The following is a 144,179-nucleotide window of genomic DNA, read 5'->3' on the forward strand; positions in this document are numbered from 1 at the left end:
TCCCATTTCCTCTCTTTGCGGTTCCCTAAAAGCAGGTTGTTGGTTTTTTTTTCTAATGCTGAGGCATGCTGGGGAAAGAAATCTGGGGCTGGAGGTCTCTCTGCTGAAAATGCCACTGTGTTGCACTCAAATGGCAACGCTAATTACCATGGACAGCAGGCTGCCACCAGTGGAGAAGGAACAGGACCACGTGTACTTCCATTCCTTGCTTGTAACGCACACATGCGGTAAGAATCAGTTTTGAAGAAAAATGCTAAACCTTTTGCCCCAGCCCCAGATGTAAAATGCTCCTTTGATCTCATACATTCACCTCCAGAAGCACAAGATTCAGGCTGTGTGTTTTCATAACGTTCTCTACAAATTATTGCCCCATTTCATTCCATATAAAGAAAATTCCCACTTGCAGCTGCATTCAGAGGGGCAAAATTCTAATAAAATGTTGCATTAATTAATCCTGTAACGAAGATAGATGCATGGTTGGAAGGTGCATGGCTGTGGGGTACAAAATACAGTCGTACCTTGGAAGTCGAACGGAATCCATTCCGGAAGTCCATTTGACTTCCAAAACGTTTGGAAACCAAGGAGCTCCTGTAGCCAATCGGAAGCCACGGAAGCCCAGTCAGATGTTTGGCTTACAAAAAGAGTTCGCAACTCTTCCAAAAAGAGTTTGCAAACCGGAACACTCAATTCCAGGTTTGCGGCATTCGGGACAATTGCCTCTGGGCTCTCTGCTCTCCTACTTTCACTGCTCGCCGGGTTCTGGGAGAAGGGGGGGGCGTCTGGAATACTCTCTAGTGATAATGTGTCAGCCACATGTTCCTGCTCTGCTTCTCCCATTATTTCCCAGCTTTGCCCCTCTTCTATCTCTGAGCTGTGTCCCTCTGCAAACCACCGTTCATCATCATCATCATCATCATCATCATCATCATCATTTTATTTGTATGCCCCCTTTCCATAGTTAAAACAATTCTCAAGGCGGCTTACAACATGACAAGATTTACATAATTACCAAAAGGAGAAGGGGGAGGCAGTCTCCACCATTCACCCTCCGATGTCCTTTTCCTGACAGGTGGTCATCACAGTTTTCTGTAGGAAAGAACCTCCATAGTTTGCACAAAGAAGCCCTTTCTTTTATCTGTCCTGAATCTTTTTGCTTTGATGGGTGTCCTCGAATTCTAGTGTTATGAAAGAGGGAGAAACACTTTTCTCTCTATCCACTTTCTGCATGTCATCCATAATTTTAAAATTTTCTATCATGTCGACTTGTCCTCACCTTGTCTCTAAAAAGTTCAAAATACTGCAACCTTTCCTCCACTCCATCCCCCTTCATCATTTAAAACCTTTTCTGAATAATTTCCATCTCTACCAGATCCTTTTTGAGGCGAGGTGACCAGGACTGTACACAATATTCCAAATGCAGTCACACCATAGATTTATGCAACAGCATTATAATATCAGCAGTTTTATTTTCATTCCCCCCCCCTAAGAATCCCTAGCATGGAACAGAGGTGCTGTCTTGCGCCCAAGATTGGGGGAGGGGTGCATTGCACATGCATGACGTCATGTGAACGGTGTAGCATGGTTTATAACGTTAAGGAAGGGTTAAGGAATGCTTTTCATAGCTTGGATGGACACATTAAAGGTAAAGGTAAAGGGGCCCCTGACCATCAGGTCCAGTCGTGTCCGACTCTGGGGTTGCGGTGCTCATCTCGATCTATAGGCCGAGGGAGCCGGCGTTTGTCTGCAGACAGCTTCCGGGTCATGTGGCCAGCATGACAAAGCTGCATCTGGCGAACCAGAGCAGCGCACAGAAACGCTGTTTACCTTCCTGCCGGAGCGGTCCCTATTTATCTACTTGCACTTTGATGTGCTTTCAAATTGCTAGGTGGGCAGGAGCTGGGACCAAGCAATGGAGCTCACCCTGTTGCAGGGATTCAAACCGCCAACCTTCTGATCAGCAAGCCCTAGACTCTGTGGTTTAACCCACAGCGCCACCTGGGTCCCACTGATGGACACATTACGTTTTGCTTTTAACGTTCACAAAGCGTTATTAAAATGTGACACCAGAGGGCGCTGCAGAGCAACCAGGAACCCGCAGTAGGGAAACTGCCTTTTGACGGACAAAATAAGGTAAGGAATGTTTTCAATTTACCAGTATGCGACATTTTAGAACAATATATCTAATACCGTTTTAATAATGTTACAAAGGTCAGTGTAGATCCAGCCAGAGCATCTGTGAAGCAGACAACAAGGTAAGAATGATAAATCTATTTTGAAAGCATACTAGAAAGAGGCTATACTGTATATAACACTTTTCATAGCAAATAAAAGCAAGCAAGGAAATAAACAACAACAACCTCAGAGTGTGTACACCTATCCATTTGTTCATGAGCAAAATGAGTAGGCAATTGGAAATCTCCTACAACTATACAGCCCATAACACATGGATAAACAGCAAAGCAATCAGGGAACCGTCAGCTAGCCAAGCATAAAGAGAAAGGCTGGGCTGGTATTAACTCAGTCAAACTCCATATCACTCCTTAAACCTGCATGAGTTGATAGAGGTGTGATGCAGCAGCTAAAAAAGCCAATGCAATTCTGGGCTGCATCAATAGGAGTATAGCATCTAGATCAAGGGAAGTAATAGTACCACTGTATTCTGCTCTGGTCAGACCTCACCTGGAGTATTGTGTCCAGTTCTGGGCACCACAGTTCAAGAAGGATACTGATAAGCTGGAACGTGTCCAGAAGAGGGCAACCAAAATGGTCAAAGGCCTGGAAACGATGCCTTATGAGGAACGGCTTAGGGAGCTGGGTATGTTTAGCCTGGAGAAGAGAAGGTTAAGGGGTGATATGATAACCATGTTCAAATATATAAAAGGATGTCATATAAAGGAGGGAGAAAGGTTGTTTTCTGCTGCTCCAGAGAAGCGGACACGGAGCAACGGATTCAAACTACAAGAAAGAAAATTCCACCTAAACATTAGGAAGAACTTCCTGACAGTAAGAGCTGTTTGGCAGTGAAATTTGCTACCAAGGAGTGTGGTGGAGTCTCCTTCTTTGGAGGTCTTTAAGCAGAGGCTTGACAGCCTTCTGTCAGGAATGCTTTGATGGTGTTTCCTGCTTGGCAGGGGGTTGGACTGGATGGCCCTTGTGGTCTCTTCCAACTCTATGATTCTATGATTCTATTCTAGGAGGCCAGTCATGCTGTTTGACTGAAACATGAGTATTCTCGTCTGGAATCCAATACCATATGAGAAACCTTGCTGCAAATGTTTGAGCATTTGCAAACATGCTGTATCACACTTTTATTTTATTTTATTACTATATTGTATTTTTTTTCTTGAAACTCAACTTAAAAACCTCAAGTAAACTGGCTTTGTATTGCCATAGATGCAAACCTTTTTAGAAAGCTGAACAAAAATGTTTACAAGATTCTCCCCACTAGAGGTCTCCAGAGAAATGCAAAAGAAGATGCAGTACTTTTTATCCAAAGGAGTGCTGATCTGATTGTCCCCCCCCCCCCCAGATAAGCTTTTAAAGGAGACTGGGGGCAGTGAAAAGGGGGGTTTGAAAATTACTGGCCAATTGTGGGAGGGGGTTACAATTTTTTGAGAGAAGGTAGCAATTTTTCCTTTGAAATAACAAAAACTTTTAAATAGGTTATTAAAAACCTTGGTTTCTTAGCAGGCGTTGCAAACAGCAGTGAAGACACTCCTATAGTCAAGTCATTTTTTATCGTATACTGTATATTCAAAGGCCTTTACAATAGATGGCAGAAAATAAAAGGAAAAGTTCAAAATTCCTACAGTCACTTGACTGCCGTTGACTGGCGTTGATTTTCCTCACTGTTGTGGTGCTTGGCAAACAACTAGGGTCTTTTTATTTAATTATTTGAAAATAAGGTAAAAAGAAAAGAAAAGGCCACTACCATTGTTCCCTGTAAACCCCTTCCACAAAAATAGATGCCCAACCTCTTCTGTGAAGAAATCGCCAGAAATGATTACCCATATTCACCACCTGAAAAACATGGTAGTAAATTTGGAGTAGCTCATTGAGCCCAGCTCTGAGCTTGACATTTGTTGGAAGACGGGGTGGGGGCTTACCTTCCAATTCCCGGACTGCAGAATCCGGGACCGGCAGCCGTGTGACACCGGAAGCTGCGTCGACATAACTTCCCGTGTCGCTTTGCCCTTCTATGGGCACCAAAAATGGCCGCCGCCAGCTTCAAAAGTAGCTTCCACGCATGACCAGAAGTGCGTCGACACAACTTCTGGTGTCGCCCCGCCCATCTATGGGCACCAAAAATGGCCGTCGCCGACACCGGAAGTCGCGTCTACGCACTTCCAGTCATGCGTAGATGCTACTTTTGAAGCCGGCGGTGGCCATTTTTTGTGCCCATAGAAGGGCAAATTAGAAAGGAAAAAAAATGACCACCGGCAGGAGAAAATAACGGAGAAAAACGGGAGACGAAGTGATACGGAGGGCCACCGGGAAAAGGTAAGTAAAAACGGGGGTTTCCCGGAGAAAACGGGGTACTTGGCAGCTATGGGTGGGGGTGGGGCAAAATTTTCCTCCTCTCATAGGATGAGAATGTGGAATCCCCAGCTAGGGATGTTAAGAAGGCAGAGATTTCCATTCTGACCTGCATTCATCGCAATCAGTGCTCTTTCCACTTTGCTGCAGTTCAGTTTCTGCCAGATACTACATTATTCCTCTCATTGCCCACTATGTAACTATTTAGCTAACTTAAATTCATTCCATTGGCTGTAAATGTCAAAACAATGTGAAAAACCCAAAAGAAAATTATGTATCATTTGCAGAGATGTGAACAACAACTATCAATCATATTGGCTCGACTGACTTCTGTTCCTCACCAGATGCAAACACAGGAACTGGAGCAATTCCCACTTTTTTCAAAATTCTCCAACATTCTTTTCCCCAGCTATGCTCCAGATGGAAGTTTCTTTGAAATTTTTGAAAATAACATGAATGTATGATAGTTCTATCCCCACCTTAGGAAAACAACCTGCTTTAGAATTAGGTTTGCAATATATATAGAAAGGGCACTGATGTTTTCTAAGCAAGATCTTAAATTCCATAATAATTAATAACTTTCAAAAATAGGACAAGTTTAAAGGTTCCTATCCTAAGGCAAAGGTTAAAAATAAATAAGCTTGCAATGTTACTGTTCCATGTACTGTATATGTACGTATATCTGAAATTATCATTGCAAAATAGGTTAGCGGAGGCTTAAAAATCAGCAGTTATGTACTTGGTCCCACAATGTTCTGCCGAAGCTAAGGTTGATTCATTCAGGGGCATTTCGAGAGGAAACGCTCTTGTACTGTATATTCCTGTGTATAAGACTACTTTTTAACCCAGGAAAATCTTCTCAAAAGTCCGGGGTCGTCTTATACGCCGGGTCGTGTTTCTTATACGGCGAGTATATCCCAAACTCTAGATTTTAACTGGAAAAGTTGGGGGTCGTCTTATATGCCCAGTCGTCTTATACTCCAGAATATATGGCACTTTGAAAAGCATGTATGGCAGGTCATAGGATCCCCATATGGCAATGTGCTCATCGGCTGCTCTCATGACCAAACATATGCTTAGCGGCTGTTGGGGCTATCTTCCAATCAGTGGACGTGTGGTGGTTGTGTGAAGGACAACTTAATACTCATGCCAACTGCAGGACTTAGCACATGTGTCGTTGCACGGGAGGAGAGGAACCTACCAAATACAACCCCTCACACATGTGCACCCCTCCGCTATGCCGAAGGACTGACAAAATTCAAAATTCTGCAGTGAAGGGCTTTGCAATCTTAAGCTTGGATAGTTCCGTTGGTTAGATTAGAACATGGTGCTGATAATGCCAAGGTTGCAAGTTCCATCTCCGTATGGGACAGCTGCATATTGGGTTGGACTAGATGATAGGCCCTTACAACTCTACAATTATATGATTCGCAGATAATTCATTTAGCTCATCAATATTTGCAGTTCATAGTAAGGTACAGTGAGGTTGTTGAAATCCTGCAGTGAGCCCATAAAGGCCCCATCCAGGTAATGGTAGCTTGGACTAAAACAGTTGGACTCTAGCACTGTGTACAAATATAGCCGTACATTGGTTTTCGAACAGCTTAGTTCTCGAACGTTTTGGCTCCCGAACGTCACAAACCCAGAAGTGACTCCTTCTGGTTTGCAAACTATTTTTAGATGCTGAACATCCAACGGGGCTTCCGCGGCTTCTGATTGGCTGCAGGAGTTTCCTGCAGCCAATAAGAAGCCGTGCTTTGGTTTCTGAAAGTTTTGGAAGCCAAACGGACTTCTGGAACGGATTCTGGTCGACTTCCAAGGTACAACTGTAGAGGCTCTTCAATAAACTCTATCTTTATTGCCTATTAATGACCTCTAGCCTACAGATAGCGGCATATCTTGACGAACCTGGCTTTTTAGGTTATGTGAATACCACTAAAATATATAGAGAGATTGGGGTTCTGCAGGTTTCTGATAGCTGTGGCACCATTCCCCCCCCTGAATTACAATGGAAGGTGGACCATTTTCTTACACCCAGATGTTACTCTTACAAAAACAAACGCAATAACCACAAAACAAGTCTGGAGCAGGGTCTTTTGAACAAAGAAGACAGGCAACATTTCCTGAGGGCAGATAGTTCTGCTGTTTTAAAAAAATGACTCAGTGTTTCCAGATGTAGAAAATGAGGCAGAATCACATGCCCAGGGCAGAGGCTGCGCGGGAAGAAAGAAGGCCAGAACAGAGCTTCCTTCAGACATGTAACAGGTTCCATCCATTGTGGGCAAGTGCTGAAGCTTGCAGCATCTTGGAACTGATTTTTTTTTTTGGCAGGTGTATTGCCGCGCCCATCACACAAACTGAGAATCAGTTGTGTGGATCGATCAGTACGACTGCTGGAAGAATCACAACAAGGCTTTATAGCAAAAGGAGAGCAACACGCTGGGTTGGTCGTGGTGAGGAGTCATTTTTTATTTATCATGCAGAAATTTATTGCCAAGGCTTCGGGAAAGCTATTCCTCCCCCGCTGCAGCAAGAGCAGGGAAAACAGGGCAGAGTCCTATTTAATGAGTTTTAGTTAATCCTAATAGTGAGAGACAAAAGAACGCAACGAGCCTTAACAATGGGCGTTGCTCCAAACTGGGCTCCTCCTCCATCCTTCCTAGCAACAGCATCTCCCTTTACGGTGGCTGCTTGTGGCCAAATGTCTCTGATTCCGTTGTTCCTGCGCCCTTAATGAACACCGCGTTCTGGGAGAAGGGGGATCAGAAATACTCTCCAGTGACAATGTGTCAGCTTGCTACCCTGTTGCAATTCCCCCTCCCTTCTTCTAAACCTTCCCAAGTTCATCTATCTCTGAGCTGTGACCTTCCTCAAACCCCTGCTGTAAATCAATGCTGCATTCCCCTTCTCCTGCAGCATCAGGAGAAGGGGCAGGTGATCTCCATCATTCCTCATCCGTCTCGCCCTCTTGAGTCCAGTTCCTAACTTTTATATGCCGTAACGGTTGAAGCCATTCACAATAACTGAGTCAGATTTATTGCTGGGTGATATTGCCCTCACAGTGACAGATCCTGTGAAGTGTCTTCTGGTATTCAGAAGCTACATTCCTAATAGTGGTATCCTGCTGGACCTGAGGACATTCCCAAGATGAGAGGAATGAGCCACCTCTTTGAGCTCTGTGTCTTCACAAGACTATGTGCTTTTCATGGTATCAAACAAACCTGGGCTCCAGAATCTGCTTCCCTTCAAATACAGTTGTAGTGAAAGAGCTACTGCAGGGCAGATGTTCTTCAGCATCCTCATCATAGCTGCCAAGTTATCCCTTTTTTTAAGGGATTTTCCCTTATGCTGAATAGGCTTCCTCGCGAGAAAAGGGAAAACTTGGCAGCTATGATCCTCATCCAGGTCCATCAAGTCGCTGTTGCCATTATTCCTGCCATTGCAGTTCCAGGTGGTACCAATGGCTCCCAGGCCTTAAAACTTCCAGGTTGTTGCAGGCATGGGGAGACAGCGATCAAGTTCTCTCCTGTGCCCTTGTTGCTGGCGTACCCACTGAAATGCTTGGCAACAAATGACACACAACACCCACTTTCCACGCGTATTTTGGCTTTTATCTGTGCATTAAACATTTTTCTCAAGATAGAAATACTTTGAGGTACGAATAATTTTAGACATGCCAAACATTGTCACAGATGCAGACTGTTCAGGAACTTCTCAGGACAGTTTGTAAAGTGTGAAAGTACGAAAACAACATGTGTGAATGTTCACCAGATTAAATATACCTCCAGTTTCCTGGAGAGAATTTGCTCTACATTTGAAGATCAGGAAGGCTAACCACGTGCGAAAGAAAAATGCCCTCTAATAGTAGTCGCTTTTAATGCCGTGGATGAGCGAGAGGCATAAGAAAATGCTGTTGGATCATGCCAATGGCCTATCCAGTCCAGCATCCTGTTCTGACAGTGGCCAACCAGCAAGCAGGATCCGAGCATGAGTGCACTCTCTGCTCCTGTGGCTTCCAGCCACTGGCTTTCAGAAGCATTGCTCCCTCTGCCTGTAGAGGCAGGTAAAGGTAAAGGGACCCCTGACCATTAGGTCCAGTCGTGACCAACTCTGGGGTTGCGCGCTCATCTCGCATTATTGGCCGAGGGAGCCGGCGTATAGCTTCCAGGTCATGTGGCCAGCATGACAAAGCCACTTCTGGCACACCAGAGCAGCACATGGAAACGCCGTTTACCTTCCCGCTGTAGCGGTTCCTATTTATCTACTTGCATTTTGACGTGCTTTCAAACTGCTAGGTTGGCAGGAGGTAGAGCTTGCCATTAATGGCCAGTAGCCATTGATAACCTTATCCTCCAAGACTATAAACTGTTTAAAAAAATTAGATTAAACGAAATAATTCAAACAATTATTTTCCTGCTGAGAAGTAGCTAGCCCTGTTTATGTGCTCATCTGAAAGTGTGCAGGGTTAAAGTGACAGGTAGGTAGCTGTGTTGGTCTGCCGTAGCTGTTTTTTTTTTTTTTTAAAAAAAAAACACCCTTCCAATAGCACCTTAGAGACCAACTAAGTTTGTCATCGGGATGAGCTTTCGTGTGCATGTGTATCTGAAGAAGTGTGCATGCACACGAAAGCTCATACCAATGACAAACTTAGTTGGTCTCTAAGGTGCTACTGGAAGGCTTAAAGTGGTGAGAGGGGCATGCAAGCAAGCGCTGCCCCTGTGTCCCTGCATATTCCAGCTTCATTCCTGACCTTTGCTTGTTGAGCGCAAATGGAAATGGGGTCTCAGTCAGGGGCGTCTTTACCCATAGAGGCAAGTGGCGCAGGGTGCCAGGGCGCCAAGTTCCGGAGGGTGCCAGGGAAGAGGCGGAGGCTGGATGCGGTGCCTCCTGGCATCAGCTCACCGCCCTCGCCCACCTCCGCTGTGCTGCTGTGCCAAAGCAGCGCCGCGCCAGGAGCCTCTGTCTGCCATGGCTGTCGCGGCACAAACTGGCCAGCTGAGCTGGGAGGTGCCGCGCCCAGCCTCCGCCTCTTACCCGCTGGAGGAGCCGCCCTCCAGCTGCTGCCTGCCTCCTCCAGCCCCGCCGGCAGCACCGTCCTCCCTTAAAAACTCTGGGAAATGGGAGGGGGCGCCGGAGGGAGCTTTGCACCACGGCGCTGGATATGCTTAAGAGGGGTGGGGTAAGACTATCTCGTTGGCATGCTATACCAAATATACGATACATTCCAACCCTACACTTATTCACTTTAACGCACAAATAGCGCTACTAGCAACTGACTTTGGCTAGTAGGCCCTCGGAAAGAGGCTGAAGCAAGTTCTGCTTTCTTTTGCTGCGGCCGTTTCTCACCTGCCTCATCTTAAGAGCCAGTGTGGTGTAGTGGTTAAGAGCAGTAGACTCGTAATCTAGTGAACCAGGTTCACGTCTCTGCTCCTCCACGTGCAACTCCTGGGTGACCTTGGGCTAGTCACACTTCTTCAAAATCTCTCAGCCCCACTCACGTCACAGAGTGTTTGTTGTGGGGGAGGAAGGGAAAGGAGAATGTTAGCTGCTTTGAGACTCCTGTGATAAAGCAGGATATCAAATCCAAACTACTATTCTTCTTCTTCTTCTTCTTCTTCTTCTTCTTCTTCTTCTTCTTCTTCTTCTTCTTCTTCTTCTTCTTCTTCTTCTTCTTCTTTCCATGTAGCCTGGAACATAGCTGCCAAGTTTTCCCTTTTCTCACGAGGAAGCCTATTCAGCATAAGGGAAAATCCCTTAAAAAAGGGATAACTTGGCAGCTATGGCCTGGAAACCTCTCTGCTCTGTGAGGAACAGCACATAATATTCAAAGGGCCGGGGCCTTTTCAACACTGGCTCCAGCCTGGTGGAATGCTCTGTCTCGTGAGACCAGCGCCCTGCGGGATCTGATTTCTTTCCGCAGGGCCTGTAAGACAGAGTTGTTCTGCCTGGAATCAGCTTGATCCCCTCCCCCTCTTTCATTGTCCTTCTGTCCTTCTATTTGGGGACTTCGCTGGCTTTTTTTCTGGCCCACATAGGACCAGTCTGGATAGTTGGCCTTGGTGAAGATGTGACGTTTTCTCCCCCAAAACAGATTTGATTCTGGGCTTCCACTGAAATGAGGCTGCATTTTAAGTTGTATTTTAATCCCATTTTTAAGTTGTATTGTAATCAATTGTTTTTATACCTGATGTTAGCCACCCTGAGCCCGGTCTTGGCCGGGAAGGGCGGGGTATAAATAAAATTTGTTATTGTTATTGTTATTGTTATTGTTATGTATTGGTTTGATATCTGTACATGAGCTAGTTCTGTAACTACCTTTCCCGCTCCAGGGTGATTCAAACGGGTGCAGTGACAGTTGCTATTGGTTAACTTGTTAGCACTATTTGGATCCTTACTCTGATTGGGTCCCGCCAAAATCTGAATGTATCCTTTCCCCAACTCCTGTTCCTGAGAGTATAAAAGGAGCTTGCCCTTTCCCTCCAGTCAGTCAAGTTCCTACTACAATAAAGGAAATTGTTCTTGTTAGACTGGACTCCTAGCATATCCTTGCTAGCATGCAGAATTGTATAGGCACTGCACCCACAACATAACTATTATTATTATTATTATTATTATTATTATTATTATTATTATTATTGCTTTATGGACAGGTTGCTCATGAGTAGGACATACAGTATTAATATATAGACAAGAGCAGGGCCAGGCCGTTAGCCACCTGTCCGGTCTTTTTTTACAACTGTGTGTTGAGTGCAGTTGTCTGGATCATCCCTATTTGTGCAAAGCTGCTACACTCGAGGAGATGGGGTTTTTTGCAGTAGAACTTGTTAGGAATAAATCCTACTCGCGAGTTACAGTCAAATAAGGTATGTATTCTGGTAAGACCTACAGTCTTGAACAGAACAAATGAATACAAACAGGAAATAGCTTCAAGTTCACTAGAGTATATATAGTTTAAAGTGTTACAACTTAGAAAATAATAGTAAAGCCCTAAACGGCCTCGGTCCTGTATACCTGAAGGAGCGTCTCCACCCCCATCGTTCAGCCCGGACACTGAGGTCCAGCACCGAGGGCCTTCTGGCGGTTCCCTCACTACGAGAAGCAAAGTTACAGGGAACCAGGCAGAGGGCCTTCTCGGTAGTGGCGCCCGCCCTGTGGAATGCCCTCCCATCAGAGGTCAGAGATATAAACAACTACCTGACATTTAGAAAATACATAAAGGCAGCACTGTTTAGGGAAATTTTTAAATCTGTGATATTTTGATGTATTTTAATGTGTGTTGGAATCCGCCCAGAGTGGCGGCGGCGGGGGGGGGACCCGGCCAGATGGGCAGGGTATAAGTCATAAATTATTATTATTATATCATTAGTAGTACATTACAGTGTAAAGACCCAAAAGCTATCAACTAATAATACACTCGAGGAGGCATTAGTGTGTTGGCTTTCCTATACAGAAGACACACTATTGACACCCGGTTGTAAACAGGTCAAGGAGAAGGCTAGTTTGAATCTTCTCCATGCTGATTTCCCACGAGCCGAAATATATGATTCCCTTCCATAGCTGCCAAGTTTTCCCTTTTCTTGCGAGGAATCCTATTCAGCATAATGGAAAATCCCTTAAAAAAAGGGATAACTTGGCAGCTATGTTCCCTTCCTGTGGTCTGAAGCATTACACACCCGCATAAACTGTATTGCTTCTGTCAAGTGTTTAAGAGCAATTTCTCTGAGTATGCAGGCAGCACATAACATAAACCTTACAAACCAGGGTTGTGTTTATGCCTTGCTGGGAACAAGGATGAAGGCACATTTCTTCTCCTAAACAGCTGAGAAGGGGCCAGACATTTTCCCGAAGCTACTGCCATGTATGTTCTAGTTGAGATTCCTGCATTCCAGGGGGTTGGACTAGATGACCCTTGGTGCACCTTCCAGCTCTACAGTTCTATGACGCTATGATTCTATTTCTTCAGACTGCAGGTGGGTGGAGGTCTGCAAAAACAATTGTGCTCATACGAAACAAGTCCAGAAGAAGAAGCTTGGCAAGGAAGGGGGAACAAAACCTTTCCCTGATATCAAGTTTTCAGAGTGCAGACAATTTGTGTGTGTGTGTGTGTACGTTCCCTCATGTGAAATCCCCAAGCAGGGGGAGTTTTACCTTTTATCTACTGTTGAGGAGAACTTGGCCCAGGGCCTTTTTGAGTGAAAAACTGGACTAACTCGACATATTCCAATTAAATCCTAAGGGTGTTGTCATAAATAATAATCTTACATCTACAACACATGGATAATTTAATACAGTTGATCTGACTGCTTTAAATATTCACCGAAGAGGGCTGGGGAACAAGTCTGTGATAAACTATGCATTATATACCTATACTCTTACAGTACAGACGGCCGAGGGAATTGGCGGGGGGGGGGGACGACAAGCGCTGATATTGAATGTTTTTTAGTTTCCACTTTCATACTGGGCTCGTCAGATGTCCCTGTTTCTTAGAGGGTGGATCCAAGTCTCAGGTTGATCCATTTCCCCTCCCACTGTGCTGTAGCATGTATATAAACGTTGAGCTCTCTGGAGCCTATTGCCAGTTCTCTTCTCAGACTAGTCAGGAGCAACACAGAGACAAAAGGATGGAGTTCCTCTGGGTTGCCAGAGTCACCGTTTGCTTTCTGTCCGTTTTCCATACGGCAGAATCTTCCACTGCTCATTACGACAAGATTTTAACCCACAGTCGAATCAGGGCACGTGATCAAGGGTAAGTCTGCATTTCGTCCTCCTAAAATCCATCACTGGGGTCGCAAATTTATTGCTCGGCCAAAAGTGGAGGGATCCAAAAAGGGGTGCGCCTTAAGGATAAAATTTGGCGGAGTAATATTTGTAAGAAGCATAGATATATACACTGGAAGGTTGAAGGTTGCTAACCGAATAAATTAGCTGGCTGTTGAGCAGAAACTGAAAACAATCATCAAGTTTATGTACAATATAAAACATGTACATAAAACAGGACATTTCAGGAGGGTTAAACTGTGCCAGAGCTCATCAGAGCTCAGTTTAGATATCTGTTTTCCAAGGGCTCAACTCTGGAATAGATTACGCCTCTGCCCCCCAAGCAGATTCAGAGCACATTTCGCTAAGTAATCAAGAACCCACATTCATCAGGGATTGCAGAAAAAGACTGTCGGGTCAGAGGGCACAAAAATGTGAGCCCTGGAACCTCTTTTTGAGAAATGAAGAACTCCATTTCAGATTTACTCAACCAGTCACCCTTTTTGGTGTAGCCCAGACTAGATAACTGTTGCCAATTAATTGCAATAGTATGATACAGTATCGCTGTGTGTGTGTGTGTGTGTGTGTGTGTGTGTGTGTGTGTGTGTGTGAAACAAGCAATTTCTTGATTCACTTTTAACCTCTGAATGTGATAAACATGACTGAATGTTTATGAGCTATTCTGCCTAATTAAAATGGTATGTTAAAATAATCTAGTTCCTTGTGGACAAACAGCAATTGCTTATATAGATGGAAATGTTAAGGATGGAAAGGCTCGTAATACTTTTTTAAAAAATCAAATGAAACCTAATCTAAAACAAAGCTCTGCCATCCCATAGTTAGCTTCCACATGAAGTTTGAAGGTGGAAGTTTCGCACACAGCAGAATGCACAAGCAAACCCCATCGGAATGAATGGTGCCGAATCTTGCACAGCTATGCTTCATTTCGCTGGAGCTTCTGAAGACATTTCCTTTTTTCAAATCAAAAGGGTTCATTATTAATATTCAAAAGGGTGGGTTGCTTCGCTCCCTTTTTCCTCATTTGGTGAAGGGATTGTTTATTTAGCTGCTCTTGTGCTATTCCAAACAGTGGCAACCAAAATAAACGATTGTATGATGGAAGATGAGAGTTTCCCTTGGGTCAGCAAAGGAAACAAAATGTTTGCCTTACTCCATTATCGCCCCCTGCCCCACAACTGCAAATTAAGCTTTGCAGCTGTGAGATGACACCAAACAGGAGGGAAGTGTGATGAACTTGCCAGTGAAAGAGAACAACAATTCTATCATATTACCTTCCTCTCTCTGAAGGAAAAGAAAAAAATCTCTTGGGAACTGATAAGATTTGGCTATAAAAACAACAACAGCATTAAATTTCCTGAATTGAAATTCAGAGGTGGCTGTTTGAAATATCATTTGGTCTATGGCACAGCATGTTCTATATCAACTGGTGGGTCGGGATCTACTAGCGGCCTGATCCAAGTTGGGTCGTAAGAAGAGCACTATGTTGAAAGATTCAGAAATTGCATGTTTTGGTTAAAATTGGGTCCTTGGTCTGAGAAGGTGGGAGATACCTGGTCTAGATGGACCCTCACCATAAAATTCCTACTGTGCCTACTTGCGGATGGGGAAATCCTATTGTCCATCTCTAGCCTTGGCTATTCAAGTGTGAAGGTGGGGGGGGGATAGAAATGAAGTAGGGAAACCATTGGAAAGCAGGAGGAATTCCAAACAAGGTAGAGACTAAAATGTGAACAAACTCTTGGGGAGGGGGGAGGACACCAAGCCAGTGGACATTTCAAGTGAAGCTGTCAAATGTGGTTCGATTCGAACTCTGAGTCTCCTGATCATTTTTCAGTATGAAATGTTGTAAGCCTTGTCTGTGCAAGTAAACTTTTACACACTTTGGGGGGGGGGATTTATCAAATGAGTCCCCTGAGATTGACTTGGGGGGGGGGGCATGTGGGAGAATCTCCAGAGAACAGTGTGCCATGGAAATAGAGGAGGAGAGACCGTTCCATCTGGCAAGCTGCAATGTTTGTGCTGGCCGGACGTTCACCACAGCCCAGCGTTGAATTCCACCCAATATTTCACTTGCCTGAACTCTCATGAACTTTAATCAAGCTACCATATCGGAAAGAGACTCCAGCCAATTTTTGCTTTTTAAGATGAACGCATTAGGCACCATAAGAACTTCTTACCTGAGATAATTTCATTAAAGATTTTTGTGTGTGTTACAAAACAAACAGATAAACAGGGAAAGGTACATCTATTGTCCCCACTTTCCATTCGTCGTCTTTTTCACTGTTCGTTTACATATAGTGAAGGACAATTTTCATCATAGACATTTTGCAATTGGGAGAAAAGGGACAGGGGAGTAAGGCAGGAGAGACATGGGGGTATTGCTCATTTGTTCTATTGCCTATTATTAGTGCAGGGATTTGTGTCAGCATCATGTGGATAGGTCCATTGTATTTATTTATTTGTTTTTATTGATAATGTGAGAGATTCATGGGTCCCAAGCTTGATTGGTTGTGTTCAGTGTGGTTAGTTTGTATGGGGGGGGGCAGTGTTAGGTTGTTGGGTCAGTTAGCCATATTGATTTGTATGCTGTTGCAGGGGGGATACAGGGTCATTGTCGTGTTGTCCGTGTGATAAAGGAAAATCATATTGCAGCGAAGGCAGGGTTGCCATATTTCAAATAGGGGGGGGGATGAAGTTTGTGTGCTATTTTTAAGGGAAATCGCCAAAAATACTACATTGCCCACATCGGTTGCCATACGTCCGGATTTCGCCGGACATTTCTAGCAATTTCTGCCTGGACACTGCTTCCGACTGCAGTATTCTGGATATGTCCAGGGAATTCCAGGTGTATGGCCACCCTAAGTGAAGGTGACCTCCTTTGTTTGTCCGCGTTCGAATTGGTTGGCTAACTTCTGGGCACCGCAGTTCAAAAAGGATACTGACAAGCTGGAACGTGTCCAGAAGAGGGCAACCAAAATGGTCAAAGGCCTGGAAACAATGCCTTATGAGGAACGGCTTAGGGAGCTGGGCATGTTTAGCCTGGAGAAGAGAAGGTTAAGGGGTGATATGATAGCCATGTTCAAATATATAAAAGGATGTTATACAGAGGAGGGAGAAAGGTTGTTTTCTGCTGCTCCAGAGAATTGGACACGGAGCAATGGATTCAAACTACAAGAAAGAAGATTCCACCTAAACATTAGGAAGAACTGCCTGACAATAAGAGCTGTTTGGCAGTGAAATTTGCTGCCAAGGAGTGTGGTGGAGTCTCCTTCTTTGGAGGTCTTTAAGCAGAGGCTTGACAGGCATATGTCAAGAATGCTTTGATGGTGTTTCCTGCTTGGCAGGGGGTTGGACTGGATGGCCCTTGCGGTCTCTTCCAACTCTATGATTCTACGATTCTCTAGCAGTCATTTACCTAGAAATATGGTAAATAGACACTGGAAGGATCTGTCTGGAGTGAAAGATAGAAGTGGGGAACCATGAGGACTTCTTAACTTTTGCTTCTTTCTCTCTCCCAGCCCAAATGTCTGTGCTCTCCAACAAGTTGTGGGCACCAACAAGAAATACTTCAGCACGTGCAGGAATTGGTACCAGGGAGCCATCTGTGGCAAGAAAGCGTAAGTCCTGCGCCTTTCATGACTATTAAACCTAGGTGACCCAACCTGTGACATAAGCTTCTCAGGCAACAAGGACATGTGGCAACACTGGGAGTGGGAGCAAGAAACCACGTGCGCCTCACTCTGGCCTAGAATCCACACTCTGGTACTCGGTAGGCTGGAGGAAAAATTATACGAAGGCAGGGACTTCACATATACAACGCTAGACTTAACAAAGCACAGAATCACCGAAGAGAACTACACAAACATATTTCATTTGCCGTTTTTATAGAGGTCGCAGAAGCAAGCACCAAATGGGCTTCTTAATGATTATTTCTAGCATATTTCTTGCTGCTATTTCATCAGCAATAGCAATCCCAGGGGGGAAGACAATCGCAGCTCAGTGGAAGTATGGCTGTGATGCAATGGAGCACTGTCTGTACTTGAGGAAAGGCGACTAGTGATAGGTTTTCCACGTGGCTGCCAAATTTGTCACATGTGTAAGGGAGGGAAATATCGGACCAGAAAACCATCGGCGTCTGCGATGTGAACTTTGAGGAGGTGATGCAAGGGGAAAAGTGTGCAATAGAGTTCTAAGCCGAGCGGTCCAAACCCCTCTCCCGTACACGGGGTGGGGTTTGCAGCGAACACAATATCCCACTTTCTCTTCCCCAGTGCCTGCCTACTTGTACGGGAGAACAGGATGAGGCGAGAAGGAATTCCTAGCTTGCTTAGTCAGGACAAAGCAGGGTTAAGCTTTAAGCCCTCTCAAACGCCCTTCTCCTTTCGAAAGGAGGAGATGGATGGATGCTGCTTGGCTTCAGAGCCTTTCCCAGGTTCAGACAGGCTTAAATGTGTTTGGCTTAGGGTTCATGTTTGTGTGCTTACTAGGTGCCGCAAACTGAATCAAACAGAAAAAGAGATGTTTTCCTCCCCGCAAGGACGTTGGCAAAGACTGAGGTTCCATCTATCTCCTGGAACTCTTTCTTTCCCCGCACTTCTCAGATATGTGACGCATCAGTTTTCTAGATGCACTGAGCCGTGAGGGAACATATGGCTTTGCATATTCAAAGGCAATGCCTGGCTAGACATGAATCCCTCGAGCTTCCCAGAGGAAGTGTGCGCTATGTGTTTAAAGGAACATGATAATCGAAAATACACTCGTATAACGTTTTACTTGCAGCCATTACAGTTTGGCAAAATTCATGGCGCATCTGTATCAAATTTGTGTTAACCTAAGTCTCTCTCCCCCCCTTTATTTTACTGGATCTGTTGTAGAATACTGCATGGGGTGAGGGGGTGGCTTACATTTCTGCCTCTCTCTTTTCTTTTTTTAATGGAAGGGGAATCAAAGCTGTAGGAGTTTGGCCACTCTCCTGTAGCTCCCAAGGCAAATTTTGTGTGGACAGGCGGAGACTCCCCCAACATAGCTGCCAAGTCTCCCGTTTTCCCTGGGAAATCCCCATTTTTCCAGCTGTTCCTAGCTGAAAAAATGGATTTTTTTTCCTGGTTTATTCTGACGCGGTGGCCATTTTGGAACTGGGCGGAGCATGCTCAGAAGCGACTTTTGAGGCTGCTCTGCCCAGTTCCAAAATGGCTGCAGTGCGACTTCTGGCATGGCGGCCATTTTGGAACTGGGCCTCCAGGTATCCAGCCTTGGGGGGGGGCGATGCCAGGCAATACGGCTAGGGGCCATGTGGGATCAGGGGTGCTGCGCACGCCCACACAAAGTACGCCCCCCCCATTTGATGTGGGGAGCGGTCATTGTTAAGACATTGAATTGGAAAATGCATACCAGTTGTCTCATCAATCATGAAAACTGCCATTTTGTTTTATAAGTATTTGGTACGTAAGTTTAGGAAGGAAGTTTAAAATACCTTTCTGTTGCATCCATGAGCCCTTTGAAAAGACCTAGAGCCCAAAGTGGCCAGTCTTATAGGTGAATTACATACCTGCATTTTGCTTCTGCTGTGGCTAAGGCACTGCCAAGTTGACCAGGCTTCACATACCTGGCCCAAAAGGGCCTTTACAATGTGTTCTTGTTCTTTTCCTGTATTGTGCAACTGACAGTTTGTTTCCAGGGATTGTTTCAGTTGTGTATCTCCCTCTTTGAGTACAAACTCATCCAAGAGAGGTTAAGCTAAGGCTGGGCCACCAATAGTAAACTAGTTTTACTGAGTCTCCTAATAAGTCATAAACTAGTATTTCATGCTCAATCAAATAGTAAAGGTAAAGGGACCCCTGACCATTAGTTCCAGTCGTGACCGACTCTGGGGTTGTGCGCTCATCTCACATTATTGGCTGAGGGAGCCGGCGTATAGCTTCCAGGTCATGTGGCCAGCATGACAAAGCCGCTTCTGGCAAACCAGAGCAGCACATGGAAATGCCGTTTACCTCCCCGCTGTAGCGGTTCCTATTTATCTACTTGCACTTTGATGTGCTTTCGAGCTGCTAGGTTGGAAGGAGCTGGGACCAAGCAACGGGCGCTCACCCCGTCACAGGGATTCGAACCGCCGACCTTCTGATCAGCAAGCCCTAGGCTCAGTGGTTTAACCCACAGCGCCACCTGGGTCCTGCTCAATCAAATATATGTAGCCTATATCTTCATACAGAAAGGGTACAACTGTAGCCAGAACATTTTCTTCTTGAAGTTGTTTAATACGTTCATCGCAACCAGAATTGCCTTAACCCTATACCCCACCTTTCCCCCTTGACAAGGACTCAAGGCGATTAACAATTTTTTAAAAAGAACACTTTAAAACATAAAAAAATAATATAATTAAAACTACTATGCAGGTAATTACAGTAAAAATTACAAGAAAAACAGCATGGCACTAGCCCTTTCGTTAAAAGCAGTCAGCTCCCCAAAGCCTGTCAGAAGAAAACAACCTTCACCTGCTGGCAGAACAACAAGGAGGGGTCCAGACAAGCTTCTCAAGGTTCCAAAGTTGCCGGGGAGGAGCCACCAGAGAGAAGGCCCTGTCCTTCATCTCTACTTAGTGTGTCTATGAGGGCAGTGGGAATGAGAGAAGGGCTCCTACGAAGACCTCAGAACCTAGGCAGGGCTTTATAGGTTCATAACCAGCACTTCGAATTGTGCCGGGAAACAGACCGGTAGTCAGTGGATCTGTTGTAGCAAGGAAGCTTTCTTCTCTTAAGCTATGTACACCAAGTGGCTACGGGGCAGAGAGGGGACCAGTGGAGGGTTGTTGCCTATTTGGGGTGTCTTGGTTTTTGTTCCTAACATGTTATGACTAGTAGATGAACCTAAATGTTTGTATAGGTAACACTATCCTTTACCTGTGGTCCCTGTTCTCAAAAAACTCACAAAAAATCCCATAAATGATGTTTTTTAAACAAAAACAAAAAAAAAACACCCAAGCATGGTTTTATTGCAAACCAATCTGGCATTCAGCAACAAAAACGCCAGGTCAAACACAGCAGACAAATCTCCAGCAATTCTTTTGTACAGTATTGTGCATTTTATTGCATTGCATATTTTTTAAAAATATTTTTTTATAAGTAACTTTGTGTTTTTTCCGGTAAAAAGTAGAAATCATAATGATGAAGCCAGTTTAACAAGTCAACAGCTGGGGAAATAAAATGGTGATATATTGCTATATTGTGTTGATGTCTTGTAGAACTGTCTTGTATGAATGCTGCCCTGGTTATATGAAGATGGAAGGTGAACGAGGATGCCCTGCAGGTAATGTTGGAGAACATGAGCTTATATTTTGCTTACTTTTTCTCCCAAAAGAAGGGAGCAGGTGGGGATACGAGGTAGCTTGTGGGAGATCAATGTTATGTTTTGAAGCATTGTTTTAGGGAAGAGTCACACGTTAAAACCAGGCCTCGTTTTTTAAGGACACAAGAGGGATCTGTTCATGTGAGTGGCATGATACGTAAATGAGGAACTGAAGGAATATTGTGCAGAATGGTCGCCGCTCACCTGGTCCCGGGGTGGGCGGCAGTTGCGAATTGTTGCCATCACCCACCCACCCTAGCTCCCTGGGGCAAAACGCTCTCTCATGTCATTCAACCGTTGGGGAATTTCCATGGCCAGCTGCAAGGCATAGTGGGAAAGCTCGCCATCCTCAAATTTAAACAGCCCAATCATGGGCAGGTTGGGGGGGGGCAGAGTCTGGGTGGCAGACCGGAATGGAGAAGTCTTCACTCTGGTCTGCCACCTGGAGCTATAAGCTGTCGTGATTTATGACGTAACCAGCAATTAAAGTTCACTTGGGACAATCTGTCAGCAGCTCCTGGCTGGTTGCCCAGAGAAGTATAAAGACAAGGAAAAGTTTCTTACCGTCCTTTTTTATTTCAATATTTTCAGAGAGAGGCTATAGAACCCAGCCTCTTGGATAATGGCGTTGTCCCAAGTGACTCTCCACCCTCCCCCTTCTCTTCCACTTCCTCATCCGTCTCTTCTATGGGTGCTGCTACATGTCCTTCGTCTTTGAGCTCTTTGCTCTCCTACTTTTAAGGCTCACCGGGTTCTGGGAGATGGAGGGTCTGGAATGCTTTCTAATGATGTGTCAGCTGGATGTTGTTCTGGCTCTCGCACAATTTCCCAGCTTTTCCCCCTCATCTGCCTCTGAGCTGCTACCTCCCTCAAACCCCTGTTGTAAATCTATACCAGGCATCCCCAAACTGCGGCCCTCCAGATGTTTTGGCCTACAACTCCCATGATCCCTAGCTAACAGGACCAGTGGTTGGGGAAGATGGGAATTGTAGTCCAAAACATCCGGAGGGCCGAAGTTTGGGAATGCCTGATCTATACTGTCTTCCTCTTCCTCCTCCCTGGAAGAGTCAAGCTGGGGAGGCGGTCTCCATCATTCCTCCTCTGTCCAGTCCCTGTCATAGAGTTGCCGCTGTTGTCTTTCATCTGGAGTCCACAACACAGGGGTTAGTTGATTTAGTGTCAGTCCCTGTCATAAGCTGGCTGATCCCTGAGTATGGTAACTACATTTTTCATACCCTTGAGTGGACCATTTGTGTGTGCATCACCTAACTACGCTATTTTCAGTAGCGTCCTTGGAGAAAGCGCACAAATTCCTAAGCAACCTGAAATGGGGGATTGCCTTCCTTTGAACATCTGCTTCGCTATGTGGTTTGGGTCATAGCTGCCAAGTCTCCCGTATTCCCTGGGAAACCCCCATTTTTCCAGCTGTCCCCAGCCGAAAAAAACGGATTTTTTTGTTGTTTCCCGGTTTATTCTGGCATGGCGGCCATTTTGGAACTGGGCGGAGCATGCTCAGAAGCGGCTTTTGATGCTGCTTTGCCCAGTTCCAAAATGGCTGCAGCGTGACTTCTGGTGCGACGGCCATTTTGGAACAGGGCAGAGCAGCATCAAAAGTAGCTTCTGAGCATGCTCCGCCCAGTTCCAAAATGGCGGCAGCGCTACTTCCGGTCTGCTACTTCCAGTCCAGTCCCTTATTTCTCAGGCCGGAACTTGGCAGCTATGGTTTGGGTACCGCTGCACCCTAAGTCAAATCGTGAGCTAAACCTGGGGCCCTGAAGCAAGCAGTATTTAATTCAGCAGATCCCGTTAATTATTTCCACCAGATGACGTGGCACCAGATGGGGTGAGGGGAGGAGGACAACCCGTTGTAAACAGAAAGTACAGTGTGCTTGTTTCTTGTCTTTGGCAGTTGCCCCCATAGATCATGTCTATGGTACTTTGGGCATTGTGGGAGCGACCTCCACGCAACGCTACTCTGACATGTCAAAACTGAGAGAAGAGATTGAAGGACCTGGCTCCTATACAATGTTTGCACCAAGCAATGAAGCCTGGGATGCTTTGGATCGTGTACGTATTTCAGAATGGATTTTTTTAAAAAAAACGTTTTAAGTGCTTTTGGATCTATGGATATATAAATCCAAGTTACACAAATAAATTATTGGTGGGGGAAAATAGAAGAGTTTGGATTTGGATTTGATATCCCGCTTTATCACTACCCGAAGGAGTCTCAAAGCGGCTAACAATCTCCTTTCCCTTCCTCCCCCACAACAAACGCTCTGTTACAAAGAAGTGTGACTAGCCCAAGGTCACCCAGCAGCTGCATGTGGAGGAGCAGAGACACGAACCCGGTTCCCCAGATTATGAGTCTACCGCTCTTAACCACTACACCACACTGGCTCAGAAATAGTAACACTCAGCTGCTGAACATAAATTTAAGAAAAAACTACCCAGTTAAAGTACACCAGAGTTTAGTGTTGCAGGTGTGTAGGGCGGAACTGGGGAATTGTTCTGTCCAGAAGCCAAACTGCTAGATAGACCAGTTGCCTTAGCACGATGTTGAATACCTCCCGTGTGGTCTTGTTCATCTCACATTGCCCAGTGGCAGAGGAAGCAGCAGCAACACCACTTTGGCTCCCAGCATAGCTGCCAAGTCTCCCGTTTTCCCCGGGAAATCCCCATTTTTGCAGCTGTTCCTAGCTGAAAAAACAGATTTTTTTTGTTTTTCCCCGGTTTATTCTAGCGCGGCGGCCATTTTGGAACTGGGCGGAGCATGCTCAGAAGCTACTTTTGTTTTTTTTAAAATACATTTTATTCCAATTTTCCAAATTCAACAAATTAACAAAACCAATCTTTTATACAAAATCTTATATTCACATCTTTTACCTTGCTCCGCCGAGCTATGACTTCCCCCCCTCCCTTCATGCGGGTTTCTTGTTAATTCCTTTTTTTGCAGTTCCTTTTTTAACATATTGGTCAATTCGTAAGGTTTATTTTAATCCTGCGAGAGTTTTTAATGATCTACAGTTTTTCTCCATATAGTCCACATATTTACTCCAGTCCTTTTGAAACCTTGTCTCCCCCTGGTCACGAATCTTGCATGTCAATCTAGCAAGTTCAGCATAGTCCATCATTTTTATCTGCCACTCCACAATTGTAGGTAATTCCTGTAATTTCCATTTTTGGGCTAACAAAGTCCTAGCCGCGGTTGTTGCATACATAAACAGTGTTTGATCTTCTTTTCTAATCTCTCCTCCTATTATTCCTAACAAAAATGCTTCTGGTTTTTTTGGAAAGGTATATCTAAACATCTTTTTCAATTCATTATATAAACTTTCCCAAAATCTTTTAACTTTTTCGCATGTCCACCACATATGATAAAATTCACCATCTTTCTCTTTACATTTCCAGCAGCTTTTATCACTCATTCTATACATTTTAGCTAACTTAACTGGAGTTAAATACCATCTGTACATCATCTTATATACATTTTCTTTCAAGGCAGTACATGCTGTAAATCTTAAAGTTTGATTCCATAGTTTCAACCACACATCATATTCAATATTATGCCCCAAATCTTTTGCCCATGTGCTCAGAAGCTACTTTTGATGCTGCTCTGCCCAGTTCCAAAATGGCTGCAGTGCGACTTCTGGCGTGGTGGCCATTTTGGAACTGGGCAAAGCAGCATCAAAAGTCACTTCTGAGCATGCTCCGCCCAGTTCCAAAATGGCGGCAGCGCTACTTCCGGTCTGCTATTTCCGGCCCGGTCCCTTATTTCTCTGACAGCAACCTGGCAGGTATGGCTCCCAGGCCACCAAAGTAATACAGTCGTACTTTGGAAGTCGAACAGAATCTGTTCCGGAAGTCCGTTCGACTTCAAAAACGTTCAATAACCAAGGTGTGGCTTCCGATTGGCTGCAGGAAGCTCCTGCAGCCAATCAGAAGCCACAGAAGCTGCCATGGACGTTTGGGTTCCAAAGAATGTTCACAAGCTAGAACACTTGCTTCCGGGTTTGCGGCGTTCAGGAGCCAAAACATTCAACTCGCAAGGCGTTTGACTTCTGACGTACGTCTGTATATGTAAGAACCTGACCACAGGCTAAGATCAGGAAGTCAAAGATGAAGGCCACGGATAGGGCTTGATAGAACATAAGAACGTTGGCTGGGTTGACAAATGGCAAGCAGTGCTGAAAATAGCCTTTTGATCCCAGAAGGGCTCTGCAAATTTAGTCGGGTTTGTGGAGCAGAATATGGTGGCTGCACAAATAGTGTGGAAGAATGTTTGTGGAATAGTGGGTAACCTGTAAGAAAAAACATAGGGGGATGTGAAAGAAGGCAAGATGACCAAGACTGCATGAATAAATGAATGTTGTAATTCATGGAGCAGCGGTACTTTCAAATGAGAGAAACTTAGAAGTTTAGCAGCTGGATGCTAAATGAAGTATTGCAGCTTGCCAAAGACAATATTAGCATGAGAAAAAAAACATTAGCATGGAGTATTTCACTTGTAGCAGAGTAATCTGGTGTATATCAGGCTGACCGGGATGGTGGCCATGGAAAGTCTCTAACTGAATCTCTTCCCCTAGGAAATCCACGAAGGCCTGATTGAAAATGTAAACATCGAACTGTACAATGCCCTCCATAACCATATGGTGAACAAGCGCATGTTGACAAAGGACCTCAGGAATGGCATGGATCTGGCGTCTATGTACGACAACCAAAAACTGCATATAAATCACTACCCCAATGGTGTAAGTCTTTTTATTATATAGTACCAGGAACTTTAGTCCCAGGAATAGAGAAGAGGACATTGCAATGTTGCATGTGATATTTATGTTATAAATGTGGCTCTAAACTTGGAAAGAGCTGTAAACTTCAACTTTCTAGATAGGATTTCATTTTTATAGGTAGCATGCTTCGCCACGGGGGGCGGAGAGCAGGTGCACTGCCCCCAGGGACGTGGCGCACGTTCTGGGGGCGGGGGGCGTCACACATTTTGGGGGCGGGGTGCGTGTTTGGGGGCAGGGCGGGCAACCGCGATGGCGCCCCTGGGATCACGCCACCCCTATCTTCCTACACCCCTGTTTATAGGTGTTGGGTGGGATCCAGAGGTGCAACACGATTCTATGTATGTTTACTCAGAAGTAAGTCCCAGTGGGGCATATGCCCAGGGTAAAGGATTGCAGCTTCAGTTAGTTGACCTAAGATCCTGCTGCAATCAAGTCAGACATGGCTATTTATTTATTCTAAAAGTTATATGTAATTTTTTTGATCTATGATTTCAAGGCAGTTTACAAAATCCAAAGATGTACCAAACAATCAGCAGGTTAAAAACAATGGCTACTAACACAGTGTTAAGTTTCGCTCTGTATGTTCACCTTTAAAAATGTAAAAACATTATTGCTACCAGATATAGGAAATGGAATGCATCTTGTACAAGTTTTATTGCAATGTGTGTTCTAGCTAGATTCTTTCCAGAATGTTTTATAGCAGACATCACACATCCCATAAAGGTGCTAGAAGAATAAAGAAATGTGTGACGCTTTCTTGATAATCTTCTGGTTGCCAGCAAGTTCTGTGCTTAATAATTTCTGGCATCATTCTTCAAATGCAGGTTGTTACAGTTAACTGCGCTAGAATTATCCATGGTAACCAAATTGCTACAAATGGTGTTGTACATGTCATTGACCGTGTGCTGACCCCTGTTGGAAATACCATTCAAGACTTCCTTGATGTGGAAGATGATCTTTCATCTCTCAGAGTAAGCTTTCCTTTGTAATTATGAATGTCCTTTAGCCTCGAGTTTCTGCATCCTGATTTTCTGCTCTCGGTGTCTTTCCCTTCTGGCTCCCATTCCATGGCCACGGCTGTTGTGCAAATCCTGTACAAATACTCCAATGGGAACTGTGCTATGGCAGCCTTAATCCCTGCGACGGGGTGAGCTCCCATTGCTCTGTCCCAGCTCCTGTCAACCTAGCAGTTCAAAAGCACACCAGTGCAAGTAGATAAATAGGTACTGCTGTGGCAGGAAGGTAAACGGCACTCGTAACTTACCTGGCAGTTCTCCATTGGCTTCAGGGCTTCTCCCACCCTGCCCTCCCTCAGTTAAGCCTTATTTCGCAGGTTAACCTCTTCTTCACAGGTACGCGTGTGCTGCTATGTTATGGTCGCTGTTGAAGGGCCGGAAAGGAATTTTCCTGCATTGGCAGGTTTTGCCTTCCCCGTAGCAAAATGTCACAACTTTGGCAGTTTCAGGCCTTGGGCGGAATCCTTTAGTCTATCTTCCCTAAGGGGTGTGTGTGTGAAGCAGTGACCCATGCCCCCCCTGCGACGGCGATCCCAGGGTTCCCCATTAAAGGGGTTGTTTTGAGGGGAGGCATTGGCCGTATGCCGTTAGGTTGTCATTGCTCTCCCCTGCGACGGTGGTGAAATGGGGGGGGGGGCTGTCTGCTTGAACAGACGTTCTCCAGAGCCAACCCAATCCCCACATATTCGGGATAACCCTGATGTTCCCCAGATCCCTGGCTGGGCACTGGGAGGGGGAAAACGGCCAATGCCTAAGCCAAAGTCTCCCTACACCTGAAGTTTTAATAAAGTTGTAGCCAAATTTTAATCCCATAACACATTGTCTTCAGTCATTATTCCACGTGGGTGTCGCCCAGGGTTGGGGGGTCTCCGTCTGTCCATGCAAATACGGTAGGTACTGCTGTGGCAGGAAGCTAAACGGTGTTTCCATGCGCTCTGGCACTTGTCATGGTGTTCTGTTGCACCAGAAGAGGCCACATGACCCGGAAAGCTGTCTGTGGACAAACGCTGGCTCCCTCGGCCTGAAAGCGAGATGAGTGCCACAACCCCATGGTCGCCTTTGACTGGACTTAACCGTCCAGGGGTCCTTAGCTACACACACACACACACACACACACACACACACACACACACACACACCTACATGTTAATATAATATATGTATTTGGCTTTCTAGCTAATTGTTGGGTAACCAGATGAGCACATGGGGTAAGGAGAGCTTCCTTGCAATGCAGGCATGTACATGTCCCTACTTTTGTGAGTATACATCTAGGAAAACAGCTCTATAATGCTTACATATTATATTATGAGTTGCCCAATCTGGTGACTGTGAAAAAATACTGGTCTTAAGTGGCCATGGGAAGCGAATTACCATACTCAGCTCATTAAAATATTGCTTTTCTGTACAAAAAAAAATCAATGCGCTTAATAACGGCACCTCTTTCTTTCCAAGACTGCTGCCATGGCATCAGATGTGATGGAAACTCTTGGGAAGCCTGGGCAATACACTCTCTTTGCTCCTACCAATGAAGCTTTTGAGAAACTTCCACGCGGAGTCTTAAACAGGATTATGAACGACAAGGTGGCTGCTAAAGGTATTTCTGTAAAGTTGATATTGTGGAAAAAGAGAAAGAGACAATCCATTTCACAGCTTTGGAAAGCAATAGTATGTGCAATTATTTTGAACCCAACTCTGTTCCAGGAGGCATGACAACTGCCTCTAATAAGTGAGATAAGTTAGGGTTGCCGAATGTTGCGATTTTGCCCCAAAAGCTCAACAAAGTTTCTGTCTGGATTTTCACTGTTTGAAATATGGCAACCCTAGATAAGTAATAAATAGCTGTTGAGTCTGCCTTCTTTGTAGGGGAGCCTGGAGTATTGCCCTCCCATTTGCAGCAGCACTTCCCAACACATTCTTTGGATTGTTCCTCTTCAAAACCCTGGGCTCATCCACACGTTTGCCTGACCAGTATTTTGGTCATTTTGTGTATCAATGAATTCCCCAGGGTCTGAGAGCTTTTCTCGCTGTTCCGCAGCTGTGCCTTGCGAAAATCCAATTTTACCTGCTGAAATAAACCTTATCAAATGTGCAAAAGAAAATCCGAAGGGAGATTTTGCTCAGCCAAGCTTCAATTCAATGGGTGAGGTCGGATTTTCGCAAGGCACAGCTGCGGAGAAAATGAGAAAAGCACTCAAAACTGGGGGTTTAAGTACGCTTTGGTTTGAGTACTTTCAGTTTAAGTACTCCACGGACCCGTCTGGAACGGATTCATCCACTTTCCATTACTTTCAATGGGAAAGTTCGCTTCAGTTTATGAACGCTTCAGTTTATGAACAGACTTCCGGAACCAATTGTGTTCATAAACCGAGGTACCGCTGTACTTAGAAAGACAACCTTTCAAACATGTCCTTTTTAGGAAAATAATAGCACCAATGAGACATTAATGTTCACCTCTTGAATATGCCTTATGTTCTATTGTGCTTTGAGCAGAAGAAGTTGACGAAGCTGTAACAGCACCTTTCAGTGTAATTGGTGCGTCTGCTGAGGATACGAAACCTAACCAACTAAGCTCTAGTAAATGAAACTTCCTGCATTTGAAATGCGCTCAGAACTACTCAAGTGGTATACTTTTGTATCCCATAAACATTTACGTTCTATAAAACAAAAGGGAAGTCCCATTAGAATCTTTACAACTAACGGTTACTGCAAGTTACAGCTTGCATCTGTTCTTCTCATTAAGAAAGGGCAGTTGATACATAGACTGTGTAGGAGTAAGCATTTTCCTTGCTTCATATGTCAAAAGAAAAAGAAAGGGAGGATCTCAAGGGAGTCATGCTTAGCTTTAGCAACAGGATATCTGGAAGTGCTCACGAGAAACCATCTCTCAAATGCTATCTTCCTTCTATAAGCTTGCCACAATCTCATTTGATTGAAAATAACATTTCTGCTCCAATTGTTTTAATCATGTCATAACCTTCCCCTTCCCCTTCCCCTGGCGTCTAACCATGTATGTGTAATTCCTTTGTTTATTTGGTGCAGTTGCATGTTGCCCGATAACACAAAGTTCTCTGGGCAGCTTATAATAATACAGTGCTACCTTGGTTCTTAAACTTAATCCGTTCCAGATGCCCGTTCCAAAACCAAAGCGTTCCAAAACCAAGGTGCGCTTTCCCATAGAAAGTAATGCAAAATGAATTAATCCATTCCAGACTTTTAAAAAACAACCCCAAAACAGCATTTTGACATGAATTTTACTATCTAACTAGACCATTGATCCATAAAATGAAAGCAATAATCAATGGACTGTACTATAAAATAAATAAAACAATATTGTAGATGATAAAAATAAAAAATATTTTTTGTTTCTTACCTGCACTGATGATAGTCATTGTTTGGATGGGGGGCTTTTATCCATCTCCACAATGACACAGTCAATCAATCTGACCTGGGTTCCACACAGTCACAAAAACAAATTAACCGAAAAAGCCTCAAAAATAAAAATGCAAAATTAATAGCAAAAACAAAAGCACCATACTTAATCAGTTCCAGAAGTTCGTTTGACTTCCAAAATGTTCAAAAACCAGGGCATAGCTTCTGATTGGTGCAGGTGCCCCGGAAACAACAGCTGACAGCCACATCAAATGTTAAGCTTCTGAAAAACGTTTGAAAACCAGAATACTTACTTCCAGGTTTTTGGAGTTTGAGAACCAAAGCGTTTGAGAACCAAGGCGTTTGAGAACCAAGGTACCACTGTAATAATAATAAAACCCTGAAACTAAAAAATAAGCAACTCAGGACCGCAATACCTCAAGGACTGCCTCTCTCCATATGAACTGGCCCATACCTTGAGATCAGCCTCTGAGACCCTTCTTCGTGTGCCTCCTCCATGAGAGGTCCCAAGGTGGCAACACGAGAACAGGCCTTTTCTGCAGTGGCTCCCCATTTGTGGAATGCTCTCCCCAGGGAGGCTCGCCAGGCGCCTTCATTAAACTCCTTTAGAGGCCTGGCGAAAACCTTCCTCTTCATCCAGACCTTTGGTTGATTGACATCCGATGCCCTTCTAAATGAGTTGTGGGAGGGAGAATTATTGGTTTGCTGTTGTTGTTGTTTTTACTACAAATTTTGTGGGTTTTATATTGCGATTTTATGTTGTGAAGCGCCCTGAGATCTGCGGATGAGGGGTGTTAATTCATATTTAATAAATAATAAGAAACCATAGCAGTATTAAAATCAAAACCAAATAAATACAACAACAAAAAGAGCACAATTGTCCCCAAATTATAAACTCAGACATCCAGGTTGCTTTGAAGGCCTGGGTAAACAGAAAGGTTTGCCTGACCCAAAATATGGTGGCAGGCAAACCTTTCTGAGAAGATGATTCCATACCCGGGGTGCCACTACCAGGAAGGTTGTATCCCTCATAATTACCTTCCTGACTTCAACAGGAGCAGGATTTCTTAAGATTTCAAGCAGGTACATTTGGAAGAAGGTGGTCTTTTAAGAAACCTGGTATTTCAAGGAAGGCATCAGTTTAGAACTCTCTGAGGAGAAAGCAACCTCTCCCATGAGAATTCTCTAGCAGAGCCATTTCCAAATCAAACTGAGGGGTTTTTGACCATGACTAAAGCACTGTCCCTGATAACATTCCAAGACTAAAGCACTGTTCCTGAGAAATTTCTAGTAAAGAAGGGAAAATACAAAGTCAGATGTTTAAGTTAGAGAAGTGCCTTGGCAGTTTACCTAGGCGTCAGGTCTAGTTGTTGGTCTGGCTGTCGATTTTATAACTCACTCAGTTGGCTTTTTTATCTCAGTGGGACCATGCGCCTCTTCAAGATTGGCAGGAAAAGGCTGGAAATGCCTTTAGCCTTACCACTTCTCTAGTAACACCTTTGCCACATGCCAGCTGAGAACCGTCTTACCGGGAGGGAATTCCCAGCTGGGCCTGTTAGATCAATTACCCCACTTGGCACCACAGAAAGTGCTGCATAAAAGGTGGGAAAAGAGTGAAGCTTTCTTTTCCATGTTATCACAAAGCACCAGAAGCACACGGATATTTTAAAGAAAAAAAGAGGGAGTAGCTTCACACTAAAATAGGTAGATGTGGTTGGGGGATAAAATTGATTCTATGGTTACCGACTGACTGGCCGCTAGCCTATTTTGGCCATCAAAAAGGAATAAGTTGGAGAGCAAAAAGAGAAATGTGACCACATTTTGGTGTTGTTGTTGTTGTTGTTGTTGTTGTTGTTGTTGTTGTTGTTTTTAGGGCTGCCTCTATTATGAGGAGTCAATTAGTGTGCTTATTACATGTTTACAATTGTAGGGGAGATTTGGACTTGCTTCCTCAAGTACCAAAATATCTTAGATCATCGCTGACTTTTAAGTGCACTGTAAAGAAAGGTTCAGGTCAAATATTGGTCTCCAGGCAATTCGCATTTTAAATATTTTGTTGTTTAGTCGTGTCCGACTCTTCGTGACCCCATGGACCAGAGCACGCCAGGCACTCCTGTCTTCCACTGCCTCCCGCAGTTTGGTCAAACTCATGTTCGTAGCTTCAAGAACACTGTCCAACCATCTCGTCCTCTGTCGTTCCCTTCTCCTAGTGCCCTCAATCTTTCCCAACATCAAGGTCTTTTCCAGGGAGTCTTCTCTTCTCTTGAGGTGGCCAAAGTATTGGAGCCTCAGCTTCAGGATCTGTCCTTTCAGTGAGCACTCAGGGCCGATTTCCTTCAGAATGGATAGGTTTGATCTTCTTGCAGTCCATGGGACTCTCAAGAGCAGGCATCCCCAAACTGCAGCCCTCCAGATGTTTGGGCCTACAACTCCCATGATCCCTAGCTAACAGGACCAGTGATCAGGGATGATGGGAATTGTAGTCCAAAACATCTGGAGGGCCGAAGTTTGGGGATGCCTGCTCAAGAGTCTCCTCCAGCACCATAATTGAAAAGCATCAATTCTTTGGCGATCAGCCTTCTTTATGGTCCAGCTCTCACTTCCATACATCACTACTGGGAAAACCATAGCTTTAACTATACGGACCTTTGTCGGCAAGGTGATGTCTCTGCTTTTTAAGATGCTGTCTAGGTTTATTTTAAATATAGGGATCATATTATTTGATGAAGGGCTCGTGAGTTTCGCTGTCATGATAGATGTAATAACCTATTAATATAATCCAGAGCTATTATTATGTTATAATAGTGGCAATGGCTAGACTAGTTTCAACAGCCTTGTTGAGAGACAACCAAGTTTAAAATTCCCTGTCCAAAGAACCTCATTAGACTGGCTCCCTCACAGTGTTCCAGAAACTGGACGAAGACTTGTTATGCCACACAGGGGCTAGTGGGGTTCCTGTGTATTGCTTTCTCCTGTGGCTTCTGCTTTTGAATTCAGATGCTGAGTTCATCATAGTATGTTAGGGTTGTGACATTGTGCATTGCTACTTGGGAAACCTGCGGTGTGAACGTGTAGGGCAGGGGTGGCCAACTCCGAAGAGACTGTGATCTACTCACAAAGTTAAAAACTGGCAGTGATCTACCCCCTTTGGGGGGGTTCAGGTCAAAGTTGTTGAGATTTTTTTAGGAAGGAGGAAGGCCCATTTTTTAGGGGTTCAGGTCAGAGTTGTTGAGCTTTTCTGAGGTGGGAGGAAAGCCCTGTTTGGGGTGTGTGTGTGAAGGGCTAAAATGTTGAGCATTTTTTTAGGGGATCCAGAGCTTATTTTTGGGGAGCCAGGGATCTACCAGTGATCTACCACAGACATCCAGTGATCTACCGGTAGATCACGATCTATCCGTTGGACATGCCTGGTGTAGGGTTATTGGCCAAATGCGATTGGGTTTGAGATTCATGTACAGTGGTACCTCGGTTTATGAACACAATTGGTTCCGGAAGTCTGTTCATAAACTGAAGCGAACTTTCCCATTGAAAGTAATGGAAAGTGGATTAATCTGTTCCAGATGGTCCGCGGAGTACTTAAACTGAAGCGTTCATAAACTGAAGCGAACTTTCCCATTGAAAGTAATGGAAAGTGGATTAATACGTTCCAGATGGGTCCGCGGAGTACTTAAACTGAAGCGTTCATAAACTGAACCATGGGTGTAATTGGTTCCGGAAGTCTGTTCATAAACTGAAGCGTTCATAAACTGAAGCGAACTTTCCCATTGAAAGTAATGGAAAATGAATTAATCCGTTCCAGATGGGTCTGCGGCGTTCATAAACCGAAAATTCATAAACTGAGGTGTTCATAAACCGAGGTTCCACTGTACTAGAAAAAGTTGTTGTTAATTTATATACTGCCCTTCATCCGAAGATCTCAGGGCAGTTCACAATACAAAAATACAGGATAAAAGCACAAAATAAATAGTTAATCAAAAATATATATACTCCAAGACAAGGACCCCTTGGAACAATGCTGAGGCCCAGTAGTGGACCATAGCGCATGGTTTGAGAAACACTATTCTTGGGGTTTTGTGATAGTGGCATAAGCAGTAGGGGTGACAGAGTACTCAACCTGAAGCGTACTTAACCCGAAGCATGGGTGTAATTTGTTCTGGAAGTCTGTTCATAAACTGAAGCGTTCATAAACTGAAGCGAACTTTCCCATTGAAAGTAATGTAAAGTGAATTAATCCGTTCCAGATGGGTCCATGGCGTTCGTAAACCGAAAATTCGTAAACCGAGGTGTTCATAAACTGAGGTTCCACTGTATAACATAGTAGAATCGTGCAATCATAGAATTGTAGAGCTGGAAGAGACCCCAAGGGTCATCTAGTCCAACCCCCTGCAATGCAGGAATGTTAAGAGACTGGACTGTGAAACCAACACCATTCTAGCAGCTCGGTATGAAGTGAAACTGTCTGAAATAAGCAGCACTGGCACCTTTTGCCTCTCCCTCTGCCCCCCTCCCACAAACAGCAAGTTACTGATTCATCCCACATATTGCCACCAGAGATAATGTACAGGTCTTTTTTGTTTAATGAAACAGTTTAAATATATGTTCTAAATATCCCTAGCTATATGTGCCATTTAATGGTTTTGCTATTTTTCTGCTCATCATTTTGATTCTAATGTAAGTGTAATAAGTTGCAAGGTACAAAATAAAATTCACAATGAAATGTACATTTGAAGGGCTAAGCCCCTGTCCAAAGGCATATAATGCTTGTAAAGGTCTTGTTCGAGTGCAGTCCATACTCACTTTTCTAGTTGGAACAAGCACATAGCAAATGTTTCAACATTTGTTGTTTAGTCGTTCAGTCGTGTCCGACTCTTGGTGACCCCATGGACCAGAGCATGCCAGGCACTCCTGTCTTCCACTGCCTCCCGCAGTTTGGTCAGACTCATGTTGGTAGCTTCAACCAACCCTAAATGGCCTCGGTCCAGTATACCTGAAGGAGCGTCTCCACCTCCATCGTTCTGCCCGGACACTGAGGTCCAGCGCCGAGGGCCTTCTGGCGGTTCCCTCATTGCGAGAAGCCAAGTTGCAGGGAACCAGGCAGAGGGCCTTCTCGGTGGTGGCACCCGCCCTGCGGAATGCCCTCCCATCAGATGTCAAAGAGAAAAACAACTACCAGGCTTTTAGAAGACATCTGAAGACAGCCCTGTTTAGGGAGGCTTTTTAATGTTTAATAGATTATTTTATTTCATTTTTCTGTTGGAAGCCACCCAGAGTGGCTGGGGAAACCCAGCCAGATGGGCGGGGTATAAATAATAAATTATTATTATTATTATTCAAGAACACTGTCCAACCATCTCATCCTCTGTCGTCCCCTTCTCCTTGTGCCCTCCATCTTTCCTAACATCAGGGTCTTTTCCAGGGAGTCTTCTCTTCTCATGAGGTGGCCAAAGTATTGGCCAAAGTATTTCCACACCCTAAAGGTGTGTGGAAATCTCTCTTTTCCCCTAAATACTTAAGAATGTTGTTATGTTCCAATCTCTAGTGGAAATGAACGCCATTATTTACAAAACAAAAGGAAAACTCATTACATTAACTGTTTATAATGGCATTGTATTCTCTAAAACGTACCAGTTTTAGATGGTTGCAGCATGGCCTCAGGTTTCATTTGAGTACTTTCTGTTCTCTCCCCTGTTTAGCTCTGATGAAGTTCCACATTCTGAATACTCTCCAGTGTTCTGAAGCCATCATGAGTGGAGGTGTCTACGAGACCTTGGAAGGCAATACTGTTGAAGTTGGCTGTGATGGCGAAAGCTTGACAATCAATGGAGTCAAAATGGTGAAGCGAAAAGACATTGTGACAAGCAATGGTGTCATTCATCTAGTAGACCAAGTGCTTATTCCTGACTCTGGTGAGTCTTCTTCTTCTTCTTTGGTGATCACTCGTAGCCGAGTAAGATTGTCTTCCATAAACATGGTTTTAGCAGTGAGTCGGTAAGTGACTGTGGAGGCCAATTCTGGATCCTTCCACAGTGGGGACATAATTTCCGGGCGGAAGTTGGTCACGGTGAGGGTTTGCCGAGTGTGCCTTCCTCTTAGCACATTTCTCCCTTTCGTCCTGAGTTTGAGCGTCTTCAAAGCCCATGGCACCTTGGGCAAAAGCTGTTCTCCAGTTGGAGCGCTCGCAGGCCAGTGTTCCCCAGTTGACGGTGTTTATACTACATTTTTTTAGATTTGCCTTGAGAGTGACACACAGGTGACTTCCAATTCTTTGCACTTTCTCTAGTACTAACTGACCACTAAAATAGAGAGGCAGGTAGTCTCAACTAATTGTCTCTTTTGAAGAAGAACTTCAAAACTTATGAACTCTATGGATATTCCTTGTGTATCCTTTTAAAAATATTTGTCTGTTTGGCGAGAGTTTTGGAGCGAAACCTAACACTTGTCCACCCATTTCTTCCTCAATTTCAGCTAAGCAAGTCATAGAGCTTGCTGGTCCTCAACAAACCACCTTCAAAGACCTGGTGTCTCAGGTTGGCTTGGCTGCATCTTTAAAGCCAGAGGAAGAATATACCTTGCTAGCTCCAGTGAATGGGGCTTTCTCCGGTAGGTAGACCGACAGACTTGGTGGCACTAAAAATAACTCTTAAGAGATATCTTAATTATCTTCTTCAACAACTTTGTGAAGAAGTCCAACGTGAAAGATTTGAAACTACTTACAATCACTGAAACTCAAATCCCCTTGATAGATTTAGGATGCTCAGACTCTACAGATAAGTGTTGATCAATACAGGAAGATAGCTCTGTGAGACCTGTTGCTGGAAGTCCTTGGGGCCTCCATGGCTAGGAGTGAGTGCCTGGTAGTTCCAGCTATGGTTGTTTCACTATCATGGGACGTGGGTGGCGCTGTGGTCTAAACCACTGAGCCTCTTGGGCTTGCCGATCAGAAGGTCGGCGGTTCGAATCCCCACGACAGGGTGAGCTCCCGTTGCTCTGTCCCAGCTCCTGCCAACCTAGCAGTTTGAAAGCATGTCAGTGCAAGTAGATAAATAGCTACCGCTGCGGTGGGAAGGTAAACGGCATTTCCATGCACTCTGGTTTCCATCACAGTGTTCTGTTGCACCAGAGGTGGTTTAGTCATGCTGGCCACATGACCCAGAAAGCTGTCTGTGGACAAGTGCCAGCTCCCTCGGCCTGAAAGTGAGATGAGCGCCACAACCCCATAGTCGCCATTGACTGGACTTACCGTAACCACCCAGGGGTCCTTTACCTTTACCTTTCATGGCTTCAAATGGAGAGGCATTCCTGAGGAGCCAGTCTTATCAGCTGCTGGTGGAAGCACAAATGCTGGAAGAGGAGAGTCATTCCTCTGTTCCCTGATGACACACACAGACATATATATGCACCAAGACTGGCCGGACTCAGTTGTCATCACTACAGCCTGTGAGGACAGTAACAGTTAACTCAAATTCCTGGTATGGAAGTGTCTGGATTTGCTTTAAAAAGAGTAAGAGTAAGAGCAAGAGAGAAAATTTTCCCTCCCCCAAATTCCCAATTATGTCTATGACTGAACCACATCCACATCCAAGCTTGGAGCTTGGAGAGGCTCCAGGTGGGTACAAATATGGGATAATGAGGCTCATCTTGACCAAGAGAAATGACTTTCACTGCATCCCAACCTGCCAGAGACATAGTTAAAGGGCCTCCCTTCACACACAGTCTTTTCCCGCACCAATGCATTTATTTGACCACTCAAATAGTTCTTCATGCATCTGAATCCTGTGGAGGAACATGCATCATGGAAGTTATTGCATGTTTTAAAAGGAGGCAATTGTTGGTTTTTGCGTAAATAACAGATGTGAAAGAATGAGGCCAAAGCTGAATGGAGGCGGATAACATTTTCCATTATATCTGAGGTTATATGTAAAACTGCATGGACGAAACCTAATTTAGGCATTGTGTTCTATCCAAACTGTTAGATGACGTCTTATCTACAGACCAGAGGGTCCTCAGATTGATCCTGCAGAATCACATTTTGAGAATGAAAGTTGGCCTGAATGACCTCTACAATGGACAGTTCTTGGAGACGCTGGGAGGAAAGAAGCTCAGAGTATTTGTGTATCGTACGGTAAGTGAATTTTAAAACTCGGGAAACATTTATGACAGCAAAAGATTGCAACATGTTGGAACTGCTGGGAAAGGGCTAGGGTTCTCCAACGTAATCATGAAAATCTACACTATTAAGTTATTTCACTGTGCCTTATTAAAAAACATTTTTTTAAATTTCAGTAATTCTTGGACCCTAAAATTAAATCTGGAATCCTTGCTAAACCATTTTCAACAATTCTATAGTTAAATATGTGACTGTGCTAGGAACCTGGCAGGTACCAGTTTTGAAAGGTATTCTTTACACAGTACAGTCGTACCTTGGAAGTCAAACGGAATCCGTTCTTTCAATCCGTTCGACTTCCAAAACATTAAAAAAATGAAGTGCGGCTTTCTGATTGGCTGCAGAAAGCCCTTGCAGCCAATTGGCAGCCACGGAAGCCCCATCGGACATTCAGCTTCCAAAAATCGTTTGAAAACTGGAACACTCACTTCCGGGTTTCGATCGTTCCGGAGCCAATTTGTTCAGGAGCCAAGGCGTTCAAGATCTAAGGTACAACTGTATAGTTTTCAATATTTACAGTTGGAGAGATCCAATGCCCTTTGAGAATAAGAGTAAATTATGTTGCCCCGTTTTAACAGAAATTGGATTTTACCATGGAAACCCAGTATCCAAAGTTGCCCAGTGATTTTCCCTGCTCTGCTTGTGTTCTTAGTGTTCCTTTGATTTAAAGTGGGGCAGTTGCAATCTCTAAGCAGCCAGGATCCGAAATGTTTTCCTTCTGTATCTGGAGGTAAATCTCATAAGGAATGAGTCCATTGTTTCATCTCCCCAGTGTTACTGGTTAGCAGTCTTGTCCATGAGCTTTTGGCAGTGTGTGGTCTTTGGGAAAGAAGGATTGTAGACGGTTTTACAGAGAGGTGTAGTGAATTATTCACAGTTGTGCTTTTTAATGATGTCTAGCTGGGAGATTGACAGCAGCTGGGAAAATGCATGATTTAAAGCAAGAAACTTGGGTCTTTTAAGCCCAAAATGCATGTGGGGACCCATTTCTTAGTCTTTTACCATATATTTGCATAGTGGTTGTGCTCCTGTTGTGACCCACCTTGGACAGGCTGTGTCCCGCTAGTGGGTCCCAATCCACCAGTTGAAGACCAGCGATTTAACAAATTAGAAGAATAATTTAACAAATTAGAAGAATAAGATTGGAAGGGAGTTCCAATGTGTTGATTACATCAATGGAAAAAATAATAATTTGAGAGAGCAAGGATTGATGCCAGCAATCAAACTGACTCGTTGGAAAGGTGACTACTGAGCCCAATGCTTCTGAGAATCCGAGAACTGAGGCTTTAAACTTGGAAATGGGTTGCCATTAGGGATGGGGAAGAAACTTGATTCACCTCACATTTAAAGGCAAACCTACCTAACTAGCCGTTTCCAAAACAATATATGAGGCAAAGTAGAGTAATCCTTCAAAATTCACACTTTTATGAATTTTGCAGTACAGTTCACCAGCTGAGCAATGTCAAAAACATGTATGCTAGGCTAACGTTGTGTATACAAAAGTATGCATTAAGAGAATTGCTTTGCCAAAAAAATGTGTATATTTGGGGAAATTGCATACAAGAATGTGTGTGTTAAGAGTTCTTCACACTGAAATTCTGGTGTGTTTTCATGTGGATTAAAAATAGTAATAATCACAGACTGATGGGGAAATCAGTAAGAACTGAATTTAAGATTGAAAAAATGAGAAATTGCAAAATTTGCCCATCTCTAGTTGCCTAGCATGAATCATCTCTAGTTGCCTAGCATGAAAATTTGCCCATCTCTAGTTGCCTAGCATGTACCTGGCTAGTTGTACTTTAAAGAACTATACCGAAAGGGAAATCTTTCCAGATTCAGTTTCTCCCATCAATCCAAGTGTTTGATGGGAAAGGTTATCCGGGGAGAAGTGAGCCTTAAAAGGTAAAGAGACCTTTCAGAATATCGCAACCCTGGGAATAATCTGAGCAAGAGTGCAAAATTTGGGTTTTGAGAGTGTTTGAAGACCAGATACTTTTAAAACGGTTTCCTGTTCCTGCCTTGGATTTCCTCATGTCCATCCAGCTTAGCTTGTAAACACATTTGGGGACAACGGTATATTTCAAATACAAACAAACAACTGGCTTTAAGTAAAAATGAATTAAAACATTTCTGTGGTTTCTCCATAGCCAGGAGGAAAAGGTTCCTTCACATTCCCTCTCCTTGCTCCCTTGAAAGGTCCCAAAACAGCTCCAAGTTTTTGTGGACCAAAGCAAACTTCTTGGTCCTATGCAAACATGAGTAAGAGATTCTTTCTCCACTCCATCCATCTAGAAAAAAAGCTGTCTCATTCGTTGCTATACTGCACATTTTGTACAACCAACAGAGAACATTGGTCCCTGAAAAGAACATAAATAAAACACCTGCAAAAGAACTGGGTGAACTACATTTTATATAGCACAAAAGTTTGGAGAAGTTGCATAATCCACAGCTTGTTTAATATGTTTCCCCACAAGGCTGTATTTTGTGATACTTCTGTTTGTTTTTTCATTACTAGGCTGTATGTGTTGAGAATTCATGCATGGTTCGAGGAAGCAAAGAGGGAAGAAATGGATTTATCCACATTTTCAGGGAATTAATTGATCCAGCAGAGAAAACTCTACATGAAGTATTGAGATCGGATAAACGATTCAGGTAAACCATGAATTTTTAACCATATCACACACACACACACCCCAGCAAACTAAACAGACAATTATATACGCTGAGACTGAATGTTGTTGAGAATCATTCTAAAAAAATATAATCTCACCCTCAGTTTAACTGTTGCTGTTTTAGGCTTGGAGTGAAAATTGTCTAAAAGCACAATAAAATCCACAAAGTGTCATGAGTGGATGACTCTTGTCACCAGTTTTAGTGAATAGCCTGCCAATCTGTAACTAGAGGTTTGGGGGATCATAAGGTGAAATGATTATTTTAATACTTAGTAATTTAAGAAGCAAACAGTGGCTCATAAGTCCTCACTGAAATTTTAAAAGAAGAGATCCCAGGAAAACCTCCAAACCTTTCAGACCACAGATAGATGGATAGATAGATAGGTGATAGATAGATGATAGGTAGAGAGATAGATAGATAGATGATAAATAGATAGATGATAGTAGATGATAGATAGATAGATAGATAGATAGATAGATAGATAGATAGATAGATAGATAGATGATAGAATCTTTATTTGCATCATCTGTAAGCCATAGCAAAGGAATCAAATACAATAAAGTTCAGACCACAGTTGGAAGGGAGAATTCCAATTATAATGCTGTATTGATAGAAAAAGCGGCATCTGTGCCAATTTTCCTTATGAGTAACTCAAAGATACAGGAACTGTCTCGGTACTTGCATTTTGGAGCTCTAAATATATACTACCTCTAAATGTACTTTGGCAGATATATTGCGTATGCATGTGAATGTCAACTATTATCATGATCAAGTCCACAAAGCTGGAGGCAATACTGTGCTGCTATATATACAGTATACACACACACACAAACACACACACACACACACAATAATGTTCTCCAGGGAAAAAATCTGACTAGTAGAATGAATCATTTATTGCTTTCCACATTTTCCAGCCAGAAATGTTGGGTGGTATATCAGAAAAAGAGAGGTCTATATTTTCACCGCCTTGCTGTTTGTATCTTATTGCTCGCTGCTCCTATCCCAGCATACTTGTGGTGTTTTCTTTCTTTAGATTCAAGGTGAAGAGATGAAAAGCAGCATCTTTGCTGTTTATGTCTGAAACATCCCAGTAGAATTCAGTCATGTACATTGCCTAAATATAGCCAATACAGCATCCTCCAGATGCTGTTGGACTACCACTACCAGAAACCCTGAAAGCTGGTCATTCTGGCAGGGCCTGATGGGAGTTGGAGTCCTGCAACACCTCGAGGACACCATATTGGCCTTGGTGACCTCCCATCTGAACTGCTGTAATGTGCTGTATGTGTGGCTGCCCTTGAAGATGGTCTGGAGCTGGTAGCTAATGTGGAATGTGGCTTCTATATTGGTAATGGGGGGAGGAACAAAGGGACAATGAGTCGCCAGACCAGAATGTACTGCACTGACTGCCAGTTAGCTACTGGGTCCAATTCAAGGGGTTGATAATAATAATAATAATAATAATAATAATAATAATAATAATAATAATTTATTTATACCCCGCCCTCCCCAGCGAGAGCCGGGCAGCTGACATCAACAAGATGACAACAAAATGTAAAAGAAAGAAAAACAATTGATTAAAATGCGGATTAAAATACAACCCAGATTTTATTTTATTTTTTTTAAAAAAATGCAGCCTCATTTTAAAATGGCCCAAATCAAAACCGTAAGGGAGGGGAAACATAGTGGTCAGACTGAGTCCAGCCCAAAGGCCAGGAGGAACAGCTCTGTCTTGCAGGCCCTGCGGAAAGGTGTCCTGTGAGAGAGTGTTCCACCAAGTCGGGGCCAATACTGAAAAGGCCTTGGCCCTAGTTGAGGCCAATCTAGCCACCTTATGGCTCGGGATCTTCAAAAGATTGTTATTTGTGGACCTTATGTTTTGGGACCCAAGTACTTGAAGAAGAAGAAGCTTACCCAGTGTCAACCATCTCAGACCTTACAATTGGCAGGCGGGAGACCTTGGTGGGGTTTCCACCTCTGGGAGCAGCCTAGTTGGCGTTGACCCATGACAGGACTTACTTCTGGCAATTCCCCATTTGTGGAATGCCAATGCTGGTGAAGTGCATCTTGTTTCCTTCATTACTGACTTCCGGGAGGAATTCAGAAATATCCCTGTTTATCCAGGCATTTGATGGCTGAAAGACACTGTTCCTGGCAACCCTGAAATCACTAGTTGCGTGAATAGGTTTTAAACTGTTCTGAAAATGTTATTGAAATACTTTAAACTTGGTTTTAGATTTTTTTTTTTTGCACTTTTCAACGCTTTTAAAAGATCGTGATGGTGAATATGATGGTGATTGATTGGTGAATATGATGGTGATTGATGAGTTTGCCACCCTTCACTCCTTCATAATATGAATCTGTCTTTAGGGACACTCTTCTGCCTGTGAACACGTTCATCTGAAACAATAGGACAATGTTCCCATCTTCATGCAGAAACTGGGCAGTTGTCAATTGTTTTGTGCTCTCTTTTCTTCTTCAGCACATTCCTCAGCCTAGTGGAAGCAGCAGACTTAGAAGAGGTTCTTTCACAACCTGGTGACTGGACCTTGTTTGTCCCAACTAATGATGCTTTCAAGGGCTTGACTGAGCAGGAGAAACTGACCCTGATAAGTAAGTAGGTCACAAAAAGCAGGTCGCAGAGACGGTGGGTTTTCTGCCGTAGTCCTTTTCGATGTTGTGAGCAGCACCAGATTTACGTAGAAGCTAAACAAGCAATAGCTTAGGGCCCCACTCTCTTGGGGGGGGCCCAAAAATTTAAAGGAAAAAAAACTGGATGTACATTTCCAAAATATAATATAAAAAAGAAATAAAATAAAACCTACATAGAACAACAGTGTTTTGTGTTGCGTAGGCTCCTATGATGTAAGTAATGTAAGCCTGCTAGCCTGCTCCCTAAAATATCACTGGTTTGCTTATTTCTACATATAGCGTTGTATTTCACTATTAATATACTTCTCCTTAATTGTATTTCAGTTCAACAATTACTTGATAAAATACATATTTTGTTACGTGCAAATGGCGTTAGGTACCTATTACAGTGTTTCTCCGAAAATAAGACACCGTCCTATATTTATTTTTCCTCAAAAAAACACACTATGGTTTATTTTCAGGGGATATCTTATTTTTTTCCTCCTTCTCCTGCCGCAGCTGCCTATCACTATGTCTTATTTTCGGGGTATGGCTTATATTCCTTGAATGCTTAAAAATCCTGCTACGGCTTATTTTATGACTACGTCTTAAAATAGGGGAAACGGGGTAGGTCCATAAATTACCATGTAGCATATATTCAACAAAAAAAAAAAAAACAGCGACAATTTGTTGTTGACAAAGGACAGCTGGACATATAAAGCTACCTTCAGTAGCTTAGGGTCTCATCAAACCTAAATCTGGCCCTGGTTGTGAGAGATGCCGTGTGATTTCTCTTGGCCACTTTAGCTTCTCAAAGTCTCTAGGACTGAAAAGAGGAATACACCTCTTTATTCTACCAAGTTCTATAGTAGCTGCAGTTGTCTATTGAAGAATAAAACAACAAAGTTCCTGTTTGGACATTTTGATACTAACCATTAAGCCTTTACAATATAATACTAATTGCATTCATAGACCAGAATTTAAGCCTTTAAAGATCCTTGACTTTTCTTGGAAAAACATCCACTTCCTACAAACAAAGTGCATTCAATTAATAAGTGGATATTTTCCGAGAATTATAAGCATTCAAACTAATAGAAAACCATTTTCATTCCGCATAAGATTAAATGAGTAACTAAGAAGTAATGGGAGAATGCTTTGTTGTAAATGGAATAAATGCATGACATAATGACGTCTCCACATGAAATAAAAGGCTTTTTCTCTCCTTTTCTGCTTTTGGCAATACACACTTCTGACAGTCACAGCAGGAGTAGAAAGAATCTGCATTTTGAAAAACCAGGCAGAGTACACAGCAGACGATTCCAATACACATACAATCATGCTGAATTGGAAGGGAATCAAAAGAACAATGACAGTGAGCCAGGCAGATTTACGACCTTAAGCTTGGAGAATCGAGAGCAGTGATGAGAAAGGGGTGGTGGTGAAAGGTTTATCAAAAGATCCATATTGAAGACTGCTTGTTGTTGTTGATAATTTATTCATACCCCGTCCATCTGGCTTGGTTTCCCCAGCCACTCTGGGAGGCTCCCAACAGAACATTAAAAACATGGTAAAAGACCAGGGCTGCCTTCTGAAGTCTTCTAAAAGTCAGATAGTTGTTTATTTCCTTGACATCTGATGGGAGGGTGTTCCACAGGGCAGGCGCCACTACCGAGAAGGCCCTCTGCCTGGTTTGCGCATGAACATTAAATGAACTTCATCACCATACCTACTCCTGACTGATACCTGTGTTGAATTTCAGGGGCCTGTGAATAGGATATACACAAACTGTTGAAATAAACAAATCAATAATACACTAAAATCCAGCCCTAGTTGATCATCTCTTGGATTATTCACAGTCTACTATGAAACTCTGAACACTAGTAGTGGCCATAACCTTGTTACTGTGTATTTGTTTTATTTTTTACTTTTTCAAGGGTGAAAGAGCCACTGATCTTGTCAGAGGTTCTTGATCCCAGCTCAACTCTCTGATTTTCCTTGTGGGTGTGAAAAGAAACCCGATTTTGAATTTAGGGCATTTTGTTCTGGGATAAGGGGTTAAAAGGTAAACAGGTTCTCTGTAGCACAAAATAATAATAAATAGACAGCTCCCCTGTAGGAAACTTTACTTGCCAATGGAAAGGCTTGGTGAATCATTGATCCAACTGTACTTACGTCCATCACTGATTTTCCTCCACAGGGGACCAAAATGCTCTCAGGAATATTCTGCTTTATCACTTGACTCGGGGAGTTTTCATTGGAAGCGGATTTGAACCTCGTGTGACCAACATCCTCAAAACTATCCAAGGTGGCAAATTGTACTTGAAAGTGGTGAGTACTGAGAGTAACCTTTCGACAAGAATTATTAACCCTGTAATTTAAGTTGAAGGACGGAGACAGTATTCCGAGAGATGTGCAAAACCTGCCAAGAAATTTCTCTGGTTTTGTCAAAACTCTGTTGGCTTCTCTTGCAGTCCCTAAAGCGTTTTTCCAGAAGAGGATTTTCTAACATTGCCTTACCATGTGAATTCCACTATCTAAGATACTAGATTATAATAATATTTATTTCAGCTGTTTGGAAATGTATTCTCTCTTTTTGCGCAGTCAGGTGGAGTCCCCCAAAGGCCCAGGCAGCCAGGGCCGGCCCTACGGCAAGGCCGAGTGGCGCAGGGCGCTAGGACGCCGGGGGGGCGCAGCGCCGACCAGACAGCCGCGCTGGGAAACGGGGCAGGGGGCGGGGCACCGGAGGGATCTTCACACCACAGCCCCAGGGCGCCAGATATGCTTAAGACGGCCCTGCAGGCAGCCCCCGAGCGGAATGATGACACAAGACCACGTTCTATGGGATTAAAATTGGCCACAACTTTATTAAGAATTCGGATGTAGGGGGACCTTGGCTCAGGCATTGGGCGTATATCCTTCCCAGCCCCCAGCTGGGGACCTGGGTAATTTCAGGGTTATCCAGCATGTGTGGGGGTTGGGCTAGCTCTGGAGAACATATGTTCAAGCAGATAGCCCGCTCCCCCTCGATCGCAGCCGCTGGAGAGGGAGGGCAATGACAGCCTATTGCGTATGGTCAATGCCTCCCCCTTAGCCCCATTTACAGGAACCCTGTTATCGCCGCCGCAATGTGGGTGGGGGGTCACCGCCCATGCCCCCCCATTTATGCAGATGACTAAAGGATTCCGCTCAAGGCCTGCATCTGCCAAAGTTGTAATGAATTGCTACGGGAAAGGCAAAACCTGCCAATGCAGGGAAATTCCTTTCCGGCCCTTCAACAGCAGCCTTGTCGTAGCAGCGCCTGAGTGCGTGTACGCCTGTGGAATAAAATAACCTGTAATGCAATCATTAATTTTTGCGGGGGGGGGGGGGTGAGTGGAGGATGGGAAAGCTCTTGGAGCCATTGACTGCTTCCCAGGAATGACTCTGCTCCAGCCGTGTTCAAGCTAAGGTTACCTCCTCCTACCTGGCCAATCCCCCCGGCAACGCCTCCCCGAGCTGGATTGTACAGGTAACTGTGTGGGCGGAGACCACCAGTTTCCAGCCCGGGAAGGCAGCGCCGGCCTCCGAACTTCCAGGGCTGCCTCGGGGATCCCAGGGGGCTGCGTTCGACCGCGCAAAATGCGCCTCCCCTTTTATGTGGGGAACAGTCAAAGTTGTTTACCTTTATTATTTAATCCTTAGGTGAATGACACTCTTCTGGTGAATGATTTAAAAGCAAAGGAATCTGACCTTATGGCAACCAATGGTGTGATTCATGTCATTGACAAGCTCCTGTATCCCGCAGGTGGGTTGTGGATTATTGTAATGTATTCACTCGTGTTCCTTGGACCATTCATGCACTGTTTTCCAATCAAAAGGGAAGCAGGTTTTCCGTAGCGTCTGACCTTTTGGTAGGTTGGTTCAGTCATCCTCACAAATCTCACCTGGTGGTAGATGAATGAATATTATACTCGTCTCCTATCTCTGAGTGGTGCCCCAGAAAAGCTTTGCTGTCACCTATGTTATGGTATTTTTAGCACATGAAGAGCTTTCCTATTTCCCAGGCTTTTTATTCTTAAATATTTTAGCAGTTTTCACACTATTGTACTGATATAATTCTCCGCTGCTAATTATATTTTATTTCTTGTTTAGAGCTGGTTTTCTTTTGCTTTCGGGTTCTGTTTCATGTTGCATTTTATGGCTTTAATTTTTACTTAAAAATTACCCAGAGATGGTAATTTAGACGGTATAGAGACGGTATATAGACATCGAAAAGAAATAAATGAAGCATTTAGCTCTCTGGGACAGAAGTACTTGAAAAACGCAATATTTATGTTTATAATTACTCTGAGGAAATGCGGTGCATTTGAAAACTTTACAATCCCTTTCTCCCGTTTTCCAATTCAAGTTATTCATATGTAGGGCAAAGCCGAAACATTTTGCTGACTTTCCATTTTGAATAAACCAAAGTATTGCTTAGATTTTCTCCCTGTGTTAAAGTTATCTTTATCCCACCATACTTTTTTTTATCTTTTTCTTTATCAACAAAAATGCAGATGTACCTGTTGGAAATGATCAGCTCCTCACAATTCTGAAAAAATTGATTAAGTACATCCAGATCAAGGTATGTTCCATAGATTGTGTTTTGTGATACACATAGAGCCAAATCTGAATCACACTGGTGGGTTTATTTCGTTTGCACTGAGCTTTGGGAAAGAGGAGGAGAAATATTGCTTTCCGGCGGGTTAGTGTTGTATATTGGCGGCCGCCAGGCACGTGACAATGCAAATCACCCTTCTCGTCACCGCACGTCGCGGCACACCAGCCAGCGTCTGCCGCGGAACAGCGGTTGAGAAACGCTGGGTTAAACCACTGAGCCTAGGGCTAGCTGATCAGAAGGTCGGTGGTTCGAATCCCTGCAACGGGGTGAGCTCCCGTTGCTCGGTCCCAGCTCCTGCCCACCTAGCAGTTCGAAAGCACGTCAAAGTGCAAGTAGATAAATAGGTACCGCTCCGGCGGGGAGGTAAACGGCGTTTCCGAGCGCTGCTCTGGTTCGCCAGAAGCGGCTTTGTCATGCTGGCCACATGACCCGGAAGCTGTACGCTGGCTCCCTCGGCCAATAAAGCGAGATGAGCGCTGCAACCCCAGAGTTGTCCGCGACTGGACCTAACGGTTTAGGGGTCCCTTTACCTTTACTAAGCATCAATCCACTTAGATGGCCACAACCCTGACAGTGAGGTGGAAAGAGGGCTTTGCTATGTAGCCGCATGCACCATGTGCAGCAACACCGCACATGCGCCCTATGTAGCAACGGTGTGCATACGTCGTACATAGTGGCGCCACGCATGCGCAGTCAATGGTTTGCCCCGGCCCGGATGTTGGTTAGCTTTTGTTCACCCCTGGTTTCACCTCCTCTACTCCACCTTATTGACTGCTGTTGCAAGAAAATGCACAATGTGGTAAGGATGTAAGAAAAGCCCTACTGGATCAGGCCAGTGGCACCCTGAGCCAGCACCCTGCTCTCAGGGGACAACCAGATGTCTGTGGGAAGCCTTTGAGCAGGACCCGAGCACAACTCCTCTCTCCCAACTTGTGATTCCCTGCAGCAGCAGCTGCTGTTCAAAGGGATAGTGCCCCCAGCTGTGGATGTAGAAAACATCAGGATGTAGGTTCAGTTTTGATGACGACTTCAGGCTACAGGCTGAGTTTTACTAGATGTTTACTAGGAGGGGAGTTTTGGCAACCCTGTGGTTTTTTGGGGGAACATTAAGTTCTTGGCCAAAAATGGGATTATTGTTATTTTTAATCGGAGTCCTAGATTAACTTCCAAGGATCTCTGCTCCTCTGTGTTGCATGCTTTGGATGACCTTCTCGCCATGTGAACATGAGCCCATGTGCTGCTGGTGTGATGGTCATTTCTTCCTTGTAAAATGTGAAGTATTGTTTTCCACTTCCCTTTAGGTACCACTAGATTTGACTCATCTTTCTTTCCCCCCCACAGTATGTCCGTGGCAGCACATTCAAAGAGATTCCACTGACATTTTACAGTAAGTATTTTTAAAGGTGACATGAACAGTCGCAAATGTTTGATGGGATGGAGGGATTTGAACGTCCATTTTGGATAACTAGAGCTGTCAAATAGTGGTCAGGGAATTGGGGGGGGGGCAATACTGCATGTGTGGCACAGAGAGGACACTAAAACAAATGTCCATAAAACTCATTCATTAACAGATGATCACCCCTTTTGAAGCCTGGATTTTCCATTCAGTTCATAGTGAAGATAACTCTCTGTTCATGAATGTCCATTTAATGGATGTTCACGACTTGAAAAAGAGTTGTTGTTGTTGTTGCTGCTGCTGCTGTGAGATGCAAACCAGAGATTTCAGCTGAAGGAATGTTGCTATGGGTGCTCCTTCAGCAAAATCGTTTCCTAAAAGGTGCAACTGGGCTTTTAATATGGAAAAGCAAAGGCAGTCAGATTACATGGGACTTGGAAGTACTGAAATTTCGGCAGGATTATGCCGTGCATTTGTATCACCCAAATATATAGATATTGTGCTGGTGAAAGAAGCACAAATAATTCTGGAAAATATAGCTTAGATTATTGCTTTCAGTCTAAAAAGGACACAGAGAGAGAGAGAGAGAGAGAGAGAGAGAGAGAGAGAGAGAGAGAGAGAGAGAGAGAGAGAGAGAGAGAGAGGACGCTCGCTGCGTCTGCGCACGTGCAGGTTGCGATTCGACGTTTCTGCGCATGCGCAAAGCACGGTTTACTACTTCTGCACATGCACGAGCGCCAAAACCTGCAAGTAACCAGTTCTGGTACTTCTGGGTTTGGTGCAGTGTGCAACCCAAAAACATGCAACCTGAAGCGTCTGTAACCTGAGGTATGACTGTATATGTACAGAGTTGTCTTACGGTCAGAAAGGAGGTAGAAGAAGAAGAGTTTGGATTTGATATCCCGCTTTATCACTACCCAAAGGAGTCTCAAAGTGGCTAACATTCTCCTTTCCCTTCCTCCCCCACAACAAACACTCTGTGAGGTGAGTGGGGCTGAGAGACTTCAGAGAAGTGTGACTAGCCCAAGGTCACTCAGCAGCTGCATGTGGAGGAGCAGGGACTCGAACCCGGTTCCCCAGTTTACGAGTCTACCGCTCTTAACCACTACACCACACTGGTAGCTGATAGCAAAGAGCTTCATTGGTAAAGCATCACAGAATCTCAGAATTTTAGAGTTGGAAGGGAACATGGGGCTCATCTAGTCCAACCCCCTGCAATGCAGAAAAATTTTGTCCAATGTGGGGCTCGGACCCACAACCCTGAGATCAAGAGTCTCATGTTCTAACAACTGAGCTATCACTTTTTTTAAATTAAAAAAAGGACTTTGGTGGTCACAGGTTTACTAATGCCGTCAGTTGTCTTGTTAACAGGAGTACCATTGTATATGTGTCAGGAACTCTCTTCACAGATTCTTTTTCAGAGTTCATTCACAGGGAACTTCCACAAGTACAGGAAGCTTCCTGCTTCAGAAATTCACCCTCCCAAGCATGGAGGGTGATCAGAACAGTGGCAGGGAACAGAAATAGCATTCTTGTCCCCCTCCCCTCACCACATCTCCAAAGAAGATTGTTTTAGTTCACAGGAACAAAAAGCATGCACAGTCTGCAGCTCTCAAGGGTACTGCGTTCCTCTTTTGGTGATCTCCCATAAAACTCATTCAATTCCAGTAGGTTCCCCAATACCATTAAAAAGGGCACTGTAGGGTAGCTGTTTCTAACTCCACCAGTTTTTGCTCTCTTTTACTTTCAGCCACCCGAATTATTAAAGTTGTTGACCCCGAGATTAAAGTAATTGAGAGCAGCTTTGAGCCCAGCATCCGAAAAGGTAAAAGTGGTTGGTTGGATGGAGTAATATGAATAATAGCAGATATAGCCAAATAAAACTCAGAGGAGCACCTCAAAAACTTTGAGTTTGTTGAAAGGATAAAAGCCCATGTGTTGAAATTGTGAGGTAAAAGCAAGAGATGCCACCAAAATTTAACCTAATGAAAAATTAGGGAAATCAAAATCAGAAAGAGGCCAATTAAAACAGATTTAGAAGCACGTCCATTGCCCATTTGCAAACAATCTGTTTTGATTTTGAGGTGAAGGCAACAACCACTAAGCTTCCTTTACCTGATGGTATCTATTGGAGAACTTCCTGCTACTCCTTTTGCGAGTGAATCGCGTGGATTTTAAAAATTTGTCAGTACAAATAACAAATGATTATGACAATGGATTATTGCACATCCAAAGCCGCAATTCTCCACTTCGAATTTTTACCTTAGAAAAACATTGGGGGGGAAATGTTTTAAATGCTCTAACCTTGAATTCAATGTTTGACTTTACAGACTGCCGATGAAAGAACGCAGGGAAAACTTAATAAGATCAGGGTTACTTAGGCAACCAAGTCCATGCTCATTTTGTGTTCTAAAAGGGGAATATAGAGTGGGCTTAATAATACGTTGCCGCAAGCATAGACTGGGTCATACAGAGGTATAACTTAACCGAAAATGCATGTTCTTTATTATCGTTCTACTTTAAGTTCTTCAATGATTGCGTTTGTGGCTTGAAAGAGTAAGTCTGCTTCATCACACGGTCGCATCCAGTATTTAAAGCACTCTGATACCACTTTAACAGCCATGGCTTTTCTCCACGAATGCTGGAAACTGTAGGTAGTTAAGGGGGCTGAGAACTGTTAGGAGACCCCTCAAAGATCTACGGTTGTTACAACCCTTACATGCAGATCCCAGGATTCTAGAAGGAAGCCAAAAGCAGTGACTCACATTGAGATATTCCAAAGGCAATGACTAACGTTCAGTAATGCCAGGCTTATAGGTTAGAAAAGCTGCTCCCCGAGTGGAGATTAAATAAGCAGAGAAAATAGTGAGTGCTAATCACGCCCTCTGTGCAGCCAACTTGTCCCTGGCTGCCAGACTCGTCATCCTACCGCTGGCTTCGCCCCAGGGTATGATTTGTGTCGGGCAGCCTCCTCAACGCTGCTCACAATCCCACCTCTGATGACTCAAGAACAGTCCCCTTTAGAAGCCAATTCCAGCTTGTCTTTATATGCCAACAATTGCAACATTGGCAGCCACAAAAGAACACAGAAGCATTCTTCGCAGGGCCTCCCAAATGTGTAGAGAGAGACCAGAAGATACTTGGGCCGGGAAATGTTTCAGGAAGCCATATTCCAATCATTCATTCAAAAGAAAAGACTCGGGGCTTGTCCACACCAGTGCCGAATGTGTACGTGCTGCTGTTCGCCTTCCCGTTTGATTTGTGTGGTGTTCTCCTCATCCAACTGGCAACCCGAAGAGGGAAAGTAAATCCAATACGAAATGGCTGTGAACACACTGTGTGAGCAGGTTCTGGTGGTGTTTCTGGTGTGCCATGTTTTTACTCAACTTTACTTCTATTTTGTTTCTGACAGCCGAAAGGAAAGGCTGCAGTTAAAGCGGAACAACACTGGTTTCAGCTGTTGCTCTGCTCTGGCTCTGTATTTCAACACGTATTTTAGACACAATGTGTGGAAACACAGACGAGATTTTACAAGTAGCACGAATCAACAAATAAGCCAACGGTAGATACAATTCAAGCCAAGCCGGGCACTTTTAAGCATCACTGAATTCGCTGGAAAAGTTGAGCATGTGTTTAACTCAACAGGTCCTGGTACTTAAATGTGATTAGATTATGCCGTTAGCTTTTTATCGGAGTTGGTCATATGTTTTCTTATGTTTAGATTATGAAGCCTAGTATGACGTAAAAGCGTTTTAAAAACTGCAACCATCTGATTCTCTTGAAATATTTCTTATCATTATCACAGAAATAAAAGTAGTTGGTGGAACCACACTTCGAAAAGAGATTGAAGGTAACGTATCATGAAAGTGGGCAACTCATAGACTTTCCATAATATCCAGCTATGAAGCAAAGCATCAAGCCCCCCCCCCCAAAAAAAATATTTGTAGGGTAGAAAAATCACACCGCCAGGGAGCCAAGGACCAAGCAAAGCCTCCAAGAGCAATTTGGAAAACAGAATCTTTGTACTTCATTAGCAGAGGCACAAAAGCAGCAGATGGAAATCAGAAATGTCAAAACCTTGAACCCGCCTGCACAGCTATTGTGAACAGATATATCCCATGTTCCACATATTCCTATTTTTGTCCCTGCTCCTGCCAACCTAGCAGTTCAAAAGCACATCAGAGTGCAAGTAGATAAATAGGTACTGCTCCAGCGGGAAGGTAAACAGCGTTTTCATGCAGTGCTCTAGTTTGCCAGAAGCGGCTTAGTCATGCTGGCCGCATGATCCAGAAGCTGTACGCTGGCTCCCTCGGCCAGTAAAGCGAGATGAGCGCCGCAACCCCAGAGTCGTCCACGACTGGACCTAATGGTCAGGGGCCCCTTTACCTTTGCTTACTTAATTCATGACACATTGGATTACACAGTTGCATTTAATGTATATCAATTCACACCAGGATCAAACGCTCTACATATTTTGGGACGCAGGTGGCACTGTGGTCTAAACCACTGAGCCTCTTGGCCTTGCGGATCAGAAGGTTGGAAGTTCGAATCCCCGCAATGGGGTGAGCTCCTGTTGCTCTGCCCCAGCTCCTGCCAACCTAGCAGTTCGAAAGCATGCCAGTGCAAGTAGATAAATAGCTACCGCTGCGGTGGGAAGGTAAACGGCCTTTCCATGCGCTCTGGTTTCCATCACAGTGTTCTGTTGCACCAGAAGTGGTTTAGTCATGCTGGTCACATGACCCAGAAAGCTGTCTGTGGACAAGCACCGGCTCCCTCGGCCTGAAAGCGAGATGAGTGCCACAACCCCATAGTCGCCTTTGACTGGACTTAAGTGTCCAGGGGTCCTTTACCTTTTTTACCTTTACATATTCATGCCCTGGAATCCCAACCCAGTCTACAACAGTGGCCTCATATGTACCAGTCATGGATTTCCCTAAAGAAATCTAGACAGTTAAAGGTGTAGGCGGTTAACTGTAGAAACTGTACATAGTTAAGGGCGTTGAGAGTTATTAGGAAACTTCTCACAGAGTTCCCTGGAAAGAGGGAAATTATAACTGTGAGCCGAATAGGGGTCTCCCTACAACCCTTAGCACCCTTAACAAACTACAGTTCCCAGTATTCTTTAGGGGAAGCCATGACTGTTAAAGTGATATAAGCAGTGAGTTTTTTTCTTTAAAAAAAGTTTAGGGGTACTCTCATTTTCCTACTCATATTGAAAAACTGCCCCTCAATGAGGCCAAACTTAGATTCACAAAATGTTTAGGGGTATGCGTCCCCCTGTGTCCCCCCAGAAAAAAAACGCACTGGATATAAGAGTCCTTTCAGCATATGGTGCATCACTCTGAAGAATTACATCCTAGTCCCAATAGCTTTACGATTGGCTCCGACACAAACGATAAGGAGTTATTTTTGTCAGAGGCAATTTCATTCAGCATTGTTCGCTTTGTATGTCATATTTATAACACATCTTCCCGTTTTGAAATAATACTTTTTCAGGGCCCACTATTACAAGGCTCACCAAAGTGATTGAAGGGGACCCAGAATTTAAGCTGGTCAGGGAAGGCGAGACAGTCACTAAAGTTATTCATGGAGGTGAATATGTCTCATGGACTGCACATTACTAACCGGAATGGTTTCGAAGAGGCAGTTCCCAGTTCTCTTAAACTGCTGGGTTTGTTCTTAGCATGTGTTATAATGATGTATTGCAACTATACGGTTTTATTATTAAACCCTTTGCCTCTCTTTCCCTTCTTCTTGGAATGTAGCCTCTCTCTTCTTCTTTTTTCCATTTTGTGCGCTGAATTTTTGCTGCCTCTTTCTCTTTTTTCACACCTGCCCTCTGAATTGTACCCATGAGATGAAATATGGAAAAACTATTTTGCCAGCTCCTCTGATTCCTTTGAATTCTAACATAAGTAGCATGTTTCTGAGAATCGTGACAGAGCCTTGAGAAACTTGATGTTTTGTCATCCTAGCTGTGAACAAAAAAATGAAAACTACCTGCCAGTCTACCCAAAGGCTCAACTAAATATTTTTTTAAAAAAATAATACATTATGTTCATAGCTTGAGATGGTGAATATTTGACACGGGCATGCTTGGGAATGTAAATGGCTTTCTTTGCACTCTTCTGCAAGGCCCTGAGGGAGAACTTTGAATCTAACCATTTCTAACATTGACCCTCTTGCCCCAATGGCTGCTTAACCGAGACAGTGGGGAGACATCGAAAAAAATCCAGTGAATTGACCGTCTCTAACTTTTTAAAACATCTTTATAGAGCCTAAAATTAAAAAATACACGAAAATAATTGATGGTATTCCTGTGGAAGTGACTGAAAGAGAAGTGACCGAAGAAAGAATCATTCAAGGTAAAAAAACAAAACAAAAAACACACGTGTCCAAAATAACCCAGTTTTGAAAATGAAAGCTTTATCATGAAAAGAATATGCACAGTTTTAAAGATTTCCTGATGGAGTCCACTTCTTAATTCTGGGCCATTTGAGAACAAACCTTTTCATAGAATGGCCATATAATCTCAGTTCTTGAGAAAAGACCTTAAGGAGGCGGAAGAAACGGCCCTCAGTCAAGGAAATCCATTCCCACCTTAACATTCATTGCCATCTTCCATCATTGCCATCTCATGTTCCTCTTATTTGTTACCTGTTTGCTGCGTATATGTTTTTTGTTTGTTTGTTTGTATACACCACTTGATTGTAATAAAACCTTAAAGTAGCTCATTTTTTAAAAAAAAATACAGTTTTTTTAAAAAGATAGTTGAAAACTAATATTTAAAAACTTTCAAAAACTAATTAAAAACAACAATAAACTAAAAACAGATGCAAGCACATCCAACTTATATAACGTCTGGAGAGGCTTGCCTAAATAAAAATGTTTAAAGCAGGTATCAGAGAGTGTTCAGTGACAGTACTTGGCTAATACCAACCTTCAAGGAGTTCCAAAGTGTAGGCAGCGCTTCACTATTTGCAGAACAAGCATTACGTGGCACCTCTAACAGTGCCATTTCTGCAGAATGAAGAGGTCCAATGAGCATGTCTAGGATAACGCTATCCTGCAAGTAAATTGGTCCCAAGCTGTTAAGGAGCAGTGCTTTTTTTTCTAGGCAAAAAAGTGCTGGCACTCACCAACAAGCAGGGGGAGGGACCAGCATGCAGGGGGCGTGGCCTAACGCCAAGGTTGGGTGGCAAGGGTGGGTTAGCTGCTTGATGCTTCCTCACCCACCTACCCAACTACCAGGGCACTGCCGCCCTGGTGAGGAGGCCTGCCCTGCTCAGCTTTGGGAAGGAGGGCTCCAGGACCCTTTCTAGCCTCCTTCTCTAAGCTGGGCAAATGCTTCCCAGGCTTGGGGAAGGAGGCACAATGCTCTGATGGGGTCTGAGAGTCCACCCGCCACCTTCCCAAAGCTCGTCCGTGTTTAGGACTGGGAGCGGCTGCCGACACCATATAACACCGGTCCTAAAAGACCTGCATTGGCTCTCAGTACGTTTCCAAGCACAATTCAAAGTGTTGGTGCTGACCTTTAAAGCCCTAAACGGCCTCGGCCCAGTATACCTGAAGGAGCGTCTCCACCACCATCATTCTGCCCGGACACTGAGGTCCAGCTCCAAGGGCCTTCTGGCAGTTCCCTCACTGCGAGAAGCAAAGCTACAGGGAACCAGGCAGAGGGCCTTCTCGGTGGTGGCGCCCACCCTGCGGAATGCCCTTCCATCATATGTCAAAGAGATAAACAACTACCTGACATTTAAAAAACATCTGAAGGCAGCCCTGTTTAGGGAAGTTTTTAATGTGTGACATTTTAATGTATTTTAATCTTTGTTGGAAGCTGCCCAGAGTGGCTGGGGAAACCCAACCGGATGGGCAGGGTGCAAATAAATTATTATTATTATTATTATTATTATTATTATTATTATTATTATTAGAAAGCAGGGCTCCAGGATCCTGTCAGAGCATCACACCTCCTTCCCTAAGCTGGGCAAACACTTCCCGGGTTTGGGGAAGGAGGTGTGATGCTCTGACAGGATCCTGGAGCCCCTCCTGCCTCCTTCACTCCCCAAAGGTCGCTGCACTGCGTACCTCCAGAAAAAAAGCACTGATAGTAACACTTTGGACTTGGCATGGTAGTAAGTCAACAAATCAGTACAGTTCTCTGAGCAGAGGTGTACTATGCTGACAGGACCTTACCCCTGGTGGCAGCCGCCTCATCCAGTACCAGATTTATGTATAAGCAAAACTAGGGCTCCACTCTCTTGGGGGCCCAAAAAAAAATTAAAGGAAAAAACTGGATGTACATTACCAAAATATAAGATAAGTTCAACCATTACTTTGATAAAATACATATTTTGTTATGTGCAAATGGCTTTTGATACCTATTAGGTCCATAAATTAGCATATATTCAACACAAAAAAACAGCAACAATTTGTTGTTGACAAAGGACATATAAACGGCCCCATTAACTTCAGTAGCTTAAGGCCTCATCAAATCTAAATCTGACCCTGGCCTCATCCATCCTACCATCCAGGCATCAGTTCAGGGCCTGCACGGGCTCTCCTGATCCAAATATTATAGAAAAATAGTGCTGAGTCTCTCTTTGCCCCCAAGCTCCCTCTGCATGGCACTCTCAAACCACATCACCAAATTCAGGAAAGCTGTGTGGAAAAATCAGCCTCTGAGAAGAATGTGGTTGTGTGTATCGGCCGGATAATGACAGCACTTCTTGCAACACATTTCGCTGCACTTTCAAAAGCCGCCCTTGCTCTCCTTGTTGTAAGCTACGTGTCTGTCAAACCGTCCACCAAACACGCCACCCTCCTGTAAGTTACGCTGGACGCACCTAAGCTTCTACTGAGATCTTATTCCACCATGACTTTTTTATTACTCTCTGAGATCATTACTTTGAACAGGAAGATATGGTTACCTACAGCACAACGATGAAAATTTGGGAGGGTTTCCCCCCCCCCTTCACATGCACCTAACTGGGTCTTTTTCACTTCAGGTCCAGAACTGAAATACACCCGAATCACTACAGGAGGTGGGGCAGATACTGAGGAGGCTCTTAAGAAATTGCTGGAAGAAGGTTAGTATTCTTTGTCAAAGGGGAAGGATGGATTGTGATCTGGCACACTCAAGGGTTTATCTTCTAAGGATAATAATGCTCATTTTAGCGGCTCCTTAACATGAATAGCGCTTATAAAAGGCAGAGTCTGGAAAGGACTAGCTCTGAACATTTGGATCATGGGAATGATATGCACAAAATTAACAGGATTTCAGTTTCTAAATATGATTAACAGGATTTCAAATGTCTAAATAAATGAATTTTCGCGAATGTCTGAAAACTCAGATACACATCCATTTGATGTTGACAGTCACCTAAACCAGATTTTTCAGCATTCGTTTGCAAACGTCTGAAGCATTTAGAAATTAGCAAAATCCATCTGGAATTGGCAATATTCTAGTCTGCTATCTGGTTTCAATGGAAGGCGTATCCTTCTTAGCTGTAATCTGTCTTGAATTCAGTAAGTACTACATTGATATTTTAATTCTTGTTCAAGTGAAACAGCCAATATATATTATAGACCAGGAACACACATTTATTTATTTTAATGAAAACAACCAGATGTTTGGCATGCATGAGGCTTTTCACTGCAATAGATAATTGTGTAATTATAAAGTAAGCTCGTTAAATGTGCTGCAACTACCAACTTCTCAATGTTCCACATCATGCCATAAACATGTGTTCTGTCAGAGGTGACCAAGGTGAGCAAATTCATTGAAGGTGATGGTCATTTACTTGAAGATGAAGAAATCAAAAGACTCCTCAAGGGAGGTTAGTGAGTGTGAGACAACTAACCTCGTCGTAATGAGTGCCAAGAGCGGACAAACTGATCTTTTAAACTTTTTAAAGACTGATTCAATTAAGCAAAATATATGGAAGAAAAACCAAGCCTAATGTATGAAATTTTGAACTTTGAGCTATCCGTTTACCTCCACACATGTTGGAGTACAATAAAGCTTTATTTGTGTGAATCTGTTGAGTCTTTAAAAAGTTCCAAATGAGCAATGAAGATTTGTTTGCATTATAAAATATTCTGTGATAACTTTTGAATTTTAAGATATTCTTCCAAAGCTAGTGCGACATGTGAGAAAAGTCCAAAATCTTTTTGCATTGTTCATTTAAAAATGAATATTCATTGCTCACTATTTAACCGTCAAAGGCATGTATAGCATCCTTCTTTTGAAATGACTTTTGGTTCTATGCAATAAAGCTTTGTAATTATCTTCGAGAGTACAGTGCACTCATCTTTGTACTGATGAGCATGTTGATGCTAACTCATTTCAGTTAATAATAAAAAGGTGCAAAATTCACAGTCTGAACACCTATTGCAAAAATATCCAGCGCCATCTTGACCTTATCCAGCGCCAACTTAATGCTAGCCAACAAAGCAGTTCTCAGTTCAACTGTGGAAGTAGCAGGTACTATTACCACATATGGCATACAAATGTCATGCAAAATGGCTATATGGTTGGTTAAAATGAGGAATGACTGCAGTAGAATTGGGCAGTGATTCCTAGAAGCAGCATCCTAAAAACATGTGTACTGCACTACAGAGGCAACCAATTTGGTGCTGTGACAATCCCATGTGTTTGAGAGATACAAGTAACACCTTTCAATGGATGTTCAACTCACAGCATGCTGTTTTGTGCCCAATCCCTGGGCATACGCAATTGTAGGATGAGGATTTCACCACCATATGGTTGCCAGCCAGCCAATAGCGTCTGAGCATAATGAACTGCCATACAGTATTAGTCGGGTGCACTGTATTGCCAGAAATGACATTCTGATCCTCTCTGTTCTCCTTAATAATCTACTGATCACCAAGAAATAACCAGAAGAAACTGACGGGCAAACTTTTAAAAAATCGAATGCTTATGTTATTAATCTGTATACATCAATTGAATGGTTTTGCTTGTGGGATATTTAAGAATTGAAGAGGGGGAAAAGAATTCAGGTTTTGGGACAAACCCTGACCCCTAAATCCAAACTATATATTTTTATTCTTGCTCAAGTTAAAGTGAGACCACATCACCTTCTGCTAATTAGAGTCCAGCTGGCTCTTCACTGGATCAGAGTTTGAAATCCTTATATAATGAAGTTAATCAGCAAAGCCATTCCGGCATAAAAATTGCTTAAAGAACTCAGAAAGCATTTTGCAAATGTCATCTTACAGCACAAAAACCCAACTGTGAAAGTCCCATTGAATTCAATGGGGCTCAATCTAAGGGGAAGTTGGATTAGGGTTATAGCTTTAGTTTAATAAAACTATAAGAACAGGTCATAACGTATTTATTTTATCTAAGGGACCTAACTATAGAGAAAAGAAATACTGAAAAGCATCCATTTTTATGGCATTCCACAAACCAAAAGGTGACTCCTATAGACAGTGGTTTCACAATTGTGCATTTGAGAAGAGTAGCATCTGGAAGACTGGAATCTCCCTTTAAAAAAAATTCTAAAGGATAAGTAGCTGTTATTATATATTTATTTATTTATTTATTTCCCCAGCCACTCTGAGCGGCTTCCAACAGAAAAATGAAATAAAATAATCTATTAAACATTAAAAAGCCTCCCTAAACAGGGCTGCCTTCAGATGTCTTCTAAAAATCTGGTAGCTGTTTTTCTCTTTGACATCTGATGGGAGGGCATTCCGCAGGGCGGGCGCCACCACCGAGAAGGCCCTCTACCTGGTTTCCTGCAACATGGCTTCTCGCAACGAGGGAACCGCCAGAAGGCCCTCGGTACTGGACCTCAGTGTCCGGGCAGAACGATGGGGGTGGAGACGCTCCTTCTGTAGATTGCAGGATGTGGATCCAACAGCAAGCAGGCATTTGAAGGCAGTAGCCTTCAAATTGTAACGTAAGAATTGCCTAATAATCCAGTTTTCATGGAGTTGATATGGCTTATTCAAATTTATGCTGTAATTTTTAAAACAACAACAAAAGTGCAATCAATTGTTTCTAATTTCAATTCTTTGCCATTTTTATTCCAAATATTCCAAGGGATAAATCATGAGTACAATTAGCTCAGTGGGAGAGTGCGTGAAATGGATGCTGAAGATCTCAGACACATTCCACAGCATCTCAATTGAAAACCATGGGGCTGAGAAATGGTCCCCAGGCCTATGATAGTCAGAACAGGGTCCTGCGTCAGATGGTCAAGTAGTGAGCCACAGACCACGCAAAAGTAGCTAGAATCTCTGGCATAAAACCTGAAATATCATAAAGTGATCCACTGAATTCTTTTTCTCCGATCTTCTTGCAATTGTGAAGTGGTTACTAGAAACAGAATCCTTGACTCGTTTATTTGTCTTTGTTTTTATTTTTTTATTTTTCTCACTTTGCTTCGTTTCTTCCAGCCCTTCTTTTCCTTTGACTGCCATGAGAGACCCGTATAATTCTTTGAGACTTGCCTAGACCCCACCCCCACCCCACTTCACTCCACCCCCATACCATACCTGCCAAGTTCCTGCCTGAAAAATAAGGGATCGGACCGGAAGTAGCAGACTGGAAGTAGCGCTGTCGCCATTTTGGAACTGGGTGGAGCATGCTCAGAAGCGACTTTTGATGCTGCTCTGCCCTGTTCCAAAATGGCCACCGCACCAGAAGTCGCGTTGCAGCCATGTTGGAACTGGGCAGAGCAGCGTCAAAAGTCGCTCGAAACAGCTGGAAAAACGGGGGATTCCCGGGGAATACAGGAGACTTGGCAGCTATGCCCCATACACAGATATAAACAAACACATGATTTGCATACTGCGATCATGATGGCGATGGCTCCACAGACATTATGGGCATCAACCGGAGCTGTCTCTCGCCAGTTCAAACTGGAACAGAAATTCTTCCCTTGCCTATGGAAACACAACAAGCCCTTTGCAAGTTGTGGACCACACCGTTAAGATGATAGCAGTGTAAACTAACAAGAATGTGTGCTCGTTGCACATTTGGGGAAACATGCCAGGTGTTGAGGCAATGCTTGGCTACCAGCCACAGAACAGAGGACTTGTCAATTCTAAAAAAATATTTCGGAATTTGCTCATTTGCTCATGTTGTACCCATCCACATCCTCTTCAGATATAACATCTCAAATATGGACCACTTCCCTGTTTTTTTAATAAAAAAAAATCTACCCACTCTTAACTGGCAATTGTTTTTAATGCCTGTTGTAGCCGGATCTGAGTACACCAAGGTTACTAAAGTAATTGAGGCAGAGCCACAGATTATCGAGACAGAAATAAAGAAAATTCATCTGGAAGGTTAGTTATGCAGTAATATGGAACCGCCTCTTATCCAAACAATTGTTGTGAGTGAATTACTTGCATGGAAATCAGGACCAGACCTCGAGAATACAGAATTGTTTATTTCCACCCTATACTTCCTAACCCAGTTGCTTACGTAGCCTGTTGGCATGAACGAAACAAAATAATAATTAAAAAAATCCTTCCAGTAGCATGAAATGACTTTGTTCTGTTCACCAGTTTAAAGTTGCAGTGTTCTGTATATTTACAACTTACTTGAATGATTTATTAGTCATTAACAAACAAAAAAATTCTGTTTCAATTATCCTAACCCCCATAAAGGGATGTTAAAGATTTCTCATAGTTCCTTTCCTTTTAATCTTCCAACAAGACTACAATATACCTGTCATCTACTTTACTAGGTCTATTAGTTGTGCTCGCTGAATATGTCACGTCAAGGATTTGTTCAAGACATATTGCATGATTAAACAGGATACTAATTGCTAATTTGGGGGAGGGGGCAGGTCTTATTTGAAACTTATGCAGAATGCCTGTTTAAAAATATGCAGGTGTTTCATAAGCCCAAGCCAACTAGAAACATTGGAGCTGGTACCCAGAAAAGGGGGGGGGAGGGGGAAATTTCACAGTACTGTAATGTTATTAATTTTTAGAAAGAACGAAAGAAAGAGCCCAGCATTACAAGTGGGCAGTTGGTATTTTTGACAGCATCGCCAATGATAAATTTTTATTTGTGTGGCAATGCCCTCCTTCCCAAGTAATAACGACTCATGACGCTTATAAATTTTTATTTCTAATCTCAGCCTATTAAACTGTAGCATTCTGCCCCTACAGTACTTGGCTGCTATCTTATTTTCTTCTTCCAAATTATGGACCCATGCCTGAATCTCTTCCATTCAGAGTGATTTACAGGTGTTTGGCTCATAGCTCTGTTTTTGAATGGTGAAAAATCCACCTGGACATGTTGGAGCGCTTTGCCATGCTTAGAGTAGTTTTTTGGGATCTCCCTCTGAATCTATAATTGCACACAGTGGCCTAGGTCTCACTGAGGTGGTAAGTCTATGTTTGGGTGGTACTACGTTTGAATTAAAGGAGAGGCTCAAAATCACTGAGTGTTCCTTGGCGGAGGGAGGGGAACCCTACACATAGAAATGTAGCCTATCAGGGACCACTGGTGGAGGAAGAGGAGTGCGGGGGGAGCGCACCGCCCCCGGCAGCGTGATCCTGGTGGGGTGCCATTGCAGCTGTCCCCCGCCTGTACTGGGTGCCATGCGCCTGCAGGCGGCACGCCACGCCCCCCAGGGCGTGCACCATGCGCCTGCAGGCGGCAGGCCCTGCCCCCAGGACGTGCACCAGCCCTGTCCCCGCCTCCTCTCCGCCCTCCGTACCGGAGCATGAAGCTCCGCCACTGTCAGGGACAAAACTAGGCTAGAGCTCTTCTGCCTGACATCCCATTTTTTCTGTGTGCAGATGATAACATGTTTCGGAGAGCACTCTGATCCCTGAATAATATCTGCCATCAGAACAGCAAGTGATCTATAGAGCATGTGGAATATATTGTATAGTAAAAAGCTTTTATTATTCATCCAGTGTCTTAAACTGAAAAAGACTTCGTCAGCTTTAAATTTTTGACATTTCAGAAGATACCTTACTGCACTATTTCAAACCTCTACAATAAATAATGCAAGATTGCAACACTGTTTTCTGTTTCTTCTTTTTAGAAGCACCCGTTAGAAAAGTACAAACATCCAGAAGAACACAAGGTATGAGGAGGAACTGTAGTATTTATTTCTTAATTATTCAGGCATTTATATTGCGTGCCATTAATTGTGTCTTTTGGGTAGTTTGCAATGGTTTGCGTTTGCTTTTTTTGTTTTGTTCTCCTTTTGTATTTTTCTGTTGTGAACCCCCTTGGGATTGTCAGATGAAGGGCTGTATGCAAATTTTAAAAATAGCAGCAGCAACAACAACAACAACGTATAGGAAGGGGACATTGTTGTTGTTGTTTAGTCGTTTAGTCGTGTCCGACTCTTCGTGACCCCATGGACTAGAGCACGCCAGGCACTCCTGTCTTCCACTGCCTCCCGAAGTTTGGTCAAACTCATGTTCATAGCTTCGAGAACACTGTCCAACCACCTCGTCCTCTGTCGTCCCCTTCTCCTAGTGCCCTCAATCTTTCCCAACATCAGGGTCTTTTCCAGGGAGTCTTCTCTTCTCATGAGGTGGCCAAAGTATTGGAGCCTCAGCTTCACGATCTGTCCTTCCAGTGAGCACTCAGGGCTGATTTCCTTGAGAATGGATAGGTTTGATCTTCTTGCAGTCCATGGGACTCTCAAGAGTCTCCTCCAGCACCATAATTCAAAGGAGACATTAGTTTACCTTAATAACATTTGTTCTCTTTTTTTTGTCCACAGGCTCACCACGGAGAAGAACAAGGCTCGTCAGACCTGCAAAAAAGCAGACTGTACAGAAAGAGAACTGAAGCTCTGAAGAAAAGAAAAGAAAAAAGTCATAAGGGAAAACATTAACCAAATCACTTGTTCCCATTAACAATTGGGCCTAGCATCCTCTCCCCCATAAAAGCAGATGGGAGTGCATATGAGGGGGGGGAAGCACTTCCTAAAAGACGCTTTAGCTGGTGTGATCCTAACGAGCAGGGATCAACTCAAAATGTACCCCTTTTCTATGAATCCGAACTCTAGAATTTAAATTGCATTCCACCTGCAAGTAAATAAGCTTTAAAGTGAGAAAACCCAAGAGTGTAAGCTATGTAAATGTATCACCTTTAGATCAGCAAATCCATGTGATTTATGTTATTAAATACTATTATGACACAGACATTACCTTAGAAATCATAATAAACTTTAAGCAATGACATAGGATCTTCGTTTTCATCACTATGTAAAACATTTGCTAGCGAAGCTGATAGATTCTCTCTCCTGCACTCTCCAAAGATGACTCTCTCAAAACCTGAGCGTTCAGGAATGTTCTCGGATCAATTACTGTTCTGGCTTTCTAAGGTCCCAAATTAAAACAAACTTACAGTAAACACAATAGCTTCCATTCGGAGATCCTTGCATTAAGCAGCAGACACTACATACTTAAACACCAGCGCTACCATTCACCTGCTAGAGGTCCAAAAGGTGGTGGACATTGTATTAATTTAAACTCCCCATATTTTCAGCTGTGTACATGTGGGGATGTTGAATGTGGGTTCTACCTTTTGTATATTCTTTCGTACTATCATTTTTTTTGTACATATAGGAACCAGCCCGAAACCAGATTGCAAAATCTGTTCATGAGTCCGGCTAATTTGATTCGAAACAAGAGATGCTCTTTGGTTTTAAATATTGTACTCACATACTGATACCAAAGTATAAAATACGTGCACCTTCCATTCGTTGATAAGGGCAGACTGAATTTGAAAAAACACACACTTATATTTTGTTCAAATGTATAGAAATGGGGGGCAGAGCCTTTCCTGATTTACAGAATTCAATGGAGCTTATTCTTAGGGGTTAGCATTGCAGCCTCGTATGTATTTTACAGAAGAAAACAGTTGTTTATATGTATGTTCCCCATATCCCAACTGAAGCAACATTCATTTACATTTTATACTTTCTGTAGTTGAGTACAGAATATGAAGTGGCCCTTCATTCCAGGGATGTTAACCGAATTAGCTTTTAGGCATGCTTATAGTTGACGCCACTTCCCTCTGGTTGAAACTAAACCTGAGAAGCAGCAAGATTGACCTGTAGTGTGATGATTTGATAGATCTGAATTCGGGGAAAAATAGATGCTATTGACTTCAGTGGGAGTAAAACCATTTATATCTAAGAACTTTGGCTTGTCTGATTTGTGAATTTTGAGTCCTTTGCTGAAGCCCTCTGCTTTATGGAATGTGTATTTCTGTGGAAATCAAAATGTGTTTTGGAAGCCCTGGTGAATTCAACAGGTCTCATTGATGAGCCATTGTACTAAGTAACCCACACGAATCTAAAAATTAAAAGAAATATATTTCCACTATAGCATTTAAGTACAGGAGACAATTGTAAGGTTTGTGAAACATTAGCCTTTAAAAATCCTGCTTTGAATTGTTGAATTCTAAAACAATCAATGAAATATATATCAACTGGTACTTAGTCCAGAAGCCTTTGCATAAAGGAAGCCCTGCCAATTTTCATTACTGATGTGGGCACTGTCTGTAAATTGTCGTTATTATAACTAGTTTATTTGCTTCTTCTCCCATACTTGTATGTCAACTATGCAAGAATCTTTGTGAAGGGAGTAACAACATTTCATCAAGGTGCCTTAATTCTGCAAAGTGTGGTTTAAAAGAATTACAGCGTGTGCCTTTATATTTTTGTTTTGAAACACATATTCATTAAATAAATTTGGCTGAATTACGGGGCTTTTTGTAGTCAATAATTTGATGAGCAAGAAAACATTCGTACTTGAAAAAACTGTATGTGCCAATCATTTTTGAACAGTACTCTGTGAAACCACAGAATTCTTCAGTTAGATCAATAATGACCAACAAGCTTCCTTGAAACATGGTGTGGCTCAGCAGGCCTAGACAGTGCCTTGCAAGAACTGAGTGCTCCAGAAATCTCTGAAATTCTGTGGCAGGCATGAAGTGGTTCCTTGGTATGGGAAAGGCTCTCTCAACATTTGAAAACCATCGACATATATTTGTTCCTATACCCGTTTAATGTATGGTCCATAAAAGCATTGTAAAGCCAAGGTCTGGGAGGTTAGGGGGGAGCTAGGCTCCTGCAACCCTTTGTGCACTCCTGCCAAATGCTGGATTAAGTTTTTATGGTTTTGCTAAAGCCCACCCAAAATGCCAGATATCAACGATATTTCAAAAGCAAGTTTCGAGGCATAATTGCCATGAGTGACCCCTCTTGCAATCAACCAATGACTGCTCTATCCTGAAGGGAACACAATGCTATCCTACTAGAGCCTATAATAAGTGGCTATAAATGGCTGGGCGCAACTGAAGAACCCTTAGTAGCTAATAAGGCTACACTACCTGACATAATATGTGCTGTGCTCTCTGCTCACAGTCAAAAGTCATGGAGCTCCAAAGCAGTGGTGGTAGGTGCCCAGGGTACCTGGCAGAGTTGTTAGGTAATCATGGCGGCATGGCCAATGAGGTCAAGAGGCATGGCTCTTTGCTCTTGCTCTTTCCCCATCTTCCACCCTCACAAATATACTGTGAATGCAAGCATTTCGGCTGCATGAGTACTTTGCACCTTTCTATTCGGAAGGTGGTGGACTCTCCTTCATTGGAGATTTTTAACCAGAGGTTGGGTGGTCATCTGTCAAGGATGCTTTTGTTTAGATGTCTGTATTGCAGGGGGTTGTCCCTTCCAACTCTACAATTATGTGATTCTAAAGCAGATGAGCTGCACAAGTACTTTGGACCCAACTTAACCGAAGTTATATCCCACTGAACTCTACGGTGATTGCTCCCGAATAAGTACAGTATATAAAGGATTGCAGCCAGGACTGGTTACTCTTAAAGGTGCACTGCAGAACTGTTAACTAGGGCCCCCATACATTTCCAGACCTCTATGAAAAGAGTATGATCCCCCAGAATGGATTATTATTATTATTATTTTATTATTTATGCCCCGCCCATCTGGCTGGGTTTCCCCCGCCACTCTAGGCGGCTTCCAACAAATATAAAAATACATTAAAATATCACAGATTAAAAACTTCCCTAAACAAGGCTGCCTTCAGGTGTTTTCTAAATGCCAGGTAGTTGTTCATCTCCCTGACCTCCGATGGAAGGGCGTTCCACAGGGTGGGAGCCACTACCGAGACGGCCCTCTGCCTGGTTCCCTGTAGCTTTGCTTCTTGCAGTGAGGGAACAGCCAGAAGGCCCTCGGCGCTGGATCTCAGTGTCCGGGCAGAACTATGGGGGTGGAGACGCTCCTTCAGGTACATTAGACCAAGGCCGTTTAGGGCTTTAAAGGTCAGCACCAACACTTTGAATTGTGCTCGGAAACGTACTGGGAGCCAATGTAGATCTCTTAGGACCGGTGTTATGTGGTCTCGGCGGCCGCTCCCAGTCACCAGTCTAGCTGCCGCATTCTGAATTAATTGCAGTTTCCGGGTCACCTTCAAAGGTAGCCCCACGTAGAGCGCATTGCAGTAGTCCAAGCGGGAGATAACCAGAGCATGCACCACTCTGGCGAGACAGTCTGTGGGCAGGTAGGGTCACAGCCTGCATACCAGATGGAGCTGGTAGACAGCCACCCTGGACACAGAATTAACCTGTGCCTCCATGGACAGCTGTGAGTCCAAAATAACTCCCAGGCTGCGCACCTGGTCCTTCAAGGGCACAGTTATCCCATTCAGGACCAGGGAGTCCTCCACACCTGCCCGCCTCCTGTCCCCCAAAAACAGTACTTCTGTCTTGTCAGGATTCAACCTCAATCTGTTAGCCGCCATCTATCCTCCAATATAAACTCAGTACTGATAAATAAAGAATAATAATGATAAAAAGTCTGCCCTCCCTGATTTTGAATCGGGGAAGAATTTGGGATACAACCAGGAGAAAATGTACATAGATAGACTAAGTCTGCAATGCACCAAAAGCACTGAAGGGATGTTGTGCCGTCCAAACCACACCTGATGTTGGGACTTACACTTGAGTAAACATACAAAGAGTAAGGCTGCAACCCTAAATCCACTTACCGTATTTTTCTGTGTTTAAGACGCCCCTATGTGTAGAAGAGTCCCCTATTTTGGGGGACTCCAAATTAAGAAAACACCCCTCAGCACTACCCGTGTATAAGACAAGCCCCAATTTTAAACCTGATAATTTTTTTTGGTATATAAAAAAAACCTATACAAGGGGAAAATACGGTACAGTGGTACCTCAGGTTACAAACACCTCAGGTTACACACACTTCGGGTTACAGACTCCGCTAACCTGGAAGTAGTACCTCGGGTTAAGAACATTACCTCAGGATGAGAACAGAAATCGTGTGCTGCTGGAGCAGCGGCAGCGGGAGGCCCCATTAGCTAAAGTGGTACCTCAGGTTAAGAATGCTTTCAGGTTAAGAACGGACCTCTGGAATGAATTAAGTTTGTAACCAGAGGTACCACTGTATGTGGGAGCAAGACCCATTCATTCAATGGGATTAACCTCTGAATAGACATGTTGAGGACTGTGCTGTAACGATGTACCTGCCATATACATTAATTAAACAACAGCTATTTGCTGTGTTGGATGGTGCAACTTTGGTGGAATCTACACACATATAAAAAACGCTGTGAAAATGCTTTTTTAAAAAAAAGTTTTGAAGAATATATTGAATTTGGCATAGCTCACTGTTGCCGCCTGGTGTGACATTTGTATATTGCACTTTACAACACATTTAAACATTTTATTTGCAGCTGTCTAGCAGAGTCCTATATGGGCAAAGACTAACCTGAGTGTAAGCCCCACTGAGTTCAGTAGGACTTACCTCTGAGTAGACATGGTTAGAGTCAGGAAGATGGACCTTATATTCCTAGCTTTATAGATGTGGACTTCAAGGAAACAGTTCTGAACATGCTCAGAACAAACATATGATTCTACTAGAGGCTGGTGGTGGGGTGGTGGGCATAGCTGCCAAGTACCCCGTTTCCCCCAGGAAACCCCTGTTTTTACTTACCTTTTCCCGGTGGTCCCCCGTATCACTTTGTCTCCCATTTTTCTCCGTTATTTTCTCCTGCCGGCGGCCATTTTTTCCTTTCTGATTTGCCCTTCTATGGGCACCAAAAATGGCCGTCGCCGGCTTCAAAAGTCGCATCTACGCATGTCCGGAAGTGCATAGACGCGACTTCCGGTGTCGGCGGTGGCCATTTTTGGTGCCCATAGATGGGCGGAGCGACACCGGGGTTACGTCGACGCAACTTCAGATGTCACACGGCTGCTGGTCCCGGATTCTGCAGTCCGGGACTTGGAAGGTAAGGTGGTGGGCGTTCCTGGATTACCCTCATGACAACAGGAGGGAGTGGGAACCTATACAACCCGGGCTGGTTATGCAGCAATATAACAATTTCATATGGTTTAATGGCTGGAGACAGATGGGAGTAACCTAACTGCCATAGCAGTAGTTTTGGATTGGGATTGGCTGAATGATGCAGAGAGCTAATTGGCCAGAGAAGATTGTGCGGCTTTGAGATTTGGGGGTGGGAGTTTGAGAGCTGCATATTTGTTTGTTTGTTTTTTTAAAAAAGCTTGACCTTCATTTTGGCAAAGCTCTTCCCCAGTAGCCCCGCTTGAAGAACCTTCCGCTGCTCCAGTGTGGTCATGACATTCAGAATGAACGAGATCTCTTTAATGTGAGGGAATGCTCTGTGTGTGCACCAAAGCCCTTGGTTTTTGCAAAGAAACTGCTCTACTTGGAAGGACCTCTGAACGGTGCTTCCAAAGAAATCAAGATGAAAAATCAACTTAATTTGGGCGGTTAGTCTAATGCAGAGTAAACTGGCTTTTAATTCGCTGTGTAAGACTTGATTTGTGGAGAAGAACATGACAGCAGGACTACTGAACTTCTTAGGAAACCAGGGCTTGGCTCTTCCAGCTGTAAACTAGCCTGAAACCTCTGGCTGGTTGACTCTGCACATGCCACCAACTTCTGGGACAAGTCGGGACTCACTTAGCTGCAGAACAAAATTTGTACTCAAGTGGAAGATTGATTACAGCCCATTCTAAACAGCTGCACTTTTCATTCTGCCTTTAATTAACCCCAAGTTTTACTTAATTCCTAAAATAACTTCCTGGGGAATATGGTAATTTTGACATATAACCGTGCCCAACAAGATTCTTCACCTGTTCAAGTTAATGAGTTTCATTTTTATGGAAGAAGTTCATCAAATGTCAGGCATTTAAGGCCTTGGTCTTGCCCAATCTCTTCTGAGTCACATAGGTTTGTTTTTTTTAGGCATTCCCCTGGTCAAGTTACTCTAGCTCACATATTATAAGTAATCCATGTCTGTAACGGAAAGAAGAGCTGGATGGTTCAGGATATGGTGATAATTGAATAATATTCAAAACAGAGGGCAAATCCAAGCTGGAGGTTTGAGCTATTTATTTCCTTAAATTTATATCCCACTACCTTCTTCCATCATTTAGCCCAAGCTGACATACCCGAGGTTCCCAAGCAGACCTAGACCTCCAACTAACAATCATGGTGTGTGACTAGGCCTCACCCCCTCTCTTCAGCAAGGGGGAGCATTTTTTTCACAAGGAACTTCTGCCCTCATACTGAAGACCTAGGTCAGGCACTGAGACCCATTGCTACTCCATTAAAGTCCCCACCCTTCAACCGTTAACCTTCAAGAATCCTTCAGGAACACAGCAATTAGCCTCAAAAAAATGTTCCAATGGCTCACCAAACCAGTTGATTCCATTTGGAGGCAATCTGGAGTAGCCATCCTGGATGTACGGTAAGTCATGCAGAAGGCAAAGAAATATGATTTATTCAACACCATTGCCACCACTTCATGTTCTGTTTCTGTTAATTGGTTCTCATGGGAAACTTACAGATTCTTGCTTCGCACAATTAACTCAAGGCAGTGTCAGTTTACTCTTGGCAGAAAGCCAAGGTCTGCCTGGCCTGGCAACAGCTCTCTGATTGGTTAATGACCAGCACTGAACTCTGTTATCTAGGAATGCTAGCACAGTTGTTTCTGGTTGGGTGTTAGGAGTAGGAGTGCTGCGTATGGTTGAAGAGAGAGAGACAGAGAGGATTTATTTTGCTTTGCTTTGTATGCAGAAACTCTGCTGGTTTTATTTTCTTTTAATAAATCCTGTAAATAGTTATTCTGCGTCTAGCCGACTAGTCATTTCCACCTCAACTAGCTTCTGCGCTGTGCAGGAAAACTCTGCTACGTTTGGGCTAAAGCCACTAGAGCTATGCTTGACACTTCAAAATTCTAAGATTTCAAAGGTCTGAAAACAAGGTTTTGGTTTCACTCATCTACTGCCACAATTCAAGCCGTGTACCAGCCTGCTTCATGATACCAGCCAAAGAGCCAGGCATCTCTAAAAGGCAAGAGGGGAGGGTACCACAGCATGTGACCCTTTTGAATTGCTTAACCTCTTACTGCTGACGTGTCGTGCGGTCACAAAACTTTGAGGGGGTGGCCCTTTTATTGACAATTGGGGGTGCTGGGACCCCCCCCCCAGCCCCCTACGTAGTGCGCCTGCCTCAGGAAGATAGTTCCAGGCTCTCAGCGTTGGTAAAAGCCCCCCTAATGGTTGCAGACAGTGTTGGAAATATGATAAAGCACACTAGGAGGTGGAAAATGCTGATTTAGAGTGAGGGCAAAGAAATTGTCTATAAACCATGAAGTCAGCGTGTTCACTACATAGTAGCTGATTGGCTGAGGTCTCCAATGGAAATCTTATAGCAAAAGGAGGGTGAAGGGCACACAACTGCAGAAGCGACCTTAAATAACATGAAGATAATCACAAGGGAAAACAGCCACATCATCTCCTCTCATCAGAAACCATTTGTTTCAAGTGGGCCTGCTCTGAGGTAAAGCTGCGGTCTGAGAATTGCAACCCGACTATTCCAACGCTGTCGGTTTTTGTGAACACCAAGATGGGTATGTCATATAACTTTCCATAATTTATGTTGGATGGGAAATTATGCAAAGGAATTTTGCTTCCAGGTTTTTTTGTTTTGTTTTTGTTTTGAGGAATATGGTTTGCATTAATTCTTGGATTATGATTCTGTGTGAATAACAGACTGTCAGATATGTCAATCTGCGCCAAAAAGCTCCAACTGCAACGTTCAATTGAGCATTCATGCATGCTGTATTTATTTATGATACAAAAGCCTATCAAAGGTTGATCAATGACTCGTCAATGTCCTTTACATCCTATATAATAATGTCCATGTTGTCCCTGCGTCCAGATGTCCCGTGTGTCCCTGGGTCACTGCGCATGTGCCCCAGGGATACAGGGATTGGACAGCAGAGACTGCGCGCGCGCACTCTCCCCCCACTCTGCCTCCTCCAACCGCCGCTCCCGCCGGGGTGGAGGCCGGCGAAGGCCTCCTCACAACCCTCCCTGGCCGTGAGGAGCGGCGGTTGGAGGAGGCGGGGGGGGGAGAGTGCGCGCGTCCTTCCTGTCGGCGGCTGGGGGAGAGGAAGGAAGGAGGAGAAAGCGCCGCTTTCTCCTCCTCCGTTCCTGTCCCCCTGCCGCCGACAGCAAGGACGGGTCCCAGGGTTCGGAGAAGCGCTGCGCAAGCGCTTCTCCGAACCCTGGGATGTCTGCTTCCTGTCGGCGGCTGCGGGAGAGGAACGGAGAAGGAGAAAGCAGCGCTTTCTCCTCCTCCGTTCCTGTCCCCCTGCCGCCGACAGCAAGGACGGGTCCCAGGGTTCGGAGAAGCGCTGCGCAAGCGCTTCTCCGAACCATGGGATGTCTGCTTCCTGTCGGCGGCTGCGGGAGAGGAACGGAGGAGGAGAAAGCAGCGCTTTCTCCTCCTTCGTTCCTGTCCCCCTGCCGCCGATAGCAAGGACAGGTCCCAGGGTTCAGAGAAGCGCTGTGCAAGCGCTTCTCCGAACTCTGGGATGTCTGCTTCCTGTCGGTGGCTGCAGGAGAGGAACGGAGGAGGAGAAAGCAGCGCTTTCTCCTCCTTCGTTCCTGTCCCCCTGCCGCTGACAGCAAGGACAGGTCCCAGGGTTCGAAGAAGCGCTGCGCAAGCGCTTCTCCGAACCCTGGGAGTTCTGCTTCCTGTCGGCGGCTGCGGGAGAGGAACGGAGGAGGAGAAAGCAGCGCTTTCTCCTCCTCCGTTCCTGTCCCCCTGCCGCCGACAACAATGACAGGTCCCAGGGTTCGGAGAAGCGCTGTGCAAGCGCTTCTCCGAACCCTGGGAGGTGTCCTTGCTGTCGGCGGCTGCGGGAGAGGAACGGAGGAGGAGAAAGCAGCGCTTTCTCCTCCTCCGTTCCTGTCCCCTTGCCGCTGACAGCAATGACAGGTCCCAGGGTTCGGAGAAGCGCTGCGCAAGCGCTTCTCCGAACCCCAGGATGTTCTAGAGCCCGTTATTGAACGGGCTGAAATACACTAGTAAGAGAATAATTACCTTGCTGGGTTAGATCAAATTTTGCACATGGATCATCCCTGTCCAGTCACAGGCTTCTGAGAAGCCCACACAGAGAGCATGAAGGCAACAATTCTGGTCTCTTTCTGCCCATCTTTCCCTCAGAGATATACAGCGGTACCTTGGTTTACAAACACAATTGGTTCCGGAAGTCTGTACTTAACCTGAAGCGTACTTAACCTGAAGTGAACTTTCCATTGAAAGTAATGGAAAGTGGATTAATCTGTTCCGGATGGGTCCGCGGAGTACTCAACCTGAAGCGTACTTAACCTGAAGTGAACTTTCCCATTGAAAGTAATGGAAAGTGGATTAATCTATTCCAGACAGGTCCGCGGAGTACTTAAACTGAAAATACTCAAACCGAGGCATACTTAAACCGAGGTATGACTGTAGTGCTTCTAAACATGTAGGTTCCAGTGATAGCTATTGTGAGACTTCTCTTCCACCAATTTGTGGATCTTTTGGTCTAGCCCATTCCCATCCACATGGGCCAACTTTTACAGGGCCCACTTACCTGTCAGGCATAGGGTTGCAAGACTCAATAGTGGACAGGACTTCTGTGCCTTTAATTGCCCTGCTCTCTTTTGAGTCTGGAAACCTTAAAGAGAAACCAGCAGACCCTTTGCTTGGAAATTAAACAAAGGGTCGGCTAGTTTCTCTTTAAGGTTTCCAGACTCAAAAGAGAGCAGGGCAATTAAAGGCACAGAAGTCCTGTCCACTATTGAGTCTGGCAACCCTAGCCAGGCACTTGGGAACCATAGTCTTTGCCAGCAAAATGCCAAGTATATGTCTAGCAATGCTGCCTTCTGCAGGGAATGGCTGCGTGCTTGGTTCCCCGCATCTTATTGTTGTACACCAGCTGATGGATGGTGACTTCAACCGCATTCTCTACAGGGATTGGCTGTGTGATCGAGTTTATATTGGGCAGGGTGCTCCTCAAGGTAATTGGTCCAAGCCAGGTTTGTTGAGCCTAGAAACTCAATCTGTAGTCAATGCAGCTGGAAACTGCAGGAGGCAGTTTCCACGAATCTGTTGCAGCTGTGGGCAGCACACATAAGTATTTTGCAATATCCTATGTGTGAACAGACATTTGAAAATGCCTACTATGCATCCCTGGCAGCAGAAAAAGAAAGATAAATTGAAATGGCTAGACTCCCCAGCTAGGGAAATTGATGATCTGGAGACAATTTTCAAGTTTGCCCAGAACAATAAAAGTCTCCTACAGTTTTTAATCAACTCAGGAGATAAACACCATAAACGTTTGTCTAGCCAAACAGAATTTATGCTCAGCAGGCACAACAAAATTACTACGAATGGAGTGACATTGTGGATGAACACTTCGTCAGGAGACTCAGTACAGAAGGAATTAATAATTCTATTTCTCTCCTGGGGGGGGTGGGGTGGAATGGGAGGTTTGCTGTCCTCAGCTTTGTAAACCGACTGTTCAAGCACATCTATCAAATTCCACATAAACCAACCTGCCTTCCAATACTTTACCTTCAGAGCAAGTGTTATTTGTGGGCTAAGACATCCCAATAAAAAAGATTAAGTGGGCTATGAACACAGCTTGACAGGCAGAGGCAGAAGAGGCAGAAGTTCAAAGGAGATTGCTGTAACCACTGATCAGCTAATTACTGTTTACAGTAACCTCCATTGAAGATGCTCCAATTGGTGCAGGGAGCGTGCCTTCAAAAAGGTCCCATGTCATCTTCTCTGCACCTTCAAACCAGCTCCCAGCAACTGCAGACAGCTGATTGTCACTTACAAGGAACCCCTTTGAAGTCTCTGAAGAGGGGAACCTGCCCTTAAGAGCAGAGCATGTTGCCCTCTGCTGAGAAACCAGTTTGTATTCAAGGTGCTTCCTCATTGAAGTGCAGAGTGTTTGAGGACCGGGACGTTCGCAGGGAAACCAAAATGCTTGTTTACAAAGCTATTGTACTACCAACCTTACTATATGCTTGTGAAACATGGACCACTTATAAACGCCATCTCCAACTCCTTGAAAGATGCCACCAACGGTGTCTCCGAAAAATTTTACACATCACTTGGGAAGACAGGCGAACTAATATCAGTGTACTTAGGTTAAATGTCCTGGAATTGGAGGTATTGTTGGGAAGGTACAGGGGAGTCCCATATGCCCAGAGATTTTGTCATTGTGCCCTGGGAGTGGTTGAGTCAACTGAACATATTCTTTTGATCTGCCCATTCTATGCAGATCTTAGACAAAAACTCATAGCTCCACTCCTAGGCCAACTTAGCGCTGTAGCCAGAGAAAGACAGGTTTTGTTTCTGCTGAACAAGTTTACTGGAACAACAGCCTCCTTGGTGGCCAAATTTCTTTTTCTGGCCCTTAAGCGTCGTAAAGTCAAAATTGACAGCATTGACATGGGTCTAAATGTATAGCCTACTTCTTATTGTCGGTTTAAGTGTTAAGTTCCTTTATATGTTTTAATTTTTGTATGGATAAATGTTTATTTCTGACTGACAGTCAAATAAAATCTGATTGAATATCAGTGTACTGGAAGAAGCAAAGATCACCGGTGTTGAAGCAATGATTCTTCAACATCAACTTCGTTGGACTGGTCATGTTGTGCGGATGCCTGATGATCGTCTTCCAAAGCAACTACTCTATTCCGAACTTAAAAACGGAAAGCATAATGCTGGTGGTCAACAAAAGAGGTTTAAAGACTGTCTCAAGGGAAATCTTTAAAAATGTAGTATAAACACTGACAACTGGGAAACACTGGCCTGCGAGCGCTCCAGTTGGAGAACAGCCTTTACCAAAGGTGTCATGGGCTTTGAAGAAACTCGATCTCAGGACGCAAGGGAGAAACATGCTAAGAGGAAGGCACGCTTGGCAAATCCACACCGTGATCAACTCCCGCCTGGAAACCAGTGTCCCCACTGTGGAAGGATGTGTGGATCCAGAATTGGCCTCCGCAGTCACTTACGGACCCATTGTTAAAACCGTGTTTATGGAAGACAATCTTATTGGCTACGAAGGATCACCAAAGAAGAAGAAGAAGCTTCCTCAAGTGACTTGAATACAAACTGCTTTCCTAGAAAAAATTGGGGGGGGGGGATGCTCCATTTTTAAAGGGAATGAGAAGGTGATTGTGTGTTGAATTACAAAGGACCGGGTGGGACCTTTGCTGTTTTTATAAAACTATATCAGGTCACCTCTTACCTCTTCTGTAAACTAAAATGTCCCAGGCGCTTCACACCTGCATAACATACTTGTTTCATCTGCTTGGTCATTTTAGTTGCCCTCTTCTAAACCTTTTCCAGTTCCACAATATCCTTTATGAGGTTACCAGAACTGTACGTAGTATTCCAAATGCAGTCACACCATCAATATGTGATAAATGAATTACAACAACAGATGTAATTTTTATTTTCAATTCCTTTCCGAATGTTTTATTTTCAATTCCTTTCCAAATAATCACTGACATGGGAATTTGCCTTTTTCATAGCTGCCACACATTGGGTCAACGTCTTCAATGAGCTAACCACTATCACCCCAAGGTCCTGGTCAGTCACTGCCAGTTCAGACCAGTTGTTCAGTCATAAGTGTTGTGTGGGTTATTTCCCTGTGTTTCTTTTGAACATGAATTAAGATGGCATCCAGATTGAACGCTAACTCCCACTCATTTTCCTTCTTCTGGCCAATCATTTATCTCATTCCTTAACAAATACCAGGGACTTTTAAATATGCATTTAATACGCAGGGGGATAGAAATTGCTTTGCCATATATCACAATGATGGATTGCAAAAAGCACCAGTAGGCCGGGTCCTTATCGCAAAGCATGTCTAAATGGAGAATAATCAGATGCTTGGGCCAAGGTTCCCAGGCGTGTTTCCCAAGAAAACTCCATGGCAAAGAATCAAAAGAGGGATCTTGATCATGAAAAGGAGGCCTCTTCTGGGCTTCCTCTGTGTGGTGGGCGGCCTTCCCTCCTTTCTTCATTGGCCGCTGCTATCTTTGCTAGATCAGCCTCTGAGGAAATGGCCCACCAGGCTTCAGCTGTGATTTCCAGTGTTGCGCTCCCTCCTGCTGCCCCATCGACCTCCCTTAAGAGCAGGCATCCCCAAACTTCGGCCCTCCAGATGTTTTGGACTACAGTTCCCATCATCCCTGACCGCTGGTCCTCTTAGCTAGGGATCATGGGAGTTGTAGGCCAAAACATCTGGAGGGCCGCAGTTTGGGGATGTCTGGTGTAAAACTGTTCTCTATTAGATGTCCCCCTCTGCTCTCCTGGCTTTCTCTACTTCTCCTTCTCTTCTTTAACACAGTGCCTTCCTTGTCTTCCTCTTCCTTTGGATGACTTGAAAGTTGTCCCTTTCTTCATGCATCTTCCTCTTTTCATACAGTCCCCGCCTGTGCTGTTAAGCATAGTAGTTTAATTTACTGAAAAAGTAAATGCTTGTATGCATTCCTGTGTGTTTAAATTTGATTGGTTGGTAACTGAATTCTAGAGAGTTCTCTAGTTGTTCTCATGAGATTGGATAATGCTGGTCACATGGGAGGTATCTAGTGAAGGAGAGAGTCCATTTTTATGTGAAGCGAGAGTCCACTGTGAACACTGCTAAGTTGAATAGAGCATTGGAGTGATTCTTCTCTGCTTCAAAGGGAGAGAGAGAGCAAAGCTGCAGGAAAAGGTAAAAGTGGAAATCTCTTATAGGAGCTGCAAGGCATGGCTTAATTGAGATACAGAAGGCTGAGTGCTGAGCTCTGGCAAGGGAGGAAAATACAGTTGTTTGGAAGTTCTTAGTAGAAACTGTAGGCCCTTGCTTGGACAAGCATGTGACTGTAAATATTATGTTTTAATTCATCTATAACTGTAAGTTTCTGCAAGTTTTTGAATGTTAAAGTCTGGATCTTGGTTTAATTTCCAAAGAAGGGTGTCAGTCATATATATGATTTGAGCGTCTTGGTTGCATTTTCGCTACGCTTACATGTTCATCTTCCACCCTCCGCCCCCTACTGTCATGGACTGGTTGGACGCAGACGGATGGTGGAAGGAACCAGCTGTGGAACCCTCAAGGGAAGAAAGCTCTGAGCCTGGGGAGTGGTGGTGGAACAATGATGGGTGGTCACAGGGAGAAGACTGGGGAGAGGAGGTGTCAGAAGCTGAAGAGGTAACAGGGCTTAGGACAGGCATCCCCAAACTTCGGCCCTCCAGGTGTTTTGTACTACAATTCCCATTTTCCCCGACCACTGGTCCTATTAACTAGGGATCATGGGAGTTGTAGGCCAAAACATCTGGAGGGCCGCAGTTTGGGGGTGCCTGGCTTAGGAGAATCTGTTGGAGGAGAGTTAGAGGAGGGAGGCCAAGAAGCAGAGATTAGTCGGGCTGGCGAAGAGTCATGGGTGTCTCCCCCTCCAGCTGCAACAAGCTCCCCTTCCCCCTGGTCTGCCAGAACCAGAAGAGGCATGAAACCCTGGAGAGGGGGGCACTTAGCAGCTGTGGGGAGGTAGGGACCTTCAGCCTCAGCAACTGCTTCATGGGGGGCGAGACCTATCAGAGATGGATTGCTGTGCTCATTAGGCATGACACTCCAATAAGTCTGAGCAGGTTATGTTTTTGAGAATAAAGAGTTAACTCCAATTTGCACAGTGTGATTTACTGCCAGCTCACGCCTGACACATACCTACCTCCTCTTCCTGCAAAAAGACTGTGTTCCCACTCATTCCAGGGCCACCTGCCTTCTGACTCAACACTCCCTTCCACCTCCTTGCCTCTCCTGGTAACTTTCCAGGGCCTCCCCCTCCTGCTTCTTCTGCTTCCCTCCCTTCCTTTTTGCCATCTCTCTTTTCCTTCCATATTTCATCTCACTCTTGGTAGTCACCACATTAGTGGTGTACATGAAATCAACAGATTGTAGAACCTTTTTCAATTTATTTATTTACTTACTTACTTACTTACTTAAAATGTTTAGAAAATGCCTTGCTTCCTGACAATAGACCTCCATGTTAGCTGACAATAAGTACTACCGGTATTAAATAAACATAATTATATTGATTACATTAATTATAGTATACATCAGTGGAGAGAAAGTATAGCCCAATAATTCATTGAACAGGAAAATCTAGTTTTACGTTCTTTTGTTGTCCCAAATTAAAAAAAAAACTTGTTGACCACATACACACACAAATATATGTATATTTGCAGGAAACAGGAAACAAAGGTCTGGTATATGTGATAGTGTCTGATTTCTGCACTGTCAAATAAGAATTTGGCAGGGAGTTTAAAAATCCGCCATTGCTCTGAAGGCCAACAGAATCAATTAATTGCGATGCAAACATACTTTGTTTAAAAACTGAGGAAAATAAAGAAGTAACACTTTGAAAATCAGTATAAATGTCTATTTGCCCTGTTTTTAAAACCATAAAACATTTGTGAGAAGAGTGCCAGATTAGGAAACAAATACTAGCAGTGTGATGCAAGGGGGCAAAATACACAAATATAAGAAAGGAAATATTTGTGTTGTATACAAATCAACATCTGCGGAGAGGTTTTGTTTGGCTAGCACCAGCAAGATCCAGATGTTACCCATCTGTGCTGGATGCTAAAGGCCTGTGCTACACTGGGTTTATCCACACTTACTTTTCCAGGCATGGTTCTAGGCAATTTAAAGCACTGTGTTTGAGAGCCCTTTTTTAAATGACTCGGGAGCTTTACCTGTGAAAACTCACTCTTTAAAGCTCAATTGGAGCAAACATCAATACGCCGAAAACCCAAACTGATGTTTGCTCTGATTCAGCTTTAAACATGTGACCTATGTTCTGAGTGTGGCTTTGCAGGTCATCCCTAATAAATATCACGAGGATCCATAAAGATCTATGCTGGATAGCAACATATTCCTGATTTTTGTTGCTTTGGTTACATCCATGGAGACAGGTGTGTTCTCTGCTTGGAGTCCAACAACATCTGGAGGACCAAACACTCCCCATCCTGGCTATAAATGCTTGTCTCTGTGTGAAAAAAACAGCTTTGAAATGCAAGTTTCCTGAATTTCCATAGTGACTTTTCCCTCCACGATAAATCTCTCGAATTTCCAACCTCAAACTGCACTTCTGGAAATCGAGAGGAAAGCTGCAAAAGTTTCAAGAGCAGATTCAAGTTTGTTTAATAAAAGTTTTCTTTGCAGACTTATGGAAAGCATAAAATTAGTGTGTCACGCTTCTGTGCTACTCACTGCAGATCTGAACAGCCTTTCATGGTTAGATGCGCACCACCAAGGGTACAAGATTGTATTGGATTTCCCCACCCCCACCCCCTACCCTGGTTTACAGTTTCAAATGTCCTGGGCTGGTGACTAAGAACAGCCTTGCTGTGTTAAATCGAATCAACGTATTCAACGCCCTATTTCCATCCAGTTGGCTGTGTCTTCCCATTTTAGTAGAACAGCATATCATTTGCTACGTGGTATCCCAATGGAAGGGTATAACCCAGGGGTGGCCAACATGGTGCTCACAGGAACATATCCACGTGCCTAGGCCTTGTTGTTTGCAAAGCAACTGAAATATACTCTGGTTCCGGTGTCCTTCCAGCCTCGGGGCGCCCCTCTGTGCCTACTGCTTCTGCTTCCCCTGCCCACCCCTCTCGCTCTACAGGCCTCACTGCCCTGCTGTCCCCTTGGGACCCCTCTGTCCCGCTCTCCTCCCGGGTTCCTCCTGGGAATCGTCGCCGTAGCTGGTCGCAGTGGCGGCGCCAACATTGCCCCCCTTCCGTTAGTACCTCGTACGACACGGGACCGGTCACCTTGGTGACTGTGGCAGGTACCCATGCTGGGCCTGCCCCAAAATTCTTTGCATACACTGGGTCCTGGGCCACAAATGTCCGGGGGTTCCTGCCTTTCCCCACCACTACCTCATCCTGAGCTCTGTCGGGGTGAAGTCGGTCCAGTCTAGTTGCAAGGCGCCGGCCCATGAGTAGTTCAGCTGGGCTCCGGCCCGTCGTTGTGCTTGGGGTGCTGTGGTGTGCTAGAAGAAATGCGGCAAGGCGGTATTCCCAGTCCCCTTGTGTTATGCGGCGGAGGCTGTCCTTGGTGGTCCGCACCATGCGCTCCGCTTGGCCATTGGTGGCAGGGTGGAATGGTGCTGAGCGAATGTGGCGGATGGCGTTCTGCGCTGTGAAGGTCTGGAACTCCTCTGACGTGAATGCGGTTCCATTGTCCGAGACGAGGGTGTCAGGGAGCCCGTGGGTTGCAAACAGCTTACGTACCGTGTTTCCCCTTTTTTAAGACACCGTCTTATAACTTTTTTCCCTCAAAAAAACACACAGTGGCTTATTTTCAGGGGGTGTCTTTTTTTAAAAAAAAAAGTGCTGGTACAACTGGGACCCACTGGCTCAGGATGCTCGGTGCTCTCTTCTGCACATTGCTGGGCGCGTTGTTGGCGCTGCCAGTTCCGAGCGCCTGCAGGGTGGGGTGGGGGTGGCAGTGCTTTAAACCCCCAACCCTGTAGAAAGCAATGGAAGTTATGGACTGTAACAATCCTTAAGAGGCGCAGGTCTTAAAAAACCCCTGGTATCACCCTTGAAGCACAGCCTTCCAAAGTCAGGGGGGAATAGGTCTGTTTAGACAAAGGAAAGGATCGGGGGTGATTCTGTGCCCTGGGACCCACAGAACTACTTTAAAAATCCCAACCTGGGGGGGGGGTCAAATAGTGAAGCCCCATAGCCCTGTAGCAACAGAAGGCACATTCTGAAGCACCCGAGCTGTTCGGTTCCATAAAAAATCCAGGAATTGTAAAATTAACAACAATAATGGGGGGGCACTCTATCCAAAGAGTTAAGAAGGAATGGGAAAGTGTTGAGTTATATATGGAAAAATATGGAAAGGAAAGTTAGTTAAAGATAAAAAATAAATAATTATCGCAAGGGGAAAAATAACATCATAAAGGGTAATAATATTAAATATAAAATAGACAACACAACAGAAAAAGCAAGTATATGACTAAATGAGATCGCACAGGAGTGAGGGAAGTGGGGAGAGAGGGAGGGGGGTAAGGAATGGAAGGAGGCAATGGTTGGAGGAGGGTATAGGGGGATGAATTAAAGGAAAATTAAGACTGAGAAGCGCATGGTTTTTGTTTTTTAAAGATGCAAAGGCTTGCAATCAGCCAAAGTATAGAGCCCAACTTCTAGGAGACTGCGATCTACTTGCGGATTTATAAACTGGAGGTGATCTACCCCCGTTATATTGGTGTTCAGGTCAGAGTTGTTTTTAGAGAGAGGAAATATCCCATTTTTGAGGTTAAAGTAAAAGTTCCTGACCTTTTTTTTATAATGAGGAAATGCTGCTAAAACTCCGTTCTTCATTCCACGAAGGGGAGAGGGGGCGGGGCCGGGTGCTCAAAGACAAAAGAAATGGAAAAGGAGATAGCGATCAAATCCAGCCTCGCATTCATGCAGCCGTCGGGAGAGGCAGGGGCTGCAGCCGAGTGCTGCTTCACAAACAAACGGGGGAAAGTGCTTAGAACCCAGAGAATCCAGCTGAAAAACACGAAGCAGCAACAGCAATTGCACACACACCATCCCAAGCCAGCACAGTAACCAAGTCCCAAAAGCAAGAAAGGACTCAGCAAACACTGCTGCGGCCGGCGTTGCTGCTGCTGACTCGGGGAGCTCAGTGATCTCTTCCGCACAGCGCCTATCACTATGGCTTATTTTCGGGGTACGGTTTATATTTCTCAAATGCTTAGAAATGCTGCTATGGCTTATTTTATGACTACGCCTTAAAAAGGGGGAAACACGGTAGTACCCGGATGGCTGCCGCCGTAGAAGTGGACGGTACCAGTGCGACCTCCAGCCATTTGGTGTAGGAATCCACCACTATGAAGAATGTTTTTCCCTGGAAGGGGCCAGCGAAGTCCACGTGCAAGCGTGACCATGGATGTCGGGCGGACTCCCAGGGCTGGACTGGGGCCCTTGGGGGATCCGGGCGGGATTCTTGGCAGGTCTGGCAGTGTTGGACCCAGGCCTCTATCTCTCTGTCAATCCCCGGCCACCGCACATAACTCCTGGCAAGGGCCTTCATCCTCACTACCCCTGGGTGTGTCTCGTGTAGGGCTGTGAGGACCCTTTTGCGGAGGGGCTGGGGAACAACAACCCTGCTTCCCCATAACAGGCACCCCTTGTGGGCCGACAGTTCATGTTTGCGGTTTGTGTAGCCAGCGAATTCTGGCCCGGGGCTGCTGCTGGGCCATCCTCGCCACACCCAGTCCAGGACCCGGGAGATGACCCTATCTTTTGTGGAATGGTGCGCAACTTCTTGTGCCTGAATGGGTCGGTCGGGAAGCAGCTCCAGGGTCATAACCTCTTGCGCAGGCGCTGGGTCGGGGCCTGTTTCTGGTAGTGGTAGCCTGCTGAGTGCATCTGCGTGGCCCATCGCCTTCCCAGGGCAGTGGATTAGTGCATACTGGTAGCCGGCAAGGAAAATTGACCACCTGAGGACACGTGGAGACAACACTTGGGGGGTCTGCTTCTCGGGGGCAAACAGGCCAAGCAACGGCTTGTGGTCAGTCACTATGGTAAAGGGCCGCCCGTACAAGAAATCATGGAATTTTTTTACGCCCTTCACGATTGCCAGACCCTCCTTGTCAATCTGTGAGTAGTTTCGTTCGGCTGCAGCAAGCGTCTGGGAGAAGTATGCCACCGGCACCTCTCTTCCATCCGGGAGTTGGTGTCCCAGGACAGCGCCGATGCCATAGGGAGAGGCGTCGCATGCCAGCACCACTGGCAGCCTCTCGTCGAAGTGTGCCAAGACTGAGTTTGAGACGAGCAAGTCCTTGACTGCCTGGAATGCGGCCCTTTGTCGCTGGCCCCACACCCAAGGGGCCCTTTTATCTAGGAGTCTGTGTAGGGGCTCCGCTACCGCTGCCTTATGGGGAAGGAAGGCATGGTAAAAGTTCAATAGTCCCAAGAATGACTGAAGTTCGGGCTTGCTCTTGGGCGCTGGGGCCTCACAAATGGCCCGTACCTTGTCACCGGTTGGATGGACCCCTTCTGCGTCCACCTTAAATCCCAGAAAGTCCACCTGCGGCACTCCCAGTAAACACTTTTCCCGCTTCACCTTGAGGCCCACCGTCTGGAAACGGTGCAGGACGGAGCGGAGGCGGTCCTCAAATTCCTCTGGTGTGGGCCCGGCGATCAGTACATCATCGAAGAAGGGGGTTACGCCAGGAATCCCTTTAAGGAGAGAGTCCATTAGATTCTGGAATATGCCTGGTGCCACGCTAACGCCAAATTGCAGCCGCTTTACTCTGAATGCCCCTCTGTGCGTCACAATCGTCTGAGCCTCTGCTGTGGCTTCGTCCACAGGCAACTGTTGATACGCTTGGGCCAAGTCCAGTTTGCCAAAGATTTTTGACCCAGCCAGGGTGGCGAGGACATGGCTGACCACTGGCACTGGGTATGCATGGGCCGTGAGAGCCTTGTTTATGGTGCATTTGTAGTCTGCACAGATGCGGACCGAACCGTTAGGCTTGACGGGTGTGACAATTGGAGTTTCCCAGGGGGCGTTGGGCACCGGCTCCAGCACTCCTTGCTCCACGAGCCGGTCCAATTCCTCGTCTATGCGGGGTTTCAGGGCGAACGGGACCCGGCGGGCCTTGTGCCTGATGGGTCGTACAGCGGGGTCTAGCTGTAGGGCAATGGGGGGTCCTGTATATCGTCCCAATGCCCCATCGAAAACCCCTGGAAACTCTTTGCATATGGCGTCCACGTCCACTTGTAAGCTAGTGCGGTTCACCCCGGTAACGGCTAGCCCCAGAGGTCCAAACCATGCCAGTCCCAGTAAGCTAACGTAGGGGCCCTTAACTACCAGCAAGTCCAATTGTTGCTTTCGCCCTCGATATTGCATCCTGAAGGTCCCCACCCCCATTGTAGGGACCTTACGTTTCTGGAAGTCCCGGAGGGTGAATGGGGCCGGCCTTAGTTTGGGACCCCCATTAGGGCACAGTTCCCTTAATGTTCGGGCCGAGATTATGGATAGAGTTGAACCCGTGTCCAGCTCCATGCGGCATGGGGCTCCCTCTATCTGTACCTCTATATAAATTTTCTCTGTGCTGGGATGGGGCAACTGGAATACCTGGTAGTCCGTGATCTCCGTCGAGTTGCCTTGGTGCATGGTGCCGTGTGACCTGGGGCTCCTGGGTCGGTCATCTGATGGTTGTCGACGGGTGAGTCGAGCCCGACACACCCGGGCGATGTGTCCCAATTTTCTGCACTGCCTGCACTCTGCGTTGCGGAAACGACAGGTCCTCCTCTCGTGGTTCTCCCCGCAGCTTGCACAGTTCCCTCCTTCTCGTCGAGGCTGCTGTGGTGTGTGTGCTGCTTGAGTGCGCCGCTGTACTCGGTGTACTTCCTCCCTGTCAGATTCGGATTCGTCGGTGAGGTCTTCGTGGTAGACCCTCGGTTGGGATGGCGGGGCCGGTCGTGCCTCTTGCGTTGACCTCTCGGCGGCTTCGGTTGCCAGGGCTTCCTCCAGAGCAATCTGGAACGTGAGGTCTTTTTTGGCGTAGAGGCGTCGTTGCAACATCTCGTCCCTCAGGCCACCGACGAGGCGGTCACGAAGCATGTTCTCCAACTCTGAGAAGTTGCATAACCGGGCGGCTTGGCGGAGGGAGGTCACAAACCCAGTTATGGTTTCCCCCGGGGCTTGCCGCTTTGCGTAGAAGGCATTTCGGCAAGCTACCACCGAGGGCTGTGGTGAAAAGTGCTCCTTCAGCCGTTCCATTATTGTTTTGTAAGAGACGGTAGCGACATCTCTAGGTGCAAGGAGAGCCCGGGCGATTTCAAACGTCTCCTCTCCACAGACGCTGAAGAATGTCGCCCTCTTCATGGCATCGTTGGTGACTTCTTTCGCTTGAAGGAGGAAGTTGAAACGGGCGGCGTACCCTTCCCAGTCTCCTGATGCTGGTTTGAATGGCAAGAAGCTGCTGCCGGTTGCCATTCTGGGTTCCTTGGGTCCTGGAGCTGAAGCCTGGATGCACGGTGCGATGCAGCGGTGCAGCAGGTGGCGGTGCTGCGGTGCAGTGCGTGGTGGCGGTCAGCTCAGCAGGATCCCATCTTCGTCGCCAGTGAAATATACTCGGAGTCGAGAGTGAATTTCATGCTCTTTATTCAGCTCATATTCATCAAGGAGAAGAAGAGAAGACGAATGGCTCTTTTCCCAAAACCATCTGCTTATATACATTATTTACACAATGGGCCTTGCGTGATTGGCTACTTCAGGGCTACACCTGTGGGCCAATTATATTGTGGATTGACTTCTGCCTGCAGCCTTATTGGCTGCTCCTACAGGCCAATCAGGTAGCAGATTCACTTCTGCCAGCCGCCTGATTGGCTGCTCCAGCAGGCCAATCAGGTTGCGGATTCACTTCCACCTGGAGTTGGATTGGGTAGCTCCCGCTGATTCTGAATCCTATTGTTCTAGGATTCAGCTCAGTACATAACAGCAACCCAACCTCAACTGGCCCCATTTGAGAAGAAGAAGAAAATCTCTTGTTGCAAGGCTTCGCAGCTAAAACTTCACAGCTAAAAAAGCCAATGCAATTATGGGCTGCATCAATACCCGGTAGGAGTATAGCAAGGGAAGTAAGGGAAGTAATAGTACCACTTGTATTCTGCTGTGGTCAGACCTCACCTGGAGTACTGTGTCCAGTTCTGGGCACCACAGTTCGAGAAGGATACTGACAAGCTGGAACGTGTCCAGAAGAGGGCAACCAAAATGGTCAAAGGCCTGGAAACGATGCCTTATGAGGAACGGCTTAGGGACCTGGGTATGTTTAGCCTGGAGAAGAGAAGGTTAAGGGGTGATATAATAACCATGTTCAAATATGTTAAAGGATGCCATATAGAGGAGGGAGAAAGGTTGTTTTCTGCTGCTCCGGAGAAGCGGACACGGAGGAATGGATTCAAACTTCAAGAAAGAATATTCCACCTAAACATTAGGAAGTACTTCTTGACAGTAGGAGCTGTTCGAGAGTGGAATTTGCTGCCAAGGAGTGTGATGGAGTCTCCTTCTTTGGAGGTCTTTGGTGGCCAGCATGACTAAGCTGCTTCTGGCGAAACCAGAGCAGCTCACGGAAACGCCGTTTACCTTCCCACCAGAGCGGTATCTATTTATCTACTTGCACTTTGACGTACTTTCGAACTGCTAGGAGGGCAGGAGCTGGGACCGAGCAATGGGAGCTCCAAGTCCCAAGCCACCCTCTCTGTTTCTGCCTGGCTCTCTGCTTGGTAACATACAATAGATGCATGCCCAGGGGAGCAACACAAAGATGCACATGGTGTTCTTAGCAACACTGCCAGCTTCAAATATTCATCCTACCAGGCATGTAAGGCATGCCACCTCTTGCATACCCAATCGCAGAATCACACGCACAAACAGTCTGACCAAGCATGGCCATGTATAATACGGTAATAACAATAACAATTACAATAACAATAACAATAATAATATATTATTTATACCCTGCTCATCTGGCTGGGTTTCCCCAGCCACTCTGGGCAGCTTCCAACAGAAATATTAAAATACACTAATTTCTTAAAGATTAAAAGCTTCACTAAACAGGGCTGCCTTCAGATGTCCTCTAAAAGTCTGGTAGTAGGTTTCTTTTCGACATCTGGTGGGAGGGCGTTCCACAGGGCGGGTGCCACTACCGAGAAGGCCTGGTTCCCTGTAACTTGGCTTCTCGCAGCGAGGGAACTGCCAGAAGGCCCTCGGCACTGGACCTCAGTGTCCAGGCAGAGCGATGGAGGTGGAGATGCTCCTTCAGGTATACTGGACCGAGGCTGTTCAGGGCTTTAAAGGTCAGGACCAACACTTTGAATTGTGCTCGGAAACGTACTGGGTGCCAATGAAGGTCTTTCAATAACAGTGTTATGTGGTCTCGGCGGCTGCTCCCAGTCACCAGTCTAGCTGCCGCATTCTGGATTAGTTGTAGTTGTAAACAAACACACAACGATGCAACTGAGACCCCATGCACCTCCTGACTTCAGACTCCACAGGGTGGGTGCATAGCTGCCAAGTCTCCCGTATTCCCCAGGAAACCCCCGTTTTTCCAGCCGTTTCCTGCTGGCAGCCCAGATTTTTAAAAAACCCGTAAATCCCCCGGATTCTTACCGGCCCGGGAAGCTCCTTCTGCGCATGTCTGGAGTCTCTGGACATGCGCAGAAGCGATTTCTGGTGCTGCGGCCATTTTGGAAATGGGCAGAGCATGCGTAGAAGCAACTTCCAGTGCCGCTCTGCCCAGTTACAAAATGGCCGCAGCACGACGTCCGGTGCCGCACTGCTGCCGATCCCGGATTTTTCCATCTGGGAGTTGGCATCAACAGCTTGTGTACACCCAAGGAAAAAACGAGCAGCACAAGCACAGATAGACGTGCTAAACAAAGATTTATTGCAAGCAGGGAAAGAGATACAGAGTCCGAAAGGTGCAGCAGCTCAGAGATTGGCTGAGGAAATGCACCCTGAAAACAAACCATCGGGGCAGCAACAGAAGAGAGCCCTGGCATGGAGGAGTCTTCTGTCGACCAGAATGCGTTTTACGTTGTTGGAAATATCATGTCAAATGAGGAAGTTATCAGGCAAGGAGAATGGAATCAGGAGAATTGAGTAAAGTGTAGTCCAGGGGTCCCCAGACTTACCGAGCGGCGGGCCGGTGCCCGCCGCGCCGACCGCGCGGTGGGCCGGACGGCAGGGGAGTGCGCGCGCAGCGGGCCGGAGGGCGGGGGAGTGCGCGCCCGTGCGCATGCGCACACGCACACGGGCGGGAAAAAAAATCGCCGAAAATCGCTTGTGCGCATGCGTATGGGCCTCCCCCGACCCGGAAGTGCACCAGAAATGACCTCTTCCGGGTCGGGAGAGGCCCGTACGCATGCGCACAAAGGATTTTCGGCGATTTTTTGCCGATTTTTTAGATCGCCGCTGCGCCGTGCGCCGCGAGAGCGGGCGGCGGCAGCGGGCGGCGGGGGTCGTCGCGGGCCGGATTGGAAGGCCGATTGGGCCGCATCCGGCCCGGGGGCCGTAGTTTGGGGACCCCTGGTGTAGTCTGTATGTAGCCAGAGTGGGTGTCTTGCATCAGCAGGGAATTGGAGAGGGTAACTTTTGAGCTCCCCAAACTATGACACACATGCAGTGGGATGCTCCCCCCAGTCTGTGTCAGTGCTGCAGCTGTATATTGATTCATAAAATCAATGAAAAGAGAGGGGAGGGAATCCCCATATCCCACGGCAGTGGCTCGAAATGATCGAATGGCTTCAACTGAACCAAATGATGTTTTCATCATCATATGCTGTTTGTTATTTCCTGGGTAAGTTGTTTTTATCTGTACAAGGAAAATGAATTAGTGAGTCATGGGATACAACAGTAATTTGGCTTGTGGTTTTCTGCCTCCATCCAAAAGAGAGCTATCATTCAAATCAAAATGCTGAACTTTCCTTCTGAGCTAGCAGGAAACCAGCGGTTCTTTAATTTTTAAGGTGGCTGAAAGGATGTTTGGAAGGACTGCAGGATAAGCCAAGAACAAAGGGAAACCTCTTAACGTGATCATATTTAGCATTTTGCCATGCAATTAAGTAAATAGTTTATGATATAATGAATTGGTTCTTAGGAAAGAGAGAGGTTCTACTTCCTATCAGTGTTATGAAGCAGCTTCCCATAGCCTGGTACCACCCAAATGTTGCACCTCTCCTCCTACTCCAGCTTCTGCAGCCTCCAAGTGGGTTCTTCAAAGCACCTGACAGGCAGCAAAGCACTGTGAAAATGAAAGCATTGTTAAAAGAATTCTAAGGTCTCAAATATAAAATAATTGTTCATAAATGTACAAGGCAAATATATACAGTACCTACTGGTAAGTATATAAGCCACATTTCTGAAATAGTAAAGGTAAGGGGACCCCTGACCATTAGGTCCAGTCGTGACCGACTCTGGGGTTGCGGCACTCATCTCACATTATTGGCCGAGGGAGCCGGCGTACAGCTTCCAGGCCATGTGGCCAGCATGAGAAAGCCGCTTCTGGCGACCCAGAGCAGCGCACGGAAACACTGTTTACCTTCCTGCTTGGAGCGGTACCAGGCCCGGCTCTAGGTGTAGTCCCGGTGGCGTGGGGCGTCAGGGCGCCGGGCCGGCAGGGGGGGCGCTCACGGCAAAGCGCACGGAAGCCGCGCTGCGAGGGCGGGGGCGCCGGAGCGATCTCCGCGCCTCAGCACCAGGGCGCCCGACCTGCTTGAGACGGCCCTGAGCGGTACCTATTTATCTACTTGCACTTTGACGTGCTTTTGAACTGCTAGGTTGGCAGAAGCTGGGACCGAGCAACAGGAGTTCACCCCGTCGCAGGGATTCGAACCGCTGGCCTTCTGATCGGCAAGCTGTAGGCTCTGTGGTTTAACCCACAGCGCCACCTGCGTCCCAGTCTGAAATAGTACAGGAGAGCAATCTTGAAGCCATTTTGACTCTCCCAGTGACTGCAAATATTCCTCTGTAAATGGGGGAAGCTTTCCCATTGTCTTTTTGCTTACAAATCCTGTCTTAAGGGCTTATTGGTGTATGAATCGGGTGAGCCTGCGACCTGGATTCAGGAACGAAAATATCTACCATCACAAAAAGTATGGCCAGGTTGCCCAGGTAATGCAATCAGTGACCATTATCAGGCATTCTGGCAAACAGGATTTCTGCTGTAGATGGCCTCCTCTGCTGTAGACCGCCTCCTTCTGTGATGTATGTATGATGTTTCAGGGTAGGGGGGTCTTGGGCTACAGGGTGGGCAATTTCAAAAGTCTATATAAGGGCTTGTGCAGGGTTCAGGGTTCTCTCCTCCCTCCGGTGTGTGGGGAGTGGGGACCCTGTTGCAACAGTACTTTTCTATTTCAATAAAGATCAGGCTTATTAGCCGCTTTGCTTCTCAATATACTCTGGTTGGCCTGTTATTTTCTCCTACCAATAGGCAACCCACTTAAGGACTATATACGGGCTCTTGGATACCCCATAAGGGAAAAGGAGCTGTTCCCCCCCCCCTTATAACAGCATTTCCCCTTCATTTTAGCAGCTGTTCCAATGCAACCCCCTTGGTAGGATGGCATGACTTGCCCCAAACAGCCTCCTGGGTCAGAAGGGCAAACCTGGTAGGCCAAGTTTTGCCTGCAGGCAAAATTCATGTTGCATATCTTCTGCTATTGTCTCTCTGTGTTGTATATATATATATTCTACAGTCTGCTTATTCTAGGGCCTGCTTATTAGGCACATTTTACCTTGTAGTGCTTTCAATCAAGACTATCTTAGGTTTAAATGGACACAAATCTGACATCAGAAACCACAAGACAGAGAAACCAGTAGGAGAACACTTCAATCTCCCAAGACATTCTATACAAGATCTCAAAGCAGCTGTTTTATTACAGAAAAATTTCAGAAACAGACTGGAAAGAGAAGTTGCTGAATTGCAACTCATTAGCAAGCTTAAAACCATGGAGCCACCTGGGATGGACAAAGACATAGGATTCTTATCTCATTATACATGATCAAGCTTTCCTTAGCACCTCAGCCCGTGCTTTCCCCCCGCAAGACCAATTGCAGTCATTAACAGGTTTACCACTCCTATCAGCCCATCACCCATTCCCATCACCCCCACCCCCACCCTCTGAATATACATAAGGGTCTGGTGGATTCTGTTTCAGTGTATCTGACGAAGTGTGCATGCACACGAAAGCTCATACCAAAATAAAAACTTAGTTGGTCTTTAAGGTGCTACTGAAGGAATTTGTTTATTTTGTTTCGACTCAGACCAACACGGCTACCTACCTGTAATTAGGTTTAGCTGTTTATTAAGACCACGTGACTTTTCATTTGCAATCTGGTTGTCTATAGAACCAAGTCCCACTGCATGCAATGAGACGTGTGTTGTTGCAATCTGGAATTGCTAAAACATGCTGGAGAGCCAAGACTACTATTATTGCTTTTTAATATACAAAACCTTTCTTTGACAATGGAAAAATGTGGCAATAACATCCCAAGCATGCACAAAGAAAAAAAAATATTCGGGGACAAAACTGCCTCTTCTTTCTTTCTTTTTTGGTTGTTGCTGTTTCCCAAAATTAGCAAGCTGATAAACTGCTAGAGCAAAGGATTTCCTTTTTCTGTATACAGGGAGAGAAAAGAGAGTAGCACTCACTTAAAATGATTAATTACTAATAAAAGACTGACAAAAGTAAACAGGCTGGGTTGGGATGGCTGTCATGCAAATTCTAGTCTATGGCTAAGCAGATGTTTTTACTTATGAGAAAGAAAGCTCGAACTCCTACTGAGTCCAGTGGAAAGAGCTATATTGATTTCAGAGCTGTCTGGATATGAGTAAAATGTAAATTATGTGTAACTATGGAAGCAGATATAAATAAGATATTGGAAGTTAACTTCCCCCCCTCATTATAGGGATGTTTTTCTCTACACCTGGATTACCAACCTAGGCATGCCCAAACACCTAGAATTTAAATTGATGGCCCTTGTATTTCTCTCTAGGTTACAATCCCGCAAAGCCAGCGTAATGTCATGGTTTCTGACGTTTGCCAGCAGAAAGAAATTCCCTGTAATATTGGCTTGGCATGTCTGTGTGAAGCCATAGCTTTATATTTACTGTGTAGGGAATTGTGCCAACACGGTGTGACAGAATACCATGCATGTGGATTGTCAGTAAAAAGTGAAGCCAGTAGTTGCAAGACTCAGTGTGAAGCTGACCAAATAGCTGCTAGAATGCACAACCACAACTATCACATAGCAATGATGGCAGCGAAAAAGGCCCACACCACTGCCTCCATCACATTCTCAAGTAGGTGTCCAGCAGAGCTCTTTGGAGTGGTGAAAAAGTTGGAACTACCCATGAGACTACTAACTAGGTCAGCTCGGATTTTTATGGCTCTAGCACAGAACCTGGCTACCTTTGCTGTCACATTAGAGTTAGCATCTGAAAGAAGCCACTCTATAGAGAAATTGTGTATACATGGTGCCTCGCTTAGCGAATGCCCTGCTTAACAAAATTTCCGCTTAACGAAAGGTTTTTTCTAGCGGAGGTTGCCTTGCTAGAAGAATGCGTTTTACGAAAAATTCATCTAGCGAATCGCAGTTTCCCATAGGAATGCATTGAAATTCAATTACAGTGGTACCTCTACTTACGAATAACTCTACTTACGAATTGAGCTCCATCCGCCATCTTGGATGCGGTTTAGATAGGATTTTTTCTACTTACGAATTTTTAGATAGGGTTGCTTCGACTTACAAATTTTTTGTCCCAATGCATTCCTATGGGATTCGACTTACAAATTTTTCCGACTTACAAATGTGCATTCGGAACGCATTAAATTCGTAAGTAGAGGTACCACTGTAATGCGTTCCTATGGGCAAAAAAAAAATTCGAAAAAAATACAATGCATTCCTATGGGATTCGCTAGACGAATTTTCCGTTATAAGAAAAGACCTGTGGAACGAATTAAATTCGTCTAGTGAGGCACCACTGTATATAGAAACTGTGCATTCATAGCAGTGACCAGAGGAGGAATGACCGCTGGAAGGAGCACAGAGAGAAGAAACGCCATGGTGCATCTGAAGCAGCACAACCAGATGCCTTCATCTGCCCCAGCTGCAACAAAACATGTCTCTCCCTTAGCAGTCTCTGCAGCCACAGCAGCCGCTGTAATCTCTCAACAGTTTAACTTCACCCCTAAAGGTGCAGGTAAAAAATAAAATAAAAAAGGGTAAAGGACCCCTGGATGGTTAAGTCCAGTCAAAGGCAACTATGGGGTTGCGGCGCTCATCTTGCTTTCATGCCGAGGGAGCCGGTGTTTGTCCACAGACAGCTTTCCGGGTCATGTGGCCAGCATGACTAAACGGCTCTTGGTGCAATTGGACCGTGACGGAAGCTAGAGCGCATGGAAATGGCGTTTACCTTCCCACCACAGTGGTACCTATTGATCTACTTGCACTGGTGTGCTTTTGGACTGCTAGGTTGGAAGGAGGTGGGACAGAGCAAAGGGAGCTCACCCCCTCGTGGGGATTCGAAGCGCCGACCTTCTGATCAGCAAGCCCGAGGCTCAGTGGTTTAGACCACAGTGCCACCCACGTCCCAACCCCACAAAAGCGCACTCCTCCATTGTCTCCCAAGACAGACAGTTGCCAATCAATCAATCAATGGAAATAGAAAGGGGCGCCACTTCCCCCACTTCAAATTACCTGTGGTGGGATGAATATATATAGCAGGAATGAGTAAACAAATTTTAACTACTGTATTTTTCTGTCCCCCATGGGGGACTCAGACTTCAGAAAATGGGGGGAGATTGCCCGGAGTTGTTGAGCTTTTTGGGGGGAGGGTGGGCCAGAGTTGTTGAGCTCACCTGTCTTAACTGTGCTGCCATGCATGTGCCACAAAAGCCGCCTATCAGCTGTTCCCTCGCCACCAGAAGCCACTATTCGCCCGCCCTATTGCCGCAACGACAGCAAATGGTAGACACCAGCCCTTGTCGCAGCCACCAATAGCACTGCTGACAATCTCCTGCTAGCAGAACCAACCAATCACACGTCACCAATATCCACTGACCATGTATAAGACGCCCCCACAATTTTTAACCTGCTTCTTTTGGGGGGGGTAAAGGTAAAGGGACCCCTGACCATTAGGTCCAGTCGTGACCGACTCTGGGGTTGCGCGCTCATCTCGCATTATTGGCCGAGGGAGCCGGCGTACAGCTTCCAGGTCATGTGACCAGCATGACAAAGCCACTTCTGGCGATCCAGAGCAGCACACGGAAACGCCGTTTACCTTCCCGCTGTAGCGGTTCCTATTTATCTACTTGCACTTTGATGTGCTTTCGAACTGCTAGGTTGGCAGGAGCTGGGACCGAGCAACGGGAGCTCACCCCGTCACAGGGATTCGAACCGCTGACCTTGTGATCAGCAAGCCCTAGGCTCAGTGGTTTAACCCACAGAGCCACCTGGGTCCCCTTAGAAGTCTAGAAGTCACGCTGCAGCCATTTTGGAACTGGGCAAAGCAGCATCAAAAGTCGCTTCTGAGCATGCTCCGCCCAGTTCCAAAATGGCCGCCGCACCAGAATAAACCAGGGGAAAACAAAAAAATCCATTTTTTCGGCTGGGAACAGCTGGAAAAACGGGGGTTTCCCGGGGAATACGGGAGACTTGGCAGCTATGCATCTAATACACAGAAAAGTACGGTACTTGGACCCATTTGTGTCGAAGACCCAGGTGTTCAACTAAGAAGGCGCTGCTTGGAAGAAGAGAACAACAATGGCCAGAGGGCGAGAGCAACTGTTCTTCCCAAGATCCTTATGTGGTTCTATGAAAGAAAGTCGTTGCGAGATGCTAGAAAAAGCCAGGAAACTGAGACAGAGTTCTCTGTAATGAGGGGTGGTCTGGCCCTTTATATTGCAAAAGAATTCAGCTATTAAGAGTCAATTCCAAGGGCTGATTAAGGGGTGCACATCTGGGAAAGAACACACAATCTTGATTTTTGCTACATTCAGCAATGGAAAAGATCAGGTCTTTGTTCTCTGAGAAGAGCGTTTTTAGAAACCTTTTAATGCCATTAAATAATGTCGGAAACAGAGAGAGAGAAAATGTGGCTATGTCAAGCTTGGTCCTGCCAATTGCTGTTATAATTACAGGGGGGCTTTATCCAGAAGCCGCTGAAGCCAATGGAAAGACTCTGTCAGTCCTCTTGGGCTTTGGAAGAGGCCCAGGATGCTATAAAGCCCTTCGCCAAGTCAGCCATCTTATCGCTGTACAGTGGAACCTCGGTTTATGAACACCTCGGTTTATGAATTTTCGGTTTATGAACACCATGGACCCATCTGGAACGGATTAATTCATTTTCCATTACTTTCAATGGGAAAGTTCGCTTCAGTTTATGAACGCTTCAGTTTATGAACAGACTTCCGGAACCAATTACACCCATGCTTCAGTTTATGAACGCTTCAGTTTAAGTACTCCGCGGACCCGTCTGGAACGGATTAATCCACTTTCCATTACTTTCAATGGGAAAGTTTGCTTCAGTTTATGAACGCTTCAGTTTAAGTACTCTGCGGACCGTCTGGAACGGATTAATCCACTTTCCATTACTTTCAATGGAAAAGTTCGCTTCAGTTTATGAACGCTTCAGTTTATGAACAGACTTCCGGAACCAATTGTGTTCATAAACCGAGGTACCACTGTATAGTACATTTAGTTATTTTTGTGTTAAAAGTAAAGTCAGGAGCTACGAGACTCAGTGTGAAGCTGACCAAATAGCTGCTAGAATGCACAACCACAACTATCACATAGCAGTGATGGCAGCGAAAAAGGCCCACATCACCAGGGCCATCTTAAGTGCCCCTGGCGCCGTGGTGCAGCGGATCCCTCCGGTGGCCCCCCTGCCCCGTTTCCCAGGCACTGCTGCGCGGCGGGCGGGCAGGCACAGCACGGTTGCCGTGGGCGCAGCTGCGCGGTAGACCGGCTGGCCAGCGGGCGGGTGCAGCTTGCGGCGCCCCCCTAGCGGGCCGGCGTCGTGGTGCCCTGCGCCACCCAGCCTGCCCGTAGGGCTGGCCCTGCACATCACTGCCTCCATCACATCCTCAAGTAGCTGCCCAGCAGAGCTCTTTGGAGTGGTGAAAAAGTTGGAACTACTTGCCCCAGTGCACAGAGCTTTAGAACAAAGGCTGGGCACTTTGAGGACTAGGCACTGTCTTATCCAATTCTGTGGGATCAGTTCAAGCCGCCGAGGCCTGAGGATGTGGACAAGGTGCTTCTGGCTTTCCATTCCACAACTTGCCCTCTTGACTCTTGCCCATTCTAGCTTGTTCGTGGAAGTGGGACTCACTGGTCGGTGCCGAAATCCCAAGGGAGCAGAAAATACTATTTATGTATCCAACCATGGCTGTGCAGATGTTATTGGCCCAGAAATGGAAAGAAGATAAAGTCCCTACTAGAGAAGAATGGCAGATCAAGTTGATGGATTATTCCGAAATGGCTAAAATGACCAGAAGAGTCGGAAATCAGGAAGACCAAAATTTTAATAAGGAATGGGGGAAATTTATAACCTATCTTAAAAACCATTGTAAACAGTTAAAACCGTTAGTAGGATTGGAATACCACTTGTACACAATGGAGATGTAAAAGATGTGGATTATCATAAAAGATGCAGGAGGACATGATTAACAATAGGACCCACAAAGGGGAGGAGGGAAGTCCTAGAGATTCCTTGGAATCTTGTTTCTATGTTGTATGTTCGATATGTGACTGTAAGGTTTTAATCTGAAAAACCAAATAAATGTATGAAAGTGGGATTCACTGGATGTGAATGCATTTTTGCATGCGGTGGGGTAGTCCCAGGTCGCTTGAAAGAAACATTTGTGCACTCACTCCTCAAAAGTGCACACTGGACCATTGGTGGACCTACATTTCTGGGGTCCTGAAGCTTCAACTGTTATGGGGCCCCCTTTGCAACCAGCAACGAGGTCTGGGTAATCTCATTATCTTCTGTTGTTAGCTTCTGGGTCTGTTATCTTCTTCAATGGAGTTCTTACATGACAGACCACACCTTTACAACATCTATGCTACTGACTCTCAAACTTTTGTATTGTTGAAATGCATACCCAACCCCAACCCCCCCCTTAAAAAATCAATTTGAGTCATGCAACTCAGTTTGGGTCTACCGGACCCATTTTTTAAAGCAATGTGGACTTAAGTCACTTCCGGCGCCCCTCTGGGATTAGGGGTCCTGCAGCTTAAGATTCATTAGTTTTGTAGTAGATCTGCCCCTGCTCTTGACTCTAATGTGTCTGACAACTATGGCCCAGTCTCTTAATACCCACATTTGGACTAAAGAACAGTGGTACCTCTACTTACGAATGACTCGACTTACGAATGTTTCTATTTACGAATGGAGCTCCGTCCGCCATCTTGGATGCTGTTTAGATAGGATTTTTTTCTACTTACGAATTTTTAGATAGGGTTGCTTCGACTTACGAATTTTTTCTTCCAATGCATTCCTATGGGATTCGACTTACAATTTTTTTTGACTTACAAATGTGCGTTCAGAATGCATTAAATTCTTAAATAGAGGTACCACTGTACTTGAAACAGATTATATACACCCATTTCAGTCTGGGTTCAGACCTGGGTTTGGCATGGAATCAGCTCTGGTTGCCCAGACAGATTACGTCTTTCAAGGGAGAGACAAGGGGAGTCCAACTCTATCACTGCTACTGTTGGATCTTTCAGCAGCTTGTGATACCATTGACCATGGTAACCTTCTGGACCATCTTTGTGGACTGGGAGTTGGAGGCACAATTTTACAGTGGTTCCACTCCTACCTGCATGAGTGGTAACAGAAACGAGGGTTATGAGTCGACACCTGGGCTATAGCTATTTAACGCCTATATGAAGCCATTGTGAGCGATCATCAGGAAATTTGGAACCCAGTGTAAACAGTAAACTGATGTTTACTTCTACATTCCCATTAAATCTGAGTGGGGAGAATGGTGGAGTGGATGAAGGTCAATCGACTGAAGCTGAGACACTGTGGGTAAGTGGTTCCTAGGACTGAGAACTGGGGTGTCTTCTTCTCCTAGGTGGTAACAATTCTTCTGAAAGAATAGTATGCAATTTAGGGATATTCCTAGAACCATCTTTGTCCATGACCTCTGATATATATCACATCAGGCCTGAGGGATCTGCACTGGCTGCCTATTAACCACCAAGCCAGTTTTAAGGTTCTGCTGCTTACATACAACACCCTAAATAACTCTGGACCAGGTGATCTTAAAAAAAAACCCCATCTTTTCTTTACTGTTCAGTAAGGGCACCTCGGCCTGTGAAGCGAGATGAGCGCCGCAACCCCAGAGTCGTCTGCGACTGGACTTAACTGTCAGGGGTCCTTTACCTTTACCTTTTTAAGGGCACTATGATCACCTTGATGATTATCAGCTTGTGGAAGCAAGAAGGCAAGCTGTTTCCCTGGTGGCACCAGTGTTGTGGAATGCCCTCCTTGCTGAAATATAAGAGGCTTCAACCATGTTGGCATTCCTCTGGCTCCTCTTTAGGCAAGCTTTCCCCTGAGCGGAACTTCCGATTTTATTGTTTCAACTGCTTTTAAACTGTTTTGTTATGCTTTTTGTTTGTTTTAGAGTATATTTCTGTTAAGGAGGTTTAGATTACTGTTATGTACTGAGCTGAATCCTAGAAGAATAGGATCCAGAATCAGCAGTCTGATTGGTCCGCAGGAGCCACCCAATCCAACTCCAGGTGGAAGTGAATCAGCAACCTGATTGGCCTGTAGGAGCAGCCAATCAGGCTGCTGGCAGAAGTGAATCCGCAACCTGATTGGCCCACAGGTGTAGCCCTGAAGTAGCCAATCATGCAAGGTCCATTGTGTAAATAATGTATATAAGCAGATGCTTTTGGGGAAAGAGCCATTCTTCTCCTTTGACGACTACGAGCTGAATAAAGAGCATGACATTCACTCTCGACTCCGAGTATATTTCAGTTACCCTGTGGATTTCTTGCTATGTGCCAGTGACTGCTAGGACACTGATGTGCACTGAGCTGAGGGAAGCAAGACTGGAGTCTGATTCAGGAGAGCAGGGCAGTGATTTGTGGGGAATTGTACCAGTCAGGAGGTAAGAGTCAGAGGCAGGGGAAGCTTTAGAGCTGGAGGGTGGAGCACAGAATGGGTCAGATGAAGAGGAGGAAGTGGCAGGTCAGGTAAGTGAAGGGCCAGGTGCTTCTCTACCCTCTATTGGACGCGGGTGGTGCTGTGCTCTAACCCACTGAGCCTCTTTAGCTTGTCAATTGGAAGGTCAGTGGTTCGAATCCCCATGTCAGAGTGAGTTCCCGTTGCTCTATCCCAGCTCCTGCCAACCTAGCAGTTCAAAAGCACACCAGTGCAAGTAAATAAAGAGGTGCCGCTGTGGCGGGAAGGTAAACGGCGCCATGCGCTCTGGCTTCTGTCATGGTGTCCTGTTGCACCAGACGCAGTTTAGTCATGCCAGCCACATGACCCAGAAAGCTGGCTGTGGACAAACGCCAGCTCCCTTGGCCTGAAAACGAGACGAGCACTGCAACCCCATAGTCGCCTTTGACTGGACTTAACCGTCCAGGGATCCTTTACCTTTTTACCTCCCTACCCTCTCCGGTACCACTGTCCCCAGGAACCAGGAGGGGATTGAAGAGGGATGAGCAGAAGCAGCTTCCATGCAGGCATAGTCTCTGGCTACATGTGTGCAGCCCATCAGGGGAAGGTACATAAACTGGTGGAGGTTGAGTGGCCCCGTTTCTGCAACTGTTCCACCGAGTACAGACCTGGGAATAGCTGCCTAGATGCTAGAGACTGATGCACGTGCTGTAGAATGACTGTGTTAGCTTTGACAATAAAGAGTTAACTATCTTTATTACAAGAAATGAGATTCCGACAAAACACCAGGAAGAACTTTCTGACAGTAAGCTGGAACAGACCCCCACAAGTGGTGGTGGACTCTCCTTGGAGATTTTTAAGCAGAGGTTGGAGGGCCATCTGTAATGTATGATATGGTTGAGGTTCCTGCATCGCAGGGGGTTGGACTAGATGACCCTCGGGGTCCCTTCCAACTCTTCGGTTCTATGGTCTGTCATGTGCATTCCTTTGACCGGGGAGCACCCTTGACACTGTACTTTAATTAAGTAATTAATTACCTATTCCTGTCTGTAGCAGCAAAAGGGGCTGGTTATATAAAACAGAAATGGTCTTGTATGCCTAGTGCCCCCCCTGTATTTTAAATCAAGAAATTAAGCATGCAGGAAACATGGTCTTTCATAACACACAGGACAAAGACCCAGAATGCAGCCATCTCCCCTACTGATTGATATTACCTGAGCTGAGCAATGCTTCCATTGCAGCTAGCCACGGATTATACTTAAGCGGTCAGTAGCCATTTCTGAAGCTCTATGGTTAGCCACTCTCTTCTTACCCTGGCAAAACCCATCTTAAAAACTCGGTTAAATTGAAGCAAAGAGCATTGCCAATTTAAGTATAGAATGATGGAGGGTGTGTTGTTGTGTTTTCCAGACCAATTAGTTTTAATTCTTATTTCTTCAAAAAGCTTTCAAAAAACTTGTAAGATTTTCCACAATGTTTTACGTGCATAGGTTTAACAGCTGTGTGCTGTGTTTTATAAATGGAACTGCCAAAAGTTAATTTTTTATATATTAAAAAAAGTGCTCGAATGCTGGTGCATTGCCATGGAAAATGTTGTTCCCTGTAAGGGTAACTGGGGGGGGGGGGGAATCGCTCCAATGACTTCTTGTGAAAATGGTCGCGTCTGGGGGCTGTATCCCTTGGTGTCCCTTCTTCCTTCCTCTTTGCCATTCCTCTGTGTGCATGGACGTGAACGTACAAACTCAAGACGTTTAGTTGTGCATGTGAAAGAGTGTGCACATCCAAGTTAACAGGGAAAGAGAAACGCTTCACTCCCCTACCTTGTGCATATGCCAAGGCTGATCAAGCCATGTAATGACAGTTCCATGGAACTCGAGGCAGGAGTGGAGCCAGCTGTTTGCTGCACTCTGGGGCAGCGGAAAGTGCTGCCAATCTCCCGGGTTGTGGTGCAGGAGGAGTGACAGGGAGCAGCAAAAAGGCAGTTAGCAATTAGTCGACTTTCAGCAATCTCTAGCGCAATCTCTAGAGCTAGCGCAACAATGCAGGGTGGACCCTGCGTCTTAGGGATGGAGTCCCCACAAGGCAGCACAAAGAAGTGGGAACATAACATACCCCTCTCCCCCCCCCCCGCTCCTTAATGAGTGCCATCTGCGACTGAGAGTTCAAGCTGTTCAAAAAGAAACAGCAGATTACACCAATCTCTTAGCTGAAAATGTGGGGCGTCCGTTGATGGTACTTGTGCACAAACATACACCCAGAGATGTTTCGTAGATCAAAACTCCAGACTGCAAAGTGTATACCTCGGTTTACAAACACAATTGGTTCTGGAAGTCTGTACTTAACCTGAAGCGTACTTAACCTGAAGCGAACTTTCCCATTGAAAGTAATGGAAAGTGGATTAATCCGTTCCAGACAGTCCGTGGAGTACTTAAACTGAAGCGTACTTAACCTGAAGCGAACTTTCCCATTGAAAGTAATGGAAAGTGGACTAGTCCGTTCCAGACGGTCCATGGAGTACTTAAACTGAAGCGTACTTAACCTGAAGCGAACTTTCCCATTGAAAGTAATGGAAAGTGGATTAACCCATTCCAGACAGTCCGTGGCGTACTTAAACTGAAGCGTACTTAACCTGAAGCGAACTTTCCCATTGAAAGTAATGGAAAGTGGATTAATCTGTTCCAGACGGGTCTGCGGAGTACTCAACCTGAAGCGTACTTAACCCGAGGTATGAGTGTAATTGGTTCCGGAAGTCCGTACTTAACCTGAAGCGTACTTAACCTGAAGCGAACTTTCCCACTGAAAGTAATGGAAGGTGGATGAATCCGTTCCAGACAGGTCCGAAGAGTACTTAAACTGAAAATACTCAAACCGAGGCGTACTTAAACCAAGGTATGGCTGTAAGTGACTTGTCTGCTGTTGTCGAGGGTTTGGGTGCCTTCCCAACAGAGCTGCGCTTCTACATTCAGCCAAACATTTGACTCTTTAGTTCAAGTCCATATGTGAAATTCAGCAGAAACATTCCTACTCAAGAATCACCCTTTGGCCTCACGGCTCTCAGCCTTCCCAGCTCCCTTGCCTGTCTGCTTCTTCCTGCCAACAACATACGTCCAGTGCCTGCCCTAATTTTCCTCCTGGATACACAGTTGTCTCATTTATGCTTCCTCTGCCTGCCTTGATCAAGTTTCTGTCTCCTCTCTGCCCAACAGATTCTCAGTTGTCCGCTGACTCGATTCCTATGTGCACTTGGACATCCAGAGAAAAATCTTTGCAGGAGTTTGAAAAGGGATTATAGTATGGTGGAGGGGAGGGGGGGGACTTGGGTAGACATCTGGAAACTGGGGTATTTATGAAATAATCACCGGTCCCAGGCTGTGGAATATTCAACTGGCAGCCTCGCTTTTGACTTTCAAGTATCTCTAGAAGAGTTCTTTTCCCCCCTTGCCCACAGAAAATTATTACTTACATTGTTTTTATGTGTTGTAAACTGCCCAGATATTTTATGATATGGCAGAATAGAAATACTTAAATATATAAAAACTAAATAGGTGATGATGTCACTAGTGACACATATATTTATGATATAAATGCATATGCAGGCACTAGTATTTTTAAACATCATCCTGGAAACATGCATCACTAGTGATGTCATTAACTACTAAAGGACCCAAATTCCAGATGTGTGTGCTAAACCAAGATTGTCCATCTTTCCGCAGGAGACTCTGCAAAGGTTTTCCTCTGCAGGGGTACAGACTTTCCAATCTCGGGGGTGGGGGGGGTGAGTCAAAAACTAGGAAAGGGTGGTTACAGGTCAGGGTTATAATGGTATCGCTGTGGTCTCCCACTATGACCTGTCTTTGAAATTTGTTTTTAGGGTCACTTTAAGATTTGCAAATGTGCATAAAACAAATCATTGCTGGACAGTCTACATCAGTGGTGTCTTTTTTCAAAGAGGGCCAGATTTGATGAAGTGAAGGGCCACAGGGGCCGACCAAAGACCCGACCAAAGTTGTTGACCTTTTTTTAGGATTGAAGTTGTTGAGGTTTTTTTTTAGGGTTGGAGTTGTTGAGGTTTTTTTTTTAGGGTTGGAGTTGTTGAGCTTCTTTTCGGATTGAAGTCGTCGAGGCTTTTTTAGGATTTTACCCCCAGGAAATAAACTGCCACAGGGGCCAAATTAAACTGACCAGTGGGCCGGATTAGGCACCCGAAACGGACTTTGGGCATGCCTGGACTACATGCAAGAAAATAAACAGACACAGATTTGACATTAAGAAAGGTAATGTTAATATTCCAGGCCATTTGATTGCAGGAGTCTTGCTTCTCCTTTATTCAGAAGGCTGACATATCAATATGAAATTATACCATCATGGCTAAAGCATAGCTGCCAAGTCTCCCGTATTCCCCGGGAAACCCCCATTTTTCCAGCTGTCCCCAGCTGAAAAAAACGGGTTTTTTTGTTTTTCCCCGGTTTATTCTGGCGCGGCGGCCATTTTGGAACTGGGCAGAGCATGCTCAGAAGCGACTTTTGATGCTGCTTTGCCCAGTTCCAAAATGGCCGCAGCGCGACTTCCGGTCTGCTACTTCCGGTCCAGTCCCTTATTTCTCAGGCCGGATCTTGGCAGCTATGGGCTAAATAAATGGTTGTATTATCTGAGCCAAGGGCTGCATCAGCTGACTGGGCTCACACACACACACACACACACACACACACACAAGCGCGGGCAGGCAGGAAGCTCAGCACTGTCTCACTTTGCTCCAGCGAGGGTGGGGTCACGCCAGCGGCATTGACAGTGAGGGTTGGGCTGGCTGTAGGTGCACTTTCACCAGTGGAAAAAGCAACCACGGAATGGGTTTTCTGCTTTCTATTAACAAATCTATCTGTGGTGAATTGGTGAGAATGGTGCAGTGAACACAATTCAAGTATCAGGTTTCTGCAGGAGTGCTGCAGCCATTCTAGGCCCTGGTATGTTCACTGATGAAAGAAAACCTGCCAGTTTAACACATAGGTTAAGTCTCATATTGGCTCACGCTGGCAAGCTGAACACAGTCCCATTAGCTGACAAAACCCCTCTCTCATACCCACTCTTTTAAGCAGTTTGACATTTTTTATTAGGAAAAAAAATGAACAATCTGCCTCCTCCAGCAGATGCGTGAGTGAAGAATCAGACAAGGTGAACATATAGCCAACTCAACTTCCTGGAAATTCGGTTACAGATTTTAAAGTCATTAAGCTCAGGGACACAAGGGTTTTAACTTCAAAACAATCTCAAGATGCCACATGTCTCCAGTTAGGCTATTAAAAAATAATAATGAAATGATGTTTGTTTCTTTGTTTATTGTTGTTATTATTTAAAACTCACAGACTCATTGCTGTTGTTTTTCCATGGTGACAGAGAGACAACCCCTCTTCCCAACCATGACAAAACAGTTATTGTCCCTGTTGAAGTCAGAGTTGTGAAAACACAATTAAGAAGCGCAGATCATATGTATGACTCGTTTAATTTCCAAAGAAGGGTGTCAATGTCCAGACTTTAAAATTCAAAAACTTTACTTGCAGAAACTTACAGTTCTTGATTAATTAAAACATAATATTTACAGTCACATCCTTGTCCAAGCATGGGCCTACAGTCTCTACTAAGAACTTTCAAACAACTGTATTTTCCTCCCTCCCCAGAGCTCAGCACTCAGCCTTCTGTATCTCAGTTAAGCCATGTCTTGCAGCTCCTATAAGAGATTTCCACTTTTACCTTTTCCTGCAGCTTTGCTCTCTCTCTCTTTGAAGCAGAGAAGAGGCACTCCAATGCTCTATTCAACTTAGCAGTGTTCACAGTGGACTCTGAAACACAGTCATCTTGCTTCATATAAAATGCTCTCCTTCACTAGATACCTCCCATGCGACTGTTCATCAATCACATGAGAACTTCTACTCTCTAGAATTCAATTAACAACCAATCAAATTTAAACACATAGCAATGCATGCAAGCATTTTCAATTTCAGTGAATTAAATTACTATACTTAACAGTCCCTGTAAAATATTGTTGCATGCCATTCCAATCTCTAGGAGGTATGAGGTTCCAGGGGTTCTAGCAGCTTACCCAGGTTCGGTTTCCTTGAATGAGGAATTTGAAGGCCCAGGCTGTGCACTCCCCGGCCCTCCTCCACTCTGATGAGCTACCAATAAAATACACACCCACACACAATCTGGGCCTACAATTAAGGGGCTCACAGTCTTAACATCCCAAGAAGGTCTTGTTTCTCCATAGCCACAGGCTTGGATTACAGCAGAAATCAGGCATGGCTTTGTCTCTCTGCTGCCCAGCCTGCAGCCTCCCAGCTTCTTGCTTCTAACTCTCACACAACTCTCAACTCTGCCTTTCTCTTTCTTACCCCCCAGCAAGTTGAGGGATGGAGGTTTAGTTTTGCAACCTCTTGGGCCCAAATGAGGCCTTGCAGTCTGTCGCTCCATAGAAAGCGGGTGCAGCCAGCAGATTTAAGGACTAAGCCACTTTGCAATGGCCACAAGCCCTTTAGGGCAGGGTATAAATTCTTAATAAACACACAAGCAATACTGGCAAACAGGATCAAAGACATGATGGCCATCTTCAAATACCTAAGGGCCGTCACGTGAAAGATGGAGCAAGCTTTGTTTTCTCCTACTCCAGAGGCTAAGATCCAAACCAATGGCTTCATGTTACAGGAAAGGAGATTCCAACTAAACATCAGGAAGAACTTTCTAGGGGTAAGAGCTGTTTGGCAGTGGAACGGACTTCCTCGAGAGGTGGTGGACTCACATCTTTGGAGGTTTTTAAGCATCTGTCATGGATGCTGTACCTGAAATTCCTGCATTGCAGGGGGTTGGACTAGAGGACCCCAGGGTCCCTTCCAGTTTTACAATTCTATGATCTCTCAACTCACAGGTATTTCTTTACCAGCTTCATTCCACGCAGGATTCTGGGGAAAGAGAGCAATATCAGGACCAGGATTAAAAGCATGGTCTCTCTCTCAAGTCAACACACTATAGCTCTTGTTCGTGTTGTTGTTTAGTTGTTTAGTTGTGTCTGACTCTTCGTGACCCCATGGACCAGAGCACGCAAGGCACTCCTGTCTTCTACTGCCTCCCGCAGTTTGGTCAAACTCATGTTCATAGCTTCGATAACACTGTCCAACCATCTCGTCCTCTGTTGTCCCCTTCTCCTTGTGCCCTCAATCTTTCCCAACATCAGGGTCTTTTCCAGTGAGTCTTCTCTTCTCATGAGGTGGCCAAAGTATTGGAGCCTCAGCTTCACGATCTGTCCTTCCAGGGAGCACTCAGGGCTGATTTCCTTAAGAATGGATAGGTTTTATCTTCTCTCAGTCCATGGGACTCTCGAGAGTCTCCTCCAGCACCATAATTCAAAAGCATCAATTCTTCAGCGATCAGCCTTCTTGATGGTCCAGCTCTCACTTCCATACATCACTACTGGGAAAACCATAGCTTTAACTATACGGACCTTTGTCGGCAAGGTGATGTCTCTGCTTTTTAAGATGCTGTCTAGGTTTGTCATTGCTTTTCTCCCAAGAAGCAGGCGTCTTTTAATTTTGTGACTGCTGTCACCATCTGCAGTGAGCATGGAAACCATAGCTCTACCCTTACATAAATCATGTACAAGGCTAATGTTTCATACTTTTTAGAGCCCTGCCATCGCTCTCCTAGATACTCTGTGAGGACAGCTGAGAGGGCCAATCTGTGCAAAGCAGGCCACAGCCTTTGCAAAGGCATGTACTGTATGTACCAGCAGCCCAAGGTCAAAGGGACCTTGTGTGAAATGGTAAATTCCTAGCCATTCTGGGAAGAAGCCACTTTGAGTTCTAGAGTAGCTGTGCAGAAATTCAACACTTGATTTCAAGAGGGAAGGGTATGTGCATGGATAGATCCCTACTTTGTTTCCATGTCAGTAACATTAAAGCTATGAATGTATACCACCATGTATCACTGAAACCAGCAATTTATGCTAAACAAATATACACTCAAGCTTGTTGAAGCACAAAATGTATTTCTTCTACCCTCAAATGCTGTGATTACTGGGAGAACATGCAAGCAAACAGCCTGATTTAAGAAACCGTAGGGATTGAGGTTTAGCTGATTTGGTTAACCAAAGCATGTCAATTACACTGTAGAAACCAGCATCTAAAAGGCAGCAGAAGCAGACATTTCTTCCCTATTTCTTCCCTATTTTGTGACTCACACACTCTTTGCCATGTGGAAGCATGCATATTTGCTTGTTTGTTTGTTTGTTTGCTTGCTTGCTTGCTTGCTTGCTTGCTTACAAAGCTGTTCGGAATATCAAGCAAAGCCAGTGAACCTCAAAGGCTGAAACATTTTACTTTGTAAAGCAGAGAGTGTGTCCACAGTTATTGTCATTGTTCAAGAGTGTGACAAAGAACATGTGTACGTACATACAGACACACACACACACAGAGAGAGAGAGAGAGAGAGAGAGAGAGAGAGAGAGAGAGAGAGAGAGAGAGAGAGAGAGATTTGTGTTACTGACCAAATCCATTCTCCCTACTGATCTCCTGACTACCAGGAGAGGAATAAGGACCCGACCACAATACAGTGGTACCTTGGGTTACAGATGCTTCAGGTTACAGACGCTTCAGGTTACAGATGCTTCAGGTTACAGACTCCACTAACCCATAAATAGTACAGTGGTGCCTCACAAGACGAAAGTAATTCGTTCCGCAAGTCGCTTCGTCTAGCGAGATTTTTGTCTTGCGAAGCGCGGTTTGCCGTGGCAAAAAAAGAGGAAAACTGCCAAAAAACTTCATCTTGCGAAGCGCAGCCATAGAAAACTTCGTCTTGCGAAGCGCCGAAAACATCGCAAAACGCTTTCGTCTTGCGGGTTTTTTGTTGTGCGAGGCATTCGTCTTGCGAGGTACCACTGTACTAGTTACAGGTAGCCATGTTGGTCTGCCGTAGTCGAAACAAAATAAAAATAAAAATCCTTCCAGCAGCACCTTAGAGACCAACTAGGTTTGTCATTGGTATGAGCTTTCGTGTGCATGCACACTTCTTCAGATCAAAGAAGTGCTCTTGTGCTCAGGTCTTGCTTGAATGTTTCCCAGTCATCTGGGTGGCCACTGCAAAAATAGGGTGCTAGACTAGATGGGCTATTGGCCTGATCCAGCAGGCTTTTCTTATGTTCTAATGCAAACCATGTGCAACTTGCTAATATTTTGATGTTTGGGTTTTGTGACATCCTATTGTGTGGCGATACCCCGATCCCTCCCGAATAAATAAAGACACAGGACACATTGCATAAGGTTCCTATTTGTAGCTGAGTGGTTGTTGTTTTCTTTTTAAGCAGCCTAATTGTAAGGGTATTCTAATGAAATGAAAATTTCAGTTTCGAGCAATGGTAAAAAATGCATGTTTGAAAGTAACTCTTGTGTTTGCTTCCAGCAGCATTAAGAAAATGAAAGATAGGATGCAGGAGCAGCTCAGATTTTGCCAGATTTATTAAGCTCTTGAGTTCCAAGTTTCTTTGCTAAATATAGAAGCTCTGGTTTTTCGTGCGGATTTTCCATTTGGCAAAACAAAGGCTTCCATCTCCGTTTGGCAAATGAAAACGCCTGTTCAGCAATTTAACACAGGCCTAGCTTATACATGCAGCAGAATGAATGGGGATCTACGCTCGCATTGAAATGAATGGATTATTCCGCTTCAGGCTGTAAAATAGGCCATTCCCTATATTACCGACGTTAGCTACTCAAGTGTAGAAAGGCAGGATATAAGTTTAACAAATAAATAGTCATGTACACAAAAGGAATCACTAAAGTGCTGAAAGAGCATCCAAGGGGCGTCATAATCCCTGAAAAGGCATTTGCGATCCCCAAGTGCCATCAGTATCGTACAGCAAGTGCTTACCTTCCAAGTCCCGGACTGCAGAATCCGGGACCAGCAGCCGTGTGACACTGGAAGTTGCGTTGACGTAACTTCCGGTGCCGCTTTGCCCTTCTATGGGCACCAAAAATGGCCGCCGCCGGCTTCGAAAGTCGCTTGTATGCATGTCAGGAAGTGCGCCGACGCAACTTCCGGTGTCGCTCCGCCCATCTATGGGCACCAAAAATGGCCGACACCGGAAGTCGCGTCTATGCACTTCCGGACATGCGTAGATGTGGCTTTTGAAGCCGGCGGCGGCCATTTTTGGTGCCCATAGAAGGGCAAATCGGAAAGAAAAAAATGGCCACCAGCAGGAGAAAATAACGGAGAAAAACGGGAGACGAAGTGATACGGGGGACCACCGGGAAAAGGTAAGTAAAATCGGGGTTTTCCCGGAGAAAACGGGGTACTTGGCAGCTATGAGCAATGTCCTATGCATGCATCAGTATTGCTCTGGGGTCCCTGGGTTACCCCAGCAAATGCCTGAGGTGATGCGCTGATCCCTGAAACCCTTGCACTGCTGCATCTGTTGCAAGTGGCTTGGGCGGGCAAGAAGAGTATGGACAGAAATCAGCTTCCCTACCAAAGCAAATCTGATTTCACATCCATCTGAGTTGTCCCAGAAGGACACCATGGTTAATGGTGTCAAAAGCAGCTGACAGATCAAGGAGAACCAGCAGGGTCACCCTCGCTATGTATAACAAATTGTTATAAAGCGGTGACAAAGTAATACACAAATACCAATAGTCAGGGCTTTTTTTCCCCCAGCCAAAACTCAGTTCTGGCATCTCTCAGGTGGGCGCCGTTGCCATTATAAGATAACAGCAAGCGTGTTCATGGTGAATTTCAGTAGTGAAAATCAAAATAGATAAAAGGTATGGGAGGCAGATGGCGCTGTGGGTTAAACCACAGAGCCTAGGGCTTGCCAATCAGAAGGTCGGCGGTTCGAATCCCCGCGACAGGGTGAGCTCCCGTTGCTCGGTCCCAGCTCCTGCCAACCTAGCAGTTTGAAAGCACGTCAAAGTGCAAGTAGATAAATAGGTACCGCTACAGCGGGAAGGTAAACGGCGTTTCCGTGCGCTGCTCTTGTTCACCAGAAGCGGCTTTGTCATGCTGGCCACATGACCCGGAAGCTGTACGCCGGCTCCCTCGGCCGATAACGCGAGATGAGCGCCACAACCCCAGAGTCAGTCACGACTGGACCTAATGGTCAAGGGTCCCTTTACCTTTATGGTACCCTAAGCAGCGGCCAGGAGCAGGCATGTGGAGGGCCGGGGGGCATAGCCCCAGGCACATGTTTTTCAGGGGGCGCAAGCAGGGATCCCCGCTCTGCCTGCCTCTGGGGGTCCCTGGGCCCCATAGCCCAGCCTGGCCTTGCCGCCGTGCCCCCGACCCCCTTGCTGAATGGCTGCTCAGCCAGCGTTGAGGGGTCAGGATGTGCCCGCCAAGGGCTGTGTTGGCTGGCTGGCTTCCCCCCGTGTGGGCAGGCAGTGCAGTGCAGCCCCGTGAACCCTCATGAACACCTTGTGAATGCCACACCTGGGGCAGCAAGGGTTGGGCTGACATGCCAACCAAGGATGCAACGCCACTGGCAGGGGTGGATTTAGGGCTGTGAGAGCGGAGCACGCACACTGGGCGTTGAGCTGAGGGAGTGCCATCTCTAAGCCTGATTTAGCAAGGCCCAGGACTTGGGGAAGGAGACGTAAGGCTCTGACAAGGTCCTAGAGATCTCCCACCTCCTTCCCAAGGCCTAGTTACGGTAGCACTTTCCCAGCTTTGGGAAGGAGGTAGGAAGGCTTTAGACCAGGCATCCCCAAACTTCGGCCCTCCAGATGTTTTGGACTACAATTCCCATCTTCCCTGACTGCCAGTCCTGTTAGCTAGGGATCATGGGAGTTGTAGGCCAAAACATCTGGAGGGCCGCAGTTTGGGGGTGCCTGCTTTAGACCCTCCCATTGCCCTCACGCCTCCTTCCCAAAGCCGGGTGCCTCCTTACCTGCTTTTGGGAAGGCAGCAAGAGGAAAGGGGGGCATCAAATTTTGGGCTCCTGCAGGACTCCATAGTACCCAAGTCTGTCACTGCCCTAAAGAGTGTTGGAAATGTAAAAAACAAACTCTTTGAAGGTGCCCAATAGCAAAGCAACATTGGGGAAAGATGAAAAGGAGAGTGAAAGCCATTTTCAGGTGTGCAATCCCATTAAAGCCCCTTTTCCCTTTTTTTAAATAGTATAAACCATTATGTCCGTCGATCACATAGCTCACATATGATAATAGTGCCCAGAGTTTCGTATACAAAAAATTGAGATTATTAATTTTTTTACCTCACGCCACTGCAGTCACTGCCTTGCAGCCTCCTTAGAGTAACGCACAGTAAACGTTTGGGAAACCCTTGCAATCTTCAGTTTGTTCCTTTTGAGATAAAATAGGTTGTAAAATACACAACAGTGAGTGAAGGAAAGTCTCTGTGCCTGGACTGGACTGCTTGAACATATACAGGGAATTTTGTCCTTCTGGCCAGGAGCAGTTGACAGAAATGCTTGAGGAAAGCAACTCATATGACTAACCCTGGGAGAAGATCAGGTAATTGAGCAAATGGAAAGAATTGAAGTGTCTTTCATAGTTATATCATCGGTTTCTCCTGCATTTGGGTTTGAGGCCAAATCACCTGAGGGGAAAAAGCAGAGAATATGAAGCGTTTAACATCTATACAAATTGACTATTCCTGTTGCTGTTACTCTTCACATTTTCCCCCCAAAACAGTTTGGAACATCAAGTCTTTGGAAGGCATTCTGCAATCCTTGGGGAACTCTGATGTAAACAATGATAATGAGCAAATGACCAAAATATGCATTTATAGCTCAAAATTGTGAAAGAGTTGCCCAGTTATTTCATGTGTTTTTACTTTATACCAAACATTTTGTAATTGGTTTGGAAAGTGCCTATTTAGCTTTCCTCCCAATGCCAATAGAATAAATCTGGGAGGGGAAATTTTATCAGGATCACAGTAGAAAGAAGAGTTAGACACACACACACACACACACTCCCAGCCTTACACAGTTCTGATTTTGCTGAAGCAGCAGCTGAGGAATGTATGTTCCTTATTAAACCATGTGTGCTAGTGACATAAAGCATATTTAACATCCTATTGAGTTCAGCCCTTTGAACATTCACATGGTATACAGTATTTCTTGATCAAGCACTTTCTTCCCTTTTTAGTAGCCTCTATAAACAGATAGTTAACACCTTCTCCACAAGTTCTGAAAGGTGAATCAGTGCTTTTGAAATGAGGTATTGAATTGCCAGCTAAAAGCCAAATGATTTTGCTTGCAATGAAAGCAAAAATAATGCTAATACTACAAACATTTGCTTTAGAGGGCTCAAAGCATATTTTAGTTGGGCCAATAAAGGCATTGCCCTACCATGGTCTTTTAAAACAGTGTGCATCTTATGTGTGCTAACAGATGGTTTAAACTGAAAATTATAAAAATGGGGTCAGAACTAGCAGTGCGTTCTGGAGAACTTTGTTGGTCTCAACAGGGAAAGTGAGTGAGTTGCTGCAGTTCTGTTGGAAATAAAAATAGTATTTTAAAATGCCTTTAAAAGGACAAAAACACGGGAAATCCTGAGAAATAGTTTGCCCTCAAAATTACCATAATTCTTCAGAAATGAGTAGTCAGATAATGTCAATTCCAATGAAAATGTGACACTACGGCAACAACAACCCCTCCCATCCTACCAGGAACCTCTCCACTGGGGACAGAGATTTCTGGTGAAGGGATAGCAAAAGGCAGCTGCTGTTTCCACCTTCAAGCAGCCAAATTCCAGTAGCTTGCTTGACTTGCTCCTGGACAGCAGACACATATTTTCAACTTCACATCATGTGGCTTCTCCGTAGATGCCCAATCCAGCTGCTAAAGATTTCCAACCGCCACCACTCTCTCTGTCCTCCCCCTCACCAGCAAGAGCCAGTGTGGTGTAGTGGTTAAGAGCGGTAGACTCGTAATCTGGGGAACTGGGTTCGTGTCCCCGCTCCTCCACATGCAGCTGCTGGGTGACCTTGGGCTAGTCACACTTCTTTGAAGTCTCTCAGCCCCACTCACCTCACAGAGTGTTTGTTGCGGGTGAGGAAGGGAAAGGAGAATGTTAGCCGCTTTGAGACTCCTTCGGGTAGTGATAAAGCGGGATATTAAATCCAAGCTACTACTACTACTACTACTACTACTACTACTACTCCTCTTCTTCTTCTCCTCCTCCTTCTTCTCCTTCTTCTCCTTCTTCCTCTTCCTCTTCTTCTTCTTCTTCTTCTCAACTGATGCCTTTCATCAGGCCCACCTATTGATGGTCTCCTGTCACTACTGCCATCATTGCCATCCTCTGTGCTCAGGAAGGGTTGACACCCCCTCCCCCACAGTAAGAGGGGGTGCCAGTGTGGTGTAGTGGTTAAGAGCGGTAAACTCCTAATCTGGGGAACCGGGTTTGTGTCTCCGCTCCTCCACATGCAGCTGCTGGGTGACCTTGGGCTAGTCTCACTTCTCTGAAGTCTCTCAGCCCCACCCACCTCACAGGGTGTCTGTTGTGGGGGAGGAGGGGAAAGGAGATTGTTAGCTGCTTTGAGACTCCTTCGGGTAGTGATAAAGCAGGATATCAAATCCAAACTCTTCTTCTTCTTCTAAGGCAGGTAAGCCTCCCCCACGAACCTAGCAAGTGACTCTAGCCACCTTTCATTCTACCAAGGCCCAGCCCCAACAGCATCAGTCATGGCGCAGGCAGTCTGCCATGCAGGTAGACCACAATCCATGCCACTAGGGCAGTGGCACCACTGCAACACCCACAAGTGACTGCTAGGACTCCTAGCCCTCCAATGTTAGGGCAAAAAGCATTCCACCCCAACATCAAGACCATTGGCCTGGAGAGGAGTAGAAGCCTTGGAAACATGAACCGATCATGCATCCAGTGCCTGGAGAAGGGGTGGGTGATGCCTCCATTGACAAAAGTAACCACACCTACCTCTAGGACCCATGGTGATGGTCTTGTGCTCTGGAATGGCAGGGGCAGGGATCACTGGAAGGAGCATCACTAGCTTCTCTGGTAGCAGGACAGCTTGCTCCCTGTGAACCTCAGCCACAGGAACTTCATCAGCCCAGGCTGGATTCCCACCGTCATCTTCTGCAGCGGCTTGGCAGAGTAAAGGTAGAGGCAGGGAGGAAGGAAGGAAGAAAAGATGGTCACAGAAGCACCCCTGTCCTGCACCACTAGGAAGAGCCACCTGTTAGGTTATCCAATCCCATGCCACACACTGCCTCTTGGGGCACAATTGAAAGAAATATCTATTTGTCTGGCCCCCATGGAATGAAGTGCATGCTGGAATGGGCACGCTCCCATTGGTTAGATTTGCCTCTGCCCTCATCCACCTTTAAACAAACATTCCCCATGGAAAATACTTAGGCTAGAATAAATCACAGACTCTTAGCCTTGCAAAAAAGTTAAGATTTTACTCGCAGTTTCCAGACATTACCACAAACAAGTCTCCATCTACTGCCGATAAAATTAAGATGAAAAAAATGTTCCAAATGACTTTTAAAAGATAAGCACTTTGTTTCCTTACAAAAAGGATCATGCTATCATTGGGTTAGCAAAAAGCAGGCTTCAAAATATCCTTTTAGAGAGATTGTTCTAAAAAGCATGGAGGGAGACTAAGAAAGGGAGAGCAGAGCCTGCTGAGAGCCTGCTAATCCACTTACAACCTGAGCTATGGGCTCAGAGTCCCAGTGATGGGCAACCTTTTGAGCTTGGTGTGTCAAAACTCACCAAAAAACCCGAGCATAATTTGGGTGGTGTGTCACTTCGAGAGAGAAAACATAATTTCACAATATTTATAGTTTAAATAACAAAAATGTATAATTGTAATATATAACTGTATTTAATAAACCAAAAACTAATTATTTAACCAAACCAAACCAAAAAACCCTTATTTATCACAAAGTGCCCAGAGTTGTTGAGCTTTTTGGGGGGAGCTGCTGACCAAAGTTTTGGAGGTTTTTTTTGGGGGGTGCAAAAGTTGCTTTGCTTTTTTGGGAGGTGCCCCAAAGTTGCTGCACTTTTTTTGGGGGGGGAGAACAGAAATAAATGATGAATAATACCTTCGCTGGAACTAACACGCAGCACTGACAAAGTCTGCCAAAGCACAAAAAAAACCCAGCACAGAATGGGTTAAAAAATGAACGCTGTTACACCCAATCATCGTCTGCCAAAGCGCCAGAAAAAACAGCACAGAAAGGGTTAAAAAACCAATCTCTGGCTACCAGCAACAACAACAACAAAAAAGGATCCGGGTTTTAAAAGCTGAGACAAGTGGAGACAAGCTGTAGTGTGAGGAGGAGCAGGGGAACAAATGGGGGGGGGGAACAACAACAACATCGCGAATGGGCCAATGGGGCGCGTGCCAGCAGTTAGGGCTCTGCGTGTCACGTCTGACACGCGTGTCATAGGTTTGCCATCACTGGCTCAGACTAACTCTTTCATCAACATAAGTGTGAGTCAGTAACTGTATATTGCAACAGGCCTGTTGTGCCAGAGTAGGCTGCTACCCACCACACCTTCCCAGTCCCCTGATATGCCCCTAACCCGAAATTGAACTATGTTACCAATAGCTTCCAAAGGAAGGTGGAGTTTGTTTGTTTTAACGGTGACAGCCTAGGAGGGTTCTAGACAATAAACCAGATCACTCATTCTGTAGATTCAGAATTTTCAACTTTTGCCGAGTATGCCTTGTGGATTCCCCTACTCACGTAACTTTTTGGAGAACTGTTTCAAGAATTCTCTAGAAAAGTGAGTTAATATCTTGCCATACTTAACACACTGGATTTGTGTGCAGTTCAGATGCAGGTGTTTGGAAACGTCCCAGTCCTCAGTATATTTATTGCCCAGGAAGACAAATCGAAGAGCTTTGGCTCCTTTGTCAAGGCAATGACAGGATTTCCCTTGAGATATTATCTGATATTCTCAGAAGTTGTTCCCTGCAGAGAATTTTACTGCAGGTCCCACTCCCACCCCTGGCCACTGTTTGAAGAAGTTGCAACCAACTAAATCCCAAAGCATTAAATGCTTGGTTTGGAACAGAATTTTTTTATTTAGGTTGGTTCTTTCCCCAAATGGCTCCTTTATGTTCATTCAGATAGATTTGCGAACTGTCAGTTGTCCCATGTGTAGCAACACTGCAAAGCAAATTAACACAATGGTTAGATGTGAGGCTCTCCATGGGAAGCAGGACTGGGGATAAATACTGTATATCATTTCCAAGAAACACATTGTACTGGCCACATTTGAATTGTCTAATATCCCTTCTGGGCCTAGACATTTTGCTGTCTCTTTTTCTGCTTGGCCCCCCCCTGGGTTGATTCCTTTTCAAATGATCTTCAGTAGTCAGTTTTGTTCTCTCTGTGTTGCCTTTTGAGCAGGTCAAGCCATATTGAATAGGGCCCAGCAATGTTAACACTGCAGGCTAGATCCAAACATAAAATATTGAGTTGAAAGGGAAGACCAAAGGGATCAGACAGTACTGTACAAAAAAAAAGTTAGACATATGTCTGAGACAGATGTAAAATATTGGCCAGTCAGCATATTAGTTAAACGCAGACTGCTGAAGCTGTCAAATGGGAGTTATAGTATGGTCTTTCTGGCAAATCTTCAATACGTCAGCAGGTTTTGAAGGGAATGGAGGAATAATGTGCTGTAGAAATACATAATATTTCCACATTTCTGTCTCACACGCACACTCTGTCATATTTAAATGGTCTTTAGGTTATTTTTAAACAGGTCAACGTATATGGGAGATTGGGGATATGAAATATCCTTCTTCATTGCCTGTAGGTGGCAACTTCTCAAGAAACCCCCCTGGATTTGGAAAATCTAAGTAATTACAGGCCAATGCTCACTGGAAGGACAGATCGTGAAGCTGAGGCTCCAATACTTTGGCCACCTCATGAGAAGAGAAGAATCCTTGGAAAAGACCCTGATGTTGGGAAAGATTGAGGGCACTAGGAGAAGGGGACGACAGAGGACGAGATGGTTGGACAGTGTTCTCGAAGCTACGAACATGAGTTTGACAAAACTGCAGGAGGCAGTGCAAGACAGGAGTGCCTGGCGTGCTATGGTCCATGGGGTCACGAAGAGTCGGACACGACTAAACAACAACAACAACTCCCCTTCTTGGGCAAGGTTCTTGAGCAGGTGATTGTGGACTAGATCTAGGTGCTCCTGGAGGAAACTGATTTTCTAAATCCATTTCCACTGGGCTTTAGGCCTGGTTTTGGCACAGAAATTGCTTTGGTTGCCCTGTATGGTGACCTCTGTTGGGAGACAGATAGGGCAAATGTGTCCTTGTTAATTCTCCTCAACCTCCGTACTATCCTTCTGGAGTGGCTATCCAAGTTAGGGGTGGGTGGCATTGCTTCACGGTGGTTCCAGTCCTACTTGAACAAATATTTCCACAGGGTGATGCTTATGGAGTGCTCTTCAGCCACATGGAGCCTTGGGGTTCAATTTTATCCCCCATGCTGTTTAACATCTACATTAAGTGAGGTCCTCCAGAGTTTTGGACAAACTAATATACAAAATACTGAAGTGCAGGCACCCAGTGGCGGAGGAAGCCGCTGTGTCACCCGGGGCGGCAAATTGTCGTGCCCGGGGAGGCGGGGCAGGGCATCGCTACGTAATGACGCATGTGTCGCTATGTGATGAAGCTGTGCATGCTTACAACTTAGAGGGGAATCGCGCCCCCCGCGACTTCAAAACGGAGCGTCCAACCTCCAGGTAGAAAGTCCCGCTTGGCGCGGCTATGTCAGAGATTCAACCCAATAAACAAGGTCCAGACAGTGTCTCACAAGCCGCCCTGTCCAATATTGGAAGGGTTGAAAAGCTTGTTATGAAAAAACAGTAGCCTGGCTGTTTTCTGTAGAGCACAAATTCAAGAACGATGGTTCCCAATGAATATATCTGAGGTCCAGCATAAGCCACAAGGGTTACATCATTCTTAGTTAATTGGTTAAACCAGCACACTGTCCAACCCCCTTGGTTTGCAGACTGCCAAGTGGTATTTTGAGCCAACTCCCAATAAACTACTGTTGAAATCAAGCTCTTGATCTTGACCAGGCATAGGCAAACTCGGCCCTGAAAGATGTTTTGGGACTACAACTCCCATCATCCCTAGCTAACAGGACCAGTGGTCAGAGATGATGGGCATTGTAGTCTCAAAACATCTGGAGGGCCGAGTTTGCCTATGCCTGATCTTGATTCTTGACGTTCTTGTTTTTGCTAGAACCTAATGGCTTTAATTGCTCAATCCTGGTATAATGGTTTTTCATGGCACATTTATGCCAAGTCTTTGCAAATGATAGACAGTTTTGAGGCTTATATACTGCATCACAGTGGGGTCATGTATCCTTTCTGGTTTGGTCATATCAATATTGACTCCTCAGATCCCAAAGTCCATACAGGAAACCCCTAATTACTGGATGTGGCTCCTTAACCAATATTAAAGATGATGTCATGGTGTTCAGTTGAACTCTTGCTACTTCCGTTATGTTGCACTTTTCAATTGTTCCAGAGAAAAATCAGGGTCCCTTGGGAGCTTTTCCTCCTTCACACTGAAATAATCTTATCCTCTGCGAATCATTGACTGCGGGGCCAAATCAACCATTACTAGCTCTAAGTCTGAGTTCAGTAGCAAACTGTTCAGTAAAGTCTGCATGAGGCTGCATACGATTTCAAAAGGAATGTTGCTCAAGCAGTAGATTATTGCAAGGAGTGTAAGGTAAAGGTAAAGGGACCCCTGACCATTAGGTCCAGTCGTGACTGACTCTGGGGTTGCACGCTCATCTCGCATTATTGGCCAAGGGAGCCGGCGTATAGCTTCCAGGTCATGTGGCCAGCATGACAAAGCCGCTTCTGGCGAACCAGAACAGCACATGGAAACGCTGTTTACCTTCCCGCTGTAGCGGTTCCTATTTATCTACTTGCACTTTGATGTGCTTTCGAACTGCTAGGTTGGCAGGAGCTGGGACCGAGCAACGGGAGCTCACCCCGTCACAGGGATTCGAACCGCTGACCTTCTGATCAGCAAACCCTAGGCTGAGTGGTTTAACCACAGCGCCACCTGGTAGCCTGTATAAATCCTGCAAGGACCTCTGCGATATCTTTTCAGCCATCAACATCAGGAAATACAAAGGTATTGTCTCCAACACAGCACAACAAAATGTCTACCTGCCATTCTTATCAACTCCACTAACAGTGAGATATAGCTGAAAAGCTTACTCCCAACATTTCCAATTTTCAACTAAATTTCATTGTAAAAGTAGCAGAGGCAAAGGCTGTAATATCTACTAAAAATGTTGGGGGGGGGGGTTACATCAATAATCAAATAATAGATCTTATTCTAACTGCCCCTGCTAAAACCTTGCGGTTTTTGCTGTCACCTGGTCATCTTGATCTGCTAAAAGAAAGGACACAGTAGCAATGGTGGAGTGACCTGGCCTGGGCAATAATAGAGGGGTAATAACCTCGTTCCTCAAATCTTTATAAAGAGTGCAGGCCAGAAGCACATGAGCCACTGACTCAAGACTACCATTTCCACAGGGACATAACCATTTTTCTAGTGATTTTTTTGGAAATCGACCCTCAAGTACAGCCAAAGGCAGTGCTGTATATTCAATCTTGCGAAAGTGAAAGCACGTCTGTATTTTGGAAATTTGCTAAATTTTGCAAATAGGGTGCCAAAGTGTCAAAATGACTAGGTGGTCTGTTCCAGTCTTTTCCCACAGCTGGTATTTTTGTCCAATATAGTAATTCTTTCAGAGTTCCCTTCATAGAGCATATTTATGAGATTTTCTCGTTCTTTTTTTCCATATTTCCCCAATACTACATGGGTTTAGAAAAACAACTTCTTTGTCCTTAATCAATCATGTCACTCTTTTTCTACAGCTGCAACATACATGGAAGTCTTTACAAAGTGTGTGTCACGGTCCGGTCGGCGGGCGGTTGAAGCCCTGACTGAGGACGTCAGGACCAGAGGCAAGATGGTGATGTAGAAGCAGGAACAGGTGCAGGGCTGATAGTCCAGCAGCAGGCAGTCGCAGGGTCATGGAGCAAGGCAGAGGCGAAGGTCTGGGAGTCGAGAAGCAATGCGTCGGCAAGGCAAAGATCCCAGGGTCGAGGAGCAAGGCGTCAGCAAGGTAAAGGTCCAAGGGTTGAGGATCAAGGCGTCGGCAAGGCAAGGGTCCAAGGGTTGAGGATCAAGGCGTCGGCAAGGCAAGGGTCCAAGGAGCAAGAGGCCAGAGGTAACCAGGCAGGGATAGCGTTGCTGTGGCAAAGAGCTGAAGGAAAATGCTGAGCTTTTTATCCCTCCCAGCTCTTGCCACCAGGTGCAGTGAGTTATTAAGTGGCCTCACCTGAGTGGCCACTCCTTGCTTCTCCAGCACAAGCTGAGGCAGGCCCCAGTCCTGCAAAGCACTACAGGCCCCAGAGCCTGATTCCTGCCCATACTCCTGACAGTGTGGTGGGAAGGCTCATTGGTAGATATAACTGCGAAATAATTTGCATCTACACAGATGCAGATTTTCTATTATTGCTGCTGTTTGGCAAGATTAGACATTTACCGCCAGCCGGCGGAGAGGAGCGATTGCAGTCTGGCCTCAGCCTCAGTTGACTTTGGATTCCTCACCCACCCCACTCCATGCTTTAGGTGTGGTCTTCCCAAAGGTAAGTGCATAAAATCTTGCTATGGAAGCCTTCAGCCGCCGTATTCAGGACAAAAAAGGGATTTGGCTTCAGAAAAAATGGGCTTGTCTGGGGCTTTGCCTTGTTGTTGTTTAGTTCTTTAGTCGTGTCCGACTCTTCGTGACCCCATGGACCAGAGCACGCCAGGCACTCCTGTCTTCCACTGCCTCCTGCAGTTTGGTCAAACACATGTTCGTAGCTTCGAGAACACTGTCCAACCATCCCACCCTCTGTCGTCACCTTCTCCTTGTGCCCTCCATCTTTCCCAGCATCAGGGTCTTTTCCAGGGAGTCTTCTCTTCTCATGAGGTGGCCAAAGTATTGGAGCCTCAGCTTCAGGATCTGTCCTTCCAGTGAGCACTCAGGGCTGATTTCCTTCAGAATGGATAGGTTTGATCTTCTTGCAGTCCATGGGACTCTCAAGAGTCTCCTCCAGCACCATAATTCAAAAGCATCCATTCTTCGGCGATCAGCCTTCTTTATGGTCCAGCTCTCACTTCCAGACATCACTACTGGGGAAACCATAGCTTTAACTATACGGACCTTTGTCGGCAAGGTGATGTCTCTGCTTTTTAAGATGCTGTCTAGGTTTTGCCTACCTCATAGCAATTGTCACAACTTGATGGCGGATAAGACATTGGGTTGGATCCTCAATGTAGATGGACAGGAGGTCAGGAGCACCCACCACCACCACAAGGAATCAGTGTATCCCATTAAAAGGATCTGGGGGAGAACACCCAGGTGGTGATCTCAGAGGGATGCCCCAATCTGATGTACATCAAAGGGCGTTCCTTAACCTTGGTTAACCCTGCCAAATATTCAGCCAGCGGACGGGCTGGTTGATTCAAGATACATACCCAACACTTGTACCAAAACCTACTGACATCTGTAATCAATAAATTTGTGGCCTGTGGTTGTCCTGTGTTTATTACAAATTCACCATGCCTCGGCCCTGCCGCCCACAGCTTCCCTGTGCCTGGACCAGCAATCTTCTTCAAAATGCAACTTCCTCAAATGTTGTAAATTCCAGGACTATCTCTTAAAATGAGGTCTGGCTTGTGGCGAGTATGAACGGTAGTTTTACCAGAAAACTGTAAACATGGTTGCACTGTCCAGCTGATTCTCCCAAGCCTATTATATAATCCCTTACATCACTCCCATGTCTCCAGGTTTCATTTTTCACTGCAGTTTCTTGCATGCTATTTTGGACAGTGTCCTTAAAATCCCTGTAAAGCAGCTGGAGGTTCAGCTGGTGGGACCTGACTCAAACAGTTGCTCAGCAGTGAAAACAATTTCTCTGTAGATTGGGGTGCCTGTAGCCTTGAGGATTTTTAAACCCGTCTATACAAATACCACCACCTACAGGATCAGACTCATGTATGAAATGAGTTCAAAAGCTGGATGAACCTTGGAATATTGTAACAATTACAGCTGCGCCAACGATTCAGCTGAATCCAGAATCAAATTCGGTCCATTCAGTACGATTTGGATCTGGTCCAAAGCAAGTCATCACACCTCCGGATCAGTCCTGAGCAGGTTCCATGAATCCAAATTTATTCAGAGTGCTTTGGACCAACCCAAAGCTCAAAACACTCTCTAAGGAAGCCAGGAAGGCTGTCTCCAGAAATAGCCCTCTGGGCCCCTTCCCCAGTTGGCCAGCAGTGCTATTAGAAGTGTGAGCGGACTCCCAGCGGGGCTGGGAGGAAAGAAAAACAGAGAGTGTGGTCAAAAGTTGCAGAGGTGGCAGCGACGGAAGAAGCCACTTGGGGGCCTGGGGCGCCATAGGGGCGGGGTGAGGGCGGGGCGCACCACGGGACCTCCAGAGTCTGCCTGCCTCCTCCCACTCAGCTGCCCTACAACTGGGGGGAGGCAGCGGGTGGATTGTTTGGGCAGCGTGGAGCCTGCGGGCGCCCAATCCACCACGTCTCTCCCAGGAGAGACCCGTGGCTCGGGTGCACTGCAGACCCTGCAGTGAGTGCCACCCGGCATTTTGTCACCCACACCCCAGAGGTGACACCCAGGGCGGCCCGCACCTACCGCACCCCCCTTCCTCCACCCCTGGGAGGAGGAAAAATGAAAGAAGGGAGGAAGGAGGCAGAAGAAAAAGCAGTGAGTGGAGAGAGGGAGGGAGCCAGTAAGGCACACAAACTGACAGACCAATGGAGGAGGTAGGGGAAGAGGGGATGCAGAGCAGACTCAACCCTGATTGGTTATGGAGGAAGTCACCAGCAGAGTGTGAAAGGTGACGAAGAGCAAACTTTTGAGCTTCTGGTCCATGGTCTCTCCTGGCTTCAGAGGCGCTGATACTTCTCCTCTCCAAAGGTGCAAAGGAGCCCCTGAAGACAGCATCCTGTAATTTGGCAGGATCCACTCCATTAAACAGCACCTTGTAGATGACATGATACTGATGATGTGTCAATCATCATCTCTGCTACCATGTAGGCTCAATAATGAGTTCATTGACACTTGTGTTCATTGACACTTGTGTTCATTGACACTTGTGTTGTGCCTAGAAAGCATGCGTCTGAATGTTTTTCTGCTTGGCCCACACTTTCTAGGTATGGGTTTGAATGGTTTTCTCCTGCCCAGCTCTTTTCAAAGGGAAAACCTGAATTGCACTTCCCTCCAATTGAATGCTGAAGAGTGTTTTTTCCCCCAGGGGAAAGCAGTGGGATGACAAGGGTAAACGTGGATAAGCCCTATGTCAGGCATCCCCAAACTGCAGCCCTCCAGATGTTTTGGCCTACAACTCCCATGATCCCTCGCTAAGAGGACCAGTGGTCGGGGAAGATGGGAATTGTAGTCCAAAACATCTGGAGGGCCGAAGTTTGGGGATGCCTGCCCTATGTGTTCCTAGAATTCATATCTTCTACAGTAACTCTTTCTCCCTGATTACATCACTGTCCCTCTATTCCCTGGAAAACCAGTTGGCTGAGCCGGATCTGCATCATGTGAGAGGTGCTTGGGAGAAATGTCACCTAAGTAGCCCACAAGCCATCTAGGACAGGCAGTTTGGGGATGCCTGATCTAGGACATCAGCTCCCAAAGGAGCATCAGGAATCCCTCTGATTCTATTAGCCTTCAGTGGAAGACTAGCTGAAGAAGTCAACACACAGAGAGAAAAGAAGTAGATTCTGCTCTAGCATGGCAGATTACTCTGTAGTTACATAAAAACCTGTATTCAGCTAATTATTGCCCGTGTGTTTTAAGCCAAACCTCACTCTGTTGCAGTTGCCTGTGTATTAATCAAATTCCAAGCATGATGAGATCTTCAACTTCACTTCCAATATATTGGTGCAATCCAGCTGCTTTTCTTCAACTCATACACTTGAGATCTGGAGCTGGCACTCCTACAGCGATCATTATATATGGTGTGTACCCTTTGCTGGCAAATGATCCTACTCATTCATTCAAGGTCTAAGATTTGCAACCCGAACCATGAGGACATTCCATCCTAACAGCCTATGGAGTAGAATGAGGACACCTCCCTTCAAATAAAATGATCCTCCTTTCTTCTTCATGGCACTCTGCTAGAATTAAAACATTTCCACTCTTCCACGCCAGATGACATAATCTGAAGGGACTGAGATTCTATAGTCCAAAAATGTAAAATGTTTGTAGTTTGTTTGTTTCTTAATTTTTAAAAAAACTGACTCCTGGGCCGTTAAGTCCAGTCAAAGATGACTATGGGGTGCAGCACTCACCTCTGTTTTTCAGGCTGAGGGAGCTGGTGTTTGTCTGCAGGAGGGAGAAGAGGGACTGAGATGTATTTATTCTATTTAATTAACTCATCTTAGGGCCACATTTGTGGACCTGTTGTCAATGGGGTTGGCTGAAGTGCTTTCTCAGCATTCCAATGAGAATGAGGTTCTGGATATCCTTTGGGAGGAATGGCAGAATATAAATTTAATAAACAAATAAGGTGACAAGTTTGCAATCGTCAATGGATCGGCTTGAAACTTGGCGGTGTAGGAAAATAAGCTTTGTGGGTGGTTTATGCCACAGATGGGCTAGAAAATATTTTCAAAATTGCTTCTTTGGAATGAGTTTAACATTTGATGAGAGACTTGGGCATATTGACAGGTGCAGTACATTTTTCTTCCATAGTCCTTCCTGGGGAGAAAAAGATTTTGGGAAAGTTATCCATTTTGTACCATGTGTTTTGGGAAATGGGTCGTAGTTAAAGGGGAAAAGTTAGTACAGTATTTATTTTTGCCCATTAGTTGTGTAACTCGTTGAAAGCTTTTATTTAAAAGGGATTTTTTTCTGGCGAACGTTAGTTTAATTTTAATTTAATTTTAATTTATTATTTATACACCGCCCATCTGGCTGGGTTTCCCCAGCCACTCTGGGCGGCTTCCAACAGAAAAATAAAACACAGTAATCTATTGAACATTAAAAGCCTCCCTAAACAGGGCTGCCTTCAGATGTCTTCTAAAAGTCTGGTAGTTGTTTTTCTCTTTGACATCTGATGGGAGGGCGTTCCACACGGTGGGCACCACTACCGAGAAGGCCCTCTGTCTAGTTCCCTGCAACTTGGCTTCTCGCAATGAGGGAACCGCCAGAAGGCCCTCGGCGCTGGACCTCAGTGTCCGGGCTGAACGATAGGGGTGGAGACGCTCCTTCAGGTATACTGGACCGAGGCCATTTAGGGCTTCAAAGGTCAGCACCAACACTTTGAACTGTGCTCGGAAACGTACTGGGAGCCAATGTAGATCTTTCAAGACCGGTGTTATGTGGTCTCGGCGGCTGCTCCCAGTCACCAGTCTAGCTGCCGCATTCTGGATTAGTTGTAGTTTCCAAGTCACTTTCAAAGGTAGCCCCCGTAAAGCGCATTGCAGTAGTCCAAGTGAGAGATAACTAGAGCATGCACCACTCTGGCGAGACAGTCCGCGGGCAGGTAGGGTCTCAGCCTGCGTACCAGATGGAGCTGATAGACAGCTGCCCTGGACACAGAATTGACCTGCGCCTCCATGGACAGCTGTGAGTCCAAAATGACTCCCAGGCTGCGCACCTGGTCCTTCTGGGGCACAGTTACCCCATTCAGGACCAGGGAGTCCTCCACACCTGCCCGCCTCCTGTCCCCCACAAACAGTACTTCTGTCTTGTCAGGATTCAACCTCAATCTGTTAGCCGCCATCCATCCTCCAACCGCCTCCAGACTCTCACACAGGACCTTCACTGCCTTCACTGGTTCTGATTTGAAAGAGAGGTAGAGCTGGGTATCATCCGCATACTGATGAACACCCAGCCCAAACCCCCTGATGATCTCTCCCAGCGGCTGCATGTAGATGTTAAAAAGCATGGGGGAGAGGACAGAACCCTGAGACACCCCACAAGTGAGAGCCCAGGGGTCTGAACACTCATCCCCCACCACCACTTTCTGAACACGGCCCAGGAGGAAGGAGCGGAACCACTGTATGCCAGTGCCCCCAGCTCCCAACCCCTCTAGACGGTCCAGAAGGGTGTTATGGTCGATGGTGTCAAAAGCCACTGAGAGATCCAGCAGGACTAGGAAACAGCTCTCACCTTTGTCCCTAGCCCGCCAGAGATCATCAACCAGTGCGACCAAGGCAGTTTCAGTCCCGTGATGAGGCCTGAATCCCGACTAGTCAATGGACATGCTTATTCTGCTGTTGCTAAGCAATGGTTTCCAGGCAACAATCTGATAGACCAGACCTGAGCCTTGAAGGGTTTGTAATTTAGGTGGACCCAGACGTTAGAGGTGAGGCCTGTAAGGAGGAGACAGAAAGAAAAAAAACCCACAGCAGATGAATAAAACTTGTTTTTTTTTTATTCAGAAGCAAGCATCAGGGGAAGGGAACTTTAGGGGGTGGCTGTGTGCGCTTTAACCTGCTGAATTTCCGCTTTTTCGTTGCAGCCATTAAAGGCTTTGCCAACTGGCTTAAAAGGCCTGCTCTTATGCCTTTAACAATTATGCAACCTGCAGAAATCAGCTGGAGTGATTATAGGGCATGGGAACCCCCTGCTAATGCCACCTGATGGACCCATAAAAGTTGGCAATCCTATGAAATACACATAAGCCTGCTTAAGGGGGTGGCGGAATTGCAACCTTTATTTTTAACCTTACTTGACTTGCTTAGCATTCTGAGTTGCATGTAATACATGTGCCTCTAAATCGTATGATTTCCTCTTTTTCAAGTATTTTTACCCCTTTATTTTTCCATTGAATTTCAAACCCTACAGCTGGCAGGCAAGGCTTTGTCGGTGGTGATACCCGGTTGGCATTGACTCTTGTCAGTCTTTCAGTGCTGGTTTCCTGGTTGTAGAATGCCCTCCCTTCAGAGGTGTGTTTGTCTCCCTTATTATTTAACTTTAAAACATTTTTGAATTTTAAAACATTTACCAAGCTTACCATGGCTGAAAGATACTGTTCCTGGCAACCTTGAAATCATTGGCTGAAAGAATGTGCTTTTTCAAACTGTTTTTAGAATGTTTTTAATTATATTTTTATTGATGTGTTGGCCGCCCTGATAACCTTTGGGCAGAATGGTGGCTATAAAAGAAAGAAAGAAAGACAACAACAAATCCGTTTATTGTGAGGACCGTGCCTGTACACAAATATCAACACAACAATAATTAAAAATATTAAAATTCATTGCATACTATCCCAACAAAACCTTCATCCCACAAAACAGGAAGAGAAGGAAAACAAGCAACGAGTTAAACAGACGATGGAGGGGTCTTTACATTGTCATCCTTCATCACAAAAACCGCTACCGCATGGGTAATACGTGGGATTGCATCAACTAACAAAAACTAACAAAAATTTTACTCTATCTTCAGGATTGATTATAGAGTTGGGTATAATTTGCAGCATTGCGTCTCTAAAGCCTGAGTAAATGGGGCAATAGAGGAGGTAATGTATAAGATCCTCTTTAATTTTCATAAAGCAAGGGCATAAACGATGTTCTACGATGTTTTTGTGAATCTACCGGTCAGATATGTAGTTGGCAATGTTTGAAACCGCGCCATAGTGAAAGCTCTCCGAAGGGTGGGATCAGTGATCTCCACCAAGTAGTTGGCACAGATTTTGACTGCTTTGTCTCGGGGAAACCAGTAGGAAAACCCAGAATTTTTTATCTTCATGGTGTGAGGGCGATCTGGCTGCGACATCTGTCACCCCATTGATCGCCAGGGTTGATTCGGCTGATCTGGCTGGCTAGGCGGGTGTCCCCTCCCTCCCTCACCGCTCCATGTGCTTCCCTCCCGAAGCTGCGCACTCGGTGGAAGAGGACGACCTTCCCAGATAGAAGGAGTGTACCGTTCTTCGGTCAAGGGTATACGATAGCTGCGCTCCCCTACTAGAGAGAGAGAAAGAGAGAAAGAGAGAAAGAGAGAGAGAGAGAGAGAGAGAGAGAGAGAGAGAGAGAGAGAGAGAGAGAGAGAGAAAGAAAGAAAGAAAGAAAGAAAGAAAGAAAGAAAGAAATTTCAGTTTCCAAGGCATGGCCTTCTCAATACATAATAAAATTCAATTAACTAACAAAAAATATTCCTGCTTAGCATGCTGTACTGAGGGTTTTCCATGTTCACTATAGCATAAGTCATATCCTTGGACTCAGCTACATTTGTAAAGATAAAACACTTTATATGCGTTATAACACTGTGACACCAGATGGCGTTGTGGAGTCCCATTTTTCGCCAACGGGATTTCCATGTACGAAGTTTACAAAGCGTTTACCTGATGTAAAACATAGATAAATGTAATACATAGATAAAAACATCAGGGCACTGTCTCTTGAAATAAACAGATGACAAATTTCATTCCCAAAACTCCAAACTCTGGAACCGACTGGTGCTTGGAGGTAAGATTCAAATTCTCTTGTGTGAGCCGGACAGTCCCTCCCCTTACCTGGCCATCCCCTGGCAACACCTCCCCAGGCAGGATTGGACGCTGGGCTTGGGTAGGCGGAGAGCCCTGGCATCCTACCTGGGAAGGCGATGCCAGCCCCGAACTGCCAGGGAGTCGCCTCTAGGGCCAGGGGTCTGGGCGCCTCCACACAAAAGTCACCCCCCATTGAGGTGTGGAGCGGTTATTCCCAAAACTCCAAACTGAAAAAATGAATTTTCATCCAATTTAGATATAAGCATAACCAAGAAGAGAGAAGAATGAAACATGAAGTGATGGAAACGCCATCTCTTGTATAACATCCAGTTCAGCCTTTGACCAGCTTCTAAATAAAGCCAAATGGCCAGTACTAGCAATATTGTTGATACCCAATGTTGGACATCAAAAAGACATGAGGGTGGAGATGGAATACATCTGGAGCTTGTGCATGATTCCTGGACGGACATATGTGAGTAATGTATTTCCACATCTGTTCCTCAGCAAATAAAATGCTAGAGAGCAAGGAAACGCTGTCAGCCCTTTAAAAAATCATGGGTCTAATTTTCTGTCTGGAAGAGGATGCAGGTCACACACTTGCAGGCTTAGTATTTCTATGCCAGTTCGTTTATATTTGCTTGTGTTTCATAAGCGCATTATTAATAGTTACTGATACTCTCTGCATCTGTTTAATAATGCATTTACAACTACATTGCATTTACATTCTGTAGCCTAGGGGAGGCAATGGAATTAAAATGGTTTTAAAATGCAATAAAACTGCTGCTACAAGTTTGAATGAACCTTTTTATGAGTCTCATAACTATGTACCGGTATTCCTGGGTCTGTTGTTATCTCACCATTTTCCTTTACCCCCTCTTTGTCACTCAACATTTATAATCCTATTCTACGTATCTCACAATCTTCCTGGTTAAGAAAAGAAATAAAATCAATCCAGATTGTTGAGAATGAGTATGTCGTCCTTTAGACTTCTTAGTGCCTTAAGGTGCCGTGTTAATTTCTCCCATTATTGCAGAGTTCCAAAGCTTGCAGACCCTCCAAGTGTCCCTACTTTTCAGGGACAGTCCCGGATTTACAGAAGTCATCCAGGTTTCTGATTTGATCCCGGAATGTCCCACTTTTCCTTAGGATGCCCCTATTTTCATCAAAGAAATGTTGGAGGGTATGAGGTTGGCAGACCAGTTCTAAATATTCCCTCTTGAAGCATTTTTCCTCAAAAGGCATTGGGAGCAAGGCTTAACTGGTGCCACTAAGAACAATTAGGGTTGCCATATATCTGGAATTTCCTGGACATACCTGGAATCCTGCAGTCGGAAGTAGAGTCTGGGAAAACCAACATTATTATTATTATTATTATTATTATTATTATTATTATTATTTTAAAAAGCTCAACAACCACAATCCCTCTCAGAATTCCCCATCCTGAGGGTCTGTTTATAAGAACAGGTGGATGAAGTAGTAAAGATTTTCATTTTCTTTCAGAAAAAAACAAAACAAAAATAGCTTACTAGCACTGAAAAATAACATGTTGGAGAGAAGCCTATACTGATCTTCTCTCCCAAATTAAGCTAATAGTTCCATACCATTTTACCAACAGGAATTGATTTTTTAAAATGTTCTATTCCCTATTTTCCATTTCTTGTGCATTAAGTTGGGTTTTGTAGCCAAGTCTTTTTGTTTATATCAGGCATCCCCAAACTTCAGCCCTCCAGATGTTTTGGACTACAATTCCCATGTTCCCTGACCACCAGTCCTGTTAGCTAGGGCTCGTGGGAATTGTAGGCCAAAACATCTAGAGGGCCGCAGTTTGGGGATGCCTGGTTTATATAGTCAACAAAATTCTTCCTTGAAAAGACTGCTTAGTGTTCATTAAAAGAATTTTCTCAGTGAGCAATGTTCTGAAAGTAAGCAGAACAATATGGCATGACTCATGGTTTTGGTGGGAAGGACTGAATGGGCTCTCCATTATTTCAGATGTGTGAATGGCTATGGATAGCATTAGAGGAAGTCTAGATGGGTAGCTGTATTACCGGCCCTCTGTTGTAGCAAACACATGAAAAATTAGTCTCATAGCACCTTTAAGGCTAAGAGATTTGTTGTGTGAGGGGCATAATGCCCAAAGAGGGCTTATGGTAAAATATAAAAGGTAGTCTCAAACATCTGGAGGTCTTTAATCATTTAATGCATTGGGGGCCATTTGGATGGATAGACAGACAAACAAACAAACAAACAAACAGTTCTATCCTGAGAAATGAAAGGGGATAAGTTCATCTTTCCCTTAAAAACTATCGACCAGTTTACCTATGTGACTCTTTTCTCTGTAAGCATAGTCAATATTTATGGCATCCTTTTGCACACATGACACTTTTATGGCTGTTTAGTTGCCCCAAGAGAAAAGTGCTGTCGTTATTTATGTGGAAAACAGGTATGGTTGCTCTTTCTACATGGAAAATGTCTCCGTTATGCATGCTTTTTTCCCCTCCACAGATGGAATATTTTCAGACCTCACTTTGACAATTTTATGCCTTTGCAGCATAAAATGCCCATAATACTTTCTTGCAAAGAGAATAGAGCCATATTTTTGCTGAGAACGATTTTTCAGCAACAAAATTTGCCACGACTAGTCTATTGCCAATATAATCAGACACATCTTCCTACAGCCAGGGAAAGTTATCAGCATCTCTCCTTCCCAAAACAGTGACTGAATTATCAGGTGGCTTCAGAAATTACTCTGCATAAATCTAAAGGGCTGCTACTAAGCAAAGTGTGACTGACACATTGTGGAAAGATACCTGAAGCAGGTAGTTATTAAAAAGCAGTAACAGCAATAAAAAGTCACGACTATAAAATTTTTGTAGGCAACAAATCAGCAGTTTGACATGGATAGATGAAGTGAAATACCCAAGACTTACAGCGGAGCATAAGATATATTACTGAAGTGAAAATTCAGAGGGAAGCTGGGTTATAGAGCATTAACAAAATTGGGGAGGGGGGTTGACACCATCTGTTTAATATCATGACTTAGCTCAGAGCTTGTCATCCAGCTGCTAGCCAATGGCCATGATAATTACTATATACCAAAATACAAACTTAATAGTAAAAGTAAAGGTACCCAACCGTTAGGTCCAGTCGCAGACAACTCTGGGGTTGCGCGCTCATCTCGCTCTATAGGCTGAGGGAGCCAGCGTTTGTCTGCAGACAGCTTCCAGGACATGTGGCCAGCATGACTAAGCCGCTTCTGGCGAACCAGAGCAGTGCACAGAAACACCGTTTACCTTCCCGCTGGAGCGGTACCTATTTATCTACTTGCACTTTGACGTGCTTTCGAACTGGTAGGTGGGCAGGAGCTGGGACTGAACAACAGGAGCTCACTCAGTTGTGGGGATTCAAACCGCCGACCTTCTGATCGGCAAGCCCTAGGCTCAGTGGTTTTGACCACAGCACCACCCGTGTCCCAAAAAAGTAGCAAACATCAAATGATATAAGGAAGAGAGAGAATATCAGAAGAACCATCAGTTAACTCAGCTTCAGATTAAACCTCCAAATCTCCAAAACCATTTGTAGCAATATAATCCAACTCTCTAGTCTTTTTTGTTTTGTTTTGTTTTGTTTTGTTTTACAGCTGAAAGAGCCAACGTTATGTGTCACCAAACCATTAGTGTCACTCAAAAGATGTTGAACAATTTCTGCCAGGGCGGTCCTGCTGCCATATGTCAACAAGGGTTTAAGAAATCTCTCTCCAAATACATAAATGAACAAGTTTGCTCTATAATTTGCTGATTTGAACTCCATTTATACATCGGGCTGTGTCTGACAAAACTCACAATCATAGTTTTGGAATTATAGATAGACTTTCCACTTTGCAGATATACTAAATGGATCAAAAATATTTTTAAGCCCTAAGCAGTGAAGGGATATAAGTACCAGATCATCTGTGTACATCAATATAATATTTTTGTTCCTGATTAATGAGGAATGAGAGATTAATAAAGGTAACTGTGGTAGCTAATAAGCATCCTTGTTTCACTCCTCACAATGTTTCAAAGGCTTCTGCCATACCACCTTATAAACCAACTCTAACCCTTATTTCTATATTATTGTACCGGTATAATTTTTTGTATTTCCAAAAGTCTATGACCATTGTTGGAGCTTTGTAGTTTCGCCCACAATCTACAGGGGAACCTTGGTTTATGAACACCTCAGTTTACGAATTTTCGGTTTACGAATGCCGCGGACCCATCTGGAACGGATTAATTCACTTTCCATTACTTTCAATGGACAAGTTCGCTTCAGTTTATGAACGCTTCAGTTTATGAACAGACTTCCGGAACCAATTACACCCATGCTTTGGGTTAAGTACGCTTCAGGTTGAGTACTCCACGGACCCGCCTGGAACGGATCAATCCACTTTCCATTACTTTCAATGGGAAAGTTCACTTCAGTTTATGAACGCTTCAGTTTAAGTACTCCGCGGACCGTCTGGAACAGATCAATCCACTTTCCATTACTTTCAATGGGAAAGTTCGCTTCAGTTTATGAACGCTTCAGTTTATGAACAGACTTCCGGAACCAGTTGTGTTCATAAACCGAGGTACCACTGTATTTCGATTCATATAGTCAAAAGCAGTGGAGAGATCAATAAAGGCTACAAAAAGGTTGTTAGTGTTAGTGTTCCTTAAGATCCAAAGTAAAATGTTCATCAATAGTGCCATATCCTCTTCTAAATCCTGCTCGTTCTTCATGAATCATGTCATTAGTTTGCATCCAGTCTAATAAAGAGAATACCGGGCATATAGCTTCAAAGAAATATCTAGCAGACTAATTGGCTGATAGTTTTGTGGGTCATTCCTATCCTCTTTCTCATAAATCAGAAAGATGATACTCATTTTCCACTGAGGCAGCATGTCTTACACTGTTTATTGTGGTAAATAAGCCAGCCAAAATTGGCATCCACCATGGGGAATATTCTTTGTAAAGCTCTGGAGGAAACAGGTCTTCCTTGGGAGCTTATGGGATTTCAGGCAAGAGATAAGAGCCTTTTATCTTATTGCCAAGAGACTGGGTGCTACTCTGGTAAATTTGAGAAATCCTTACACCCTCCCAACTCATGCCTAGATTGGTGCCTAGATTGGCTACCAAATATATTAGAGAAATAATCTAGAGGCAGGAATTGAAGCTTCCAGCATTGATCTCACTTCTTTTAAAGAAGTTCCCAGAATTTGTCTTCCTCCTGTTATATTACTACAAGAACTGAATCATGCCACTGGGTTTTAATCTTAAGCAATCTTTTATATTCCATCTTAATTTTAATTCATTTTTCTGCGGATTCCTCAGTTGGTTTCTTACGCGATTACTTTCCTAGCCAGGTATTTCTTAGTCACTTTGCATTCAGCATGAAACCAGCATCAGGCATTTTGACTATTTCTTACTATTTGTGGGCAAAATGGAGCAGGGCCTGAGCTCTGAAAGCATTTGCTGGAAAACATTTCCATGGTTCGGATATTTATCCATAAACAATTGGCACAAAGTAGTCCGGAAAAATGCCACATGGTTTCTCTTCTTGAATGTCACTACTCAGTATGAAAGTCCATTTCAATCTATTCACACCCAGCAATTCTCCAGTCAACTTTACCATTTCATTTAGTAATGCATATTCAATTAGTGGACATATTGAAAAATGATAATTTTAAGTTCTAACACTTCAAAACTATTAGCTAGCAGAAATAATGATGAGGCTATTATCTGGTCAATAGCGCTACCTCCACATTTGTTCAGTTATATATGATGTCCATTAGAAAAACCTACATGGCTGCCATGAATAATATAAAAATTTACACCCTCCAACATTTCTCTGGTGAAAATAGGGGTGTCCTATTCATCATCATCAACAACAACAACATCCCACCCATTCGGCTGGGTTGTCCCAGCCACTCTGGGTGGCTTCCGACATATATAAAACACAATAAAACATTAAACATTTAAAAACTTCCCTATACAGGGCTGCCTTCAGGTGTCTTCTAAAGGTTATATAGTTACTTATCTCCTTGACTCAGGGTTTGCATAACTCCGAACCATCCAACATTTCTAGGATTAAAATAGGGGCATCCTAAGGAAAACACCTAAAGGCAGCCCTGTTTAGGGAAGTTTTTAATCTGTGATATTTTAATGTATTTTGGTTGGAAGCCGCCTAGAGTGGCTGGGGAAACCCAGCCAGATGGGAGGGGTATAAATAATAAATAATAAATAAATAAAGTGAAGGGACGCGGGTGATGCTGTGGGTTAAACCACCGAGCCTAGGGCTTGCTGATCAGAAGGTCGGCGGTTCGAATCCCTGCAACGGGGTAAGCTCCCGTTCCTTGGTCCCTGCTCCTGCCAACCTAGCAGTTAGATTAGAGCATTTAAAAAAAAATGAATCAACCAACATCCTGGGGGTGGTAGGAAAGGGGTAGAAAACAATTTGAACAAATGCTACCCAATTCCACCTAACACTTTCTAAGAGACAGAACTTACAAAAGAGTTCTACATTTTAAGAATCCCCCTCCCCTCTCACACTGTAATTGGAGAGTATTGGGTGGGCGATAGCATTCTAGCCTAGTCCTGCAGCTCTCATTAAGCAAAGTCCCCTCCTTTGGTATCTCTCTCTCTCTCTCTCTCTCTCTCTCTCTCTCTCTCCCCCCCCCCCCCCCCGGCATTCTCCTGATTGGAAAATCCTTGGAAGCCAAAATCTAAGTTTGAAGCAAGTACTCTTTAACAATATGTGTCACAAAGAAAATAATGGATAGCATAGCAAACAATAGCATAGAAAAAGTTTGTTACAGTAACTTATCAAATTGTTTACTTATAAACTCTCCAAAGATCAGATTCATATGCTTTTCCTTACAGCAGTCAGAAGAAGTTGCACAGGCAGTGAAACATAGCTTGGTTACAAAATGGTAAAAGTTCCTAAACTATTGGTATAGGAAAACGTTAGTTTCAAACTCCATTCTTGTATGAAACAAAAGAGCAGGCATCCCCAAACTTTGGCCCTCCAGATGTTTTGGCCTACAACTCCCATGATCCCTAGCTAACAGAACCAGTGGTCGGGGAAGATGGGAATTGTAGTCCAAAACATCTGGAGGGCCGAAGTTTGGAGATGCCTGCAAAAGAGGCTGATTAAAGCCATGCAGCTGGAAGCAGCAGCAAAGAGCTCCTCACACACCAAAGTCCACATGTACTTGGTTACCTATTTTCCCCCAAAGTTATGGGAAGTAACATAGGCTAAGCCTGGCAGGACAGCTTTACTCTATGGCATTAACCCTTTCATGCATTAATTAGACTCAAGCATGCTGGTTATATGAGACTGCCTTAGTTTATACCTGGCTTCCTCAACCTTGGCCCTCCAGATGTTTTTGGCGTATAACTCCCATGATCCCTAGCTAACAGGACCAGTGGTCAGGGATGATGGGAATTGTAGTCTCAAAACATCTGGAGGGCCGAGGTTGAGGAAGCCTGTTATACGTTGTTGTGATTAATAATTGCAATATTTTAGAGATACTCTGCCTGGCATTCTAAGAGTCTGTTTTGAGCTATACATTGCCACAAAGCTCTACAAATCGATTCATATCCACAGATGTCCAACATATTTTCAATCTTTATTTTTTTGGACTGTATAATTATTGTATTATTGTATTATTTGCTGATTTTTAAAAGAATAGCAGTGTATAAATATTTTTATAAATAAAACAACAAACAAGGCAGTTGTTTATTTATATGTGATGATATAGTGTAACATCCTTCATTATATACTTTTCAGTTAATGTAAGAAAGGCAAAGTCTGGCATATTTGTAATTAATTAATATACAGGAAATTGGAAAATTTGAAGTACCAGAATATTTTATTTTTAGTACAAACACATACACAATCTGTTCAAAGCAGATTGTCATTAAAATAAGTATGTGGGAATTTTCAATACTACTCAATATCATAGCTGTCAAGTTTTCCCTTTTCTCGCGAGGAAGCCTATGTAGCATAAGGGAATTTCCCTTTAAAAAGGGGGAGAACTTGACAGCTATGCTCAATATATTTCTGGGAGACGTTGCCATGGTGTATTTTATTTTTTAAAAAGTTAGGAATGCTATCTCCATCTCACCCCACAAAATAACCCGGAACAGGAGAAATCACATATACAGTAAGTGTTGGGTTTGGAAGTCTTGAAAAAGCAACCCACTGAACACGACATCTGAATGATGTGGAAAGGAAAGCATGATGCTTACAGTAGTAATGTTGATGGGAAATGCATTTGGAAAAATACCTTTGGAAGTAAGTTTCTCCTGCTCTACTAGCAGACAAGGACATATTTCAATGAAGATAGTTGTCCTGCGAAGCACAGCAGGGTACTCTGTTACCATGTAAATTGCCATAACAGAAGTTGGAGAAAGGTGAAACCATTTATGAGCGTTTCGGTCTTTCTTTCTTTAACAGCGAGCAGATATACTCGTACATGCTAGTAAACAAATGAAGACCTTTGGCTTCGTTTTTAAAGAGATAGGCACCGTAAATTGAATTTCAGATGCAATCAGTGTGATTTGCATCCCCTCAAACCCCTTGTTAGCCAGGGAGTCCACATATATCATTTCTTCCTTCAAGCTCTATTTGCAGCAGCTGGAGAATATTACCAAAGAGCTAAAACAGCTGCAGAAATAACCCTTTCAATTACTTCTCTGAGGACCAAGCAAGTCAATCACAGACTGGATGTCAGAAGCCCTGCAATGCAGCAGTAATGAGCCAGGCTAAGAAAATGGGGCAGGTTAGACACCAATGCACTTTTTATCTGCCTACAGCTAACAAAAAAAATGGTCTGGAAAAAATTCCGAGTTCTTCCCCACTACTAAAACGTGATTGGTCCTTCTACTGATTTGTAATTTTAGCTGTAGTTTAAAATAAAACCTGTACAGTATAGCAATTGTCATATACTCATCACTTCTATATGTGTACATTGCTTCTGTTTGTGGAACTAGAGGTCGTATAATAAGGACCAGTAGCTGAAGACTTCCAAATCCATCTCACCAAGGGTCATCGCTTTTACCACCCGAGATAATAGAAAGTAGAGTATAGCATTTGGTCTTGTCAACAAACTAAAGGGTAATGGAGGATTAGATCTTGGGCCACTGACTGACCAAATGGGGGAGAAGAGAGAGATAGTAAAAAAGAAGAAGAAGAAGAAGTTATGGAACTACCGGCTTGAATATGTTTTCTGTTCTATGGTCTCATGTGAGCCCTTTCATATGGGAATTCTGCTAGGATTCCGATAATTTAAAATTCCATTAAAAAGAAAGGATGCCAAAGACATAAATATATGTGCTTTTTATTGTCGTTTTGAAGCTTTGTTTGTTTGCATAGCTTTAATTGGCACCTGCTACAGATTTTGAAAAGCCTATCTTGTTTAGAAAGGAAAGGGGTGTCTGCACTCATGCTTGCAGAAAGAGGATAATGTGGCCTGAGTCAATAAAAGCCCCAAAGGCTTTGTTTTAAAGGTCCATCTCAATGTTTTCCAAATCTAAAATCCAAAATGTTATTGTTTTAGTCAACCAGACAATAAAGGCAGCAAAATGCATTCACAAGGAATACAGTAATCCATATAAAAACATGATTACATTATGCCATTAAAACAAGTCTTTGACATGTGTTATTATCTGAAATTGTAAGTTAACTTCCACTTCCCTATGAACAACTGAACAAATGCAGGAGCCCTACATGTGACATACGTAATAGTCTGCTTTGGCCAATACAAATAAGGTTTATTTATTTTTTAATTAAAGGATATTTATTTCCTTTAAAATTATTTTATTGGATTTTCTACAAGCCATATACAGCTAGACCCATGGTGTGTAATATAAGTAATTAATACAATACACATTCCGGATTAATAAATGTAACAATTTCTATCAAATATCAATAAACCAGAGATAAACAAGTTCCCTGCTCCCTCCCTACAGGTCACCTGTAGTGTATTGTTAACAGCATTGAAGTAATATTTCTTTCTGTTGGTTTTTGAGTACAGTACAGTGGTACCTCGGTTTATGAACACAATTGGTTCCAGAAGTCTGTTCATAAACTGAAGCGTTCATAAACTGAAGCGAACTTTCCCATTGAAAGTAATGGAAAGTGGATTAATCTGTTCCAGGGGTACTTAAACTGAAGCGTTCATAAACTGAAGCGAACTTTCCCATTGAAAGTAATGGAAAGTGGATTAATCCGTTCCAGATGGGTCCGCGGAGTACTTAAACTGAAGCGTTCATAAACTGAAGCATGGGTGTAATTGGTTCCGGAAGTCTGTTCATAACCTGAAGCGTTCATAAACTGAAGCGAACTTTCCCATTGAAAGTAATGGGAAATGAATTAATCCGTTCCAGATGGGTCCACGGTGTTCATAAACCGTAAATTCATAAACCGAGGTGTTCATAAACCGAGGTTCCACTGTATATGAACTAATCACAGTCCCAAAGTTTGAGAAATGCAGCTGATATACCCTTTCCTCATTTTCCCTTAAAATGCCAGTTTTTCTGCCATGACTTCATAAGTTAATGTCCCTCCCACCTTCCAATAAGTCAGTGCCTCTGCCATCTTGAATTCTAGCAGCAGCTAGCACAAAGGGGATCAAAGGCTTTTAAGCATAGTAGTGATTCATTTCTTCTCCCTACATGTTCCATAGTGAGCTAAGACTGGGGAAGGTGTCACTGCCTGGCTAATTTGCTACCTTTGAGCAATTCCACCAAGAACAATAATTTCTATTTCCCGTAATGGGAACCAGCCTTAAGGGAGCGATATGCCAGTGCTAAATCTGCTTCAGTGAGCTTTCCCTCACTATTGCAAAAATAGATTTATTTGGCTGCTTGTTCCATATTTTGCTCCAATGATCATCACCATTTGCACCCCAAGATCACTTTACTATACAGTGGTACCTTGCAAGACGAATGCCCTGCAAGATGAATTTTTGCGCAAGACGAATGTGTCTTGCGATCTGATGGTGACTCGCAAGACGAATTCGTCTTACGAAAAATTCATCTTGCAAATCACGGTTTCCCATAGGAATGCATTGAAATTTAATTAATGCGTTCCTAGGGGCAAAAAAAGAAATTTCAATGCATTCCTATGGGAAACCGCGATTCGCAAGATGAATTTTTCGCAAGACGAATTGACTCGCGGAATGAATTAAATTAATCTTGCGAGGCACCACTGTAGATGTTATTGATGTATCTATTAATGTAACTATGACGCTATTCTTTTCAGTGTGTTCATATTCACCTATTAAAGCGTTCAAAGTGTACCATATTCCTTGTAACATTTCCCTTATTAGTTGGATTAGTACTAAGATAAAGCATTATCCAATTAATAGGCATGTCTTATCATTTGTCTCTTATCCAGTGTTAACAGTTGCCTGTATTCATAAAAATCTATGAGATGAAAAAGACTCCTTTCCTTCCAAGCTTTATAATGCACCAAATTCACATTACTACAAAACTACAAATGTAACAGTCATGGGAGTAGAGGTAAGGTTTCTTTCCTAAGTTTGTATCTCCGCAGTTTCCAAACCAATAATGTGGCCTGTGTAAAAGGGTTTGAAATCCTGTCAAAATTCCCTATAAAGGAAGACCCCATAATGAAACATTTTGTTTTGTTGTAGCTACTTCCCTAGAAAGCCAAGGTCTATTATCTGTCTCATAAAGATTTGCTGTTACATTACAAAGGCCTTGTAATATTGAAGTAAATCAGGCTCACTCCCTTCTCCTTGTTGTATTTCATTTTTTCCCAACAAACCCCTATTCGGTCTGAGTCTTGTTTTCAGATGGATGAATTTGATTAAAATACCCGGCCACTAAGCCCATGTCTTGGTGGGGAGAACATGTAAAACATGGAAGTAAAAGTTACAGGTAGGTAGCTGTGTTGGTCTGAGTCGAAGCAAAATTAAAAAATTCTTTCAGTAGCACCTTAAAGACCAACTAAGTTTTTATTTTGGTATGAGCTTTCGTGTGCATGCACACTTCTTCAGATACTTCAGATACTTTTACTTATGGAAGTAAAAGTTTAAGTTGGGAAGCAGGATCATTTTGATTGCATTAATCTGACCCAATATGGCGAGTTTAGTTCCTTTTCAAGGTTTAAAATCACTCTACTGGGTATAAATTTAGTTGCTGCAGTTTCTTTAAGTTTTGGGGCTACTCTGCCATATTCCTGAATTTCTACCATGGCTACAGGAATTGCTATGATTGGGCAATTGGATCGGGAGTCATAAGTTCTTTATCATTGGCAAATTGGCTGATTTTACTCTCCTGCTGATATACTGACTCCAATTGTTGCATTGTTTTTGTGGATAGCTTCTGCCGATGGTTCCAAGGAAAGTGCAAAAAGAAGAGGGGGCAGAGGACAACCCTGTTTTGACCCTCTGTTCACTTTAAACTTTCTAGAGTGGACTCTGATCACAGCTGTGGAAGGCTTGTAAAGAGCTTTTATGGCTGCTAAGAATCATTGCCTAAAGTTCATGACTTCTAGAACATGTAGCAAAAAGTGCCAATTCAGGTAACTTGAAGGCCTTGTGAGCATCCAGGAACACCACACCCATAGGTCCCTGATTTATCTTGCTAAAATTAATAGGATTCAATATTATTCTGATGGAGTCAGCGATCTGCCTCTGTGTAATGAAGCCCACCTAAAAGGTAGCTAATTATTCTTTCAATATGAGAGGCAAGGCCTGCAGTAAAAATTGTTGGCATCCAGGTTTAACAAGGCGGGTGGGAATCATTCCCCCCCCCGGCCTCTTGCTGGGCTTTAAAACTGCTGTGATCCTTGCCTCCAACCAAATGCCTGGCGGAGCTTCTCCATCAAAAATGCTTTTAAACAGAGGTGGAGACAGTAACAACTCTTTCAAAGTCCTGTAAAACTCCACCACAAGCTCATGAAGTCCTGGGGATTTGCTATATTTTAGCATGACCCTTTCCTCCTCGATTGGGGTATTAACAAAATGATTGTGAGGCTCTGACAATTCTTTCAGAAGCATAGTAACAGAATTTGCAGACCCTCCAAGTGTCCCTATTTCCCAGGGGCAGTCCCGGATTTACAGAAGCCATTTCTGATTTGATCTCAGAATGTCCCACATTTCCTTAAGGTAAAGGGACCCCTGACTAT

The 144,179-nt window shown here is 44.7% G+C and overlaps 1 protein-coding gene across 23 annotated transcripts; it reads left to right on the top strand.

Moving 5' to 3' along the window:
- The first annotated feature begins 13,110 nt into the window (after positions 1-13,110).
- POSTN (periostin) lies at positions 13,111-67,080 on the top strand. Of its 23 annotated transcripts, XM_060269184.2 has the most exons (25): positions 13,111-13,282; positions 16,833-16,931; positions 20,552-20,616; positions 22,565-22,722; positions 25,239-25,403; positions 26,267-26,413; positions 27,911-28,052; positions 35,542-35,754; positions 36,314-36,448; positions 37,822-37,970; positions 40,528-40,664; positions 43,171-43,301; positions 45,517-45,647; positions 47,001-47,103; positions 47,855-47,922; positions 49,300-49,345; positions 51,105-51,179; positions 53,160-53,204; positions 54,851-54,946; positions 55,630-55,719; positions 58,363-58,443; positions 59,113-59,193; positions 62,588-62,674; positions 64,396-64,437; positions 65,089-67,080. In XM_060269184.2, the coding sequence occupies exons 1-25, from the start codon at positions 13,158-13,160 to the stop codon at positions 65,154-65,156; spliced, it is 2,679 nt and encodes an 892-aa protein (XP_060125167.1). In that variant the 5' UTR covers positions 13,111-13,157; the 3' UTR covers positions 65,157-67,080. The 23 variants fall into 23 exon arrangements, with proteins under 23 accessions (XP_060125167.1, XP_088515082.1, XP_060125168.1 ...); XM_088658956.1 differs by lacking the exon at positions 62,588-62,674; XM_060269185.2 differs by lacking the exon at positions 59,113-59,193.
- Positions 67,081-144,179: the final 77,099 nt, after the last annotated feature.

The sequence above is a fragment of the Zootoca vivipara genome, chromosome 15 (assembly GCF_965207765.1).
Source record: "Zootoca vivipara chromosome 15, rZooViv2.hap1.1, whole genome shotgun sequence".
Classification (NCBI taxonomy): Eukaryota; Metazoa; Chordata; class Lepidosauria; order Squamata; family Lacertidae; genus Zootoca; species Zootoca vivipara.

Coding starts and splice junctions, on each gene's coding strand:
- POSTN (XM_060269184.2), top strand. CDS start 13,158: ATGGAGTTCCTCTGGGTTGCCAGAGTCACCGTTTGCTTTCTGTCCGTT. Junction 26,414..27,910: donor ATGATCTTTCATCTCTCAGA/GTAAGCTTTCCT, acceptor TTTCTTTCCAAG/ACTGCTGCCATGGCATCAGA. Junction 59,194..62,587: donor CAAAAGACTCCTCAAGGGAG/GTTAGTGAGTGT, acceptor TGCCTGTTGTAG/CCGGATCTGAGTACACCAAG.